At 62.8% G+C, this 133,561-nt stretch overlaps 8 protein-coding genes across 15 annotated transcripts; 4 read left to right on the forward strand and 4 right to left on the reverse strand.

Annotated features, from left to right (window-relative positions):
• The first annotated feature begins 8,627 nt into the window (after positions 1–8,627).
• Positions 8,628–63,177, forward strand: NFIC (nuclear factor I C). Of its 4 annotated transcripts, XM_059159441.1 has the most exons (11): positions 8,628–8,787; positions 17,701–18,232; positions 43,598–43,669; positions 47,150–47,224; positions 47,988–48,111; positions 48,753–48,877; positions 53,467–53,592; positions 54,998–55,182; positions 55,786–55,933; positions 57,789–57,874; positions 61,849–62,015. In XM_059159441.1, the coding sequence occupies exons 1-11, from the start codon at positions 8,758–8,760 to the stop codon at positions 61,864–61,866; spliced, it is 1,521 nt and encodes a 506-aa protein (XP_059015424.1). In that variant the 5' UTR covers positions 8,628–8,757; the 3' UTR covers positions 61,867–62,015. The 4 variants fall into 4 exon arrangements, with proteins under 4 accessions (XP_059015424.1, XP_059015423.1, XP_059015425.1 ...); XM_059159440.1 differs by lacking the exon at positions 57,789–57,874 and having other exon boundaries at positions 61,849–63,177; XM_059159442.1 differs by lacking the exon at positions 55,786–55,933 and having other exon boundaries at positions 61,849–61,986.
• A 7,208-nt stretch (positions 63,178–70,385) lies between these two features.
• Positions 70,386–72,211, reverse strand: LOC131823288 (small integral membrane protein 24-like). The gene is made up of 3 exons (XM_059159449.1): positions 72,083–72,211; positions 71,844–71,955; positions 70,386–71,136 (listed from the first exon to the last, which is right to left on the reverse strand). Exons 1-3 carry the CDS (start codon positions 72,162–72,164, stop codon positions 71,010–71,012), a joined length of 321 nt encoding a protein of 106 aa, XP_059015432.1. The 5' UTR covers positions 72,165–72,211; the 3' UTR covers positions 70,386–71,009.
• A 1,221-nt stretch (positions 72,212–73,432) lies between these two features.
• LOC131823287 (small integral membrane protein 24-like) lies at positions 73,433–76,677 on the reverse strand. The gene is made up of 4 exons (XM_059159448.1): positions 76,513–76,677; positions 76,024–76,135; positions 75,685–75,747; positions 73,433–74,004 (listed from the first exon to the last, which is right to left on the reverse strand). The coding sequence occupies exons 1-4, from the start codon at positions 76,583–76,585 to the stop codon at positions 73,860–73,862; spliced, it is 393 nt and encodes a 130-aa protein (XP_059015431.1). The 5' UTR covers positions 76,586–76,677; the 3' UTR covers positions 73,433–73,859.
• Positions 76,678–77,920: 1,243 nt separating this feature from the next.
• SMIM44 (small integral membrane protein 44) lies at positions 77,921–80,666 on the reverse strand. 2 transcript variants are annotated; one of them, XM_059159446.1, is made up of 2 exons: positions 78,568–79,602; positions 77,921–78,412 (listed from the first exon to the last, which is right to left on the reverse strand). In XM_059159446.1, the coding sequence occupies exons 1-2, from the start codon at positions 78,866–78,868 to the stop codon at positions 78,174–78,176; spliced, it is 540 nt and encodes a 179-aa protein (XP_059015429.1). In that variant the 5' UTR covers positions 78,869–79,602; the 3' UTR covers positions 77,921–78,173. The 2 variants fall into 2 exon arrangements, 1 of the variants encoding a protein (XP_059015429.1); XR_009350547.1 differs by lacking the exon at positions 78,568–79,602 and adding an exon at positions 79,620–80,666 and having other exon boundaries at positions 78,312–78,412.
• Positions 80,667–80,766: 100 nt separating this feature from the next.
• DOHH (deoxyhypusine hydroxylase) lies at positions 80,767–88,949 on the forward strand. 2 transcript variants are annotated; one of them, XM_059159445.1, is made up of 5 exons: positions 80,767–80,923; positions 84,637–84,988; positions 85,872–85,948; positions 86,986–87,226; positions 88,150–88,949. In XM_059159445.1, exons 2-5 carry the CDS (start codon positions 84,715–84,717, stop codon positions 88,467–88,469), a joined length of 912 nt encoding a protein of 303 aa, XP_059015428.1. In that variant the 5' UTR covers positions 80,767–80,923; positions 84,637–84,714; the 3' UTR covers positions 88,470–88,949. The 2 variants fall into 2 exon arrangements, with proteins under 2 accessions (XP_059015428.1, XP_059015427.1); XM_059159444.1 differs by having other exon boundaries at positions 80,772–80,949.
• Positions 88,950–96,948: 7,999 nt separating this feature from the next.
• On the forward strand, positions 96,949–116,301 carry FZR1 (fizzy and cell division cycle 20 related 1). Of its 2 annotated transcripts, none has more exons than XM_059159450.1 (15): positions 96,949–97,142; positions 108,403–108,540; positions 109,009–109,117; positions 110,194–110,319; positions 110,428–110,491; positions 110,583–110,710; positions 111,207–111,289; positions 111,694–111,877; positions 112,395–112,460; positions 112,930–113,032; positions 113,119–113,303; positions 113,435–113,668; positions 113,879–113,983; positions 114,574–114,675; positions 115,064–116,301. In XM_059159450.1, the coding sequence occupies exons 3-15, from the start codon at positions 109,049–109,051 to the stop codon at positions 115,103–115,105; spliced, it is 1,491 nt and encodes a 496-aa protein (XP_059015433.1). In that variant the 5' UTR covers positions 96,949–97,142; positions 108,403–108,540; positions 109,009–109,048; the 3' UTR covers positions 115,106–116,301. The 2 variants fall into 2 exon arrangements, with proteins under 2 accessions (XP_059015433.1, XP_059015434.1); XM_059159451.1 differs by having other exon boundaries at positions 114,574–114,666.
• A 2,270-nt stretch (positions 116,302–118,571) lies between these two features.
• On the forward strand, positions 118,572–121,318 carry TEKTIP1 (tektin bundle interacting protein 1). Of its 2 annotated transcripts, XM_059159454.1 has the most exons (4): positions 118,572–118,783; positions 120,571–120,809; positions 120,896–121,021; positions 121,116–121,318. In XM_059159454.1, the coding sequence occupies exons 1-4, from the start codon at positions 118,701–118,703 to the stop codon at positions 121,292–121,294; spliced, it is 627 nt and encodes a 208-aa protein (XP_059015437.1). In that variant the 5' UTR covers positions 118,572–118,700; the 3' UTR covers positions 121,295–121,318. The 2 variants fall into 2 exon arrangements, with proteins under 2 accessions (XP_059015437.1, XP_059015436.1); XM_059159453.1 differs by having other exon boundaries at positions 118,588–118,783; positions 120,571–121,318.
• Positions 120,092–130,272, reverse strand: MFSD12 (major facilitator superfamily domain containing 12). Its single transcript, XM_059159452.1, has 10 exons — positions 129,856–130,272; positions 125,974–126,184; positions 124,365–124,503; positions 124,087–124,269; positions 123,808–123,900; positions 123,626–123,718; positions 123,114–123,284; positions 122,943–123,037; positions 121,995–122,125; positions 120,092–121,891 (listed from the first exon to the last, which is right to left on the reverse strand). Exons 1-10 carry the CDS (start codon positions 130,151–130,153, stop codon positions 121,869–121,871), a joined length of 1,437 nt encoding a protein of 478 aa, XP_059015435.1. The 5' UTR covers positions 130,154–130,272; the 3' UTR covers positions 120,092–121,868.
• Between the last annotated feature and the right edge of the window lie 3,289 nt (positions 130,273–133,561).

A 133,561-nucleotide genomic window follows, 5' to 3' on the forward strand; every position in this document is an offset into this window, starting at 1 on the left:
ATCCTCACCAGCACTAGTTTTTATCAATGTAAAAATTTTCCCTGATTTGATGAGTGCCAGAGCATGGTATTTTCTTAAGGGTTGTTATCCTTTCTTCCGTCTCTGTAAGGTTAGATACTTTTTGTACATTTACTACTCAGTCTGTCTCCCAGGAATGTAATGGAGTCAAAGAACTCCGGGCCAACACATCTGGAGGAAAGGGGCTGGGAAGGGGGGGGGGGCGGGGTGCTTGTTCTGCAAGAGGCAGAAACTCAGGCAACAGGAGTTGATGACTGGAGAGATTCTCAGCCTATTCAGATCACAAAAGAAGCTAAAATTATGAGGAGGTTAGTCAGGAAAGTGTCCTCCAGACCAGCTGGGTGACCTTGGGCACTTGTTTATACCTCTCTGGGCCTCGGTTTCTCCGTTCATGAAATGCGGATGGAATGTTAGCAGCACCCATTTCATAGGGTTGCTGGGAAGGGTAACAGAACTGCTCCCTAAAGCACCGTTCCCGCAACCCAGGGGTGGCCTCTGGGAAAAATGATGGGTGGGGGCTGCTTCTGTCCTCCCCCGCCCCCGGCTGTCCTCTGGACCCCAGTTCCGGGGGTCTGGCAGCTATCAACCCATTCCTCCTCGCTCCCTCTCAGGTCTCTAAGAGGGAGGGGCGGAGGATTCAAGCTGGAGATTAACAGAGGCAGCTTAGAGATGGTGGGGGGCGGGAGGAAAGAGAGTAAAAGAGACAGAGGGTGGGGGAAGGGGTCTCTATCCACTCAATCCTTCCCTCACCACAGCCATCCTACTTCCTCTGGCTTCAGGTTTGTGAGAGGAAAGGCCACCTGCAGAGCCTTCCCCTCCCAGCCGCAGAGAGCCCTGGAGAAGGAGCTGGGGTTACGGTCCTCAGGCTTTCAACGTGCTGGTTGACCCGGGGAAGATAAGGCCCCCTCTCTGGGCCTCAGTTGTCCCTCCTGGAAAGCGGGGAGAGCGAGCGGATGTGATCAGCTCTGCCCAGACTTACTGAGCACCTACTGTGGCAGGCAGGCCTGCTGTCACATCTTATTTGTCCGAGATCTCCCAGCCTCTGGGACGCCCAGCAGCGCACAGAGAACTGCAGATCAACTTCCAGAAGCCCCCAGAGTACTCCATGGCTCCAGAAGGGCGGTCCAGGGCCTGATTCTCGGCCTGAGATGCCACCGGCCCCCACGCTAACCCCAGGCGTCCTCCCCGGGGGAGCTATTAACCGCTTCTCCAAAGGGGTCCCTGAGTCCTGGAGCCCCAGTGAGGGGAACCAGGGTCGCAGGCTGAGAGAAACACAGACAGTAGGACGATAACAGAATCTCCTCCACCCGCCGGGCTCGGGCAAGACCCCTCCCGTCGTCCCCCGGCTGCGCCAGACGCAGAGCTGGGAAGGGGGGGGAGGGGGCGGCGCCTGCTCTGCGGCTGCCGGAGGAGGGGGACTGCGGGAGAGCGCTCAGGGGTGGGGTGGGGGGGCGCTGCGGCACCGCGTCCCGTCTCACCGTGGCCGGCGCGGGAGGGGCGGCGGGGGGGGGGCTGACCCTCTTCGGCCCCGCCCCTCCCCCCGCTGCAGAGGCACCTCCATTAATCTTGACCCGGGGAGGGGGCGCCCGCTCACCCCCACCTGTGATACCACAGCGCACTCTCCCCGCCCCCCCGCCCCGCTGGAGCCCCTGAGGGACCCCCAGGGGACCCCCGCCCCCCAGGTCTGTCGCCCTCGGTGTCCGAGTCTCTGTCTGTGTCCCCATCTGTCCCGTCTCCCCGCTAGGCGTGCTTGTTGTGACTGCGTGACTGCGGGACACCTGCACTCACGGGCCCGGGTGGCTGGCGCGATCGCCTGGGGGAGGGGTCCTGGGGGTCCGTGTGCAGGTCGGTCCGAGGTCTGGAGTGTCTTTCTAGGATTGTCCATCTGCGTGAGTGTCCAGGTGACACCCTGCAGGCTGTAAGTCTGTGTATGTGACAGCGTAGAGGCTGTGGTTGTCTGGGTGACACCCCCCAGGCTGTGAGTCTGTGAGTCCCCGAGTGTCTGCCGGGGTGACACCCGCAGGCTGTGTGTCTGTGTTCGTGGCATCCCGCAGGAGGTGTGCGTCCCTTGGCTGTGAGCGTGGGCCCCGTGTGTCTGGATGAGCCCGCAGGCTGTGTGTGTCTGGAACACGCTGCAAGCGCGACTGTGTGGGTCTGCGCGCGTCGGTGTGCGTTGTGTGTCCGCGTCGGAGTCGAGGAGGCCCGGACCGCGAGTGTCCCTGAGCCCTCTGCGCGCGTGTGTGTGTGTGTGTGTGTGTGTGAGCGCGCGCGCGCCGCGGCGAAGGTGGATCCGCTTCCTCCGCAGCCAGCCCGACCTGGGCCCCACGACCCGCCGCGGCCGCCGCTTGCTCGGCCTCCCCTCGCGCGGGCCGGGCCGGGGATGGAGCCGCAGCGGGAGCCGCCGCAGCCGGGGCCGGGGCGCGGAGCGGCCTGAGGCGCGGGCGGCGCGCGGGGCCGGGGGGAGGGCGGGCCGAGGGGAGGGTCCTGCGGGCCGGGGGGGCGGGCGCGGCGCGCCCCCTCCCTCGCGCGCTCGCTCCCTCCCCCGCGCGCCCTCCCTCGCCGCCTCCTCCCGCCGCCTCCGGCCCCCCCTCGCCGGGGACCGAGCGCGCTCGCTCCGGCGCCGGCCTCGCCTCCTCGCAGCAGCGCCATGGTACGTCGCCGCCCCCACTTTCGTTTTCGCCCGGGGAGTTTTTGGGGTGGTGCGTGGGCTCCCGGCGAAAGTTGCAAGGTCTGGGGGGGGCGGGGGGCGAGGGCCGCCCAGGGGAGGGGCCCGAGGCGGGGAGCCCCCCCCCAACACAGCCCGCGGCTGCGGGACCCCCGCCCGCCGATCCCCCCCCACACCCCGCCCGCGGCTGGGGGCGGAGCTGGCGCGCGGGGCTCAGCGGGGGACCCCAAGTGGGGGGCGCCTGGCGGGCGCAGCGGAGTTGGCGGGGAGGGCGGGGCTCCCGGGAGAGGGTCCCCCCCAGACCCGGCTCCCGCCTCCTCCCTGGCTCCGGCCCGAGGCGGGAGGGCGCGGCCCGGAGCGCAAGACCCCCGAGAGCGCAGCCCGCGGGGGAGCGTGGGTCGAGGAGGGGGCGCCCGCCCGGGCCGTGCGGGGCGGGGGTCGCGGCGGCCCCCGCAGGGTGCCCCGGCCGGGGCGAGCGCGGCGCGCCAGCTAGCGGAAAATGGCCGCTGCGGAGAGGGGCGGAGAGCGCGCAGCGGCCGCCGCCGGGCGCCTTGAACTTGGAGCCGGGCGGGCGGCTGCGCTCGGCGCCGCGCGGGGGCAGCCACCCCGCCTGCCCTTGCGATGCCTGAGCCCCGCCCCCGGGCCGACCCCGGGCCCCGCCGCAGCGCGCGCGGGGTCCCAGCCGGGAGGGGTCACCAGGTCTCGGCCCGGCGCGCCCCAGGCCCGCTAGCGTCGGTGGTTGCACTTGAGGGTTCCGGTGTCCAGTCCGCGGGCGTCGGTGGCATCCGGCACTCGAGGGGTGCGTTTGGGGGCTTCTGTGCTCCCAAATGGGTCCGCACGGGATGCCGGGGATGCGCCCGCGTGTCTGTACGGCTGGGTGGTCCCGTCGCAGGCCGTGGGTCGGTGGGTCTCGGCGCGTCGAGTCCTCTCCTTTATGTGTCTGTGTGCGCATCCACGTGGCTGCGTGTGTTGTGTTGCGTATGTGTTAGAGCATTGTGCGGCTAAGGGACAGTGTGTGTGTCTGGGTAACCGTGCGTCTCTGTGGGAAGGTGTTGTGAAGCTGTACGGCAGGGTTGTGTGTCCCCGAGGGCCGTGATGTCCCTGGGTGACCCGTGGGGTGTCCCCATGTGAATGTGTGGCGGCCTGGGGGTTGCTGGTGAGTGGAGAACTGTGTCGTATGCCTGCGTCCCGGGGGACAGTTGGGTGTCGCTGTGTGCGTGTGATCAGCACCGAGTGACTATTCCTGGGGATGGGTCTACACTCTTCCTCGCCTCCCCCCCCCCCCCAGGTTCCTTTTTTCCTGTAACCGGGGCTGCCGAGCGGGGAACGGGTGTTTCCTCTACCATGCCAAAACTCTGTCCCCTCATCTCACCACCACCCCACACCGTCCCCTCCACTTCCCTCCGACTCGGGGTACCCCATCCGCGGGGCCGCAGGTGGTCCTGGCTTGAAGATCCGGCGCGAGGTGGCGCCGGGACACGGTCGCACGGTGGCGGCGCCTTCTCCCGCCAGGGGCTGCGCGTGCGCGGGGGACCTGCCCCAGAGGGAGGCGGGGCGGTGGGGGGGGGTGTCCCCCGACTCCGCGGCGGAGGAGGTCCCGAGGGATGGCTGGTTACAGAAGCGCACGGGGCAGCTCGGGCCCAGGAGGGTGGCCGCGGAAACCCCCTCACCCCCTATGCTGGGAGCCCCCCCCCCCCCAAGTCCTGCCTCCCTGCACTTGCCCCCTACGAGGCCAGACGGGGCGGGCACAAAGTGTTGTTTTCTCCCCTGCAGGGGAATCCCCGCCGCACCCCCACCCCCACACCAGGGCACTTTATATAATTTTCTAAATATAAAAGCACCAAGGCCAGGCCGGAGTCTCTGCTTTTCGCTTTGAACCTGCATCCCATTGTGGGGGGGGGCGGTTTGGGAAAGGGAAAAGGGCGACCTACATGGACACGGGGATGCTTTGGTCCCCATCCCTCAGGGTCTCATTGTCTGCTAAACTTCCTGCCCCCTGCCAGTCCTCATCCTCCCCTGCACCGGCCCCCCCCCCAGCCCTACCCCACTCCTGAGCAGTGGGACACCTGGGCTGCCCCCGGCTGCAGCAAGCCCCTCCCCTTGCCGCCCAGCGCGGTGGCACACACCGGGAGCAGGAACATTCACAAGCACACACCCACGACACAGGTGTATGTAACTCCAAGCACACACAGAGGTCCACACACACAACCACATGCAGCCCCCCCCCCCCCCCCCGCAGACATGGCTGTGGCCAGGCACCTGCATTTGGGAGTCTGGAGAGACAAGCCACCCCGCCCCCCAGCCAGACCTGGAGAGCTCTGAGCCAGCTGGGGGGGGGGGGGTTGTTGGGGGGGAAAGGGATGTGGTTATTTCACGGGTATGTGCCCCCTCTGCCCGTGCACCTGCATAGGGATACTGGGAGGGGTTCTGCTTGTGGGTGTGTGTGATTGTGAGTGTGTATGGTTGTGTTTGGGTGGAGTGTGTGATTGTGAAGGAGTGTCTGTGTGTTGTGGCCATGTTTGTGTGTACACTTGAGTGGGTCTGTGCATCTCCTGTGTGTGTCCATGTCTGTATGTATATGCGTGTGCTTTGTGTGAGTTTGTGAGTCCGTGAGCCCCCGGGTGCCCTCTGTTGTGATGTCCGAAGCCAGGTGTGCGGAAGGCCATGTTTGTGGGTGGGCCTGTGCTCAGGGGAATCCCTGTGTTTGTGTCGCTAGGTGTGTGACATGGGCATCTGTGTGGCACGGTGTGTATGCCTGAATGTCGCTTCGTGGCACGTTGTATGTGCTGTGTGCGTCTCTGCCAACCTTGGGTTCCATCCTCCCTTTACTCACCAAGACCAAAGACCTTCACATCCCCTTCTAGAACCTCAGTGTCTCCTCCATAGAATGGGAACACTCAGGGGCCGAGGAGTGGTGATGCCGTCCCAAGCGTGCGTTCCCAAGGCCTGCCATGGTGCTGAGCCCTCTGTGCCCTGGGGGGGGAGGTGGTCGCCCTGGAGTTCCTAGGTGGACACCTAGGAGGTGGCCTTCCCCTGCCTCAGCTGCTCCGTGAATGCCACACACTTTTTTAAAAGTTGGTTTTTAATGACACAAACCATTCGTGAACATCTGAAGAGTGTATACCAAACTACCCCCAGTGGAAGCCAACCCGCTTCCTCACCCCTACCTGTGTGGGACCCCAGGGAGACACTGCACCATGTCTGGGGACGTTGCTGGTGGTCAGGACTGGGGGTGCTTAGCACCCCTCCCCCACAGAGTCCAGGATCCCTGGGCAGAGAATGGTCCAGAGCACCCTTGTGGAAGAAGCCCTGGTCTCCGGCTTGTTTCCCCCTGTGACATCTGCAGATGGGAACCTCTTATTCTTTTATGGAGCTGCGTAATAGTCCGGCCTGTTCCCTCACTGGCGTTACTGACCTGGCCCCCTGCAGAGGGACGCCCTGGCTAGTTCCAAGGCTGTCACCAGTAGTGGTAGAGAGTGGCAGTCGACACGCTTGTGCGTCTGGGTCACAGACAGTTAGAGGAAAGGCAGAATGAATGATTAAGGAGAGTGCATTTTTAATTTTTTAACCAATGAGCTCAACTGTGCTCCCAAGTGCCACTGCTAAATCACGTGGCCCACTCCCCTTCTGGACCCTCGCACAAACAAGGTCCACATCTACCAGTCGCCTGGTGCAAAGCCCTCTTCTGACCTCAGCCCAGTCAGAACTCTCCGGGTCACCCATCATAACCCAAGGGGTGGGAACTCCCTTCACCCTTTTCCACCGAGGGGAAACTGAGGCACACAGGAATGTAGCTGCCGCTGGAGGAGACGTAGACCAGGCTGCAAGCCTGCGCTAGAGCTGGCTGGCAGCTGTGGACCTACTGTGTGCGCCGCAGGGCCCCTCCCACCCGAACTATAAAATATGCACATTTGTAACAGTCCAGCCGCGTTCGGGAATTTGCAGAAGGTTCTTCTCTCTGCGCTGTGTCCACAGCGTTCACACGAGTCACCTCAGGGTCCCCATCTCCAGCCTCCTCCAGGCGTCCCAGCACTGTTGCCATTTTACAGATTCGGCAACTGAGGCCCCGAGACAGACGGGCAGTCTGTGCTCTCCGGACCTCACCTTGGAAAGGAGCTCAGGTGGCAGGCTGGGCGGGAGTGAGGGGGCCGGGCTGGGGGAACCGTCTGCAGTCAAGTGGAACTTTTAAATGTCTGTGAATTTGGAATCTTTGCTCTCTGTGTTCCTGGCCACTTTCAAATAATAAAATCCTGTTGTATGTTATGTTGGCATCTGGATTCCTAGACACCTGCCTTCCCCATTCATCCCGGGGTTTCAAGTGCACCCCCCCACCCGCCTCACAGCAGCCAGGGGCTTTCAAACCTTTGCGAAGCGCTCCTGATATGCTAAGCACTGTTTGTTTGAATTCAAACAGTTTGTTTGAATAATAATAATGCAATGGGGAATCGGAGTGGCCCAGGATATAAGCGCCTTCCGCCTTCCGTAGGAACCCTGCTCCCTCCTAGTCTAGCCCTGGGACCCTGAGCCGGTTTCCTCCGGTAACACGGGACAATAACGGGATTCCTGGCCCCTCCCATTACCCTGGGCACAGGGTAGCTGCCCCATGTTGGCAAGAGGGTATCATTTGGCATCAGGACACAGGAGAGACCAATGAAAATCACCAGGCTTTCTAAGAATGTCTTGCTGCGCATTGGACAGAAGGTCAAGGCTCTGCTCTGTCATTACCCTTATGCCCATGGACCCCATGGGCGGGCACTGTTAGTGCACGTTACAGGGGACAATACCAAGGGGCAGTCTGTGGGGTGGGAATGGGAGCTTTGGCAGTGGAGGCTGAGAGGATTCAGGGGGTGAATGGGGAAGGCTTGAGGTCTTGGTCATCAGGAACCCTGGGGGCTTAGACTGGGGGAGGTCAGGTCTGCGCCCCCTTACTCTAGAGGGAGAACAATGGAGCTTTAGGAAGGTGGGTTCTGGGGCTCCAAGCCACTCCCAGCGTCTCAATTTGCAGATCCGTGAAAAGGGCATGCTCCTAGTCTCCATAGGAATTACTGGACGCCCAGAGAAGAGGCTGCGAGGGTTTATGAGGCCAGCCTGAGGTTCTGTACCTACCCTCCTGGGATGTTGGGGAGACTTATGGGGGATGCTAGAACACCCCCTACCACACACACCCAGTTCCCCTTTGGTGCTGACTGAAGAGGTGAGAGCAGATTCCTGGAGGCTCTGGGGTTAGTTGGGACTTTTGGGGCCTGTGGGGTGGGGGAGGAGTGCACTTGGAGCCAAGCTCCGTGCCCAGGGAACTGCAGGCGGTGTCTGGGGGGCAGAGGGAGAGGATGCTGTGGGGCCCCCCCTCTCCTGCCCTGCACCCCGGGTCGTACATCTTTAAGGGGAAAGACGCGCGCTGGCGCTGGGCCTCTGCACACGTCACTTCTTCATTCTTTCCCTCCCCCCCCCCCCAACTTGGCTCTTTTCTCCAACTTCCCGGCCAGCGCGGGGAGGTTTGGGGGGGGGGGTCTTAAAAATCCACCTCCGGCCCCAAAGTGTCCAGCACCAGCCCAGCACCCCCTCCCCACTGGACTCGGATGGGCGGTCCTAGGAGACCCGCGGCTACCGGGCTCTGCGCCGCCGGTGGGTCCCCGTCCGGTGCCCGGGACCGGGGCGGTTCGTAATTCGTAATAATAGCTATGATGGGGGTTCATGGGGCATGGGGGGGGGAGCGGCTTTCCTTCCCCGCTCGCGCTCTTTTTTCCCTCGTTTCTTTGAAAGTTGGATGTTGAGAAGTGGGAGGCTCGGCCGGGAGGGGAGGGAAACTGGGGGGAGGAAGGGGGGAGGCTGCCAGAGGGAGGAGAGACAGAGACACGGAGAGACAGAGACGGAGGAGGAGAGAGGGAGGGGGGACAGGAAAGGAAGAGAGAGGGAGAGCGAGCGAGCGCGGGAGGGAGGGAGGAGGGAGACCGAGGGAGGAGGCGGCGAGGAGCGCGCCGGCCGCGGCCGCGGGGGGGGGGGGGGGTTTGGAAAAATGACTCAGTAAGTTCAGCGCGCCCGCTCCGGCCGGCCCTGCGCCTCCCGCCGCGCCCGGGATGTATTCGTCCCCGCTCTGCCTGACCCAGGTACGCCCCTCGCCCGGCCCGCGCCCCCCGCGCCCCCCGCCGCCCGGCCCCGGAGTCGCGGAGCCGGAGGAGGCGGGACGGGAAAGGCGCGCGTCCCTCCTGCCGCCCCGCCAGGGGTGCCCCTGCCGCGGGCCAGGGGCCGGTGGGGGATGGGCTGGGCCGGGGACCCCCTGCCCCGACCCATCCTCGGGACTCCCGCCCCGTCCTGGGCGCCCCGGCCTCTTCCCCACGCGGACGCGGGACTCGGGGAGCGGGCTGGCGGGACGCTGGCCCCCACCCCACCCCGGAAGGTCTGGGGGCGCTCCCCCCCCACCCCAGGGCCGGAGCCGGGCCTCTGCGTGACCACCCCCCCCAACCCGGACCGGGCCTGCCCCTCGGAGGAATCGAGGGGTCCTGACCCGGCCCCTCGGCCCTGTGGAGAGGATCCCTCGGATGTGCACCCCAGATAGCGCCCCCCCGCCCCCCGCCAAGGTTGTGCCCCGCCACCCCAGCCCCGGGACGCCTTTCCCCCCGTTACTGGCCCACGTGTGCTGGGGGGGAGGGGGCGCGCGGAGTTGAAGGCGCCAGCAGCGGGGGTGGGGCCTCGCGCCCCCCCCCCCCACACCGATCTGATATTTTCGCCGCATCGATTCTGGATTGTTGCGCCGCCGCCGCCGCCGCCGGGAGGAGCCGGGAGGCCGGGCGTTCCGGGGTCTGGCCCCGGCACTGCGGCGCTGCGGACGCCCTCGCCAGCCCGGCACCCGGCACCTGCCCCTGCCCCCCTCCCGTAGCCTCTCACCCCTGGCGGGGCTCCCAGACTGCCCCGGGCTGAGCCCTTGTGCAACTGGGAAGGGGGTGTGTGGGGAGGGGGCGGCTGCCCCTGTCCCAGGCCGCACCCCCGGGGACTCCTTGCCTCCTCCAGCTCCCTCTGGGACACCCCCCCCACCCCGGGGTTGGTCTCCTTCCAGCTCCCCCATATCCTCATGTGTCTTCAGGCCGGTGGGGTTGCGGACTCAGTTTCTCCTGAGGAATAAGGCAGGTTCTGGACACGGGGCAGTGCGGCCTCCAGATTGCCAAGTGCAGGACTCTGGGAGGTGGGAGTCCAGCGGGAGCCTGCTTGTCCCGTCTTCCTCCGCTCTCCCTTATGGGGAGCACGTGGATGCCTAGCTTGGGCCCCAGGGACCGCCAGTTTGTGTGGGAAAGGGTCCGCTATTCAGGGCTTGGGAGCCCCCTCCTTTGGGGTACAGTCTTTCTTGCTGCACTGGGGAGTTCCCGGCTCCCGCCAGAGAAGGAGAGGGAGGGTGCGGAGTGGGGGGGGTCTTAGGGCTTGTCCTACCCATGATCCCCTGAGTGACCTTGGGCAAGTCCATGCCCCTGTCCAGGCCTCAGTTTCCCCTTCTGAACAACTTTGGGGGCCCCCCCGGAAGCTGTCCTTGCTGCCCCAACTCTGCCTCCGAGCTGTCCTGAGGCTCCCCGCAGGCAAGTAGGGTTCTAGGGAGGGTTGCCCTAGGGAGGGTTGCCGTGTGACCTTGGGCCTCCCAGTCTCGGCTTGCGGGGCAGCCTGGGTGGCTGTGGGTGCCCCCGCCCCCTCTGCCCTTCCTGGGCTTGCCAGCTCCCGAGAGCCACACAGGGGGGCTGAGCCAGGGAGGCTATTCCAGGGGAGGAGGTTGGCGTCTTTTGTCGCCGAGCCCTGGAATTCCCCCATCAGGACTCCTCGGGAGACAGGCCTCCATCCACGCTGCTGCTGCTGCTGCTGCTGCTGCGAGAGGCTGTGGCAGCGAGAACCTGTGTCCCCGTGTGAGCCTGTGTCCTCCCAGGGTCGGGCTCGGGGCTCCCCAGGAGGAGGCTGATCCCCAGGATCAGCTGGGCGGGCTCCTGGTGGACAGGACCGTGAACGCTATCTGAGGGTGTCCTGGGCCAGGGATGGGGACACAGGAGACAGAGATAGACAGAGGCAGCCCGAGAGCACCCCCACCCCGCTAGGGTGGGGATGGAGTGGCCCAAATGCGGGGGGCTGCCCTCTCCTGCTCCACTCCTGTGTCCCCCACCCAGGAGCAGAGCCCTGGGACCCCACTCCACCCCCCGCCACCCCCAGGCAGAGCTCCTTGCAGACCCAGCCTGGTCTGGGGTCTCCGGCTGGGGGTCCCCCCTGGGAGGACCCTGACTGCCCTCTCAGGACCTGCGCTCCTGGCTGTCCGGGCCACCACCCCACGTCTCTGACCATCTCCACCTCCCTGGCCCGTCCGTCCCTCTGTTTCTCCTCCGTCACTCTCCGTCTCTGTGCTCTGCGTCTCTCTGTCTCTGACTCCGTGTCTCTCTCCGTGCCTCCGTCTGTCTCTGCGTCTCTCTCCCCCATTCCATCTCTCCCGCGTGTCTCCCCATCTCTGGGCCTCCGTCTCCCCCCTTTGCCCAACTAATTTTACAACCTGAGCCCATCCAAAAATAGCTCCCTTTTAGCTGATCCGACCGGGATCCTCCTCCGAGGGAGCCGCCGGAGAGCGGCAGGGGGGAGCCGTGCCCCGGTGCCAGCGCCCCGTGCCCCCAGCCCTGCCCACCGAAAGGGGGGTGGCGGCGGTGGCGGCAGCCCTGGAGGATTCTGGGAGCCCCGTCCCTGTTTCAGTGGTGACTCAAGAGCTTTTTCACTTTTACTCTTAAGAGGAACTGTGTGGAGCAGCCGTTACTTCCATAAATCCTGGCGGCGGGAAGGCCGGCCTCCCTGCTCCGGGCCTCCCCCCCCCCCCCCCCCCGCCGCACCGCCACGTTAGTTATTCCGGGTTTGGGGCCAAATCCCTCTTGGCTGCAGTGCCCAGGATTCCCCGGGGCCGGCCGAGGCCGGCCACGCCAGCCTGCCAGGGCCCCTTCCTCATTCATTCATTCCTCCCTTCATTTCTGCCCCGGGATCCCTCTCAGCGTGGCTCCCCTTTCACGGCCCTTTCCCCAGCGGGGAGACTGAGGCAGGAAAGGCAGCCCTGACTTTTGATAGGTTTAGTAGGTTTTTTTTTTTTTTTTAAGTGCCTCTGTGGAGCCTAGGCCTGGCCTGAGCTTTGGGGGATGGGGGTCCCCCAGCATCTTGGGGCTAGGAGAGGAACCAAGACCAGAGACGGCCAGGGCCTGCCCAGGGTAGCACAGCACTGTGGCTGGCGAGGCTGGGTTTGGGACCACTTCCCACTTGGCTTTTGAGGCCAGCCTGGACAGGCGGGCGCTCCCGGTGGAACCCCCCCCCCCCCAATCTGGTGGCCTCCGCTTGGCTCCTACAGAAAGCACAGCCTCGCTCCAGGTCGCGCTCCCTCTCTCCGGCCCTGTGTCTGGGTCTCTCCCTCCTCCCTGCTCTGCGGAGGTGCCTCGGTGAGCCAGGGCCAGGCGCCTTGTAAATCACGAAGCGGGGATTCTGGCCGAGTCAGCGTTCTCTCTCTCTCTCTCTCTCTCTCTCTCTCTCTCTCTCTCTCTGTCTCCCTCCCGCTCCTCTCCTCCTCTCCCTCCCTCTGTCTCTGTCTCTCCCCCAACCCCTCCTTTCTCTCCTCCTCCTTCTCTGCCCCTACCCCACCCCCAGCCTGAACCGTTCGCCCACCCTGTTCTCACACCAAACGGATGGGCACACTCACGGCATCCTGGGTCCTTCTGCCCCGCACGGCCCTCACACGCAAAGGCACATGTTCCCGGAAACCCGCACACGTGTGCCCCCTGCTCCCCTCGCTGGACCTCTAGTGCCCCCGGGCAGGGGCTCCCCTGGGACTGAACCACACCCATGCACATGCACGGGCGTGCTCACTGACCCGTGGCCCTGCCCTGCCTCCCGATGGGTCCTGACGGGGGGGGGGGGGCACCAAGGCAGAGACTGAGGGCGCCTCGGATATGCCCATGGTCCTTGCTCAGGAGGCTCAGGAAGGGAGTTGTTGGCTTTCCGGCTGCAAGGTGCAGGGCAGCGCCCCCCCAACGTTCTCCCTGTGAAATGAAGCCAACAGTAATCTTTGGCTGCCTGCGCCGCCGGACAGTTTGGAGAGGCAGGACCCCTGTGAGGTGCTCAGCGCAGGGCCTGGCACGTAGTAGGTGCTTACTAGTCTGTGCGAGGAAGGAGTGAATGGACGGTTCTGCCAGCCGAGAGAAGGACCTCCTCGGAGCCTCAGTCTCTGCCCACGTGGCCTGGGGAGGACAATCACGCCTTCCTCCGAGGCTTCACCCTCAGCGTGATTATGGCGGTCGCTCAGCTAATGATTGGATGAAACGTCCCGGTGGCATTTCCAACATACCGTCCTCTTCATTCGGTCACTATCTGGGCTAGGTGACAGGAGCAGCCATGAGCCCTGAGGGTTTTGCTAGGGGCTCATGGCCCCTGCCCCTGCCCAGTCTTGTCCAGGGTCTTCCTGAGTGTAACCAAACCAGTGGGGGGGGGGTGCCAGCATCCTCTGTCGTGTGGGGTGCTTGGAGGTGTCACTTAGACAGGGATCCAGGGATCCAGACTGGGTGCTAGGGCACGGCAGTGAACCGGAAGGACCAAATCCCTGTCCTGGAGGGGCCGCAGTCCAGCGGCCCGGCCAGGCTGCCGCTTTGGCTAAGGAGGAGATAGCCTGTGACCTGGGACTGAGCAGGGGAAGGGAGTCACACGGGATTTGGAGATGCGTATTCTCTGGGGAGTCCCAGTGATGGGGCCAGACCACGTGCTTGAAGGGCTCAGGAGGGGGGCTGAGGAGTCCGGAGGTCCACAGTCCTGGGGACGTGGGTTCAAGCCCCAGCTTGGCTCCTTCCTGGCCGCGTGACTTTGGGTGGGTGGTTTCCGTGCTCAGGGCCTCAGTTTCTCCCTCCAGAAAGCAGATGCAAGGCTAGTCCCTATTTTGCAGAGTTGATAGCTCAGTAAATGCTCAGCCTCTGACAGGTATGACCCCACACCCTCTCTCTCTCTTCCTGGCCCTCTGGGTCAACCCCCGTCATCCTCCTGGGACATGAAGGCACCGAGAGGAAAGGCAGGAGATCCAGGGTTTAGACTCCCTGGTCAGCTTGGTGGGATGTTTTCACTCCCACCACTCCGTGTACGCAGATTCCTTTCTGGGGCCCACAAGGCCCTTCACATCCTGCCCCGGCACCTCCCGGCCCTCACCCCCTCCACTCTCCTTGCTCACGCTGTTTCAGCACACCACCGTCTTCGTCTTCACCATTCTTGCAAAACCTGGGGCCCAGTGCTGCCTCAGGGCCTTGACACATGCTGTTTTCACTATCTGGAAAGCTCCTACCCTGGCCTGTCAATTTTTAGGTCTTTGTTCAAGTGTCATCTCCTATGAAAGACCCTCATGGATCCCTGCCAACTAAAAAAACAACCCCAAGGCATTCCCTCGCCCTCCCCCAAACGCCTTTAGGTTTCTTCAAGGTGCTTTGTTCCAAATGTTTCACATCCTTCCCTGCCCCAGATCAGGATCCAGGTGAGGACTGAGCCTGGGTCACTGCTGGGTCCACAGCACCATGCATGAAGCCGGCACAGCAGGCACACTCAGTAAATGTTGAACAATCACACTCATCTCGCCCTTGTTAGGTGGGTGTCATGCCTAAGCTGTGATGCTCTGAGCTGGAGGGGAGGAATTGCCTGAGGTTAGGGACACCGGGCTCTGGTGCCAGATAGACCTGGGTTTGAATATGAGCTCTGCTATTTGCCATTTCATGTGGCCTGAACCTAGTGGAAAAGACGTTGGAACCAGGGCTCTGAAGGATGTGTAGGAGTTTGGGATACGAATTTAGGAGGGGCTAAGATAGTTCTCAGTATCATTTGGTGAGTCACTGAACAAATGAGGGAGACAGAATCCTTCCAGGAAAACTTGTGGCTTGTGAATAGGAGCTTCATGACCCAGCCCATCCAGCAAGTGCTCGGACCCAGGTGTCCACCATCTAGCTGCTGCTGCCCTTTTTGGCCAGGAAGTCCCAGGGAGCCAAGTAGTGTTTTTGGGAAAGGCCTGGCCTTGCTCCCCCTCCCTCTAACATTGCCTCTCTGGTTACCAGGAACCAGAAAAAACCCTCAACACCCTGCAGCTGCTGTATCTCATTCTGCCCATTGTACAGACTGAGAAACTGAGGCCCAAAGCAGAGCAGTGATTTGCTCCAGGGTCAGGCACGAGTGCTTTAGCCCTGGGCCTCAGGTTTGGAGGGTGGGAATGGGTGGCAGTAGAGCCTGACTCAGAACCCCAGCTTGTATGGTCCAGGCTAGGTCTGGTGGAATCCCTGAGGGGAGCAGGAAAGACTGCCTGAAGGAGAATGAACACTGGAGACCGGGCTTTGAGGGATGCGTAGGAGTTCGGGAGGATTCTTGGCAGCTGGCTCGCCTTGACTGTCTCCTTTGCCTGGTCAGCCAATGAGGGCATTGGGAGGTGCCTGAGGAAAATGCCTTGGCCTTGGCAGGTCTTGTGGGACAAAGAGAGTGAGAGACCTGCCTCTCACCTGGGCTGACCTCCCAGGGAGAATGAGGGAGGAGAGGGCAGCAGGTCCCTGACCCAGTTACAGACTGTTTGTCTTCCTTCCTCCCAGACCAGCTGGGGTCACTGGTGACGTGGGCTCCCGCCCCTGCCCGCCTCCCTGGCACCTTCGCTGAGAGTGGACCCAGAGGGGTAGGGCCCAGAGAAGGGGCGGGGTTCAGAGAGAAAATGGTTCGAGCAGAGGAGGCTGGGGACCTGGCTGACCGTCCAGCTGCCCCTTCCCAGCCACCTCTTATCGCTGTCCCAGTAAAGCACCAGACCTTGGGCGGCAGCCGTGGCCCAGCGTCAACACCACTGCTTGGCCTCTGGCCGCTCTGGCGTCCCCGCCATCAGGAGCAGCGACCTGGGCCTCTCTCGCTTCCCCACCCCCAGCCCCTCCAGCCAGGCAGCCCGGGCTCTGGTCCCAGCTCTGCTGCCCAGCTCTGTGACCCTGGGCGAGTGCCTCCCTGTCTCTGGGGCCGGCAGGCCAGGTGGCATTCAGGCAGTGGAAGGCCCTGTGGAGGTTGGACACGGACCAGCCTAAGCTAGGCCCCTCCATTCTCCCTTGGTCTCGGCAGACCGGCCAGGCTGGGGGAGTGGACACAGGAAGAGAGCCCTGAGGTCCAGTCCCCCGCCACAGCTGTTATGGTGACTCACACTTGGGGGACATTAGAGTGGGGAGCGGGGCTGGCTATCCTGAGCCCCATCCACCCTCCACCCTGCCGAGGGCGGGAGGCTATTTTCAGAGCCTCAGTAATAGGTGAAATCTGAGGTCATTCCCCTCCCCCCTCCCCCGGTACCCCATGGCCAGAGGGGCACAGAGCCCGGAGAGGGCACTGGGTTGGGGTTCCTGTGAGTGTTCAGCCTAGAGGTGGGACCAACCCCAGCCACATCCAACCAGAAGGCCGAGCGTCTCCCCGAGACCCCAGGCTGTTCTGGGAGAGCAGCTGAAGGTCTTCACGGCGCCCGGGGGCCTGGGCTCCAGCCCTCACACAGGCCCGGAGACCCAGTGGGACCCCCCAGGTTAGGTCTTCGCCCCTCTCTGGGCCTTGGATCCCATCACGCATTGGGGAGCAGAGCCCCAGCCCTTCCCTGCTCCTGGCAGATTGTAAGCGACCGAACAATTGTGACAATGTCAGTGATAGTACCAAGAGTCTAGTGCAGGCTTTCCAGAGCTGGGCGAGGACAGGGCTCGTCTCCCAGGAAGAGACCGCAGCGCTCCCGTTCTGGAAGCCCGCACGAGCCCCAGGTTCTCTTTGTCCTCCCTTTAACTGGAGGCTGAGAAACCAGGTCCCAGACGTTCTGCAGACTCAGTTCCTCTGGATGAAAAATGGAGAGTGAGACAGCCTTCCCACCCCCACAGGAGGGGACAGGGGTCTCCACGGCCCCATGTTGCTCTCAGAGGGAGCCTTTCCGCACAGCTAGTCTATAGCAATGACCCCTGGACCTCATTTTTGTTTTCTTTGTGCCTAGGGCCCGCAGAGGCAGCCCTCAGACCGCTCCCCCCCCCCCCAGTGTCAGCTTTCTTTGGTGTTGGGGACACTCTCTGAGCCTCGTTTCTCCTGCCATCCAGCACCTGCTGTGTGCTTGGCCCAGCTCTCGACACTGGAGCTCATACTTTATTTTTATTTTATTTATTTATTTGTCAGAGAGAGAGTGCATGCATGTGCACAAGCAGGGGGAGGGGCGGGGGCAGGAGCAGGCTCCCTGCTGAGCAGGGAGCCGGATGTGGGCTTGATCCCCTGGACCTGGGGGTCCAGGGGATCTTGACCTGAGCTGAAAGCCGGCGCTTAACGACTGAGCCCCCCCAGGCACCCCTGAGCTCATACTGGAGTGCAGGAGCTTGCAAACTGCAGGCCTGGGACCCAGTGTCTGCACCTGTTTTTGTAAATAAAGTATTATCGGAACGCAGCCTCACCCATCATCTGTGTGTCCTATCTAGGGCTAATGCCGCACTGCGCTGAGTAGTTGCAACAGAATGAAATACTCACTATTGTTCTTTAAGGTGCCCTCAGACTGTGGTTTGCTGCCCCTGCCCCCGTCCTAGTAGACAGCGAATAGTTCCATAACATCCCCCATTCTCCTGACCGTACTTTCCCCCGTCTGTACAATGGGCTAGCCCCCATCAAGCATCTGGGGACCCTCTGTATACCGGGGTTCAGGACAGCCTCTGCTTGACCTGTCTGTATACTGGGGTTCAGGACAGCCCTCCATGAACTTCTGCTTGGCCTGCACCTCCCACACAGTCCAAGCCCTGGTCTCCCCATTTGGGCAAGGGGTTTGCGCCTGTCCCCCATGCACTTCTGCTGGGTCCCGTCTGGCCTCCAGTTTCCCCCAGAGGTGACTGGGGTATGCAGTGGCCCCCTGCCCACAGGCGTCTGGCCCTCCCTGGGGTGGGGGGGACGTATCTTCCTGGAGCTTCCTCCAGGCCTCAGTCTCCCGGGCTGGGCAGTGGGCCCACGGTCCCCAGCGCCTCCTGACCTCTGGCTTCTCGCGCCCGCAGGATGAGTTCCACCCGTTCATCGAGGCGCTGCTGCCGCACGTCCGCGCCTTCGCCTACACCTGGTTCAACCTGCAGGCGCGGAAGCGCAAGTACTTCAAGAAGCACGAGAAGCGCATGTCCAAGGACGAGGAGCGCGCGGTGAAGGACGAGCTGCTGGGCGAGAAGGCCGAGGTGAAGCAGAAGTGGGCGTCCCGGCTGCTGGCCAAGCTGCGCAAGGACATCCGGCCCGAGTGCCGCGAGGACTTCGTGCTGGCCATCACCGGCAAGAAGGCGCCGGGCTGTGTGCTCTCCAACCCCGACCAGAAGGGCAAGATGCGCCGCATCGACTGCCTGCGCCAGGCCGACAAGGTGTGGCGGCTGGACCTGGTCATGGTCATCCTCTTCAAGGGCATCCCGCTGGAGAGCACCGACGGCGAGCGCCTGGTCAAGGCGGCGCAGTGCGGCCACCCGGTGCTCTGCGTGCAGCCGCACCACATCGGCGTGGCGGTCAAGGAGCTCGACCTCTACCTGGCCTACTTCGTGCGCGAGCGAGGTGAGGCGGGCGCGCGCGTGGGGAGATGTGTGCACACGCCCCGTGGCGCGTGGAGGCGGGGCGGGGGGGGGGGCATGGCGGCCCCCTCACGTGCCTCCGGCTGGGGAGGTGGTTCAGGCTGGGCTGGGAGGGGAGGCAGGTGTGGTGGGCGGGGCCGAGGGGGGCTGTTGGCCTGCGTTAGGGTAGGACCGGCACCTGGCACCTGTGCTGTGAAGGTCTGAGCGCAAGAGATACGGTTGGAGGAGAGTCTGCGTGGGGAGGCGGTCTTCAGCCCCGAGGGGGTTGAAGGTAAGAGGCGGGCTCTTGAGATCTCAGGAGGTGAGATCCTGGCCCTGGAGGCCCTAGGGGCAACTTAAGGCCTTGTTGGGAATAGAGGTGAGGACACACTGGTGACCACTGGGAGAGACTGTCTGAGAGAGGGCTGGCCTTGGGCACTGTGAATGCTAGTGGATCAACTCTCAGACCTTCAGCGGAGGTCCGGTGGGTCCCAGCTTCGTGCAGAGGGGGAAGATGGGTGCTGTGTGACTTTGGCTGGATTACCACCCTCTCTGGTCCCCTGTGTTCTCGGCTCTGTCCGTTCTAGCTGGTGTGTGCTGGATCCAGGCTCAGCGCCGCACCTGGAGGCCAGCAGCACCTGTGAGGGTGGGGAAACCCAGGGCAGCTTCCTGGAGGAAGTGCTGCGGCAGAGCTGAGGTCTGCGGGGTGGCTGGACAGTGCTGAGTGTGGGGTGTCCCAGAGGGTTGGCAGCCTGACCAAGACATAGAGGCCAGAGGGGTGGTCTGGCCTCTGGAAGTCAGCAGGGCTGGTGGCCCAGGGCCCAGGCCCACCAGCCACCCCCACCCCCACCGTGGCTGAGTCTGGGACCCATGTGGGTACACACCCGGGGGTGGCCTGAGCATGTCAGGTGGGTGTCCCCAGGTTGTAAGCCCAGCCCTGGCGGATCCCACGGAGGACACTCTCAGAGACAGACTGAAGGAAGGCAGGCTGGGGGCAGGGGGTGGGGGTGGGGTCTTGCAGGGACCTCCAGAGTCTTGCCCCCTGCGGGCTGGGTGACTTGGGACACATCACTGTTCTGTTTCCTCTGTGAGTGGGGGTAACAGCAGCGCCTCTGCCAGTGATGGCATAAGGATTCGATGAGGTTGTAGGACTCCGGTCTCCAGGGCGTGGGGCTGTTTCCCGACTCGACCTTGATGCCTTGACCTTGACCTCTTCTGCCCCCCTCCCCCGCCCCCATCCATCAGCCACAGACCCACTGGGGGCTTGGAGCGGAGCTGCCTGAGGGCCCGCGGAGGCAGAGGGGTGGACAAGGTGACCGGCTGCCCCGGGCGGGGGGCAGGGTGGCCTCGGCGGCAGACGCATCGCCATGCCGGTCCAGGCCTCTCCCACCACGTCCATCCTCTAAGCCTGTCCCCGCCCCCACCTCCTCCGCGCTGAGCTGATAAAATTTTGAAGCGAGTTTTCTGCCGGTGTCAGCACAATCTCCAGGCGCCTCCCCTCCCCCAGCCACCCCCCTCCCCCCCTCGGCTCAGCAGGCAGGCCGGGCCTCCAGGCTTCCCCAGACACCTCCGAGTCCAGCTGCCCCCCAGGCTGCCATGCCTTTGCCGGCCAGCGGCCAGCGTGATCGGCCTCCTGGCTCGTGGGCTGGGGAAGGTCAAAGCTGTACCCGCCCCTGCTTCCCGCGGGCTCCCTCATCCCCATGGGAACCCCTGCTCAAGCTGGCCCAGCCGACCGAGCCGCAGCTGGCTGGGAGTGAGGCGAGGGCTGATTCCAAGCCCGGCTCGGCGGCTGGCCAGCTGGGTGACCCGACACAAGTCGCCTAGCCTCTCTGTGCCTTCTTTTCTTGTCTTTAAAATGGGGCGCTCAGATGAGCTGCCTGGTTGGGTCCTCGTGGTAAGTGCTCAACAGGCAGCCCCTGGGGGGGCAGGGGGAAATGCCAGGCTTGGAGCTAGGGCTCCGCGGGCCCCTGTTCTTACCCCGTCCTCCCCCCGCCCCAGCCCCGCTGCCATCCTCATGACGGTTACCAATCGCTAATTCCACCCTGGGCCTCGGTGCTCCCCGTGCCAGGCAGGCCTCTCCCATATAGAAAACTCCTATGTATGCTTGAGAGCCCTGACTCCTGACTCCACTTTCTCCCCCCACCCCCCGGCATTTTTCCTGAGGGCTTCGGTGTTCTTTCCCATTCTCTCCGCGGCCTGGCAGGATTCACGGTTGTACTCAGGTCGCAGGTGGGGAAACAGGACCCTGCCTGCCCGAGGTCCCAGAACCTAGGGCGGACAGAGCGGGTATGCGAGTGCTGGCAGCTACTGTTGAGGACGGCCCCTAGCCCTCCACCCTGGACGGTGGTGGGAGAGGAGGGACGTAAATCCTGGGGTACAATGTTGGCAGCCTTGTGGGCACCCCGGGGCTGGGTCTGTGTTCTAGGCTCCCACGGGCCGGGGTGCCCTCCAGCACCTCCAGCCTCATCCTGGGTCCCAGCGAAGTCTCTGTTCGTGGTCGGGCAGGTGTCAGTCTGACAGCAGAGAGAGCCAGCGGCCGGCTGCCCTCCTCCTTCCGTCTGGAGGGTTCGTGGCCTGACCCCCTTCAAGGAGCCCCTCTGGGAAGCCAGGGATTCAAGTTCAAGGAGGAAGCTGAGGACGGAGCTCTGGGGGGGGTGGGGCGTGCCTCTCCGGGGCTCAGTTTTATTTGGGGGATGGAGGGCTGGGAATGAGCTTTGAGAAGGCCTTTTCGCTGCTGGGGCTGCCAGGCGGGTCAGAGCCTGGGGCACCTCCTCGGGCTAAATTGGGCAACCCCAGGTGTCCATCGGGCACCTTAGGGCCCTGATTCCAGGTGCTGGACTCCGTGTGCCCTGGGGGGCAGCCTAGGGGCCAGCTGGGGGGACCACGATGAAAGGGTGATGTGAGCTCTGCTTTGGGGCACAAGGGGGCTACCTGCTACATGGGCGCAGGGGGGTGTGCAACCGAGTGGGGGACCCGGAAACCGACGATTTGCAGTTCAGTGACCAAGAACAAGTGCAGGAAAACAAAGCAGGGGCAGAGTGTGGAGAGGGGCAGGGAGGGGGGAAGCCCCAGACTGAGGAGTGAGGAGAGAGGGAGACCCAAGGAGGTGACTCTTAGGATGAGGCCTGAAGGACTCAAGGGAGCCGCAGAGGAATTTGCGTGAGTGCAGCAGGCACGGGGCTGGGGGGGTGGCGCACAGCCAGTGCAAAGGCCCAGAGGCCAGCATGGCCTGGAGCCTGAGGCACAGAGCAGGAAGGCCTCCGGGGACTGTTGGGGGCAGCGAGGCCTGCCGCGTGGCTTCCCGGTGAGGGTGGTGGAGAGGCCAGCAGCGGGCAAGCCCGGCACTCCTCCACCTGCCTTGTGTTTGGGAGGGAGCCTGGAGGAACCAGGGCCCAGAGAGGGAAGCCGCCTGCCCAGCCCTGAAGCCCGGCCAGGCCTCCCCACCCCCCTCTGGCGGCCTGAGAAACCTGAGGCGCGGGCGGGCGTGGTGCCAGGCCCGGGCGGGGGAGGGGCTGCCAGGCCCGCCCGCTCCGGCAGCTGCCAGCCCGCCCCGAGCCGCCAGCCCAGATGGTGCCCATCTGGTGACGCGGCCGCGGGCTGGCCTCCCGTTCCCGCCTTGTGCAGTGCCAACCGCCCAGAATGGCGCTGTGGGCAGGGGCCGGCTGGGAAGCTTGTGGCTGCAGGAGGGGCTCCCGGGGTGCCCCAGGGAGGGTCCCGAAGCCCTCCTGGATGGAAGCGGGAAGCAGGCCGTCGCGACAAAAGTATCGGTAACAGCCAACGTGTGCCGCGTGTGCCAAGCACTGCGCACCCGGTTCTGAGCTTGTCGTATGTTATAGCTCGTTCCGTTCTCTCCACCGGCCTGCCAGCGTGGGACAGTCAGCTTCTGCCATGCGACGGATGGGGAGGCAGGCCCAGAGACCCTCCGCCGGGGGCTCAAGGTCACACAGCCCCTGCGAGGTTGAGCAGAATTCAAACGCACAGAATCCTGAGTCCTCAAACCCTGAAAGGAAGAAAAAAACTGGAAAATCCTCTGGAGGAAGTTGGGTGGCACCCACGCCCTCCCAGTCCTGCCGCCCACGGGAACAGGGGGCGCCAGACACACGGGGAATGAATGAGTAAGGAGCAGTGAGCCACCTCCCAGAGCCCACAAGGGGCCAAGCCTGGGGGCCAAGGTCACCATCAAGCGCAGCCCGGGCTCAGATGGCAGGAGAAGGAGCCGCAGTCTGCACCAAGGGGCCCTGGCTCAGCCACAGGTCTGCCCCTGGTGTGCTGTGTGACCTAGGGCAGAGCCCTGCCCTCTCTGGTCTGACGGCAGGAAGGTGGGGCCTTGTGGGGCACGGAGAGGAGCAAGCCGGCCCCCGACCGAGGGCCCCCCTGCCTCCTCCACCCTCCTTAATCTTCATCCGAGCACTGGGTCCTTGGGAGGTGGAGGGTGTGAGGACCCCATCTATGTGGGGGTCGGGCACAGTTTATGCCCGTGCTGGCTGCAGGCCCTGTGGGATGGGTTCTCGTCTCGAGCCTCGGTTTCCCGTCTGTAAACGGGGCGTGTGAGAACCGCGTCTACCACCCTGAGGACCCGAGTCAGTGCCCTCAAAAAGCATACAGGAAGCGCTTCATAAATGCTCAGTCCTTTCTTGGATCCTCTTCCCCAGCTCCAGGAGACAGTGGGGGAGGGGGGCACCTCCGTTCTGCTCCGGCACCCTGGGCACCTGTGACCCAGGACGGGCTCTCCACTGGCAGCAGGCCGCGTCACCCACTCCAGGTGTCTGGGCGGCGGAGGGGTGAGGGGCTCCCGGCAGCCTGGATTCCTCCTGGGCCGGGCAGCCAGGTGTACGGGCCGTCTGTCTGTGCAGGGAAGGTGCCTGCACGGGGGCCCAGGCCCAGACGCCAGCTGACAGTGTATTTATAGTGGTGGCCGGCCGCCGGGCTCATGGTCAGCAGCGAAGAGACAGCCAGCAGATGAGGGCTGTGCACACAGAGCAGGCCAGGAGCCCGAGGGGGGCGCTGGCAGTGTCGGAAGAGTGGGGATGACCTTGGTAAGTGACGTCACTGCCTGGGCCTTGGTTTGCTTCCCTCTGCGGTGCGCGTGATGAGAGCAGGGCCTGTGGGGTTAAATTAGGGAATGCATGCAGAATGCTAGGACACAGGGGTACCATGCAATAAGCACTCAAAAGTGATATGTTGCCTTAGGACGGAGGGGACCCTGACACCTGTCACCACATGGAGGGACCCTGAGGACACGGGGCTCTGCGAGAGGGGCCAGACCCAGAAGGGCACATCCCGTAGGACCCCTCTCCCAGAGGAGTCCCGTCCACACAGACAGAGAGGAGAGGGTGGGAGCCGGGACTAGGGCAGGGGGTGGGGAGTCTGTGCTTCGTGGGGACAGAGTCTCCATGCGGGGAGGTGGAAAGTTCTAGAAACGGAGGGTGGGGTGGCTGCACAACGGGGTGACCGTGCTTCCCGCCGCCGAGCTGTGTGCTCAGAGACAATCGGACGGTGGACATGGTGCTGTGTGTATTTTGCCCTCATGGAAGCAAGGATTTGTTGCTGTTCCTGAGGACTAATAGCGTATTCTGTGGGTGTCTGTCACGATAAATAACTCATAAAAACGTCCGCTGTCGTCGTATAGTAACGGCAATTGTTACCCTCGACGGGCTGGCGGCTCCGGTCCCGGCTCTGGCCAGCACCCGGGCACCCTGGGCCGAGTTGGCGCCCGCCTTTGCGCTCGGGTTTTTCTGCGCGACGAGTGCGGGGAGTGTGAGCCACGGAGACGGAGAAGGCATCCACCTCTGGCCGGTGCTGGCGCGCGGAAGGGGAGGGCAGCGTGCCCGTGAGCAGGTGCTCCCTCCCGGTGTGGTACCCCTGTGGCCCGGGCAGGGGTGAGGACGCTCCCGAGGCCACCCGCGGAGTGCTCCTGTGTGTGAGTGTGTGTGTGTGTGTGTGCGCGCGCATGCACGCGTGCTTGCACGTCCACACGGCCCACCAGGGCCGGGCTCCCCGAGGAGCCAGCAGGAGGGGGAGCCAGCCCACTGCACCTGTGGCGGCCATCTCTGGCACGGCGAGGCTGCAGTTGCCCCCTTGGCCCTCCGCCCAGGGAGCCCAGGGGAGGCCGAGGGCAGCTAGGGACATCTCGGGCACCCCCCCTTCCCCAGCCAGCTGCCAGGCCAGCCCCTCTTCCTCCAGCTGGGTGTGGGCAGGAAGTCACAGATGGTCAGAGTTGGTGACGGATGAGGGAGGGGGCACTCGGGGACACTGCATGTCTTATCCGGATGGGGAAACCGAGGCCCGGAGAGAGATGGGGGCGAGGCCCCGGGCTTCCCAGGAAGGGTTCTGCGTTCGGTCCATCCTGACCCGTCTTATGCTCCAGGCTGACTTGGAGGCTGTTGGGAGGTAGAAGTTGGAGGGACCCTCAGGCCTCAGGGAAAATGCCTTGCATGGGGGGGCGGGTGTTTCAAGACTGGGGGCAGGGGGACTCTAGAATGTCAGAGCTGAGATGGCTCCCAGATCCTCCAGGAGGCAAGTTCTGGAGTTCCCAAGGCTGGAGTTCTAGAAACTTCTAAGCTGGGCTCTTCACCATCCAGGCAGTTCTGCACTCCTCCTAGGTGGGGGGCGCCCAGGGGGCTCAGTCGATTCAGCGTCTGACTCTTGATCTCAGCTCAGGTCTTGCTCTCAGGGTTGTGAGTTCAAACCCTGCATTGGGCTCTGTGCTGGGCGTAGAGCCTCCTTGAGAAAAATAAAATAAAATTCTCCTAGGCGGGCTTCAGAACTGCTCCCTCCAGGAGAATACAGAGTGGGGGCCACATCGATAATTTCTTTTCTTTTTTTTTCTGGTATCTACACTTAAAAGTACAAATGTACAGGGGAAATGAGTTGTAACAACATATTCCGTTTGGCCCAGGGCATCCAAAATATTGTCGTTTTGACACATAATCACTATGGACAAATTATTGAGATGTTTGCCCTGATCTTATTTGCTCTCCGTTTTTGACTTTTAGCGGGTGTGTTACACTCATGCCCCGACTCTGACCAGCCGCGTGTCGGGGCTCGGAACTCTGCTTCAGAGTTTCTGAAGTCTAGACAATTTCAAGGCCGATCTCAAATCTGCCCCCAGTTGGATACATGAGAACATGTAAGGAGGGATTCTAGAATTCCCCAGCTGGTTTCCTGAAAATCCACGGAGAAGGTTCTAGAAGGTCTCACCTTGGGGCTTTTGACTATAGAAAGGCAGGGTCTCTCCTTGTCAGTGCTGTCATCGACAAACCCTGTGATGCCAAGAGTGCCCCACCCCCCCAGTTGTGACAACCAAAAATATCTCCAGATGTCCCTGGGGACAGAATCACCCCTGTTGAGAACTGCCGTGTTAAGAGAACCCTTACAATTCTTTGAGGTTGGGTTATTTAATGACCCAGGGAACCGTTCTAGAGCCTTGATCTAGAACCCTGATCAGCAAGCTGGTTCCTTGATGGAGAATTCCTCCAGTGTGTTCTTGACGGCCAGGGAGCAGGATCAGGAATTTCCTGAGGTGGGGTTTCTGGGTGTCTAGAAGCAGGATCCAGAATGTTTTATCTTGGGTTTTGCTAACTGAGGGACGAGCTCCAGAATTCTGCAGGTTGGGTTCTGGAACAACTCGGGCAAGTTCTTGCATTCTCTCAGGGGAGTTTTTTTCAGCATCTGGAAACAGATCTCACGAATCTCAAGCTGGGTTCTCAGGATTATGAGGATTCCCAAACTGTGAAACCTAGCAGCACTTCTCCAACCAAGTACTGATTTCATCAATACCCAAGAAACCTGTTAAGTATATTTTTGAGCGCTGAGGGCAGGCCCCAGAATTCCTGACATTGGGTGTTTGCACGCCCAAGGATGGGCTCTGGGATTTTCTTGAGCTGGGTTCTAGAGCTCCCATGGGTAGGTTCTAGAATTCTCTGTGTCAAAGATCTGGAACGCTCGGTTCGGTTGAGGAAGCCTGTCCTAAGACCAGGGTACCGAGCAGAATGTTCCAGAAAAGATGTGTATGGAGGGGAAGGAGGCGGGTTTTCATTTCTTTGAGGTTCCCTCCAGACTGGCGGAGGCAGGGGCTGCCTTCTTAGGGGCAGCTGCTTGGCTGGCGGCCCCAGTTGGGGGCAGGATGTTTGGGAGAATTTCTTCGTATGACCAAGAGCGTCTAAAACCAGGCAGTCCCAGGAATAGGAATCGAGATTTCATTTGATCCCCGGTAGGTGTCTGTCGCTTATTGGATGTGGGGACACGGAACCCTGGGCGTGTTTCCGGAGGCCATTGTGGAGCCAGTGCACACCAGGGCAGCTCCTGTCCGCAGCAGGAAGGGTGCTCAGTACGTCCTCAGTTGAAGGCAGCGTGACATCTGATGGGAGCAGAGTCACACGCGAGTGTGTTGGTCGGCGGAGTGCACGTACAGGGCCCTTGTGGGCGGCCCGAGGGCTCACCAAGTTACGATCTCAGCAGATGTTCGGTTCTGTTAGCTCCGTTTCATTTTATCATAATCCCAGTGAGGTAGAGATGGTCGTGAACAGCATTTAACAGTTGAGGAAATTGGGGCGCCTGGGTGGCTCAGTGGGTTAAGCCTCTGCCTTCGGCTCAGGTCATGATCTCAGGGTCCTGGGATCGAGCCCCGCATCGGGCTCTCTGCTCAGCGGGGAGGCTGCTTCCCTCTCTCTTCCTGTCTGCCTCTCTGCCTACTTGTGCTGTCTCTCTCTCTAATAAATAAATAAATAAAATCTTTAAAAAAAAAAAAAAAACAGATGGGGAAATTGAGGCCCGGAGAGGGAAAGCCAGTGGCCTGAGGTCACATAGCTAAGAGACTGAGTCGGGACTCACACCCAGCTCTGGTAGATCTGAAGGCCCACAATGGTCCCCTGGAAGGCGCTGTTTGAGTTGTGACAGGGACCTCCCCAGAATGTTCCAGGATCCTCCCCTTTGGGCTTACAGGACTTCAATGCTAGTGAGTGGGTGCCCGGTTCAGTGGGATCAAGGAGCACCTTTGGGGGCTGCTCCTGGTTGGGAGTTGGACCGGCCTCCAACTCTCAGTTCAGGGGAACCAGGGAGGCAGGAGGCACAGCCTAGAGGCCGGGTGTCTCTTTCTGGGTCCCTGTCTCTTCGTCTCTGTCTCGTTGTCTCTCTCCTGGTGCCTGTCTCTGTCTCTGCTCATACCGAGTCTGTCCCTGCCTTTGCCAATCTCCTCCCTGCCTCCCACCCAGGCCAGCCTGTGGGCTGCCCGGAGGTGGCAGCAGCAGCTGAATGGGCCCCTTGTTCCTGACCACACCCGCCCCTTGGGGTAACCCCGGGACAAGCCCTGGCAGCAGCTGCCTTAAAGGGCCAGTGCCCAGCAAGAAGGGGAAGGAGAGAGGCCGCCTCCACTCCCAAGCCACACCCCTCCCAAAGATGGCAGAACCGATATGTGAGGGTGGGAGCCTTGGGGGGGTTCCATACCCAGACACCCCCAGGCTCTCGTAGTCAGACAGGTGGGCCGGGGGCTGGCGGGGGGCCGCCCGGGGATGGAGACCGTGCGTGCATGGTGGGGCTTGGGTTGACCTCAGACGAATCCTGGCTCTCTGAGCCTCAGTCAGTTTCCCGATCTGTCCGGGGCTCCTTGCGTCTACTCCGGGGCTTGTTGGGCAGACAGAACAGCACCTGGGCCAGAATCTGGTATACAGTCGGCACTCTAACGCAAGCCTGTGGGGCCGTCCTGCGGTACCTGAGGCTCGGGCATTCGCCTCTCTCCTGGCCTGTGGCTTCGGGGTGGAAAGGCCAGTGGCCGTGTGTACTTTCAAGAGGCAAGCTGGTGACTAGAATTAAAAGGCTTTTAAAGTTTGTCCCGTGCTGAGCTGAAGGCTGCATTTATGGAGTACCAGCTGCATACCAGGCCCTGCAGAGAATCTTCCCATTTTCAGCCCCGTTTCACGGAGGAACTCAGAAGCAGAGGCTCTGGCTAGGGCCACACCGTCTGCCTCTCACCACAGGTCTGCCACCTCCGTGCTCTGCTCGGGCCTGGGAAGCGTGGGGCTGCCCACTTGCCCTCTCTGGGGCTCAGTCTCCCCTTCAGAGCAATGGGAGCGGCCCCCGTCTGCCTGCAGACTAGAAGCCTCTCGCTTGCCCGCACAGAGGACGCTGAGTCTGCGGGCCCGGGGCGTCCCCAGGGTCCCTTGAATGGGGCTGCACCCGGTGGCCACTCTGGGTGGCCTCAGCGCTCCTGTGCCCCAGGCCAGCCCCACAGACGGCCCGGGACAGGTTGCTGCCGGATGGACAAGCCTGTTCCCTGCTTCCTTATGTAAGCAGGTTATGCAAGGGCAGCTGGCCTGCTTACATAAGGGGAGGCCGGGCCAGCGCCCAGCTGGGGAGGGGGAAGCTCTTAAAGGGGCCGGTGTCCCCTGAGTCTCCCCTCCGGGGCTCCTGCACTAGCCCACACGGGGGAACCTCGTCAACGGGCTGATTCCGAGCTCGTCGCTGCCCCCTTGCCCTCGTTATTATTACTGCTGTTGATGTTGTTTACAGTCGACTCCAGTCCCTCGCAGCCGCCGCAGGTCAGCGGCTGGGACACAGAGCCCTGGCTTGGCCTGCTCTGCTTCTGACGTTGCTTAGCGCCGTCTGTCTCTGAGCCTCAGTTTCCCCACCTGTAAAATTCGCTTGCCTCGTGGGGTTGCCAAGAGAGCAATGAGTTAAGACCTGCGAGAGGTCTAGGCCAGCTCGGAGCACATACAGGCTCCGCGCTCAGCCAGTTGGTAGTCAGGAAATATGATTCAGTGCTCAGGATGGGCCAAGCACAGCTCTGGGGCCTGGGGCCCCGCAGGGAACCAGACAGATGAACCGCAGCCCTTGTGCGGCTCACAGTCACCAGGAGAAGCAGACAGAGGACAAGAACAAAATGTCAGTTGGTGATGAGGACTATCAAAAAAATAAAGGCAACAGAATAGAAAGGGGGCCGTCTGCAGGTGGGAGGAACCACCTGTGCAAGGGTCCTGGGGCAGCACTGGGCTGGAGGAGAGTGGGTGAAGGGGAGAGGAGGGCGAGGGGAGGGGAAGGAGGGGACGGGGCAGGAATGATGGGCGGGGCCTTGGGGGCCTCTGGGAGGACTTGGGCCTTTGCCCCAAAGAGGTGGGAGCTCTGGAGGGCTCACAGGCGCCCTCTGGCCACTGTGGGGAGCACACACACTGGTGGGAAAGAGGTGCTGAGAGTTGAGGGACCCAGGCCCCTGCACGGGTTCAGGAAAGGGGTAATGGAGGCAGAGGCAGGAGCCCTGTTGCTCGTTGGTTCCCTAGGCTGTCAGCCTGGGCTCAGCGCGGCCGTGCAAGTTGGGCACCTGCATCACGTGGCCCTTCTGAGACTGGTGCCTGCCCTCTGCCTGCGGCCAGCACCTGCCTGGGCATATGCAGGAGAGAGAGGTCTGAAGTGAGGGCCGGGCCCCCCTGACATGCTCAGGGGCTCTCCTGGAGCCGGGCGCTGCTGTCAGACAGGCTGGATATGATCCTAGGAGGCCCATGGGGGTTCTGGGGGGTCAGGAGAGCTGCTGCCAGGTGCCCAGCCCCTGCACGGTGGCATTTTGCCCATTTTCATCCCCATTCTCACTGTGGGGGACCTCAGCCCAGCTCCTGCCTGGCTCAGTGCCTCGTTTCTTTCTCCGTGAAATGGGAGTCGTGACCTGTAACTGTCAAGTGGGGTGGGTGAGCATGGAGCATACAGCAGGCACCTTTCCAGTGACCGGCAGCAATAAGTCAGGAGACCCAGAAGGGAGAGAGCCCACCGGCACGGGAGGTGTGCAAGTGGAGACCCACCATAGTCACCGAGATGGGATGGGCCAGCAGATGGGTAACTGACTTGCCCTCTCTGAGGCACTGTTTTGTTCCAATAAAATGGGACCATAGACCCAGAATCCCCACGGTGCCTGGCCACATTCCAGCAGAAAAAGGTGCCGAGGCTAATGATATGCTCCCCAGCCCCTATATGACAACTGGGGAAACTGAGACCCAGAGTGAAGAGGGGGCAAGGCTAGAGTCACATAGCTGAGCTGAGGCAAGACGGGGTGGGGGTCATCTCATCGTGTGGCTCTGATGCCCCAGGAACAAGAGCCCCTGGCTCCAATCCGCTCACCGCACCTCAGTTTGCAGATCCATGAAATGGGCACACTCCTGGGCTCCATGGGAATTACTGGCCACCCAGGGAAGAGGCTGTGAGGGTTTACGTGGCCAGCTGCCACATAAACACCCTCCTGGGGTGTTGGGGCGACTCACGGGGGTATGCCAGCACAGCCCCCCACCACACCCAGTTCCCCTTTGGTGCCAACTGAAGAGGTGAGAGCAGATTCCTGGAGGCTCCTGAGGTAGCTCAGGCTTTCTAGCTGATAGAGGGGGAGCTGGTGTGCTCCCTGTGCCCGGGAGCCTCAGCCCCTGCCTGGCCCTGGGGCAGAGGGCGGGGGGCTGACCTGGCCTCTTACACTCTGTAGAGACACTGGCGCAAGACCGTCTTGCCCACTGTGAGCCGGCAAGGGCCAGACACGTTGAGGGAGGCAGCGGGTGGTGAAGCGAAGCCTCCCTGCACAGGTCGGAGGGCGGACTGTATCCTTCCCGCCGAGCCTAGCTGCCTGACCTCCCCAGGCACCGTCAGCCCTTCTGTACGGAGCTCCTGGTGTATAAGCACTCAATCCGTGGAAGTCGTGATGATTCTCTTCGTACACTAGTCTCACTCCCCAGAGGCCCCTTCTGTGCCTGGCAAACTCCTACTCATGCATCAAAGCCCCAGCTGCAGTGCCCCCTCCCCCCAGGAAACCTTCCTGGGCCCCCCGGGACAGATTCCAATTACTTCCTTGGGCTTCTCCAGCTGCAGGTCCCCCCCTCTGATATTTAGGACCTGAGCAGTCAGGGGATCTACTCAAGAGAGGATTTTTGGGGTGCCTGGGTGGCTCAGTGGGTTAAGCTGCTGCCTTTGGCTCAGGTCATGATCTCAGGGTCCTGGGATCGAGTCCCACATCGGGCTCTCTGCTCAGCAGGGAGCCTGCTTCCTCCTCTCTCTCTGCCTGCCTCTCTGCCTACTTGTGATCTCTCTCTGTCAAATAAATAAATAAATAAATAAAAATTAAAAAAAAAAAAAAAAAAAAAAAAAAAAGAGAGGATTTTTGCTGCTCCTCAGAGGACCCAGGCCAGTGTTTGGGTGACATCCCATGCTCTGCCCTGGGCAGAAACCTCTTGTGTCATACCGATGGGAATCTGTATCGCCCTCAATCTGGCTTTTCCCTCTGAATATTGGCCCAGTCTTCCCAGCAGTCCTCCGATGCCTGTAACAAGCATTTAGTTTGTGCCTGCTGTATACCAAGCCCTATCAGGATAATTGCAGTCATTCATGCGGCAAGCGTGTATTGGGTACCTCCTGTGTGCTGGCCCCTGCTGGAATGGTCATCACTGGTCTGCAAGCATCAATCAAGTGCCAACTACATGCGAGCATTGATTGAGCACCAACTGTGTGCCAGGCTCCCCAAAAGGTGGTCTCAGGAAGGCCAGGGGAGTAAAAGAGTCTTCCCACTGCCTCTCCCTCTGGCCTCGGGCCCTCGAGTTTCTAACCTCTGCCTGCATTCGAGGCAGTGGGTTTAAAGCGTGGCCACCGGAACGAGGGTCCCTGGGCTCGGATCTGCTTGTCCACTTACTGGTGGTGAGATTTGGGCCAAGCCCCTGCCCGTCTCTGGCGCTCAGTTTGCCCCTCCGTGACACAGAGTGCCCAAGGTCTGAGGTGTTTGCACCTGACGTTCACTTTGTACAGGAAGGGACAGAGGATGGGGCCCATTCTACTGACCCCTCTCCAAGGCCAGGGTGCTTTCCTGGGAGGCCCAGAGAGGGGCAGCACTGGCCTGCGGCCACACAGCCCCCAAACAGGACTCTGCCCCCCTCTGAAGCCCTCCCTCGGTGCCCGCCTCCCTTGGCAAGGCTGCTGGCCTCCGGCCTCCTGAGTGCCCCGGGCCGGCTGAGTGTGTGGCGCGGCCCAAGAAACATGTGAAGCAGGGGTGAGCTGGGAGGGACCGTGGCCCCTCGGATGCCCCCCAGCCTGGCCAGGCGGCCCCCTCCCCGGCATCCATTTTTGGGAAGAGGGTGTTCCCTGGGGCTCCCTGGGTTTCCCGCCGGCGCCGTCCACTCTGCGGTCACAGATGTTGCCGGGGCTGGCCATCCCCTCCCGGGCCCGCACATGTGTGCTCAGCCCGGGCCCATGTGGCCCCCGAGCTCCCCCCCCAGCTCGCCCCCCGGTCCCCCCACAGCGGCCGCCGAGGCGGGCCTGCCAGGGAGGCGGGCGGAGGCCCTGGCTTGGCTGCTGGAGGAGCCAAGAATTTGCTCCAAATGTAAACAGCAAGTTATTTTAAGTCTGCCCCCTCCCCGGGTGGCGTTGACACATTTGACATTGGAGGGGACCGGGCTGGGGGGGGGGGGAGGCCAAGCGTGTGGGTATTTTTAACCTGTTTTTCCCGGCCCCGGTGCCACCCGGAGTGCGGAGCGCGAGTGGCAGCCAGGGCCGCCCGGCGGGCGCGCGCTGAACCCCTCGGAGCCCCGAGAGGCCCCCCCGGCCGCCCCACCCGCCCCAGCCCGGTGCCAGCCCGCGCCTCCTGCGCGGACAAAATGGCCGCCGAGGCCGGCAGAAGCATCTGGAACCCAGGGGAGGGAGAGTGGAGAAAATGGCCGCCAGAGAATGATGTCATAAGGTGGCGTGGCGGCCAGAAGCGTCCCGGGGTGGGACTAGTCCCGGCCTGCAGGCCTCCGGGGGGGCCCTCGGGCCTGCGGGGACCTCCCCACCAGGGGCTCAGGCTGGGCGCCCCGAAACGGCCGGGCCGGAGCTCCCGCGGGGCGTCCGGGGACGGGGCGGCACCCCCAAGGGCAGCCCAGGGCCTCGGGCTGGTGCTGGGGAGGCGGCGGGGGCCGGGGGTGGCGGTGGAGGGCCGTGACCCTGACCCACTGGCCCGCGGTGTCCACGGGCGCCCGGCGGGGCCGGAGCCAGACCACGGAGCAGGCCGGGCGGCAGGGGAGCCGGGCTGGGTGGGAAGAAAACAGAAACTTTTCTTTGAAAGTGACTCCGAAGCAGGTTGGCTCGGGCCCAGGCGGCCGCGGCAGGAGAGGAAGAGGGAAAGTGTGGTCCAGACTCGAGGAACACGCGGGTCAGGAAGCGCCAGGCCAGGAGGCCCCGGCGGAGACCGGTGTCCCCGAGGTCACCCGGCCGGGCCCTCTGTCGCCTCTCAGGTCCCCTGCTTCTTGTCGGCGTTTCCCAGACGATTCCCGGGGGGCCGAGGAGAGCATTGCCTTGGACGTCCGGCGTCTCGCTTTTTTTCCCTTCGATTTGTCCAAGTGGCCCCTGGAGAAGGGGTTTTGGATCCTCTGGAGGGAGATGCGAGGGCTCAGAGAGGGAACGCACGTCTGCGGAGGTCACACAGCCTGAGTTTGGGAGTCTGTGTTCTGAAACCCCCCGGGGCTCTGCTGGGGGAGCGGGGATTTGGGCTGGAGTTCCTTACAGCCCAGGGCGGTCTAGCCTCTGCTCCCGCTGCCACGCTCCCAGCGAAGTCCAAGTTTAGCCTGAAGCTCTCCTTCTGCCCCTCGGCCCCTGGCCCTCCTTAGGATGCTGGGCACAAAATCCTCGACCGTGAACCTTGTGGGGCAGGACTTTGGGTCTGTTTTGTTCGTTGCTGTGTCCGCAGAGCCTAGAACAGCGCCTGGTGCACAGTAAGTGCTCAGTGCGTGTGTTGAATAAAAGGGTCACAGTTTCGTCTTGTGCTGGGATTCACGCGAACACTAGTGTGGGATGGGGGTGGAGGCTCGGGGGCACGAAGCCGGTCGTCACATAACTGGACATGGGCGTCTGTTGTCACACTTCTTGGGAGGGACATGAGGAAGTGGATTCCTGAACTTCTCTAACGTCAAGCCCAGAGCCTGTGCCCGGGGGCTGTGGACACATAAACCACATTTGAGCAGAGACTTGAGTAAATTGAGGGGAATGAGCCAGGCAGGCATTTATGGGAAAGGCATTCCAGGCAGCTGGCACAACCTGTGCAAAGGCCCTGGGGCAGCACCTGGCTTGGCATGTTGGAGGACCTGTGGGGAGGGGTGTGTGTGTGTGTGTGTCTGGAGCAGAATGAGCAAGGGGAGAGAGGAAGAGGGGAGGGCAGGGAGGGGACGGGGCAGTGGGGGGAGGGCAGTTTGGGCAGGGCCTTGGGGGCCACAGGGAGGGAGGACTTTGGAGCTGACTCCGTCCAGTGTGCTGGGGACTAGGGCACAGGCTTGGACAAGGGGCCAAGGGAGAGGGTGTTCGGAGAAGGAGCTCTTAGAACGGGGCCAGGGAAGGTGGCTGCAGCCTGCCCGAGGGGGAGGGGGCAGGAAAGGCACAGGGCAGCCAGGACGAGGACAAAGGCCAGGGTCGTGTGTGCGGCATGGCCTTCCAGGACGGAGAAAGTTGAACCTGAGCTGGCTAATGTTTAAAAATGGCTGGTGAGACCCGGGAGCTGGGAATTCCAGGGCCTGGCTTTGGTTTCCTCTCTTGCTGGCTGGTGTCAGGAGGCAGACGTGGCAGCCGCCAGAGCCAGCTACGTTTGGAAGCCCGCGAAGGTTGGAACGTAAATCCGGCTCGCTCTCCGGGCAGCCCATCACGGCCGGGCGGACACGCCACGGGGCCCAGGCGGGAACTCTGGGCTCTCCCGCGTCCTGCCAGGTTTGAGAGAAGTGTCGCTCTGGTCTCCTCAGGTCCTGTCCTTCTATGTCCCAAGGACAAATTAACAATGACCCGTCTGTCCGTCCTCAGCCATCACCCTGGGCCGGGCTCTTACGTCCACCGGGACACCTGCCTGGGCTCCCAGCCCCCCAGATTCTAGAATTCGCCCAGCACCAGAGTCTTTTTTTTAAATGTGTGTGTTTTCTTGTGGCTAAAAAAAACATATAACGTAAAGTGTACCACCTTAACCGTCTCTAAGCGCACAGCTCCGCGGCGGGAAGTACTCTGACACCCCCACCCTCCAGCTCCAGTACCTTCCATCCCCCCACACGGAGACTCTGTCCCCACAAAGCACGGACTCCCCACCCCGCCCCAGCCCCGGCTCCCAACCTCTCCTCTCTGTCTGTGTGGACGGGACTCCTCTGGGGCCCTCCCGGGAGTGGGGTCCTGCGGGACGGATCCTTCTGGGTCTGGCTCCTCTCACTGAAGCCCGTGTCCTCAGGGTCCCTCTGCGTGATGGCAGGGGTCGGGGTCCCTTCCTTTCTGAGGCTGGGCCGTGTTCCCATGTGGGGACGGACCGAGCTGTGTGTGTCCACACACTGAGGACCCTGGCGTGACATCCATCTGTGGTGGCCATGAGTCCCTCTGCCGTGCACACGGGGCTGTGAATATCCCCGGGGAGCCCCTGCTTTTCCCTCTCTGGGGTAGACATGCGGCAGTGGAATTGCTGGGTCATGTGGGGACTCTGTGTTTAACTTTCCGAGGGAGCGGCTGCCCCATCTCACGTTCCCGCTGCCACACTCCAAGCTCCCGGCTTCTGCTCGGCCTCCTGGCTGGTGGTGCTGTTAAACCTACCAGAGCTGAAGTCACATCACTCCACGTGGCACGCGAGATTCGGGCCCGAGCCTCTCACAACAGCCACGTGGCCTGTGCAGCCCAGCTCTCTCTCCTGGGCTCACCATGTTGGAGCCACATGGCCTCAGACATCCTAGGTTTATTCCTGCCCCAGGGCCTTGGCACTTGCTGTGCCTCTGCCTGGCTCCTAGGACGCCGTGGCTGAGGCCCCCTCCTAGAGGCCCCGCCTGACATCTGTGTCCAAAGTCTCCCCCAGAGCCACTCTCTGTCCCCTCACGCAGCTTTCTGGCCTCACTGGAATGTAGAACCGGGCAAAATTATCTCCATCTTCCTCTGTGTGTTCACTTCCTGCCTGTCTCTCCCTCCCTTGGCGCGCTGCCATCCAACCCCCTGCCAACGCCTGGCGAGTAGTAAGGGATCGCTAAACGTCTGTGAGGTGACCGTCCGGCTGTGCCTTGATCTCCCAGTTATGAGTGGCGGAAGTCGGACCCACCAGGTTGAAGGGAGTTGTCTGGTGCCAAGGGGTGGGTGCTCCCGGGGCGGGAAGGGCGGGACCGGAGGCCCGGCGGCGCCTTTGTCCAGGGCTGGGACAGACCAAATTTGGGCTCACAGCCATGAACAGGAAAGAACAGTTTGTACACTCCGTCAGTGGGTTCCAGTGTACATTTCGACTGTCACCACGGTCATGTGCTTGTTTGAGCAAAAAGCTCCAGGAGGTGGTGACGTTCTGGCCACACGTGAACGCCTGCAGACGCAGGACGTTGGGAGAACGGGGCCCAGGCCGGCGCAGGGGCTCGCTTGCAATATGACTGCAGTCGGTGGCCAGAGTGTCCCTTCGACATGCACGAGTGTGGTTAAGTGTTTCCTATGGGAGCCGAAGTGCCCTCGTGTGTCGTGGAGAAGGAGGCCCTTGAGGAAGGTCCCAGAATGATGGGAGAGGGTTAGCCATGTAGATGCTGAAGGAACAGAGTTCCAGGCAGAGGATACAGCCCGTGCAAAGGTCCTGGGGACAGTAGCTGCCTGGCGTGTTGGAAGACCAGCCAGAGAGGCCCGTGTGGCTGGAGCAGAGTGGGCGACAGGGGAGGTCTTGCAGGGCCTGGGGGACGGGGCGGGGGTGCGCAGGAGAGGGGAGCCCTGGAGGGCGGTTGGCAAAGGAAGGACTCAGTTCACTTAAATTCTGAGTTTGGAAAAATACCGTCACCAAACCCCTTATCTGTGATGGGCCCTTCCTCTTCCAGAGTGCCTCAGGTTTCCACCACGTGCCCGTGCAGGAAGGCAACCCTTTGAGAATATTCCCTTCATTGATGGGGAAACCAAGGCTCAGAGTGGGGAGATGTGACTAGTGCCAAGTCACACACCGCAGCCAGGACTGACTGCATCTCTGGCCTCCATGAGGCGCCGGAGACCAGCCTGGCCTGGGAGCTGCCGGCCCTCCCTTGGGCCTCCAGTGTGTTTTAAAAGCTCTGGAAAGGGGCGCCTGGGTGGCTCAGTGGGTTAAAGCCTCTGCCTTCGGCTCAGGTCGTGATCCCAGGGTTCTGGGATCGAGCCCCGCATCAGGCTCTCTGTCTCTCTCTGCCTGGCCATGTTCTGCTTCAGTTTTCACACAGGAGACACGCCTTGTGTTTTCCTCGTGTGGAGAAGACCTTCTTAGCAACACTGAGTGCCAAGTGGGAAGGCCGGGTGGGAAGTGGACCACAGGAACCGTGTGCTCAGGGCGGTGGGAAGTTGACCAGGTCCTGAGGAAACTCACAACACAAGCGAACAGCATTTTAAAGCTAGTGGTGGATGTGGTCTGAAACCCAACAAGATGTTTGCATATATGTGTTTCTAAGAGAAGAGAGATAAAACCAGTCTTGCTGTGTGGCCTTGGGTAACTTGCTCACCCTCTCTGAGTAACTCCATCCACTGCCGCTCTGGGTATCAGCCATATCACCTGATGTCTGGCGTGTGGGGGGTCGTCTGGCACGTGGGGAGCTGACCCTGCGAGGCAGGTGGTACCACTGGCCTGTACAGTAGGGTCTGGGGGCTCTGCTGAGCCGAGCCGGGACCCCCAGCCAGGGGCTTTATCTGACGGGTCAGAGACCCGGGTCCGGACCCCCATGATCACTGCAAACTATCGACAAGAGAGGGGACTCCTGGAACAGGGCCTCCGCCAGGCCTCACCTTGTCAGCAGCACGGGAAATGACGAGGAACCTGCTTCCGAGCTATCTTGTGCCTCAGTTTCCCTCTCTGGCAAATGGGGACGAGAATTGAATGTCCCTCCCAGGGAAGTTGGGTTTTTTTGTTTGTTTGTTTGTTGTTTTTTCAGTCAGGGTAGACTTTTAAAATAAGTTTTTAATTTTAATTCTGATCTAGTTAATGTACCGTGTTGGGTGAGTTCACCCGTTTCAGGGATACAATATATGGTGAGTCAGCAGTCCACACGTGACCCCGTGCTCGTCCCGATAAGTGCAGTCCTTAATCCCCGTCACCTGTGTCCCCCACCCCCCACCCCGTCCCCTCTGGTGACCACCTGTTCGTCCTCTACAGTCCACAGTCCGTTTTCTGCTTTCTCTCTCTTCCCCACCCCCACCACTGGCTTGTTTATTTCTTCCATTCCACGTGGATGAGATCCTATGATACTTCCCTTGCTCTGACTTACCTCCCTCCCTGTTCTGCTGTCCAGCTCCATCCATGTTGTCCCCCTGGGGGAGTTTTGCTGATTAAATACGTCAGTGGAGGTGAAACATGGCGGCCCAGTATAGTCAAAGAAATGACTCACTAAGTATTAACTACCGGAATGGACCATTTCATGCAGAGTGGCCTTATCAGCCCTCCCAGGAGCTCTGGCCTAAGCCCCTCTCCCTCCCGGTGGTTTGGCCTCCCTTGCACTCTGCACAGCCCGAGGTTCTCCTCCCGGCGTATTTGCTCACTTAGTCATGGCCTGTCGCTCCCCCCTCAGGACATGAGTGCCACAAGGACAAGGCCTTTTGTCCATCTTGGTCACTGCTGTGTCCCCCAGGAGGTGCCCAGCCATCAGCTCCTTTCAAAAGGAAAGGAATACGTGTCATGTGGTTCACATCCAGGTTAGGCATGAGGGAAAGGATGCTCAGAGATGTCAAGAACTTGCCGGACGACACACAGCGGGAAGTCAGCCGACTTTCAGTAAAGGCCCAGAGGGTCAATATTTACGACCCGGCAGGTCTCACCCAGTTTCGGTCACATACTCTCCTTTCTCCTTTTACAGTCCTTTAAAAATTCCCTAGGGTAGAAAACGTACCCCCTCTTTTTATCATTGCTGCCCCAGCAGATCCTTTGTAGACATTCTTTCCTTTAATCTCTACACCCCGTGAAGGTTTCCTATCACAGGTACATATCTCTTCCGGTGCCGTATTTATACTCATGTTTTCATGCTTTATACACAAAAGAGCAAAATTGTCTAGCTCCTCCATCCCCCGCCCCCCTGCCAAAAGCGCTTTCACCCCCACAGAAAATGGGTGTGTCCAGACCAGGGTCTCCCCTCTTGGCACTGCTGGCTCTGGGCCGGTCGTTCTCCGCAGGGGCAGGGGCGTCCTGGGCACTGGGGGTGGAGGGGCACTGAGCAGCATCCCTGGCCCCACTCAACTCCGTGCCAGGAGCACCCCCGTTGTCATGGCGACCTAGGGATGTCCCCAGATACTGCCCTGAGCAGCAAAGGTACTCAGTGCTGGGCACACAGTTTCTTTAACTTGACATCAGCTTTGGGGTATAGACTTTCTGAGGTGGGCCTCAGTTTACCAAACTCACCGGCCAGGCGGGTTGAATCCAACGGTGCCGGAAATTTTTCACCCAGTGAAACTTGGCTCGTGAAAGCTCCTAGCCTGGGGCCTGGGGCGTCCTGGGGCGTCAGACACCAGCCGTCCTTTCGACATTGTCCTTTCTGGGCACATCTGTTCAGACCTGAGGGCACATCTGTTCAGACCTGCGTTTTAGGGCCGGTTGTGTGCGGAGATGGGACAGGAGGGCTTACCTGTGCCCCTTTGCTCTGGAATTTTCATGGAAACCTCCAGGGGCCCTCAGCCCGGTGGAACTTTCTGTGCAGATGGCGACATTTGGCGCCATCCAGTTCGGTCACCGGCAGGCTCGTGGGCCATTGAGCATGGAGAGGTGACCCGTGCCACTGAAGTCTGGAAGTTCTAACTCAGTTTCAGTTTGGTGGGTGTGAATTTCAAGTCACATGTGGCGATGGATGAGAAACATTCTGAAGGGGAGAGGTAATTAAAACTAAGATGGCATCATTAAAAGGAAGGACATTCTTTTTTTTTTTTTTTTTAAAGATTTTATTTATTTGACAGAGATCACAAGTAGGCAGAGAGGCAGGCAGAGAGAGAGAGGAGGAAGCAGGCTCCCCGCTGAGCAGAGAGCCCGATGCGGGACTCGATCCCAGGACCCTGAGATCATGACCTGAGCCGAAGGCAGCAGCGGCTTAACCCACTGAGCCACCCAGGCGCCCCAAGGAAGGACATTCTGATCCCTGCCACACGCGGAGGGACCCCGAGGACACGGGGCTCAGCGAGAGCGGCCAGACCCAGAAGGACCCGTCCCACAGGACCCCACTCCCAGGAGGTCCCCAGAGGAGTCCCGTCCGCACAGAGAGGAGAGGGTGGGAGCCGGGGGCTGGGCCGGGGGTTGGGGCGTCTGTGCTTTGTGGGGACGGATGGAAAGTTCTGGAGACGGAGGGTGGGCGTGGCCACAGCATGGGACAAACGTGCTTCATGCCACTGAGCTGTGCACTTAGAATTTTTTTTTTTAAGATTTTATCCATTTACTTGACAGGGAGAGAGAGACAGCGAGAGAGGGAGCACAAGCAGGGGGAGTGGGAGAGAGAGAAGCAGGCTTCCCACTGAGCAGGGATCCCAATGCGGGGCTCGATCCCAGGACCCTGGGATCATGACCTGAGCTGAAGGCAGACGCTCAATGACTGAGCCGCCCGGGTGGCCCTTAGAAATGGTTTAAATGGTAAAGTGTATGCTATGTATCTTGAAGCACAATCTAAAAACTAAATTAAAAAAATTTAACGAGACAGCATATAATTATAGCATCATTGTTTAGAAACTACACTTATTTCATTAAAAAAAAAAAGCTCCTGGCACTCTAGGAAGAGAAGAGAACCCCCGTGGCCCAGTGAAGGGGTCAGCAGAGAGCCATGCCTACCTTTGCACTCCGTGGTGAGAGACTGAGGGAGCGCCCACCCCCCCAGATCAGAAGCAAGAAGGCACCCTTGCTCTCAGCCCTTGGTACTGTGCTGCCAGAGCAATAAGGCAAGAAAAGGAAATCGGAGGCATACAGAGGAGGAGGAAGAGAGAAAGCATGTGCTTGTCAAGGACCTGATGGCCCTGAGCTACGAAAATTCCAAGGAAATCTCTACAAACATAGTATCTCCTAGAACTACCGAGTGTGTCCAGCGGGGCTGCGGGATACAAGATGGACACACAAACCCGGGCCCCGTTCTCCGCGCCAGCAACGAACCCTTGGAGACCAAAATTAAGAACACCATTGTTTTCGGCCGCTCCCCAAAGCACCATTTTTTGAATGTCAGTCCATGCCAACCCTTTTGCACGTCTTATTAGCTGACTGGGCACCCTGACAAAGCCGAGGCGTGGGTTTTACTGTCTTCCCCGTTTTACTGTGAGGAAGCGGAGGCTCAGAGAGGTCGCGGTCAAGGTCACAGAGTGAATGAGCACGGGATAAGGGCTCCCAGCTGGAGCCGGCCGTAGCCTAGGGCCATTGCTCTCGGTGGGTGCAAAGTACCAGCGCAGGGGACATAAACCGGGAAAATTGCACTGATGGTAATAAGACGCCCCCTTCCGATTGCTGAGGTGCTGACAGTGAGCCCCCCACCGAGTGAGCCAGCCTGTTGCCCCCATGACCACCCTCTGGTTCAGCGCAGGCCCTGAAAGAGGAGCTGGAGTTGCGCCCACTTGCTGGATGAGGAGAGTGAGGCTCAGGGAGCGGTGAGTCCCAGCCCCAGCTCTCTGATTCCCCGGCGTTGGCTTGCGGGCAGCCCTCGGGGAACAGCACCCGCGTGCCAGGCGGGCACTGCCGCCTGCTGAGTCCACATGGGCGTCCGTTCCACAAGAGGGTCCTGTGCCCGAGGCCCGCAGCCCAACGGCCGGCTGCCCAGGCTGGGCTCTTCCCAACGCAGGGGTCACCCGTGCCCAGCCGCATGGCCGTCCAAGCAGGAGTGGCCGGCGCCAAGGGGCCACTGGTTGCCCAGCCCGGGAGCAGCCACAGGGCGTGGGGCCGAGCCGGGCACACTCCCCTCAGCCGCTGCCCAGCCGTGCCCGGCCCAGTGGGTCACGACTGTGGCTGCCCTCAACCGTTCCCGTCGTGGATGGGAAAACCGAAGCACGGATCCTCGCTCTGGTGCCGTTTAGGGCCCCGCCAGTCTGGGCAGCCCGGAGGTGCTCAACGCACAGTGTGTGCAAAGCCACCGGGCAAAGGTGAGGGCTCATGGCTGCTTTGGGAGGCATCAGCACGGCCCCCCAGGGTTGCTGCGGGGCCCCATCCTCGCCGCTGAGGCTCCCGGAGCTGGGATGGGCACCCAGCGTCCGAGCCCAGAAACCAGATGCGTCAGGCATGGCCGCACGGGGATGTCTGGGCGCACGTGCAAACTAATGCAGATCAACCTCCTTAGGGAGAAGTGGGCGCTCCTTCATTGTTTCAACCTCAGTTTTCCTCGTCTGTAAGATGGGTCCAATGATGACGCCAGATGTGTGGCTCTCTTAGGGATTTAAGGGAACGTGCGTGTTCGGCATTGAAACGTGACACTAACAATAATAGCAACATGCGGACAGCCCCAGGGAGCCAGTTCTCGGACAGCCCCAGGGAGCCAGTTCTCAGCAGTCTCTCTTTCCCGCCTTTTGGTGCTTGCACCCGTTTGAAGAGAGAACTGAGGCTCAGAACAGTTCAGCAACTTGCCTGAGGTCACACAGCAACTGGGTCTGGCTTTGGAATGCAGCAGGTGGAAGGGGCTGATTCTCTTTCTTTGGCCTTTGATGGTGATTCCCACCACCTTGGTCTTTGACCTGAGAGACGACTAGGTAGGGCCAGGGGTTCCGTCTGGCTGGGCTTGACCATGGGCCCCCCCCCAACCCCTGCCTCGGTCCTGGGTGGACGTGGAGGGAGTGCAGAGGGGGGTTGGCGCTGCTTGCCATCTAGTCCGCCGGAGCTGATAATGCTGAGCTCAGCGTCTGTCTGCTTCGCCCGTCTGCCAAGGAGCCTGATTATTTTTAGATAAGATGGAGAGGCGGGCGCCAGGGTGGGAGGGAGCCCCCCAAGCCAGGGGGGTGGGCGGGGGGTCGAGTAGCTGCAGGGGAAGCCCCTCTGCCCCCTCCTGGGGGTCCCTGTGTGACAACCCAAGACCAAGGGCTGGACCCCCAGGACCTCAAAGGCAGAGGCCGAGCAGGGGTGAGGGGCTGGAGGGCTCAAGGACTCCTCTCTTTGGCCCTCAGTTTCCCCATCTGTAAAGTGGGCATAACCATAGCTCCTGCCTCCTGGGTGAAGGCCAGGTGAGTGAGTTACCCTCACGACTTAGGAAATGAGCTCCTTTCATTTCAGAGATGAGGAAACAGGCTCAGGGAGGGGAAGATCTCCAGCCTGCCACTGAGCCAGGCCCTGCACATGGGTTCTGCTGCCGAGGGGACCCTCTGGACGCAGCAGCCAAGGGAAGGGGCCAAGCGGAGATCCCAGGGCCCAGGCACATCGGGGACCACTTTTCCACAGCACTACCCAGCCTGGCCCCAGCACGGGTGTCACCTCTCCCCCTGGGGGGGAGGTTTCCTGCAGTGTCACCACCTCCTCCCCTTCTCTCTGCAGACGCGGAGCAGAGCGGCAGTCCCCGGGCAGGGATGGGCTCCGACCAGGAGGACAGCAAGCCCATCACACTGGGTGAGTCTGGGGACGGCGTAGGGTGGGCGGGAGGACCCCGTGTGCTCTGCGTGGCCCTGCATGGCCCTGCATGGCCCTGCATGGGCACCTCACAGAACTTCCTGGGCTCATTCGCCACAGCCGTACCCTGGACAGGTGCCACTGTTGATCCATTGTGTAGATGGGAAAGCTGAGGCTCAGAGAGGTTAAAGGGCCTTCCTGGGGCACCCAGGAAGATGGGGTGGGAACCCACGACCCTCAGCTCCCAGTGTCTGGTCCCTGAGGTGCTCACCCCACAAGAGAGGCCCCGGGGGGCCCTGCAGTCCCATGAGACATTTAACAGAGGTCTATGTTGGCGGGAAGTGGGAGGGCCTCGGGCAGGGCTGGGAGCAGAGCCCCAGGGAACAGAAAGGACTCAGAAGCTGCAGAGGCCCGGCTTCTGCTCTGGTCTGCTCCCATGGTTGCCCCCTGGACCAGAGCGGCCGCCTCCACCCTGGCCGCCTGGCTTCTGTCCTCCCTGAAGTAGCCAGAGAGCACCTGTGAGCACCTGGGTCAGGTCCTGCCTTCCTCTGCTCACAGCTGTGAGGGTTCTCACCTCCCTGGGGGTAAAAGTGCTTCCCTGACCCCTAAGGACCTGCGGGACCTGCCCCTCTCCCCTCCCTGCCCACCCCTCCACCCTGTCTCCCCCTCACTCTTTCTGCTCCAGCCACATGGGCCTCCTGGCTGTTCCTCCAACGATCCAGGTCCAGTCCCTGCCTCAGGGCCTTTGCATGTGCTTTGCTTGCTATTTGGACAGCGAACTGTGCTCTCTCTCTCTCTCTGTCTCTCTCTCTGGATCTCCCGAGTCTCACCTCACATGCTCCCCTCCCAGAGAGATCTGACCTCAAGCAGCCGTAGCCACTCTCAATGGCCACCTTCTGTTTTATTTCCTTCTGAGGAAGTTAGTGATTGCATATGTATTTGCTTAGTTGCTTAGTGACCGCACACACACGTGTGTCTCTTTCCTAATGCAGCGTCACCTCCTTGAGGGCAGAGGCTTTTGTCTGTCCTGATCACTATTGTGTCCTCAGAGCCTCAAATAGGACCTGGTACACAACAGGTGTTCAGTAAATATTTGCAGAAAGAAGAAGAGAAAGGGAGGGAAGAAGCGGAGAGAAAGAGAAACTAGAGAGGTGGCATGCGGGGGGGGGCGGGGAGGGGGGCGAGGAGGGAGGAGAGATGAAAAGGAAGGAAGGAAGAATGGAAGAAAGAGCCGGTGGGTGAGGACACCCCTGTAGGAAGGACCAGCCTGGGGAGGCCGGATGGTTCCAAGAGGTTCACAGCCCCCCAGGCTGCTCACCACTGGGCGTCTGTGACCCTGAGTCCTCCTTGGCCTCCTGTGATCTCCAGGCGCCTGCCTCCAAGCCAGATGTTCACGGTGGGCGGGGGCAGCGGCGCTTGGCCTGGTCCCACGGGGAGCTCCAGCGTCTGGCAGAGGAAGGCACTTCCTCCCACCCGCCAGGGAGTCCCCAGGAGACGGAGCTGGGCGAGTGCTGCACAAACAGGAAACCCCGGTGGGGGGGAGGCGGAGGGGTGTGCTGACACCAGCTGGCCAGCTGGGTGGCAGGAAATGGCCATGGCCACTTCCCCTGGACACTGGGGGGCCTTCACCCTGTCCTCCCAGGGATGTTGTGGCCCTGAGCCCCCCCAGCACGGGGCTGGGAATATAGTAATTGCACAAGAAATGGTGTTCGCAAAGCTCCTAACCAGGGAGGCTGCAGTTTCTGGATGGGCCAGGGTTTGGGTCTCCCACAGCGGGGCAGGGGGGAAGCCGGGCACCAAGGTCAGCTCCCTGTGGCCCGTGCTGCCCCCTGGGGGCCTGGAGAAGAACTGCTCTCACCACCCCAAAAAGCTTAGAGCTCCCCACCGGCTGGTCTGGTCCCCACTCTGACCACCCTTCCTGGCTCCTTTCACTCCAGCCCTGTTGGCCTCCAACCCCACGGCCTTTGCATGGGCTACGGGTGGGAATATCATGGCGCCCGGGGAGGCAGCAAAACAGCACGTTTAAGATCACTCCAATCATGGCAACCAACAATTGCTGTTCCGTGCCATTTCCTCGATTTTAATGCACCCGCTCCTCTTATCCACCCCTACCTGGAGGTCCTGGCAAAATGTCACCCACAGCAAGGCCTCCTGAGAGTCCTTTGTGTAAAGCAGCTCCCCTTTCCAGCAGGCCCCCCAGCCCTGCCCGCCCACCACCGCACAACACGTGGTGCCTTGGACTTCATGATCCTAAACTTATTTTTATTGTGGTTAAATTCACGTAACAGCAAATGTACACTTAGTGGCATTAAGTGCATTCGCGCTGTTGTGCAATCATCACCGTCTAGTTCCAGAACATTCCATCACCTGAAAAGCAACCCCATCCCCTCCCCCCAGCCCTCACAAACCCCCTTCCTGTCTGTGGAGGAGCCTGTTCTGGACGTGTCACATGCGTGGACTCACACCCCATGTGGTTCCCTCCCTGAGCGTCATGGGCTTGGGGTCCATCCCCATGCGGCATGTGGGGTGCCTCACTCCTGCTCGAGGCCAAGGGACGCTCCCCGTGTGGATGGGCCACGTTTTGTGGCTCCGTTAGTATGCTGATGGATTGTTTCCAGTCGGGGCTGTCGTAAACCATGGCTCTGTGCACATTTACATACAGGGTATTGTGCCTTACTGAAGTCACGTGGTGTCCACTGCCCACACTGGACAGTGAGTCCCAGGAGAGCGGGCCACTGTGAATGCCTCGTTCCCACAGTGTCCACAGCGCCTAGCTTGGAACTGGACACTGAAGGCACTTGGTCAGTGCTTGTCAAGTTGAGTCCTGCCCGAGTGGACCTCTGGGGGCACAACAGGCTTCCCAGCTGTCTGAGGTCAGCCAGGCCTCCCGCCCTCTCGGAGCCAACCTGTTTCCAAACCCATAAAATGAGTCCTGGCCAACCCACACCGGAGAGGCAGGTCCCTCTTCCTCTATCATTAGGCAGAAGTGGTTCTGGGGACACTGGGGATTTTTAACTGCTGCAGGGGGACCCTCCATCCAGCCTTTGGTTCTGAGCCGCTGCTGCTGGCCTGGCTCTGGTCTGGGCGCTAGGGACACTGTGGGACCCGGGCACACAGAACATCACAGAGCTCCCAGTCTGGAGGGGGAGGGGTAAGAAGATGGGGCATCGCGTGTTGTAAGGAGTGACGGGAAGAAAGCAGTCCAGCCCCTCCTGGGCAGCTGATTTCTACGTGTAAGCCTCCCTAGGTGGCGGGGTGTGCGGCCTCCACTTCCGAGATTAGGGAGCAGAGAGGCTCAGGGATGGGCAGTGACTTGCCCAAGATCAGATCTGGACAGCAGAGCCGAGATTCGAACCCGGATCCAGCTTCTACCTCCCTCTTGCCGCGGGGCTGCAGGGGGTAGACAGGGCGACCTCTCCAGCGCCTGGCGTGTCAAAGAAGGAAACATATCCAGTGAGCCCCGTTTTCTCCCTGTTCCAGACACCACGGATTTCCAGGAGAGCTTTGTCACCTCCGGTGTGTTCAGTGTCACGGAGCTCATCCAAGTGTCCCGGAGTGAGTGTCCCCGCCCACCCTGTGCTGGGATCCGGAGGGGGAGGGACCCCCACAGGGGAGGGGCACTGGAGAAGGAGAAGGGGCTTTGGGGGGGGCATGGCTCTGAGAGAGAAAGGGTCCTCAGGGAGAGGCGAGGAGCCCATCACCCTGCCCCACTCCCCTGTCACCAAGCCAAGGTTCCTAGGGAGGGTGGCATCCAGGCCCTCCTAGAGCCCAAGGTCAGGGCCACAATTGTGCTCCTTCCCAGTTAACAGACTCCACATGCTGGATGGAGGGTGCTGGAAAACCTTCTGCCCCTGTGTCCTTTCCGGGGGCCTCCCGCCCCCTCCAGGAGGAGATCCCAAAGGGCCCCATCCCCTTCCTCTCTCTGCCTCCTGTTCCCTTACCTTCCTAATGGACCTGCTGGGGACCTACTCCTGGGACACCCCGACTGAATTCCACCCCAGGGAGTCCTGGGCACTGTCCGGCCTTCACCCTGACCGTGGTCCTCCCTGCCCATCAGCAGAGCCTGGCCTCAGGGAGCACTCAGGCTTGGCCCCCAGCTCTGGCTTTGCCTTGCAGCGTGCCCCTGGCCTCTCTTGCAGGCATTGCTCTTCTGATCCATAGGATAAGAACAGTTTCAGCCAAATCAGGAACCACGCCGATCACGGAAGGGGTTCCCTTTGGGACTGGCTAGCCCCCAGATGGTTCTCGGCACCCTCCAGGGCACAGGGCAGCCCTGGACCTTGCCATCTCTCACTCTGCTCTTTCTTGCCCTCCGCAGCCCCCGTGGTGACTGGGACAGGACCCAACTTCTCCCTCGGGGAGCTCCAGGGGCACCTGGCGTATGACCTGAATCCAGCCAGCACAGGCATGAGAAGAACCCTACCCAGCACTTCCTCCAGCGGGTACGTGCCTGGTCCCCGCTTTGGGGGCATTCAACGAACCCTCCCCCACGCCCATCTGACCCCCCCCCCCCGATGGCTCATTCCTCTCCCAGCAGTGCCTGCTTTCAAGGGCCACGTGGTAAACTCCTACTGATCCTTCAAAACCCAGCCCCAAGCGCTGCTTTCCCCAGCCCCGACGCCCCAGGCAGCGTCCCCCCCAGCTTTGAGTCCCGTGAGCCCGGCCCTTGAGAGCCCACCAGAAGGCAGACACCGGGTCTCGCTCTGCAACCTGGAGCAGGTCACACCGTCTGCGCGGGCTTCCCCATCTGTAAAATGGGACCGTGGTCCGGCCGCGAGGTTCTAGGGTCCACGGCAGGCCCTGTGACGAGCCAGGCCTCCGGGGTTTCCGTCCGCAGCCCGCTAGCTTGCCGCCTGCCCGGCCCGAGCCCCTCTCCGCCCCCGGCCGCGCGCGTCCCGTCGGCGCAATGGGCAGGTGGAGGCAGGTGGAGGCAGGTGGAGGCCGGTGTTCACGCGGCTCCCGCGACGTCTCGCGAGAGCACCCCGCTCGCCCGCCCTCCAGGGCCCGGAAGTCAGCGCCGCCCGCCCGGCACCCTCGGGTGGCCGCGGTAACGGGCTTGCTCTCTCCTTCCCTCACCCTTTAGGAGCAAGCGGCACAAATCGGGCTCGATGGAGGAAGACGTGGACACGAGCCCCGGCGGCGATTACTACACCTCGCCCAGCTCTCCCACGAGTAGCAGCCGCAACTGGACTGAGGACATGGAAGGAGGTGGGGCTGGCGGCGGGGGCGGAGCCGGCCTCGGCGTCGGCCTTACGGCGGCGGGGACTACATATTCCGGCAGGCACTGCGCGGGCCCCCCGGGTGCGGGAAGGCTCGGGGGGTGTAGAGCCGCGGAGCCTCCTGGGAATTGTAGTCGCGCGGGCGGTTCGCCGCTGGGAGTCCGGGCTGTCGTTCCCGCGCTCTTTGGTTCCGCTGAGACGCGGAGAGCGGAGCGTGTGCGCTGCCCGGTAAGGCTCCATCCTCGTGGGGTCCGTGTCCGCGGCTTCCGCAGTGGACTCGGCAGCGCCTCCGAGGAGCAGGCGCTGCCCCCCGGGGTCGGCCACAGACCGTCGTCAGCGGGGTCCCCTCTGCCTGGGTCCGCGCGTTCCCGGGGAGCTCGCGTCCCCGCGACGGAGTGCCGCGCCCTCGGGGCCCCGTCGCTCTTCCCCCGTCGCCCTCGTGTCCGCCTGTCGTGCTGCTGCCTGCGTGGGCTCCCGCTCGGGGCGGCCCGTTCGGCTCCCCAGGGCCCCGGCGCGGCTTTCCCTGCCCGGGGGTCCCCGTCTGCGCCGCGGCTGCTCTGCAGCGCGCCGGCCTCGGGGATGGTCGCGACCTGGGGCGCAGGGCGGCCCCGCGCTTGCCTCTCCCCGGGCACGGCGTCCGTGGCGACGCGCGGAGCCTCCGCGGGCCCCGCGCCGCAGCTGTCGGAAGCCCCGCCGCGTCCCGACCCTGGCGCGTCATGGGGGCTAGCGCCACGGAGTAGCCCGGGGTCGCCGACCTGGGCGCTGGGCAGCCGCTGCGCTGAGCCTCGGTCTCCTGCTCTGCGAAATGGGGTTGTTGGTGCCTGCAGCCCCGCCCGCGGTTGTCGTGGGGGTGACGTGAGGCAGCGCATCCGGTGCCCCTAAAACGAGCCTGGCACAGCCTGCGCACCCACCAAACCCGAAGAGGGCCTTGCTTGTCTCCTGTCCCCCGAGGGCCTGCTTGTCTTTAAAACTCCGTCTATGCAGAGTGTCCGTCGCACCTGCAGGATTCCTGGAAGGCAGTTAACGTGATCGTTAGAGCAGAGAGACCGGGATTTGACATGCGGCTGGACCGCTGCCTCGCTGTGTGGGCTGTGTAACTTTGGGCAGGTGACTTGACTTCTCTGAGCCCCCCGGTTTCCTTGTGTCCCAAGTGGGATTGATGAGCTAACTGTTCTCTCCTGGAGGCGGAAGGAGGCACGTGATTAAAGCCACTTTCTTGAAGTACAGGGTAAGTGCGGGGGGCACAGTTCATTCTTTGTGTCTTTATAAAATTCTCATCTCTAGGAGTCGGTCTCTAGGACATCTGGTTGTAGCATTCGAGCCCCGAGAGTCCTTGCTCTTCGCTTGGGCGGGCTCTCAGAGCAGCTACCTAGCTTTGGGAGGATCTGCTCTTTATAGGCTCTGATTTATGGGTCAGAGAGTCTCTGTGACTCGCTCTCTCTGTGCATTCCCTGTTTCTGTCAGGTTTGCCTCTGTTAAAATCCTGCATTTAATAAGGCTTTAAGTTTGATTGTGAGAAATGAGAATTACTTTCTCTCGAAAGTGAATGTTTAGCCATCAGCAACGCTGGGACGTATATCGTTGTGCAGGACTTGGGCTCCTGCCTTATGCTCTAGTGAATGTGGTTTTCGTTCCCACCTCATGGTCCAAGACAGCTGCCGGAGCTCCAGCCATCATGTCTGTTTTCCAGCCAGCAGGAGAGTAGAAGGGTCAAGTTTGAGCATGTCCTTGCCTTTTAAGAATAATGCTCAGAAAATGCACTTAACCTCCCTTGTTTAGCTCTGTGCCCCTGAGTTGGTGGTATGGCCACACTGTGCTCCAAGGGACTAGGAGATGTCATTTTCAACAAGTATGTGCCCATCTCAAATTTAAGGGTTCTGCTACTAAGGAAGAAGGGTACTGAGGAGACCGTTAACTTCTGCCCCGCCATTTACTGCTTGGAAGCTGAGAGCACTCTTCGTTGGCTCTGATTAGCGAGACGGTCTACATATGAACATGCTGTTTAGAGGCAGAGGACAGCCTCTGTGATGTAGCCACCGCAGCCCCGAGAGGAAAAATTATAGCCTTGAGTCTGTGGATGAGAAAAAGTGAAGGGGTGGGAGTCAGAAAGCTAGCTTTCAATGGAGGAAGCACCAAAAAACCCAAAAACATTAAAAGGAAGGAAATGTTTGAGAGAGTCAGTGGAGCTTGGTCTGAACTTCCTGCATTGAGCATGAAGTGGCAGCCGTGGGGCAGGACGGGGCAGGACGGGGCGGAGCCCACACCCGCTTTGGCTGGGTACAGGGGGGGTGGGGGCGGTGGGGATGTCAGAGGGGATCTGTCCCCTCTAGCCTCCGTTGGTTGCCTCCGGTGATGGCAAACTGGCTCCCTCCTTCGAGGCCCTCAGTATAAACCCCCGCAGTGTGGGTGCCTCGGGCCCTGTGGGTGCTCCCAGCCTGGTGGGAAAGATAGACTCTCATCCTCCCCCTCCCCCTCCCCCTTCTGCCCTCCTCCCCCCTCCTCTGCCCCGCCTCGCTCTCCTCCCCTTCCCATCTCTTCCCCCCTCCCCCATTTTCTCCTCCTCCTGGCTTCCTCCAGCTTCCTGTCTAGACAGCCCCCAATTAGCTGCTCATTAAGAGGGCTAAGCTGATTAGAGCACCCTCTCCCTTCCTCTGCTCTGGCCACAAGGGCAGGGCTCAGCTAACAGCCCCCCCACCCCACCACAGCATCCCTTACCTGGGCGGCAGAGGCCTGGGAGTGGGGGAGGGATCCTGTCCCCCCTGCCCCCGGCAGCAGCCCCACAGCCCCACCTCTCAGGCCTTTGCCCTGTCTGTGCCCAGGTTAGGAGTGCCTTTCCTCCTCCTGGCCACCCCCTCCCGCGGCCTTCCCTGATGACGCACCTCTGAGGGCCAGAAAGGGGCACCCTCCAGACTGCTTGGTTCCTGCTGCTCCTGGGGCCGTCCTGCCAGGGGCATCCCCCCCCCCCATACAGTTATGGTACTGGGTGAGGCAGGCGACTCCCTGCTCTCTCTGTCACGTGGGGGGGCTTCCCTCCTCTCATGGAGCTGCGGCAGGGGCAGGAGGGGTGCAGGGCGTGGCTGGTGGAGGTCGGAGTCAGTTCCACCGCTTCTCCGCTTGGTGGCCTTGAGCCAGGGCCCCCATCTGTGGAGTGAGGGTGACTCCTGGGAGCCCTGCCCGGGGCTGCTGGGAGCGGTACCAGACGTGCCCTGCCCACTCTGCCCCCAGGGACCCCAGGCCGACATCAGGACAGGGCTGTCGCTGCTCCAGCTCTGGGAAGGGGCTCCTGGCTCCAAGGTGTTGGGGCTGGGGACACTGCTCAGCGCCCCCTTGGCCCCTCCCAGAGAGTGACGGTGATGGGGCCAGCTGATGGCTGTTTGGGGCAGAGCGGTTCCCTGGGAAATCGTGGCTGCCCAGCGTCCAGGCCCACCGACGCAGGTCCCGGGGCTCACGCGCTCCCCGCACCGCGTGCCGGTCTAGTGAGCGGGGTTGTAACAGCGGAACCTCCGGGCTGCCCCCGTGGCTGTGGAGGGGGGCGCTGGTTCCCAGAGCTGGTCACCACCAGCATGGCTGTGGGAGGGACCCCGAGAGGCAGGACCCCACAGCGTGGCCAAGGGAGCACAGCGCAGGAGGGGGCTGGGGGGCCTGTGTGACCGGATATCCTGGAAACTGAGTGGCTCCCGCCAGGGCGACTCGGCCCGGGGACCCAGGGTGTGCTTGCCACACTGTGGGGGCTGCTGGGGGGTGGCCAGGATGCTGTCTGGCCTGCAGCAGGCGGGAAGGCCCCCCCCCCGGATGGCCGGCCCCTACGTCCGCAGTGCTCGGTGGGAGGGAAGGCGCACCCCAACGGGCCTGAGTCTACTCTGGGTCTCTGTGGGTACATGTCACTCTGGGTAATATTCTTAAAAATCATTTGTGAGCAGAGCTGCCTGCAGACCCTGCCCCTCGAGATTCTGGCCGCAGGGGTGGAGCCGGGCCTGGGACTCTGCCCTTAGCACCTTCCACCGACACATCTGGGCGATGGCAGGGGTGGGGGCGCAGGGGGCTCGCCTGTTTCTGGAGGGCCCCCGGGGGCCCTGGGGAAGGCGGTGAGGCCCCTGGGCTGGGGCTGCAGGCCGGGCGGGTGCCAGGCCCTGGTCTGACAGCTGTCGTGCCCCGCCTCCCTTGCCCCTCACGACGGCCCCACAGGAAATTCTGTCCTCGCCGCAGCAAGGATGAGGTCCGCACGCGTCCTGCCGGCTCACCTCTGCCAGGCGGACCTTCCCGAGGGACCCTGTGGCCTTCTGTCCAGGGCCCTGGTGGCCCAGGGGGTCGGGGCAGCCCCGAGCGGACCTGCCTGTGTCCAGGAGAGAAGGCGGGGGCCAGGCCTGATGTCCGCAGCCCTCCATGGGCCCCAGGCGCCTCGCTCCACGGCCCACGTGACCCTGGGCGACCACCCCCTCTGTGCTCGGAGCCCCGGTTTCCCGCCCCCCGCCCCCGGACAGTGGGCTCCCGGGCCCTCGCCCCCCGGGGTGCTGGGAGAAGGAAGGGCCGGGCTCTGGCTGCCTGCGGCCCTGTGACCTTCGGACTCCCCCCACGCAGGCATCTCGTCGCCGGTAAAGAAGACGGAGATGGACAAGTCACCTTTCCACAGCCCATCTCCCCAGGACTCCCCTCGCCTCTCCAGCTTCACCCAGCACCACCGGCCTGTCATCGCCGTGCACAGCGGTGAGCACGCGGCAGTTCCTCCGACCAGGTCCCTCTCGGCCAGGGACGCCCCTCGGGCCCTCTGAACATGAGTCCTATGGCCGTCGCCTCCCGGCCAGACAAGAACACCTGGACGTGCCATGGTTCGGGGCGCCTGGCCCTGATCACCTCTCGGGCCTCAGTGTCCCCGTCTGTACCAGAAGGGGCTCTGGGCTGGGCTGGCCCCTCCGCCTGCTCGTCTTATGCTCAGCCCACAGAGGGTCGGGAGATCCCAGAAGGGGGTGGACACAGGCCAGGCCACGTGGAGGCCACCCAGGGGGTACAGAGGACTGTGTTTAGGACCAAATGAGCTAGATCGAGGGCTTGAATGTCGCCAGGGAGCCGGTTTTCACGATGATGATGCTCTGGTGCCCCATGAGGGCAGACGCGCATGTGGGTTCCGGGGCTGCCTGGCCGCGTCCACCCGTGGACACGCCGTCTGCGGCGGCTCCCAGGCGGTGGTGGGCAGAGCCCAGGAGCTGCAGGAGGACCTGGGGCCCGAGAAGCCAGACGTCCACCCTGTTCACTGGCAGCGGGAGAGAGGAGGGGAGCGAGTGGTCACGGAAGCAGGGCTGCGGTTGGGGGGATGTTCTAGAAAGAGAGCGAACATACGAGGAGTTACCGGGTGGTTTAGAAGAAGGAAAGGAAGCAAGTCCGACGCAGGCCCGTTGCTCACCGCGAGTAGGAGCAAGGCGCCCTCACGGGCGGACCCCGAGCCTACGACGCTTGGGGAGGGAACCAGACACTGAAGGCCATACCGCACGGGGTGTGAGTCCACGTGTGTGACACGCCCAGACCAGGCTCCTCCACGGACGGGAAGGGGGCCGGTGGGGACTCGTGGTTGTTGGGGAGGGGACGGGGGTGACCGCTGATGGGGACAGGGTTGCTTTTCAGGATGATAAGAGTGTCCTAAAAGGAACTGTCATACTGGTTGCCCAGAGAATGTGCTAGAAACCAGTACACTGTCTACAGAGAGCGGGCTGAGCCCTGGGGTGGGCTGTGGGGCAGCCCTGGGTCTGCCACCTGCCGGCTACTTGGTCTGGGACGGGGAACATAACCTCAGAGAGCCTCCATGTCCTGTCTTAAAACCAGACAGAACCGGGGCACCTGGGGGGCTCCATTGGTTCAGTGTCCGACTCTCGACCTCAGTTCAGGCCTTGATCTCAGGGTCGTGAGTTCAAGCCCCACGTGGGGCTCCATGCTGGGTGTGGAATCTGCTTTAAAAAATGGTGACACCAGAAACCCCTGGGCGTATGGTAGAGCTGCTCAAGCTTGAGCGCGTGAAGCCGGGACTTGCTTTGTTGGGGGCTCGTGCCTGCAGACCCAGTCGCAGAGAGACCGTGTCCGCAGCCCGAGCCTGCACTGACCGCCCTCCCGCTCTCCGCAGGGATCGCCCGGAGCCCTCACCCGTCTTCCGCCCTGCACTTCCCCACGACCTCCATCCTGCCCCAGACGGCCTCCACCTACTTCCCGCACACGGCCATCCGCTACCCGCCTCACCTCAACCCCCAGGACCCGCTCAAAGATCTCGTGTCGCTGGCCTGTGACCCAGCCAGCCAGCAGCCTGGACCGGTGAGTCTGGGGGGCTTGGGCCTCCCCTCTGCCCCACGGGGCCACCTGCCCACACGGGGCTCCAGGGGACCTCCCCGGGGGGCCCTCCGTCAGGCAGCCCCCGTCTTAAATGGTTTCGTGGACGGTGGGGCCGCGTTGCCCTGCCTGAAGTGCCGGGAGCCGGGCCAGGTCAGCACGAAGGCTGTTCCAGGTGCCGGAATGGACAGCACACAGTTTGCCCCCCAAGTCACACACGGTCTGGGGCCTCGGCGCAGGCCCATCTTCTCCAGACTAGCTTTCGGGGTTCAGAGCCCTCTGCATTTTGGAGCTGTGGGTGAGGTGGACGAGGGGAGTGTACAGCCCCACCCGTGGGGTCAGACCCCGGTCAGGTCTAGGTGGCGTCTCGTGGAAGGAACAGATGGGTGAAGAGTGGCTTCAGGAGGAGACACAGGGTCCCAGGATGCTTCTAGAAGCCTACGGGGCCAGGCGAGGGGGCGGCAGCGGTACCCACCAAACTCGCCCGGTCACGCCAAGCCCGGCCCTTCCCCGGCAGGGCCGTCGCTGGCCGCCCGAGGCAGAGGGGGCGCCCGCCGCCTTAACCACCTGTCTCTCTGTTCCTCCCAGTTAAATGGAAGTGGTCAGCTCAAAATGTCCAGTCACTGCCTTTCTGCTCAGATGCTGGTACCCCCGCCCCCTGGGCTCCCGCGGCTGGCGCTCCCCCCCGCCACCAAACCCACCTCCGAGGGAGGAAGCACGTCGCCGACCTCGCCCTGTAAGCACTCGGGAAGCGGTGCCCGTGGCAGGGCGGGCGTCCCTGAGGGGCCCCCTCCTCCCCCCTCCCCGACTGCTGGGGTCAGGGGTTCGGGCCCGGCCCGCGGGGTACCGGTGAGTTTGGTGGGTCCCCGGATAGAGGCCCCGGGGGCCATGTGGTCGGGCCCACTTGGGGCCAAGGCAGCCCTAGGGAATGGCAGGAGAGGACCAGAGGGGCGTCTGGGGTCCCTGTGTGCCCGCTCCCGGCCCCTCCGCCCTCCTCTGTGCAGCAGGCAGGTGGCAGTAGGTAACGATCTCGGACTGGTGGCCTTGGGGGCAGTGGTGGCCCCCAGATGCCCTTTGTTGGTGGAAAAGGAAAGTTTGTTGTTGTCTTAGAGTCAGGACAGTTCACGTGAATATTTCAGAGTTGCGGGTTCTCAACAGAAAAAACGCAGCCCCGACGGGCTCCGTTCCTGCTGGTGACCCAGGCTGGGCCACGCCTCTGGATGGGATAGTCCCCACCTGTCCACCTGACCTTAGAAGGCCTTGAGTTTGACTGCCTCGCCTTCTAGAACTTTCCGTCCTTTGGATGTGGTTCCAGATGACCATTTGCTGGTCCTCCTGCACCCCCCAGGCCGGGGCTGCTCCAGGCTGGGAAGTGGCTCCGAAAATCGCAGTCCTGGAGTCCACCCCCATCAGGAGTGGCTCTCCCTGAACCCCCGTGCAGGCTCAGGGGGGCCATGCACGCTCCTCCGCGCTGCCTACCCGGGCCGCCCCGCCACGCCGTCTCAGTTGTGTCCCAAGCAGGTGATCTCCGAAACCCCAGACCTCTCAGTCTGCCCGTCACACTCCGAGCATCTCTCTCACCACACCTAGCCGGGGTACGGGGGGCCCCGCAGGCGCGCCCCTGTCCCCACCATCCGGGGCCAGCCAGGACCCAGGGCAGCTGCAGGACTGGAAGGGCTTTCTCTGTGCCTGTGGCGTAGGCGCCGGGTCTGAATCCCGTCCCTGAAGCTCAGCCCCGTGCGTCTTCACGGGGACGTCCTTGCCCTCTGAGCCTCCTGTTTTCTCAGGACGTAAAATAGCGAGGTCGCAGGGTACCCAGTCGGCTGGCGGGGAGCGAGGGGAGGAGCGAGACCGGGGACAACATTCAGCGCCATGCCAGGCGGGGAGCAGAGGGTACTGGCCCGGGTACCCCCTGGCCTGACCACTCTCATCTGTAAAACGGGACCAGCCGTCACGCTCGCTGGGTAGAGGCCTCTGCAGGTCCACAGGACCGGGCCGTGAACTCCCTCTTCTCCTTCCGCACCCGGCTCTAGGGGCACAGGCAGCTTGGCCGATCCCACGCAGGGACGCTCCCGCCACCCTGGGCCCAGCCTGTCCCAGGCCCCCAACCTCCCCGGCAGCCTCGGGCTGAGAATTATTCCCTCAGCAGCGGCACGTAGCTGGGGGGGAAGAAGACACAACTCTAGACGTGAGCGTAACTAGAAACGCGTGTGCGCGTGTGCCGCAAACACCCAGCCTTGCCCGTGCGGCCTCCGAGAGGAGGAGGAGTCAGTGACACGCCCTCCGTGACGCACGCGCCCCGCTCGGGGTGCAGGCCGCGGGAGCAGACGGCCCTGAGTCACGCACGGTCGGTCTCTGGTTCTGGATCTCATCTCGCGCCTTCCATCAGCAGATGCCCCGCCTGTGGGACCCCAGGGCCCGGCACTGTGGGCTCTCCGGGGCGCCCGGAGCAGCCGGGGAGGGCGGCAGGTTTGGAGACGCCGGGTGTGGGGTGTGGAGGCCGGCTGTGTGACCCTGGGCAGCGGCCACTCTCTCTGGGTGCTCCCGCACAGCCCCCTTTGCTAACGGGCTCTCGGTCTCTCTCCCCGCAGCCTACTCTACGCCCGGCACGTCCCCTGCAAACCGTTCCTTTGTGGGATTAGGACCAAGGGATCCAGCGGGCATTTATCAGGCACAGGTAGGGGCCGAGAGGCCGGCTGGGGGGGTGCGGGGCGGGGCAGGGCAGAGGGCCCCGCCTGGGGGCGCAGGGAGAGGCCGGCCTGCTGGTCCCACGCCACTCCGGCTGTAACCCTGGCACAGTAGCCGTTGTGCGTGGTAGGGGGTCCAGCTGCCCGTACCCTCCCAGGGCCTCGAGCCCGCGCCCGGGGACGTGGTACAGCCTCCAGCCCCGCTTGCCGCTTCCCAACGGGGAGACCCTCATGGCCAAGCTGCCACGAGGCCGGGGCTGGTACCACCCCAGGCCCATTTGTACAGATGGGAAGACTGAGGCCCGCAGAGGCGAGGGGATCTGCCCAGGATCACACAGCACGTCCGCCCAAGCTTGCAGCCCCCAGCCTTCGTCCCCTTCCGTGCTGCTGGCCAGAGGGGGCATGAGAAAGGGGGACCGAGGGTAGCCGCGGACTCGAGGACTCCGGCGGCAGCCAGGGAAATGGAGGCAGACGGGGGATGGGGCCCCCCAGTAGAGCCCGCGCCCGGGGCCGCGGTCTCTGATGTGCAGAGGGGGGCTGAGGCTGAGTGTGCCCCATGGGGCCGAGTGTGCCGCAGGGTGGTGGGGGGGGAGCGGAAGACCAGACCAGGGGCCTCAGAGAGGAAGAGCGAGTTGCCTGAGGCCACGCAGGAGGGGAGAGCAGAGCCCTGATGGGTCCAGAGCTAAGATGCGTGGCTCTCAGCTTCCGGGGTATGGGGTCTGGGGTCTGAGTCCGTGCCGCTGCTGGCTGGCCATCTGTTGGCAGGTGGTGCCCGGGGGTGGGGTCTGGAGCCCGGAGTCCCTGCTTCCCAGTATGTGTCGGGGAGGGTGTGGGAGGTTGTCAGCCAGGCGCTGCAGGACCCCAATGCCCGGATCTGCAGAGCGAGCAGCCCGGGGCTCCCCAGCATCTCCAGATTGCCGGGGTCGCAGAGCCTGTGTGTTTGTGGGCCCCGAGGCCGCATGTGGTCCCTCCAGTCCTGGGGGAGGGTTTCCTGCCACAGGGCATGGGCAGGGGTTAGGAAGGAGGTGGAGAAGTGGCTTCGACCTGTCCTTAGCTAAGACAGAATCAGCTGGGGACCCTCCCGGGCCGACCAGGCGGCTGCTGGCAGCTGGCAGTGGCTAGAGTGTACGGGGGAGCTGTCGCCTGCCCTCCCTGCCGGGGCCTCAGCAGTGATGCTGGGGTCAGGAGGCCGGGGCTCACACCTGGCTCTGCTTTACCCACTCTGAACCTCTGTCTCATTCTCTGGCCTCAGACACCTCCCAGGGAGCGCTCCTTCAGGACCAGTTTTCTTTAGAAAGGGCACCCGGGGGCAAAGACGGCCCCACATACCCTTGCTCCCTCCGAATATTGAGTACTCTGCCTCAGCAGAGCTCTGGCTAGGATCCAGACAGGGACCCCTTGGTCAGGGGCCCTCAGCAAGCTGGGGCGACTCCAGGACTCCGCACATTGGGTTTTGGGGACCCCGTGGCCACCCTCTGTCAGTCCCAGCATGGACACCCCCACTCGCCAGGGCTCCGGAGCCCGTGGTTCCTCACCTGCCCCCAGTTAGAGGCTGGGAATGTCCCATCTGCTTCGGAAACCGAAGTGGCTGGGGGACGCCTTGCCTGCTTAACTCTTCTCCGGGCTCCCAACCCCCCACCTCCCCATGCTCAACCTCTGCCTTCCAGCAGATATTCTGGAAGAGGAGGGAAACCGAGGCAGGCCAGGGCATACTTTGGTTCTCTGCTTCTCGTGGCCGCCCCTTGGCCAGCGGGCCCCAGCTGGTGTGGAGGAAGCTCAGGAAGAGGCACCTCGCGCCCTGCCTGGGGAGGGAGGGATTGGAGCCGCTACAAAGGCTGGCCAACAGGAGAGCAGGACAGGGGTGCCCAGGCAGGGGCTTGGCACTGACAAAGGCTGGAAATGCTACAGAAACATCCTGAAGGTGGGCTTCGTCCTCAGGGCCGTGGGGAGCCGTGGAGGGATTTTAAGTGAGGGAGGGGCACAGCTGGGTCTGGAAATGAGAAAGAACTTTCTGGGGCTGGTGTTGCTGGAGCCCCCAGGACATGGAAGGGAGATGCCAGCTGGGTGAGAGGCTCCCGAGGGGTCTGGGCTGTGGGCAAGGTGAGGCCCCAACCTGGGTGAGCGGGGACTGCCACTCCCGGGGAGCCCCTGCTGCCAGCTGCACCCCTGGTCCCTGGACTAAGGGTGCCCCAGTTCCCTAGTGGGTCAGGCGCCTGCTCCCTGCCCCCTGCAGACCCTTAAGGGAAGGGAGCAGACCGTGAGACCTGCTGCCCGCTCCTGGAGCCCTGATGCAAAGGGCTCTTAGCTTCGAGGCCTCTCATTTCTGACCCAGTCAGCACTTCTGCCTCCGCCATCATTATTCCTGGGACGGTGGCTTTCCTGTCCCCCGCCAGCCCCCAGCTCCGCCCCCCCAGCCTCCAGCAGCTTCCCCCACACACCTGTCCATCTTCTGTCTTCCTCTCCCCCCACATCAGTGCCCTCCCCCAGCCAATGTCCTCTTCTCCATCAACAGCCCCTCCCTCAACAGTGCCCCTCCCCCCCCACCGTCCCCCTCCCCAGCATCGCCTCTACACCCCGTTAATTTCCCTTCCCAGACTAGTACCCCTCCCCCAATCAACATCCCCTTCTCCGCATCCGTGCCTCTCCCCCTTGGTCAGTTACCTGCCTTCTTCATCTCCCCCCACCAGCCCCCCCAAGTCCTGAGCCGTCCATCACTTTGGTCCCCAGACTGGGGCTCCATGGGCCCATACACCCCCACCCACTCTCCGCTGTGATGGGGACCCCCCCCCCCGGGGGGCCCTGCTGACATGTTGTACCAGGATCCTTTCTGCCCAGAAGCACACGACTCCCACCCAGCAGACGAGTAAGCCGGGACCAGAGGGGCTAAGCCACATGCTGGAGGCACACTGGTGACTCCAGCCAGGCCGGGGGGGGCCCAGAGCTGGGACCTCACCAACCACCCCCCCGCACCCCAGGCCAGGGGGAGGATGTTAAGTTACTGGGACCAGAGGCCTTGGGAGGGGGAAGGAGGAAGGGCTGAGGGGAGGCCACCATGGGGGAGGGTCACGCCCAGAGTCTGTCTGGTTGCCAACAGAAACCAGACATGAGGTAATGGCCAAGATGAACTTGAACTTGGCTGAAGGTGGGGGGCTGGGAGCCAGGGCGCCAGGTCACTGGGATGGCCCACAGGGACAGCCCGATGGAAAGCACAACTGATTGATAGCAGGGGTGAGGGACTGAGGGACGACGCTGCGGCAGCCTGAGTTGCGGGGGGTGGGGGCTCCCGGGCCGGCCTCCCGCAGGTGGATTGGATGCTTTTCCAGAAAGGGCTGTTCTGTGGCTTCCCTGTGGAGACCCAGGCTGGAACCGTCCCTGAGCCGGTGCCCCAGTCCCTCCCACCCCGACCCCTACTCCTCCGCCCCATGGAAAGTGGAGGTCATGATCTCTCCAGGGCCAGGTGGGGGCCAGGCAAGGGCCAGAGCCACGCAGGCTGAGTTGGAATTCCCCTCTGGTGCTCCCGCGCTGGTGGCCCTGGGCAAATTCCTTGACTTCTCTGAGTCCGTATTTTCTTCTTTGAAACAGGATGGCTGGAGGCATAGTCCCTCCTTCGTGGGGAATCTGGCGGGGGGAGCGTTTTAACATTTGTCAAAAACAAAGTGAACAGCTCCGGTCGCCAAGTTTCAAAAAATTGGTGCAGCATAAGTATAGACCAGAAGTTGCACCGTAAATGGGTTTTCTCTGGGGTTTCTCCAGAGATCGGTTGTCACTGGGCACCCTGCATTTCATCCAGCAGCCTTGTCTGGGGTCCCCTAGCAGGTTATGACACGTCTGGGACACGGGAGACAGGGGTCCCGGGGAGGCGGGTGCACCGGGCAGTGGCCAGTGCGGTCCATGGTGGGAGACTGACCCCCATCTCTCTCTCTCTCTCTCTCTCTCTCTCCGTGTGTCCCCATTGGGCACCCAGTCCTGGTATCTGGGATAAGAAAGATTTCTTCCCACGCCCTGCTCCTTCATCGCGGGAATCCCAGGGGGCCGCACTGCCGGCCCCGGCCCACGTTTTCAGTGGAAAGTTCGAGCGAGCGAGACGACCCTGCCGACTCCCAGCCTGGCCGGAAAGACAGAACAGACACACACACGCAGGAGGGAAACAAGCAAAAAGGAAAAAAGGCAAAACAAAAACAAAAACAAAAACCCCACCAACAACCACCACAACAAAGAAAAGACAAAAGGAAAAAAAAACCACCATGGAAATGAACCCACCCATCCAAGACGCCGAACAGTAGAGACGGCCGCCCCTCAGAACTCTCGGGACGCCACGGCCGGACCCGAGGGCCAGGCCCCGCCACCAGTCCGGTGCGCTCCGAGGCCGCTGGCCGCGCCGGCGCCGACCTCCGTCCTCACTCACTCATCTCCGCTGCTGCTCTCCGAGGGCGGGCGCCCGCCCCCTGCCTCCGCCCCAGAACAGGTGAGCGCGGCCCCGTGCCCCGGCCCGGGCCCCCCCGCCGGGCAGGACACCCAGCAAGGCCACCTCTCCCTGTGCCCCCGCCGCCGGGACACCCGCCGGGCCTCTGCCATGGTGTCTGCCGAGTGGGGAGATGGGTGCTTGGGGGGGGGGGGGGTCCTTGTGGTGGGGGGCGGGTGGCAGGCAGCAGAGGCCAATGTGGAGGCCCGGGTGGGCGGGGACACGACAGGGGCAGAAGAGGGTTGTGGGGAGACCCTGGGTGTCGCCAGGGCACTGGGACGCGTGGCGGGAGCATTGTCAGGGGCGTCCCTGGCTGAGGGACCTCCACCCGGCCCCCGCCAGCCCGACTCGGACTTGGGCTCACAGCCGCGCGCCTACCCTGTTTGGGAAGAAAAGTCTCTATGCAATTGCCCCCCAGCTCCACCCCCGGCAGAGGAGGCCCCCCACCCCGCATCCCGCCGCCGGCCCTGCTCCGCGCCCCCCACCCACCCCCGGGAAGGGACCCACGTTGCACACACTGTAAGAAATGCACTTTCCGAGGAAGGGGCGGGGGGGGGGGGGCGGAGTGGAGAGACTCAGAGCTCCCGGGGAGGGGACACCCTGTCCGGAGCCTCATCCGCCTGAGCCCCGGGACGGAAGGACCCCCCTGCCCCCTGCTTAGCCCACGGAGGTGGGAGGTGGGAGCGAGTGGTTTAAGTGCCTGATTCCCACCGCCCGCCCCCCTTGTCCAGCTGGAATGGGAAGTGGCCGTGGGCCCTTCCGTTCCCTCCCCCGACTCAGCCACCTCCAGTCGCTGACCCTCACTGCTGTGCTCCCCTCCGAGCTAGAGAGATGGGGACCCCCCCACAGGCGGCCCGAAGGGCAGAGCTAGACTCCTCAACCCTGCCGCGCTCGGGCACGGGGTGGGGTCTGGGGAAGCCAGCGGGCCCTCCCTCGCCGCCTCTGCCAGTGCCTTACATCCTGGAGCGACACCCCTCCCTGGCGCCTCCCAGCCCAAAGGGGGGCCACGGTTTGCACTTTCATCTTCCCCCCGCCGAAGTGGGGCACAGCCGGGGTGTTGCATCAGAGCCGGGCCTCCGGGCACCCACGGTGTGCACGAGCCCGGGTGGGGGGATCGGGGGCTTCTGTCTGGGGCAGCGGGGGGTCGGCACCTGGGGGGGTCCCCTGTGGCCATGTGGGGGACCTCCCATCTGTTAAACGTTTTCCGTTGAGCCGCTCCAAAAACACTAAGCTAGGGACCCTGGGTGCCCCCCCAACCCTGGCTCCCTGGCCCCATTCCTACCCCCACCCCAGGATGGCCATCTTGGGTGGGGGAGTCTGGGAGCGGGTGTTAGGTGTTCTTGGGTCATGAGGCCCGAACACAGGGACCCCTCCCACCCCATCCATCTGAGTCCCAACCGGCCTCCTCCACGCCTGGGCCTGGGGAAGACCTTCCCCACCACGACCCCCGACCCCCTGGCCTGGGCCAAAGCCATCGCCCTGGGCTGGGCCTCCACCTCATCTGCTCCCAGCCTGGCGCCCCTGGCCCTCTCCTGGTTCCCCAGGCCTGGCCAGCCTCTCCAGAAACTGGACTTTCCTCCCAAACCAGCCCAAGGGGCTTGGCAAACCCACTCAACCATCAAGAGAAAGACCCTTCCCCACCCAGCCCCCTCCCATTGTCCAGAGGCATTCGAGAACCCTTGGTCCGTCCGTCTGTCCCCAGGGCCCCCCTCCACGGGGTAGCTGTTGGGGACCAAAGCATGGGCCACTCTCCGGGAGGGCAGGAGGGGGTGGGTCGTGCAGCTGGGGTATCCGGAAGCTTCTCCGCCGGGAACCTTAGGGTGCGGGTAGGCAGGGTAGGGGAGGGCGTCTGACGGCCCCCAGCTACCTAACTTTGCATGGTGCTTCGTCGGGGATTCCTGTGACCTGGCTCCTGAGGCCAGCTCGCTGCGGCTGACCCTGCATGGCAAATCGTACCTGGCTCTATCCCCCTCCCCCCGCCCTTCCCCCCCCAACACTACCCCCCTCCTCTTTAAAAAAAAAAAAAAAAGATACAAAAAAAAAAACCTTAAAAAAAACTCCATGTTTCCTAATTTGCACGAAATTTTCTACCACATGATGTGCCTTGCCTTCCGAGAATAAGTATTACCTTTAAACAATATCAGCGCACAGATAGCCGCATGCTCTGCTCGTGTAGTTCCAAGACAAAAAGACGAAACAATGACATGAAATAAAAAATAAAAACAGAAGGGGGATGTATTTCTATTTGTAAAAAATAAAATAAAAATTTAAAAAAAAATAAGAATTGAAAACAGAAAAAAAGGAAAATCCCACGCTTAGAAAAGCTATCCACAGAACAGTGGCTCCGTGGCCGGCCCTGTCCCCGCCCCCCCCCCCGTCGCCACGCCTCCCGCTGTAGTGGGGGGCGCGCCCTGGTGCTCTGCCGCCCCCACCCCACCCCTGGGTTCCAGAGGAGGCCCTTCCGAGGCCCCTGCCCACAGCAGCGGGCGGACCTCAGGGGTGAGCCCTGGCCCCACAGGGTGGCCGTCCTGCAGGCTGGCGTCCCCCTGGCTCAGGGTCACATTGCCGCCTCCCCCAGGCTCCCTTCCTTCTCCTCCCAACCCCTCTTCCTTCTTGCCAAAGGACTCCCCAGCCACCCCCCCATCCCTGGAGACCGGCCGGGGGCGGCGCTCCTCTCCTGCCGCAGCACCCACTCTGTCTTCCAGCTGTCAGGGGCCGGGAGGGGGCGGTTATCTGGGATGAAACAAACAGAAAACAGAAGCCAAACCCAATATATGCAATATCTGTCTGTCTGTCCCTGTAGACCTAGCTTGGCCACCCCAGGCCCGGCCGGCGGCCCGCGGGCGCGGGGACGAGCCCTGGGCGCAGGCCGCTCGGTCTGGTGGCTGTCACACGATTGTCTTGTCCTCAACTCCACATCCTTTTCCTGCCTTTCTCCGTTGTTGTTGGTTTGTTTGGCTTTTGTTCTTTTTTTTTTCCTTCTCTCTCCCAATTTCCTTTGCTTTTTACTCGACCAAAGCTGAGACAGTAGCAGCCGGTTAGCGGGGTGTCCGAGGGCTGGGCCCTTTAAGCTCCGGCGCCCCTGGCACCCCCCATCTCCTGTGGGGACACAGTAGGCAGATGGCCGCCCCCGGAGCGGGGAGGAGCCCCGTGGGCCAGCCCAACTTCCATCCACCATCAGACGCTCATCCCATGCCTTTTAAAAAGATGCCTCCACAAGTCAGGGGCAGGGGGCAGGTCGCACTCTCAGTGGCTGTGGCCGTGGCCGTGATTTGTCCTTTCATCCGAGAGCTCAAGGCCCTGTGTGTCATGTTTCATGCGGTAGATTTCTGGGTTTTATCCCTTTCCCCTCTCCCCCAGAACTGGGGAGCAGACACCCAGGGGAGGGGAGGAAGTGTCCCACCCGGGACCCCTCCCCGAGGGTCTTCGCGGGGGCCACGTCATCCCTCCGCAGCCCGCCCCCAGTTGTGTGCCCCGCTGAGCCGGTAGTGCCGTCCTGGGCCCGTGTGTCCCCCACCCCATCCCCCAGGAAAGCAGAAGGCAGAATAAGGCGGGGACACAGGGACCCAGCCAGACCCCTTCCCCAGCCCTCAGTGGGGCTGGTGCTGCAGGCACGGGGAGGGGCCGCTGGGCCCTGCGTGGTTTTTCACGTGTGTGAAACGAACATGTTCTCCAACCCCGCCCCCTCCCACGCCTGCTGCCCCCACCACTCGTGGTCCTTCCCTGCCCGTGGGTGGCCCCCCAGCCTGACCCTGGGCTCCAGCCATGCTGAGGAGAACAGAGAGGCCTCCTGGATGTATGCACGTCGCCCTCACGCCTCTCTGGCATGAGGGCACGGGCTCGAGGGCACGGGCTCCCGACGAGGGTGAAAAGGAGGTGCGGACAGGCGGGAAGACCAGTCCTGTCCCGCTGCGGAGAGGGGGGTCTGGGGCCCCAAGGCTCCGGCCAAGTTCCAAGCCCAGACCACCCCCAACCCCTGACCCTGAGCTAGACAATCAGACCTAAGAGGAACCCCGAAGGAGACCTGGGGGGTGTCTGCACCCCCCAAGCAGCAGACAAGTCCAGCCTCAGCCCCACACATCCCCGTCTCTGCTCTGGAACCTTCTGTCCCCGGGGACGGCGACCAGTTAGGTGGGAGCCTGGGGCCGGGGAGCATCTCCTGCCCCTGCGAGGCACCGCTCGAGGACCCTCTCCCCGCTCTGGCTCCTCCCACGGTACTCTGACCCCCCCCCCCCAGTTTAGGGCTATTCTGTACACACACACGCATATATATAAATATATATAATTTTTGGAGTTTTTTCTCATAATACAGGTTCTACAATGGCTACTTTTTATTTTAACCTGGATTCCCTCTCTGAGACCCCGGTTTCTCCTCTTCTTTGGGGAGGCTGTTGGGAGGCGGGTTCCAGAGACCCGTCCTTACATCCAGCTTCCTCCGCGGGCCCCCATTTTTCCCCGCTTCTGCCCCTGCGGACCCCTGAGGCCCCCACCTCTACACTGACCCGCCCCTCCCCCATCCCTCCCTCCATCCATCCCCCTGCCCCCCAGGCGAGGCAGGGGGGCCAGACCCAAAGCTGTGCCAGCGGGACTTGTTGCCAGCGATACCAAAACAAGACTTTTCCCAAGCAGTGCCTCACATGTCTGCTGGTGTGGTTTTGGGGTTCTCCTCCCCTGTTCCCCAGGGCCCCCGCCCAGGCCTCAGAAAAGAGGCAGTAGGATCCAACAGGAGTCAGGGCTCGGGGCCGGAAGGAAGTCACGCACCCCCAAGCTTCTGCCCTCCCCGTAGCCCTCCATTCACACCTCCTGGCTAGAAGGGGACCCCCGGGAAGGGGACGGAAGCTGTCCCAGCCCCCTCTGGCTGGGAGCCCCTGAAGTCCACTCCCCACCCCATCCTCCCGCTTTGGGTCCCAGCCAGGCCCCCAAAACCAAAGTCCCTTCGAATCCGGGGGGCCCTGGCCTCTGCCCCCAGCTTCCTGCCCTCCCTCCCCCAGGACCCTACATGCGGGCAGACGAGAGGGTCTGAGGGACAAGAGCGCACGGGGCAGAGGAAGGACAGACCCCCCCGAGTTTCCTTGTTCTTCGCTCTTTTCCTTTCCTTTCTTTCCTTCCTAACTTTCTCGCTGACAAACTTGGTGGTGGTGTTGCTTTTCATTTTCATTTTCTTTTCCCTCCGAGATATTTTTTGAGGTCCCCCCCCCCATTTTGCATTTTACTGATATTACCAGGATAGTTTACTCTGTCTCTCGCTTCCTGCTTGCCACACACACCGGATCTCTCTCTCTCTCTCACACACACACACACGCACACACACACCCCATGCTCGTGAACCCCGGTCGGGAGAAGGTCCCGGCTGGGTCTGCCGCCCGCGGCTCCCTTCCCCTCGGGGACGGGGACCCAGGACGAGCTGGCAGACCGGCCAACTTCCCCCGCGCCCGCCCGCCGCCGCCGCCCGCAGCATATTCCGGTCATAACCTTGTATATTACGCAGTCATTCGGTTTTTGCAGATGCGCCTACCTACGTACCATTTACAGAAAGTGACTCTGGCTGTTATTATTTTGTTTGTTTGTTTCCCTATGCAAAAAAAAAAAAAAAAAAGAAAAAATGAAAAAAAAAAATGAAACAAGGGGGGGGTTCCATAAAAGATTGAATAAAAAGCAAAAAAAAAAAAAAAAAAGACAAAAGAAGGAAGAAAAAAATGTATAAAAATTAAACAAGCTATGCTTCAACTCTCGCTGACTGTCCTGGGTCCTCCTTTCTGTGCCTTATGGGTTGTTCTGTGTGAGCGCGAAGGGAAGGGGCTGGGGCTGCGGGACGATCGGGCAGCGACTGAGACCGTGGCCTCTGTCCAGCAGCCTCCAGGGACCGTCCACAGTGCCTAGGGACATTTGTTGATTGTGGGGAGGCTCCTGGCAGCGAGCGCTGGGGCCAGGCACCCAGGGCGCCCGCACAGAGCAATCTGGACCCACATCCGTGTCCGCAAGGCCCGTGGGAGGGACACACTTTCCATGCTGACGTCGGTGAGCTCAGGGCCCAGGTCCTTCCTGCAATGCTCCTGGTGGCCTGTGGTCTCCCTGTCTCTACACTGGTCTGTTTCACAGCCCTGAACCTTGGTTCCTGCTGTTCTTTTGCTCATCACTGCCTCCCCACTCTAGGCAAACCCTTCAGGTCCCACAAGGACATCCTCTTCCTCCAGGAGGCCCACACACCTTTCCCCAGTCTAGCTTCCTCCCTGACCAGCCTTGGATCTCCCCAGGGTCTTCAGTCAACAAACCCCACGGGCATCTGTGCAGCACCTGCTCTGTGCCGGGAAACCCCACCCCCCTCCCCGGCTCCAAGGACAAAACCTGGCACACAGTCAGCGCTCCGTCAATGCACAGAACACTTTCCCTCTTTTCCACCTGGCAAAGTCCCATTCATTCAGCAAAGATTTCCTGAGCATCTGTGAGTACCAAGTATTGGGGACACAGCAGGGAACAAAATGCCCAAAATAATCTGCCTTCATAGCTCGTACAGTTCCAAGATGGGAAAAAACATGGTAAACAATAAGAATAAGTCAGATATGTATCAGAGGGGGGGGCGCCTGGGGGACTCAACGGGTTAAGCCTCTGCCTTCAGCTCAGGTCATGGGCTCAGGGTCCTGGGATGGAGCCCCGCATCGCATTGGGCTCTCTGCTCTGCGGGGAACCTGCTTCCCCCTCTCTCTCTCTGCCTACTTGTGATCTCTGTCAAATAAATAAATAAATGAAATCTTTAATATATATATGTATATATTTCAGAGGAGGTAAGTGCCAAAGAAGTAAAGTAAGGGAAAGCAAAGTGGGTCTCGCGGAAGGAGTTAACATTTAAACAGAGATGAATAGGAGGGACACAGCCCCCTGGAAATCTGACAGATGAGTGTTTCAGGCAGAGGACACAGTCTGTGCAAAGGCCCTGGGGCAGGACGCTGCCTGGCTTGTTGGATGAACAGTCAGGAGGCCCGCGTGACTGGAGCACTGTGAGGGGCCCAGGGAAGAGGGAAGGACACGGAGGGAACGGGCCGGTCCTGCAGGGTCTTGGGGGTCTCAGGGAGGACTTGGGCTGTTTTCCCAAGGAACCGGGAGACAAGACAGAAGGACCAGCAGGCACAGTGCCCTCCACTACACGCCGATGCGCGGCCCCACGCCGCCGCCCAGGCAGGAACAGACGCCAGTTGTCGGGACGGGGACGGGGCGGTCCGAGGCCCCCCAGATCCCTCCCGTCCCCTTCCTGAGTCCCAACCCCGACAGGGCTGGGCGCTTCCGCCTCAGCAGCGAGGTTCTGGCGCCCCCTCGTGGACGGGCGAGGCTCTGGACCCGGAGCCGGGTCTCTAGGGGAGGGGCCCGCAGCCACCTGCGCCCCACTCCCCGCCCCCGGGCCAGCCGCTCCCCGCAGCCGGAAAGGGGGCGCCAGCAGGAGCTTCTTTGGCGGCGTGAAGGCTCCGCCTGTTGTGGGGGCTCGGGGTCGGGGGCTCGGCCGGGGCGGGGGTAGGGGTCAGCCGGCGCCCTCAGGCCGGCGGGCGGGGCTCGGCCGGCGCGGGGCGGGGGGCAGCCGGGCCTCCACCGCGCGGGCAGCTCCGTGTTCCGCAGTCGCCGGCGCCTCGGGGGCGGTCCCGCACCGCAGGCCGCTCGCCGCCCTGGGCCTCCGACTCCAGGCCATTAAAGGGGTGCAGGCTTGTGACAGCCACGCGACCCCCACAACTTCCAGACGCCCCTAGGGGAGAAGTCGGGCCCCGCCCCCGCGGAGAGGGCGGAGCCGCACAGCCCCGCCTACTCCCCTCCCCCGCGGCCGCGGCGCCGCCTCCCGCCCGGACACTCCGCACCCCTCCTCGGAACCGAACCCGCGTCCCCCGCAGGGACGACAGGCGGAGGGGCGCGGGGGCGCGGTCTGGACACGCCCCCGGTGCCCTTCCAGATCCCCCACCCGGAGCGGGAGCCTCCCACGCGCCGGCCGCATCCCCACCACTTCAGCCTCCCGAAAAGCTGACATTTATTAGACACCTTCGGGGTTCTGGGCTCCGTGCTCAGGATTTTCATGGACACTGTTTCGTTTAATCCTCGTGACAATTTATAAAGGATCAAGTTACCCCCCGCACCCTTTTACTGGACAAGAAGCTTAGGCGCAGAGAGGTTAGGTTACACGCTGAGGCTGCACAGCAAGGACGCTGGGAGTTCAAGCCTTACGGGGAGCTGCCCGGGGGTCGGGGGAGGGTGCTGCGTTCCCTCCCAAGCTCAGCACCCGCACCCAGGAACGGCTTGCAGACAGTGACCAGCAAATCAGTGCCTAGAGGGGGGACCCTTCTCTCCCAGGATGCCGCCATGTGCTGGGCCCATCGGCGGGACAGCCGGGCCGGATCTGGGCCCCGCAAACACTGCAGGGCCTTTGCAGTTCCTCCCACTGTCCCTCTTACCCCTGAGAAGGGGCCTGGGGAAGGGGGTGTATTAAGGCCCTGGCAAATGCAAAGCGGGGGTGGGGGTGGGGGGGGGGACTGGGGCGGGACCTGAGCCCTCCTCATTCAGGGACACTTCATCTGAACCCCACATGGGATCATTTCACGGGCCCCAGGACCAGCTCTTTGCTTGTAGGGTGCAGAACAGGCATTGGGCATCTCTGGGAGGCCTGCCTGGAGGAGGCAGGTGGGAAGCCTTCATTCCGAGGAGCTCTCCACTCTCTCGCGGTTTGGAGGCCCCCCTTTCTCCTCCAGCTCCAGCCCCAGGTTGCCCTCGGCTTCTTTCCCCTCTTCTCTCGCAGTCCCCTCTTCCTTCTCTTTCTTGCTGCGGAAACAAAACAAGGTTCCAGAAAACCCCACGTCATAAGAATCTCGTGTCCAGGCCTCGCGATCCCCCCTGAACCTCTGAGCCTGCACGCCGGTGGCTCCCACCGTGCAGAAGCTGAGCTGAGCTCAGACAGGTTAGGGCACCGGTGCTGTTTGAACAAGAAGCACGCTCGGGAGCCCACGCGGGAGCTCCGGGAGCCCGAACCTGGCTCTTCACATCCCGCCGCCCCGGCCTCCTGGGTCTCAGGACCGTGGGTGAGGGAACTGGCAGAGCCAGGGAGACAGGCCGATCCGTGGGCGGCTAGGCGAATGAGCGGATGGGTGGACGGATGGACAGATGGACGTGCGGATGCAGGGTGGGTGGGAAGGTGGACGGAGGTGCAGACAGCGGGATGGACACACACACAGGACCAGACGGAGGGACGGATAAATGCGTGGGGTTTGAAGGGAGGTGATGAGGACCTTAGGGATCCCATCTGACACACACATGAGCCCTGGGGACTCAGGGAAGCCCCCTTGCTTTTCAGGCAGAGAGTCCGGAGGGAAGACAGTGAGGTTCGATGAGGCCCCCTGGGTTCTGAATCAAAGAATTCCCCCCCGGGGCCCTGCCCTGCCTCCTGGGACGCTCTGGAGGGAAGGGGCTCTGAGCCCTGGGGTTCCACAGGGGAAGGACTCAGGCAGGAGCAGGGCAGGAGCAGGGCCCACCTGTCACGGGACTGGCTGCACCAGATGGCGTAGACCACTGTGAGGATGAAGAGGAGGAAGAGGGCGGCCAGCATGGCCCCCAGCCCCACCAGCCACGGCTTCCTCTGGGCAACTGCGGGCAGGATGGGGCAGGGTCAGCAGCTGGGCCATGCGGGGCGGGGTGGGGGGCGGGTAATGGGGGGTGGGGTGGGGGGGTGGGGGAGCTCGCTTCCCACCTCCTCTCCCTCCCGAGGCCTTACAGCAGGGTTGGGCCTGAACCGGCTGCAGGACCAGAGCCGCCAGAAGGGAGACTGGGCCAGCGGTCACCCGGAATCTGTCCATCCTTGTCTGTCTGTCCTCGCCTGTAGCCAGCGGGTTCTGGGGATGCCACCCCATTAGAAGAGGAAGTGGCCTGCCCAGGACACCCCAGGGCAGGGTGTGGCCAGTGCTGCAGGAAGTGGGGGGATGGGGCCCCCTTCCCGGGGTTCTGGGTCTGCTGGGGAGGGATCCGGCGTCCAAGGCATCCCAGCACCTTGTCTCCCTAAGGTCCCCCTTGGCCCCCTCCCCCCACAGGCAGAGCTACGGGAGAGGCTCAGGAAAGGTGGGGACGCATCCCGAGAGCCTACTGTGCGCCAGGCCTTGCCATGGCTCTTGAGCCCTGGAAGCTGCTTCAAGCCTCCTAACTCTTGTCCTCAGGGTGCAGACGAGGGGCTACCTTGCCGGGGCCACACAGCATTCCAGAGGGACACCGTGCTCCCAGCTAGGATCCACAGCCAGGAACGGCCCCCCCAGCGCTTCAACCCTCTCCCATCCTAGGGCATTAACCTCCAAACCCGACCTCAGACTATGAAGAGCCTATAAACTCCATCATCACGCGGACCGCCTGGCCTTCGTCCCAGCTCTGCCAACTGCAGCCCGCGAGACCTGGCCGGTGGCGTTCCTCTCTCTACGCCTCCCCATTTTCAGCTGGGAAAGGGACTAATTGTGCACTGATGGAGGCGGAGGAAGGAAATGCCCAGGGCTCCCTGGGAGCATCTCTAAGGGCCTGTATTATCTTGACTTTATTTATTTTTTGCACTCCCTGGTGGACGATTCTGGAAGTGTTCTAGCAGCCTTGGTTTACATCTACCAGCAACCCCAGCGACCAGCCCCAGAACCAAGCCCGGATGCGTCTTCGTCAAGGTCCTTATTAAGAAATAGTTAACATCCAGGGCAAGGTCCAGGGCCCGGAGAAAGTGAGGTGAAAGGGGAGGCTGGAAATTGGGAGGAGAAAGTACTTGCCCCTTCCCAGGGGAACGCAGAGCGCTGGGGTACACAGCCTCCCCTACCCAGTTCCCGGGAATGGGGTCACATGACCCCCAGACGAGGGGTGGGGTAGTGAGGAATTCCTAGGATATGGTGCTCTCAGGGCTCAAAGTCCAGGGCTCAGGGAGCAAAATCAAGATTGCCAGGAGAGGGCCGGGGTGGGGGGGCGGTGGGGACAGGGGCGGCATCTGGGCACCGTGTAGCCTGCTCTCCCATACCTGCACGAGCATTGACCCCAACCCCAAAATCTGCCTCCCCCAGGAGGAATCTGAGTCCAAGAGACAACAGGAACCCTTCTGAACGGCTCTTATCAATTCTTTAATGCAGGTCTCATGCGGAAAAGCAACCCCTACCCGGTGTTGGTCCCTGAGGCTGAGTGGGGCAGGGGAGGTTCTGGCCAACAGATAGCAGGGAGAGGGAAAAGAAATCAGGCAGCGGGGAGAAGTAGGGGGAGCCATGAGATGGTAAGCTTGGGGCTTTCTCCACAACCAAGAACGAGCTCCAAGTGCAAGAAGAATCACTAGCGGGACAAGTCAGGAAGGAGGGCCGAAAGAGCCCACACATGCGCACACGGAGCCCTCCTGGCGGGGCGGGGCACATCCCACGCTCTTCCCTGGGTGCTCTCGGTTCTACATGGGAGTTGTTATGGTGGCTTCACGTCCGGGCCGTTGCTTACACGGTATGGAAGGGGCATCTCTGGGCAGCTGCCTGGAGGAAGCGAGTGTCAACTCTTCACATGGCTGTGTTCGCGACCTTCCCATGGCCTCCGGACTCCTCCTCCTCCAGCTCCAGCCCTGAGTTCGTTTCTCCTTCCTTCCCCGCCGTCTTGTCCTTCTGGTCCTTTGTCACCCCTTTCCTCTCCCTCTTGCCTTCGTCACTGTAAGGATACAAAGGGCCCAGCCCACAATGAGAAACAGTCACTCCCACTTAATTGGCACCTACCTGGGCCAGGTGTTCTGCGCCTTCGCTGAATTCTCAAAACAGTCCTCAAAACAGAGGAAGCCTCGCTAGTTCCATTTCACAAAGGCAGAAGCTAAGACTCAACCACCCCAGGGATGGACAGGTGGATGGAGGTGGGTGGGAAGATGGATGAGTAGGTAGATAGGTAGAGAAGTGACCAGAAGGTTGCAGGGGAGGGTTGAATAGATACACAGCGTGGGAGGTTAATTGGAGAAAGAATGAGGGGTGGACGGCTGGTTGGACAGGAGTGTGGAAGGGTGCATGGATGGATGGGTCATTGGGCTTTTGGGTGCGGGAAGTGGATCGGTGGATGGACGGGTGGGTGAGGAGGTGATGGCTGTAAGGGAATGAATGGACAGATGGGCGGGTGGGCGGGTGTATGGGCGATGGGCAGGTAAGTGGTTAGGTGAATGGACAGCTGCGTGGAGAGACGAATAAGTGAATGGGAAGATGAGTGAATGAGCAGGAAGAAGAGAAGGACAGATCAATGGATGGGAGTGTAAGTGGGTGGGCGGATGGCAGTGTACAAAAGATGAATGGGTCGATGGGTTACTGGGTAGGAAGACTGATGGATGAATGATGGATGGTTGGAAAGTGAGGCATGGGTAGGTGGGTGGGTGGATGGATGGATGGGTGGGTGGGTGGGTAGATGGTTGGGTGGATGGTTGGGTGGATGGTTGGGTGGATGGTTGGGTGGATGGGTAGGTGGGTGGGTGTGTGGGTGGGTGCATGGATGGATGGAGGAATGAACGGGCAGGGAGAAAACTACCAACACGGGAGCTCAGGTGGGTTCAAGAACCTCCAGCACATCCTGGGAATGAGAATCACATTCCATAGGCCCTGCACTGGGTCTCAGACAAAGCAAACAATTGGGATTGCATCTCTCCCTCAAAATACATCTTGGGCTTGGCTGAGAATCTTCTGGTCAGGTTGGCTTCCTCCCCTCTCCTGCACTCCTATTTCCCAACCCCCAACTTTGCCCAAGCTGGGATATTACACTTAAAGGGCCCCCAGCCCTGCCTCCTCCCTGAGCCTTCCACCAGAATCATGTCTGGAACCAGTCGGGACCATAGAAAACATGGAGTCCAGGAGAGTCACCCATCCCAGATCGCATGCTCGTGCACAGACACCTACCCAATCTGACACCACGGTCTTGTTTAACAGACCTACTGTGTGCCAAGTCCCATGCTGAGCCCTGGGAACACAGCTAGGACCAAAGCTATGCTCTATCCATCTCTTGGAAACTACCAGCTAGCGTCAAGAAAGGGTGTAATGACTAAGATAATTTCAGCTGGTGGTAAGTGCAAAGAATGCACAGCTGTGGGGCACAGTGTCAGGCAGGCTGGTGGCCAGGGTGGGCTTCTTCGAGGAGGAAATATCTGAACAGGGACTGCAGGAGGAGCCAGCCAGAAGATACAGGAAAGGCTGTTCCAATCAGTGAGAATAGTGTGTACAAAGGTCCTGGGGCAGGAATGTGTTTGAGGAGTTCAAGAACAGAAAGAGGTCATCTATGCACACCCATCTCTCCCCCCTCCAAGGGGGCTCCCACAAACCCCCTAGCCCTGCACACACCCACACACACTCACACAGGCAGTACCTCAGGGCTGTGTCCTGATAGGGGTTGGACTCCATACCGAATGCAAACTCCTCATCCTCAGCTCTGCAAGAGACGGGGGGTGAAGGTGAGTGAAGGGCAGGAGGTCGCCTTCAGAGTCTCCCCTGGCTGGGACACATGAACCCCACAAAGCAGGGTGCCTGGGCTGCACGGCTGTCCCAGACCGTGAGGCTGTGAGGCCTGTGTGAGCAGGAGCAGGGAAATGGGGGGACAGGAGGGAGAGGACCAGAGAGAGTCAGGAAGCAGGGGGGGTGCCCAGCGCCTTGCGGAGAAGAGAGGACAGTGACAGCGGCTGTGGGGAGCGGGGAGAGGGGCTCCCACCTCTTTTTGGAGCACCAGATGCGGTTAACCAGCATGAGGACGAAGACGATGAACAGGAACCCCACGACGGCAGCCAGGCCCACCAGCCAGGGCTTCGGGCGGTACTGCGAGGCTGTCCAGACGTAGAGCAGGTGCGACTCAGAGCTGGGGCCAGGCCAGGGGTCTGACCCCCCCCCGGAAGGGGACAGGGGAAGGGTGCTGGGGAATGCGGATGGGGTGCTGGGTGTCAGAGACCCGTTCTAGAGAACGGGAGGGGCCCGGGAGCATCTCACGAATGCGGAGAGAGGCCCCGAGAGAGTGTGGGGATTGGGGGGGGGCTCCAAGAGGGGTCTGACCCCTTCCTCCTCTGCCTGCCTCTCCTGTCAGAGGTCTTGGTTCCTCATCATGAAAAATGGGGAGACTGTGAGCCTGTGGGTGAGTTCCTCCCAGGACTCTCCCCACCCCTGTCCCCCCCACCGACCACCCCACCAGGTCCAGATCGGGTCCTACCCTGCTGAGCTTCTGCAGGTGACAGGAGCAGGGCGCTGAGTAGGAGAGGGATCTCCAGGGTCTCCATGGTCATAGAAGAGCCGCGGCGGTGCACGGTCAAGGCTGGCTGGGTGAGGCCCTGCCCGGCCCCTGATAAAGCAGCAGGCAGGCCTAGGGGCGGGGCCGGTCCAGACCTGCAGGTCAGACTCTGGACCTGGTATAACAATTAACGCAGGAGTCCGGCCCCTCCACCCTGTGCCTGCCCCAGGACCCAGCCTCCAGGTCCCCCAGGCTCCGTGCTGCAGTGGCCAGGCTGAGATGGGCCTGGGCTCAGGGCCACCAGATGCCGTTATGTCTCCTTCTCTGAACACCCCACAAGATGTCTCCGTCCCCGTTTTGCAGAGAAGGCCAAGGAAGCCAGGAGAACGGACATCACGCAGAAACAGCTGGCGCTGGGGTCTCCCCACCACCACCAGCTTATATGGCCACGTCCTGGCTGCCGGACCCCTGGGGACCCACAGCCAATACTGGGATGAGCACAGGGACAAGAAGTGACGGCCACGTGCCCACTATCCATCTCCAAGCCCAGCCACGCCTTGATGGTGGGAGAATGGGGCACCCAGGTAGCTGATGACTCAGGCTCCAGGCTCTCCTGTCCATCAACCTTGGTCCCTGGCTGATTAGATAGGGAACCCTGCCCAGGAGAAGGAGTGCCCCACCTCAGCTGCCACTGGACAGCCATGGCCCAGGCACGTGGCAGGAAACCCCTACACCGGGGGGGGGGGGGGGCTCCCCCTCCAGCTCTGCAGGGCCCTCGGGGGCTGGGAGGGGTGCCAGCATCACTGCACACAGCTTTAAGGAGCACCTATGCATACCTGGGGACTCCCCCACTCTGAGGTCTGGCTATCATCATTGCTCAGTGGGCCATCAGGAGCGGCGGAGCTCAGGCAGCTGCCCGAAGCGAGCCTATCTCAACCCCCCAAGTGGCACCTGTGAAGCTCTGACCCTGTGCCCAGTCCTGTGCCCCCTCAGAAGGGAGGGAGGAAGCCTCAGGCACTGTCCTCCAGGAGCTCTCATGTTAGCTGGGAAGCTGGGGACCCCCCCCCCCCAGAGACCAACAGGTCCAGTGGGTAGAGCAGCAGAGCGGGGGAGTCTAAGAGAGGAGGTGGGGGTTGGGACTGGGGCAGATTCGGTGGAGCAGGGCCAGAACCCCATCCTGGGGCTTCTGCTTTCCTTCGAAGGCAGGTCGTGGAACTGGCCTCTTTCTGCAAAAAGTTCGCTCTGCTCCAAGCAAGTCATCTCCGGGCTTTGTGCCTCCATGTTCCCACCTGGTAAGTGGGAGTGAAAAGTCCTGGCCAGTGGGGATTAAACAGCGTAATGCGTGGAAAAGGCTCACTGAGCACAAGAGCAGGGACAGATGAAGGCCTCAGTTACCACTGTTACTCTTTGAAAATCAAGCACAGGTTGGGCGGAATCAGGCTCTGGGGCTACTGGGTCGGGGTGCGCAGGAGTGCAGAGAGTCCCAGGGATCAACCATGGGAACCCGCCAGCCAAGAAAGACAACGTTCTCTGCCAAGTCCGGCTGCTCAGGGGAGCAAGCGATCCCGCGTGCACAAGTCCTGTCCACACAACTCCCAAAGGGGTTCAAACCCAGGTCCTGGGGCCAGAGGGCAGGGCCCGGCTCAGCCCAGCCTCCAGAAGGAGCTCCGAGCAGGCGGGTCCTTGAAGGCAATGGAAGAGCGGCGGGGAGCCGGGGCGGGGGCTTCTGCAGGGGCCGTATCGCCACCCCCGGCAGGGTCCTCATCACCCCGCCAGGCCAGGGCCAGCTGGAGGTCGAGCTCCTCCAGATCCTCGCCCTCCAGGCTCGAGCGCAGCTCCCGGGGGGCGTCTTCCTGGTCTGGCTTCGGGCCAAAGGCCCAGTCTGCAATAGGACACTGGTGAGGAACCTCCCAGGGGCTCATCCACCTTCTGTCCCCTCCCCTGCTGCGAGGGGCCCTGGAGTGCTCCCCCACACACACCCGAGAGTGGCCCAACACTGTCCCAAGCCAGGCTCATGGCAGACAGCAGCTCACCCACCGGCCAGGTCATGGGCGAGGTCCTTGATGAGATGCCCCACAATGGCATAGGCCACGGCCACCACCAGGAACGCCGCCAGCAGCAGGTACAGCGCATACCTGGGCAGGCGGATGGTATCCAGAGGTGGTGGGCGGTACTCCTCATACAGCGGTGGGGCCGGGCTCCAGCCCTCCATCCCCTCCTCAACTGCCGGCCCTGACATGATGGCCACCCAGAGCAGGAGAGGCCCGGAGGTGACCCGCGTTGCGGAAGTATTTAGGGGCTTTGGGTAAGAGGATTGGGGCTCCTCCAAGGCCACCATCTGCCTGGATTAATCACAGCGCAAATCGCTTCCGCCCAGTGCCCCCCCCCCCATTCGGCTACTTTGCATATCCATCCCCACCCCAGGGCCTTTGCTTGAGCTGTTTGGTCTCCTGGGAAAATCCCTACCTTCATGGAGATGACATTCAAGATGATCTTAGAGTAAGTGATGTATTGGCTTAGAAAGTGAAGAGTGTTACTGGGGTGGCTCAGTCAGTTGGGCTTCTGACTCACGATTTCAGCTCAGGTCATGATCGTGGGTCGTGGGATCGAGGAAGAAGTCGGGTTCCGCGCTCAGCAGGGAGTCTACTTCTCTCCATTCCCCACCACCCTGCTTACACACGTGTGTGCGTATGTGTGTGCACAGTCTCTTTCTAATATAAATAAATAAAATCTAAAAAAAATAGTGGTATTGGAGTGGTGGTACCAGGGTCTAAGGGTTGGGACTACTAAGAGGGGAGTTCAAGCTTAAAATAGGGTGTCCAAGGCCATATAGAAATACGTGTGAGCAGAGACCCAGAGGGGAAGGGAAGCAGGTATGGGAGTACCAGAGGGAAGAAAAGTCCAGGCAGAGGGCACAGCACGTGCAAAGGCCCTGGGGAAGGACTGAGCCTGGTGTGTTGGAGAAGAGCAAGGAGGCCTGCGTGCCTGGAGCAGAGTGAGCAACAAAGCGAGAGGGAGGAGAGGTCAGGGAGCCCCCCCCCCCCCACCTCCTGCAGCATCCAACCACGTTAGGAATGATGCGGATTTACCCTGTGTATGAAGAGCTTCGTACCATGGCTGGTGTGCAGCGGGTGCTCAGTTCACTCAAATACAGATTGGGCACTTCCTGCTCGAACTCACAACCTGGCAAGTCACGCAGGGCCTTGGGGGGCAGGGGAGAATGTGACCTTTTATCCTGACCGAGAGGGTAGCCCTGGAGGGCTGTGGGCAGAGGAGGGCTCACTTGCCCACAGGTGGCCTCTGGTGGCCGCTGCGGAGACGACAGACGCTGAGGGGTGAGGACCGCAGCCAGGAAGCCAGGCTGGAAGGGACTGCGCCGGTCCAGCTGAATGAGCGGGGCTGGACACCCCCCACCCCGAGGCATAAGAGGGGCTGCCCTTTACTGTTTTTTCCGATTTTTCCCTTGCCATTACAAACACTGTTGCGACCGGCGCTTCTTTTCCACTTTCCGAAGTTACATCACTTCTCGCGCGGGCTTCCCTGATGTACTCCGCGTCGGAGGACAAGCCGAGTCCTTCTTAAGCCTGGCGTCTCTCCCCCAGCCATGCCCAGGGCGCTTCCCCGCACCTGCCAGGTGTCTACTCGCACGTCACCACCTGAGCCCCTGGCCACGCCTCCTAAGACTTCACATCGCCCTTGAACCCTGCGGCTTACCAGGTGTCACCACCTGTCGTGCATTTTCCGTATTTATTGCTTGTCTGACTCCCTCAGACAACCAGGTTGTGAGGTTTTCGAGGGTAAGGATGGCAGGCTGTCTCGTCCTCAGCACCAATTAACTATTTGTTAAGTGAACGATGAACGAACGACTCCATCGGGTCGGAAAAAAAGGACCCGCGTCCCCCCTTCCCCCGGCTGGAGTCCAGGCACCTGACGCCATCGGCCACGCCCCCCGGACTCGGCCACGCCCCCCGAACTCGATCACGCCCCAGGACCGCGGCGCCAGCTCCGCGCCGGGCTCCGGACTGAATTGGCACAAACCATTTTCACGTACCTGGGGGGGAGAGAGTGGGAGGGAATGCCTTCCGAGGAAAGAGTGGACGTTGCCCTTCCCTTCCCTGAGGGACGCCCTTAGACGCCGTCTTCTGTGTGAGTGTGAGCTGTGGCACCGATGCCGACTCGTGCTTCCAGACCTCCCTCCTGCCGCGTGGACACCCCCCCCCAGCGCTGCGTTGGTGCCGGCCAGCCCGGTCACGTGGGCGAGAAAATGGCGGCCCCCAGAGGGCGCCGCGAGCGTCGCGGTTGGTGAATTGAAGGTAGCGGCGGTGAGAGCGGGTGGACTCGGCGGTCTCGTCCTCCCGGAGCGCGTTTGGGCGTTTCGGCGGCAGGGAGCACGGTGCGTGGCCTGGGCCAGGCGGGCAGGTACGGTGGGGTGGGGGACGCCTCGTGGGGAGGTCCCGTCTCTAGGATTGATTGGTTGGGGGGATCGGGGGGCATCTTCCTGAGGGGTGTCGAGTCCCGGCGAGCTCTTTCCCCAGGTTCTGGGGACCCTGTTTCGACGGGGATTGGATTCGCAGGTTGGGGGGGACCCCGGGAGCCAGCGCGTGTCGGAAGGGGTGATCTCTTTCTCGAGTTTTGGGAGAACCAACGGTACGAGGGATCCAGCACTTGGGGGCCCGCGTAGACCGATCTTGAGGCATCCGGTAACTCGGGGTCTCTTCCAAGGGGAGGGATCCTGCGAGCATCCCTGGGGGAATCCTGTGTTGGGACGACCTCTTTCTGGGGGAGAGTTGGTTCCCAGAGATGTTTTTGTTGGGAATTCTTGCTTAGTTTAGACAGGTCTCGGGTGGGGGCGGGAGGTCAAGGAGCCCGGTCTCCCCTTTCTCCGTCCCTTACTGGCTCATCAAGAGGCTTTTATAGGAGTGAGCGGATTCCAGATTCTGCTTTGGTTAGGGGCTGATCCCCTCAACCCCACGCCCACACCCTTGCCCTGCTTCCCACTGAAGAACGTGCTAAAGGTATGAGCCGTGGGCTTCCAGGAGGCTAGGGGAGCCCTCCTTGGTACAGAGAGGTAGGTTTGGGGCTCTCTGCAGGAACATTTAATACTAGCTCTGGTTTGTCAAGTGCATACTAGGTGCTCCGTGAACACGCTTTTTTCTTTCTTTCTTTCTTTTTTTAAGATTTTAACTTTCTTTCTTTCTTTCTTTCTTTCTTTAAGATTTTAGTTTTTAAGTCATCTCTACACGCAATGTGGGGCTCGAACTCACAACCTTAAGTTCGAGAGTCAAATGCTCCATGGACTGAGCCAGCCAGGCATCCCTCCATGAGCACACCATCACTCGCAGTAACTGTGAGGTCCAGGTGCCCCTCCTACCCACCTTGCGAATGCAGTGGGTGTTCAGTTCACTCAAAGACAGTTTGGGCACTTCCTGCCATGGGGACAGATCCCAGGCTAGGCCGTGAGGACACAGCAGTGCACAAAGTAGCATAGATACCTCTGGGTATGTGTGTGTGTGTGTGTGTGTATACGTATGTACATGTGATTTCTTTATTTTTTAAAAAAAATTTTGTTTATTTATGTGACAGAGAGAGCACACATGCACTAGTGGGGAGATAGAGAGAAGCAGGCTCTCCACTGAACAGGGAGCCCCATACAGGGCTCAATCCCAGGGCTCTGGGATCAAGACCTGAGCCGAAGCCAGATGCTTCACCGACTGAGCCACCCAAGTGCCCCCAGATTTCTCTTTAATTATATATATAAGGTCCTGTCCTCCAAGCACTGATTTTCTAGAGTAAGAAAGTGATCAGTGAAATACCCCGAACACCGGGTGCTGTTAAATGCGCAGGGAAGCCGAAGGGGAGTGTGGCACAGAGAGGGCTTACGTGGCTACAGCGGGGTGCTCAGAGAGTTCCTGCCTCCACAATGAATATCTGAGCAGAGACTAGAAGGAAACCCAACTTGTGAGCTATTTATAGTTTTCTTCCAAATGCAGAAACCAAGCCCAGAGACCTTTGCCCCAGTTCGGGTCTAGCCCTGGAGATCTGCAGCAGATCCCATAGCTGGAGCTGCCCTGTCGGCCAGATTTCCCCTCGTTCCCAGGAATCTGAGGACTCTGGGGCTGGGTGGGCGATGAAGGGCCTTTTCCGCGTGTCTTGAAGGTGATCCTGCAGAGCCCAGGAGTCAGGAGTCCTGGGCCCTGTTTGCCCTTGGCGTGCCGTGTCACCCCACGCAAGTCGCTGCTCATCCGTATAGCAGGGTCCAAGCTCGGGGCCCCTGATGCCTGGCCAGCTCACTCACTCCTGGCTTCTGTGGTTTCTGGTGCTCTCCCTGGATTGCTCAGGCAGCTTCCCCTCCCTCCCGAAGCCCGGTGCTGGCGCTGCAGGGAGCCAGGGGCTACGGCGTGCCACGGCATGCTTTATGAAGCGTCCCCTAGGTCTTCGCTGGTCCAGAGGACAGAGATGGTGCCCCTCCTCCCAGCCCAGGCTGTGTCATTTTGTCTCTGTCCATCCACTCAACCTAGCATTTGTGGCCTAGAGCTTGACTGTGGAGCCCAGCTCCCTGGATTTATGACTCCTCGCTCAGCTTGTAAGGGAGTTACTAACCTGCGTGTCTGCATTCTCGCCTGTAAAAAGGTGACAAGCCTGGTGCCCATCTCAGGTTTATGGGGAGAGGTAAATGATTTTTGGAGTGTGAGTGGCTTAGCAGAGGGGCCAGCACATAGTAGGTCCTCTGTGAATGTCAGCTGCTGTTACCGGTAGGACTGGTTTTTATTGAATGCCTACTAAGTGCTGGGAATATAGTGGCAACGAAGATAGTCTCGGTCCCTGCCTTCAGAGTTCTGATGAAGGGTAAGACCCACTATAGGCAGCTGAGCTGGTAAATGTCGTATATGGTATCTCATAGGGGTAAGGGCTCTGAAGAAAAGTAGAACAAGGGAAAAGAATAATAGGGATGACTGTAATCAGGGAAGGCTTCCCTGAGAAGGTGACATTTGAGACCCAAAAAGTGAGAGGGTGAGCATGGGGGGGGTAGGCATTTGGAGAGGAGTGTTCCTGAGGACGAGAACAGCCCATGCAAAGGTCCTGGGGTAGGCCTGGTATGTTGGAGGAACAGCCAGGAGGCCTATGTGGCTGGAGCTGAGTGAGCAAGGGGCAAGGGGTAGAGGGGGAGGAGAGGAGAGGGCTGGCAGGGGTCAGGGCAGGGCCTTCGGGACCGTGAGGGAGTTTGGAATAACGAGGTGCTGTAGGAGGATGTGCAAGGGTCCAGTTTACGTGCGGAAAGCATTCGTGCCTCAGTTACCTGTCATGTAGCGAATTGCCCCACAGTTAGCAGCTCTGAGCAACAGCAGACACGCTCTCCCACAGTCTGTGCGGGGGATCTGCGCCTGGTCACCAGGAGCTTCTGGGTCCGGTCTCGTGAGGTCGCAGTCAGGACACTGCTGGGGCTGCCTCGGCTGGAGGCTGGACAGGGGCTGGAGGAGCTGCCCTCAGCTGCCCGCTCTCGTGGCCGGGGGCCAGAGGCCTCGGTCCCTCACCTCGTGGGGCCCTACATAGGGCAAGGAGGACGCCGCGGCGTCTCTCGTCACCCGCTCTCGGAAGCCGGCCCGTCACTGCTTCCACACCCGGTGGCTCGCACCGGTCAAGCCTCTTCGGCACGGGGGGGGCCATGGGGGCCCCACAGCCCATCCTGCGTGACCGTGTGGAGGGCAGGACAGCAGAAGTCATTGCTGACGCACAGGCGAGAGGGCCAGGGAGGGGACGTAGCAAGTCGGAGGCCACGCAGCAGGTGGCCGGGCCAAGCTGGGCCTTCAGCCCAGACGCCCGCCCCACCTGGGTCCGAGCTCTTAAATGAACGAATCCACCAGTGGATGAAGAACACCCCACTCGGGGGCGCCTGGGGGGCTCAGTGGGTGAAACCTCTGCCTTCAGCTCAGATCATGATCCCAGGATCCTGGGATTGAGCCCCGCATCGGGCTCTCTGCTCAGCGGGGAGCCTGCTTCCTCCTCTCTCTGCCTGCCTCTCTGCTTACTTGCGATCTCTCTGTCAAATAAATAAATCTTTAAAAAAAAAAGAACACCTCACCCAGGCTCCTGGCTTTCTGCCCGTAGGTTCTGGCACCCGGGAGCCCCCGCTTTCAGCTCAGGTGGGGCTGCGGAAGGCCCGTGGGCAGGAAGGCGCAGCGCGCCATGGTGACAGAGCAGGAAGTGGAGGCCATCGGCCAGACGCTGGCGGACCCCCAGCAGCCCCTGCAGGCCCGCTTCCGGGCGCTCTTCACCCTCCGCGGGCTCGGGGGTCCCGGAGCCATCGCCTGGATCAGCCGGGCCTTTGGCGACAACTCCGCCCTGCTCAAGCATGAGCTGGCGTACTGCCTGGGCCAGATGCAGGACCCCCGGGCCATCCCTGTGCTGTTGGACGTGCTGCGGGACACCCGGCAGGAGCCCATGGTGCGCCACGAGGCCGGTGAGTGGCCAGGGGTGGGGGTGCGCCGGACCTTCTGCCTCGTGTGCCCCCTCTCCCTCCCACGCGATCTAGAGCAGGGCTTGGCGGCCTTTGCCTGGAAAGGGCAGGTGGCAAGGTGTCCGTGGGCCGGACAGTCTCTGTTGCCAAGACTCACCTCTGCCCTCGTGATTAAGTCGCCGTAAACTGCCGTCCACAGAGAGGCATGGCCACGTGCTGGTGGGATTCTGTGGGCTCTATGGACTCTACAGGTTTGAATTCCATGGAAGTTTCACACGGCAGGAAATATCCCTTTCATTAAAAAAAAAAAAAAAATATATATATATATATATATATATATATATATATATATATATATATTGTTTTTTTCAAGATTTTATTTGCAGTCTTTCCTTTACCTGACATGGGGCTCGAACTCAGGACCCCAAGAGTCGCGTGCTCTCCTGACTGAGCCAGTTGGGCGCCTGTAAAGACATTTAACAACGTGAAAACAGGGCACCTGGGTGGCTCAGTGGGTGAAATGTCTGCCTTCGGCTCAGGTCATGATCCCAGGGTCCTGGGATCGAGCCCCGCATTGGGCTCTCTGCTCAGCGGGGAGCCTGCTTCTCCCTCTCCTTTATTTTGAAAGATTTTATTTATTTGGCAGAGAGTGAGTGCACACAAGCAGGGGGAGCGGCAGCAGGAGAGGGAGCCCGGTTCCGTGCTCCGGCTCCGTGCTCCGGCTCCAGTGCGTGGGTCACAGATAGAAGCACAGCTGGAGGACGGGTGGGCACAAAGGAGCTGGTGTTGCTGGTCCCCCCCCTCCAGCCCCCCCATCCGCACCCCACCCCAACCTGTCTGCAGCATTTTCCAACCAACCGTGAGCTGTCTGTGTGGTTCTTCTCAGGCGAGGCCCTGGGGGCCATCGGGAACCCCGACGTTCTGGAGGTCCTGAAGCAGTACTCCTCCGACCCTGTCATCGAGGTACCGTCGCCTGACCCCTGGCCCCAAGCCCCCCCTCCCCCGCGGGGACCAGCCTCCCCCTGTGTCTGGTTGCCAGGGCGATCGCCCTGCCAGGGTCCTGGTCAACAGGGCGACAGCCAGGTGGTCGCGGGCCACTGCCCTGCTCGGCAAAACCAAACCGACGCCCCGCCCGGCTGAGCCACCTCGCCTCGCCCAGTCTCCCCCCTGTCTGCCTCCCTTCCTTCTCCGCGGACAGCCTTACTGAGACAGAACGCACATAACGTGAATTTCGCCCTCTGAAGGGGTACGCTTTGGTGGTGTCTAGAGCGTCCAAGAGGTGTGCCACCCTCTCCTAATTCCAGAACATTCCATTGCCGCAAAAGAATCCCCATCCCCATCAGCGGTCACTCCCCGTCCCCTCCCCATCCACGGTCCCCACGAGCCCCCGTTCCCGTCCGTGGAGGAGCCTGGTCTGGACGTGTCACACACGCGGACTCACACCCCGTGTGGCCTCCTGTGTCTGGTTCCCTCCCTGCACGTCGTGGGCTCGGGGTCTGCCCCGGGGCTGCATGGGAGGGCCTTGCCCTGTTTCGGCTGATACTCCCGGGCCCACATCTTGTCCCGCTGACGGACATTTGGGTTGTTCCCCCTTCCCGGCCCCCTGAACCATGCTGCTGCGAGCTGCGTACAGGTTTCCGCGTGGACGTGTGTGTCCGCCTGCTGCTTCTCGCCGCCAGGCCTCAGCCCCAGACTCCTCTCGGCCCCAAGAGCGGAGGTCTCCTAACCTCAGACCTAAAGCACTCATGTTTCCTAATGGCCTCAAGGACGGAGCCTCAGGTTCTCGCTGCCTCTCGTGGGGCTGAGCAGTCCCGCCTGGCCTCGCCCTCCACACGGTCCGAGGGAGGGACTCCGCACCGCCGTCTGCACCTGCAGCGGTCCCCGCTCCTGTGCTCCCTCGTCACACACGTCCCTGTGGGTTTCTCTCCGGCCAGAATGACTAGAGCCCCCGAGGGTTGGGAGGGGGTCCCCATGTCCACCGGGCACCCCTGTCCCCGCAGGTGGCGGAGACGTGCCAGCTGGCCGTCCGGCGGCTGGAGTGGCTGCAGCAGCACGGCGGGCAGCCGGCGGCCGCAGGGCCCTACCTGTCCGTGGACCCCGCTCCTCCCGCCGAGGAACGCGACGTGGGGCGGCTGCGGGAGGTGCTGCTGGACGAGGCCCGGCCCCTCTTCGACCGCTACCGAGCCATGTTCGCCCTGCGGGATGCCGGCGGCGAGGAGGCCGCCTTGGCGCTGGCCGAGGGTGAGTTGGGGGCGGGCGTCACGGGCAGGGCGCCGGGGGGTGCTCAGGAGCTGCATCTGTGAAACGGGGCAGCAGAGTGACCAGGGAATGTGCGTCCGGGCCCTGCAGGCGGGCAGCCTTCCCTCCAGCTCTCCGTGGGAAGCCGAGGCCAGAAAGGCGGGGGAGTTGCCTGGGCAGACGGCGGCTGGGAGCCGCGGACGTGGGAGGCGACCCCTGGCAGCGCGGCTCCGGCTTCCTGGGCCTGTTTCTGCTACTGTGACTTGAGTCGCCCTCATCCCGGCTCTGCAGGGAGCTCTCTGCAGGCCTCTCCCCGGACAGTCGTGGTCCCCTGTGCCCCCTGCCTGGGGTGTGCCCGCAGAGGGCTTGGAGTCCTCTCTGCACTCCCAGAACTTCCTGTTTGGAAGGGAGATGCCAGCTGGTCAGCTGGCCCCTGGGCCGCGGGGTGGGGGTCCCAGGGGTTGCCGGGCAGCAGGAACACAGCGGGGCTGGGTGGTGTTTGGGAGTGGGGGCCACAGGCAGGCAGGTGGCCTTGAGCCCTGGCCCAGCCTCAGGGTTCTCTGGTCCTGGGCAGTCATGGCACCCCTCCTGGTGGTGGTTTCCCCATCAGCGTAAAGCATGACCTGTCTTGTGCCCCTGACAGTTTCCTCATTAAACACTCAAGAGCGTAACATAGGCTCAAGGAGAGGCGGGAGCCGCTGTCAGGGGACCTTGGGCCCGGGAAGGCCACACCTGCCCATCTGGCCTTGCTGTGTTCCCAGGGCCTGTTGGCGGGAGCTTATTACCCGGCTCTGCTCTCTCCGGCTTCTCCTGCCGCTCTGGCTGCCGGTCCCTCCCCCCGAGCCGCACTGACCACCGGGGCTGGGGCGGGGTTTCCTGGGCACAGGGTGCCCCCGTCCACCTCTCCTGGTCCTTCGTGCCCACAGGCCTGCAGTGCGGCAGTGCCCTCTTCCGCCACGAGATCGGCTACGTCCTGGGCCAGCTGCAGCACGAGGCGGCCGTGCCCCAGCTGACGGCGACCCTGGCCCAGCGGGCTGAGAACCCCATGGTGCGGCATGAGTGCGCCGAGGCCCTGGGAGCCATCGCCCGGCCTGCCTGTCTGGCCGCCCTGCGGGCCCACGCGGCCGACCCGGAGCGCGTGGTGCGGGAGAGCTGCGAGGTGGCCCTGGACATGTACGAGTATGAGACCGGGTCAGCCTTCCAGTATGCCGACGGGCTGGAGCAGCTGCGGGCAACCCCCTCCTAGAGCCGCCCGCCTGCCCTGTGGGGCTCGGCACGAGAGCTTGTGCGACTAGGTCCAGCTTCCCCGTCCCCCAAGCTGTCTGCTTGGCCCGATCTGGCTGCTTTTGCATCCTGACTCCCCCGAGGCCAGCCGGAGGTGTCCCGTGTCCCCCACGGAGGGGGGCCTGGCACAGGGCTGCACACCCAGGTTTCTGCTTATGGGATTGGGGTATTGGCATGGGAGCGGGAGTCTGAGGGGTTGTTGGGATTGGGGTTGCCCTGACCCAGCCTCTTGAGGAACCAGGGGTGCCCTGAAAGGCGCTGTGGGCAAACCCAACCCCACTGGGCCTGGGCAGAGGCTGGGGCTTCCAAGGGTTGCCCCTGGGGCCTCTGACTCCCCAGCCCGGGACTAGGCAGGGTGGGGAGGTTGTTAGAGGCTCGGGGGCTGGGGAGGGACAAGCAGACCCCAGGGTCCAAATGAACTATTAAATTATTTTGACCAAGACGTGACTCTCAGAAAATGTGGGGCGCTCTGTAGCAGGCTCATGTCAAGGACCGCCTCGGGGAGGGGGTCGGGGTGTTCACAGAGCTCCAGGCCCATGCTCTGGTTTCCTCTCCAGCCAGCCCACTCCCTGGGGGCTGGGGGAAACAGCCCCCGGCCTGGCCTACCCCCCCTCCCTCATTCTCACCCAGCCCTGTGGGGGTTTAGTGGTATGGCTAAGAGCCCAGGCGTGGGTCCCCGTCCCGGCTACCTGCCTCGTCCAGTGCGGCGTGGAACACCCTGTTTGACGGTCATAAAATGGGTGTGGCCATAGAGCCTAAGCTCACGTGGGGACACATTCATCTGCTGCTGTCTGCCGGCCGGCGACATCCCTGACCGGTCACACGAGGGCGTAGATGCCCAGAGTGGGGGTCCTTGGGCACCGTGATCGTGAGCTGGGTCTGCCACACGGATGCCCTGTGCCCCCAGGCCTTCTGACACCAAGCGCACGGGGTCTCCGCCCAGGCAACTCACGTCTCCGTGGGTGTCCTGCAGGTCGACGCAGTTCTGCCACTCACCGCCCGAATTCACACAGGCCCCCGGGCCCCTCCCCACCGGTGATTTGCTGGCGCAGCTCCCAGAGCGCAGGAAAGCCCTTGACTTGCCCACTCCATAGAAAGAATGTCACAAGCAGCCAGACGAAGTGTCCTGGGTCCGGGGGCTTCCTCCCGCAGAGTCTGGGGCACAGCCCCTCTGTTACTGGGTGCGCTCACCCACCCCGCAGCTTTCTGAGCCCCTCGGGTTTTGTGGAGGCTCCGTGGGCCACAAGATTGATTCAGTCAGTGGCCGTTGGTGATTCCCTCTCCTCCAGGGTCAAGGATGTGGCCGGAAGTGCCTGCACTGCTAGCCCCATCCTGAAGCCACCTGGGAGCCCGCGGCCCAGCCTGGTTGGCGAGTGCAGGTGCTGTGGGCAGGCCTTCCTCTGGCCCTTGCCTCTCTGAAGTTACGGGCTTTTTTAAAACTTCATTTTTATTTATTTTAGAGAGAGTGGCGGGGAGGGGCAGAGAGAGAGCCCCAAGCCGACTTCGTAATGGGCACTTAGTCGATCCCGGACCCCAAGATCACGACCTGAGCTGAAGCCAGGAGTCAGTCACCCAACCGACTACCAGGCTCCCCAGGGAAGTTACAGACTTTTACAGTTACAGACTTTTAAAGGGCCCTGGAGCCCAGGGCCTGGGACACACATGCCCCACTACGTCAGTGTCCCGGGCACCTTGCCCACGGGCCCACCAGCCACCCTCCCTGCTCTCGTCAGATGGACTGTGCCCAGCAGCAGAGACCAGTGGGAATTTCTTAAAAACAAGGGAGAATCAACCGACAGCCTTCCTGACCTCACGGCATCGCCGGGTTCTGTCTCCTGCCCACTTTCTGCTTCTCTCCAGCAAGAGGCCCAGAAGAGCCAAACCCTGACTGCCGCCCATGGCTCGCCTCCCCCACTGCTGCAGGAGGCTCTGCTCTCCAGTCCCCAGACCTGTCCCAGTCTCTGTCCTCCTCCTCCTCACCGTGGGGGCTCCTCTGGCCGGCCCCCAGCCTCCTGCAGCTCCTCAGGGAGCAGGCTCCTCTGCCACCCGTCCCCCATGCCCAGGCTGGGCCCTCGAGCCTCTTCCCTCCCTCCCCACTCCCCCGTGGTCAGCTCATCCACTGCCCCCCCCAGCCCCCTACCCCCACCGCCCCATGTCTACGGCAGGGATGTGGGGTCTAGCTGCCCCCCTATGTCTCCACTTGGATATTGGCGAGGTACCCCAAACATAGCGTGCCCTCAGGATTCCCCACATTACCGCCCAAAGCTGTTCCCACAGGAAGTGAGAACGCTCATTCAGGGCCTCAGCCTAAAGACATCCGGGTTGGATCCGTTTAAAATTGGCCCCAGATCTGTCCACCTCTCCTCCCTCCTGTGCCCCCAGTCACCATCGCCACCTGCCTGGACCCGCACGATCCCCTCTGCACCTCCCCCCCCCACCCCCATTTCCCTTCCCTGAGTCCGCCCTCTCCGCAGCGGCCGCCAGAGGGAGCTGGGGAGCACTCAGGGCTGCCCTCCCCGCGTGGGCGGAGGCTGGGGAGCCCAAGTCCTCCCCAGGGCCCTCAACCGGCCCTGCCCGGTCCCTCCCCGTGGCACCCTCTGCTCCAGCCAATCAGGCCTCCTCAGTGTCCTTGCAAGGGCCAGGCCCAGTCCTGCCCCAGGACTTCTGCGTGCGCTGTTGACCGGGAACCTTTTTCCCTCCAGGTACCTCCCCTCTCCGCGAGGCTCTCCTGACCACCTGGGTTGAAATCATGACCTCACTCCCAGTGTCCCTGTGTGCCGTTCCCTGTTTTCTTTGCCTCCATAGCATCCATAGTTCCCCATACCCTTTTCTTGATTAGTTCATGGCCTGTTTTCTCCACGGGAATAAGAGCAGCGGCTTTGTCTGCGCTGTCGCCGGGATGGGCCGGCAGCGTGGCGGTGCAGCGGCACCACGGAAGACACCGATGAAGCCCTCATCTATAGCGTCCACCGTTCCCCGAGCGTAAATCTCCCCGCCGAGCACCAAGCATGCCGCTGCTGGCCGTGACTTCTGTAGTCCGCACCCACGGGCTCCCGCACAGCCTAAGTGGGTCCCCAGCCTGGAGACACCCCAGGTGAATATTTAAGGAGTACCTGTCCGCAGGGGTGAAGCTTAAACAGTGGTGCACGTATCCGTTAGCAATCCGACGCTCGGATGGGTAGACCCACCTGTGGTACCGGAGGGCAGTCCAAGGCTGACCTCCAAAGTGGAACCGGAGAAGCAGAATCACGTGATGTCGTTTGTGCAAATGGAGCAATGTTTGTAAATTACACACGGGCAACGAGTTTGAGAAACACCCAAGCACTTACCCAAAGTACTTTCAATCCTGGACCTTCCTGGGCTACTTGGGATGTTTTACCATGGTATTTACCTCGACACTTGTTTGGGTGGGGGACGATGGCCCCTTCAGAGGGAGCAAACAGCCTACGCGAGGGGACAGGTTTCGCCTGGCCACCCTGGTCCTGCTCTTGGCTTCCTCTTGCTTCCTGGGCCAGGTGGAGAGCACAGGGGAGGAAGCAGGTGCGCCCCTGTGGCAGGATGTTCCCATTTTTAAAGGCAGACAGCAATGGATTCGGCGTAACATCTCTTATTTAAGAAATATGCACGGGGAGGGGGGTGCGCCTGGGTGGCTCTGGGTGAAAGCCTCCGCCTTCAGCTCAGGGTTGTGATCTCAGGGTCCTGGGATCGAGCCCCATATCGGGCTCTCTGCTTAGCGGGGAGCCTGCTTCCCCCCTCTCTCTCTCCGCCTGCCTCTCTGCCACTTGTGACCTCTGTCTGTAAATAAATAAAATCTTAAAAAAAAAAAAAAGAAATGTGCGCGGGCGTCCCTGGGTGGCTCAGTCAAAGAAGCGTCTGCCTTCTCCTCAGGTTGTGGTGATCCCAGGGTCCTGGGATGGGGCCCCACGGCGGGCTTCCTGCTCAGCAGGGAGTCTGCTTCTCCTTCTGCCTCTGCCACCCCCCTCCCCTGCTTGTGCTCTCTCCCTCAAATAAATACATAAAATCTTTTTTTAAAAATTTTTTAAAGTATTCTTCACACCCAGTGTGGGGCTTGAACTCACAACCCCAAGCTCAAGAATCACATGGTCTACCAACTGAGCCAGCCAGGTGTCCCCAGTATTATTTTCTTCTTGTCTTCGTGTTCGAGAGTTGACTCCAACAGACTTTGCGGTGACCTTGGCTGGCCAGCAAGGACACCATCTCCACCATGTTTTGTGACTCATGCTAAGATTCGCGCATGGCCTCACCAGGGGCCGGTTGTGGTGCTGACTCTGGAAGGCTCCCAGGCAGAGTGCCAGGTGTGACTGGCCCCCAGGATGTGCTGGGGGAAGGAGATAGACCCAGGGGTGCAGGAAGCAGATATGGGAAGCCACGCCCAAAAGCGAGACGCCTGTAGGTCAGGGAACTTGGAATCTCGAACCTCCAGACCTGTTGACAGGCTGATAGCAGGACAGGCATCTGTGCTAAACACAGACCCCCCACACCTTCCATGCTGCGATTCCTTTACACCTGAGCAAGTCCAAGCTCAAAGTGTCAGCAGCACCCTGCGACTGAGGCGCTGGGGAAGGGTCCCCTGTCTCCTCCAGCTTCCTTGGCTTGTGCACACACCTCCCCGGGGTCCGCCTCGTCCCCACGTGGCCCTCTCCTCTTCCGCTACATCTGTGTCCAGATGTCCCTCTTGCAAGCACGCCGCTGCACTGGGGCATATAACCTTGTCCTAACTTGCTGACTGCAGAGACCCCACTTTCCAAGTAAGGGTCCATTCCCAGGGACGGGGGGGGCGGGGAGGTTGGACTTCAACACGCCATTTTTGGGGGGACACAGTGAAACCCATAAGCCTTTGTCATACTTCTGATGTCAGGTCGGGGGTCGGCCCCACACTGCCCCCAACGCAGGCTGAGTGAGAGAATTCATCTGGGCTCCTGCACGGCCGGTTTTCAGTGCCCAGGACCGGGCTCTGCACTGACTCATGGAATGTTTCCCAGGCTCTCACCCCTCTGGATTTCTGGTTTGTCAAAAATAGGAACATCTGCTTTAAAAAAAAAAAAAAAAAAATTAGGAGCACCTTGGTAGCTCAGTCAGCAAAGCATCTGCCTTCGGCTCAAGTTGTGATCCCGGGGTCCTGGGATCGAGTCCCACATCCTGGGAATCCCTGCTCGGCGGGGAGCCTGCTTCTCCCTCTCCCTTCGCCCCTCCCCCCACTTGGGCGCATGCCCTCTTTCTAAATAAAAACAAAATACTTGTTTAAATAAATACTCGAATTAAGTAGGAATTCCATGATGCCCTCCACAAGTGGAACCAGAGAAAGGGTTTGTTCAGTCGTGGGGCAGGTGAGCCCCAAATCAAAGGGGGGCCCCAAACCTCAGCATGTAAATCAGCAATATTTTAAGGCTTTCTTTTTGTAAGATTTTATTTGACAGAAAGATCACAAGTAGGCAGAGAGGCCTATTTTTTTTCGATTTTTTTTTTTTTTTTTTTTTTTTTTTTTTTTTTTTTTTTAGATCGACGTGTAGAGGCGCCTGGGTGGCTCAGTGGGTTAAACCTCTTGCCTTCAGCTCAGGTCATGATCTCAGGGTCCCGGAATCAAGCCCCACATCGGGCTCTCTGTTCAGCGGGGAGCCTGTTTCTCCCTCTCTCTGCCTGCCTCTCTGCCTACTTGTGATCTCTGTCAAATAAATAAATAAAATCTTTAAAAAAGAAAACAAAAGGGGCGCCTGGGTGGCTCAGTGGGTTAAAGCCTCTGCCTTCGGCTCGGGTCATGATCCCAGGGTCCTGGGATCGAGCCCCACATTGGGCTCTCTGCTCAGCAGGGAGCCTGCTTCCTCCTCTCTCTGCCTGCCTCTCTGCCTACTTGTGATCTTTGTCTGTCAAATAAATAAAATCTAAAAAGAAAATACAGCATCTGAATTGTTCCCTTTAGCTCCACTCTTCCATTGGAGCTGGAATGCTGACTGTGTGGAGTGAGAAGCAGCAACGCGCAAACACGGTTATTTTTTTTTTCTTTAAAGATTTTATTCATTTGACAGAGATCACAAGCAGGCAGAGAAGTGCAGGCTGGAAGAGAGAGAGAGGAGGAAGAAGGCTCCCCGCTGAGCAGAGAGCCGGATGCGGGGCTCGATCCCAGGACCCTGAGATCATGACCTTAGCTGAAGGCAGAGGCTTAACCCACTAAACCACCCAGACGCCCCCAGACTCAGTTATTGAATCTGGTGGTGGGTCTGAGGAAGGATGATTGGACCTTGTCTGGAAGGGTAGATATTCAAGAAGTTTCTTCATTTGACATTTGTTTGATTTTAAAGATTTTTTTTAACTTTTTTAAAAAAGATTTTATATATGTATTTTTAAGTAATCTCCACACCTCACATGGGGCTCAAACTCACAACCCCAAGATCAGGAGTCTCATGCTGTACCGACTGAGCCAGCCAGGCGCCCCGCTCATCTGATGTTTATTGATCCGTCCTGTGCCAGGCACTGCTCTGCACCTTCTTTGTTCAGTAGAATTTTCTACGACAAACATATTCTATATCTGCACCGTTCAGTAGGATAGCTACTAGCCAGAGGGGCTGGGGGCTATGGAGCATTTCAAAGGTGGCCAGTGTAGCTACAGAAGTGATCTTAATTTTCAAAATTTAATTTAGGGGCACCTGGGGGGCTCAGTCGGTGAAGCATCTGCCTTTGGCTCAGGTCATGACCTCAGGGTCCCAGGATTAAGTCCCGCATCAGGCTCGCTGTTCAGCGGGGAGTCTGCTTCTCCCTCTCCCTCTGCTGCTCCCCCAGCTTGTGTGCACTCTCTCTCAAATAAGTAAAATATTAAAAAAAAAATAAAAAATAAAAAATAAAATTTAATTTAAATAGAGGTGGAAAAATCTGATACTTGATCCAGTTGTTGGAAACGTGTGAAGCACGCTTGTACGTGAATTTACTTGTCCCACTGTCAATTTTATACATTGTAGAGATCAAGGTTTAACAATGACAATTAGCACCAAACGGATGGGCTGTGAGCGCACACATCCGGGGTTTTAAGACATTGTGAGCAAAGGAACAAACGGTATCTCACGGGTAACTGTTGATTCTGATAAAACGTTGAAATAGAACTACTTTGGACATATTAATTAAATATATTAGAATTAATGACACTGGTTTCTTTGTATTCTTAAAATGCCGCTAACAGGAAAACTTAAAATCTACTTCTGTGGCTCGGGCTCTGTGTTCATTGGATGAGGCCAGGTCCCGCGCTGTGGGCGGGGCTCACTGAAGTCCGGTACAGGTGCGTCGCCTAAGTGTCTGATTTCCTACAAACATACAGAAACCGGGCACCACGGCCTCTTTCCTCCCTTCAAGCCTTGGCCCACGTGTCCCCGACGGGCCGCGTTAGGGACCCATCCTCCCTGGTTTTATTACTCCGCCGAGGCCGTCCACGGGCCGCCCCGCGCCTCCTCCCCGCCAGCCGGGGCGCCGCGACGCGGACAGACGGCGCTCGGCCCGCGCGACCCCCGCGGGCGGACCCCCGCGCCGTCGGCCCTGCTCGGTTACTGTGGCCCGTGCTCTGGGCCTCCGTGTGCGGACGCTTCGGCGGACGCGGCTCCGGCTCTCCCGGGCAGACGGGCGCGCAGGAGGGGCCTCGCCCGCGCCGCCGGGAAGCCCGCGGGGGACCGAGCCTCTGCGGGGCGGCGGCACCGTCCGCACCGTCCGCACCGCGGCTGCCCACGTCCCACCCGACCCGCGCCGCGGCCCCCGCACTCGCCCTGCCTCCCGCCCTTTCCTCAGGGCGCCGGGGCGGCCGGGAAGGGGCCGCTCGCTGGCTTCGACTCGCTCTTCCCGGCGCGTCCCGGGGGCGAGCCCCGTGCGCTGCTGCTCGGCCCGCCCTCCCCTTGCCCTTTGGCAGATGCCGGATCCTCCGCCCACGGGGGGCGGCGGCGTGGGGCCGAACGGCCAGGGCCCGGGCGAGCACGGGGCGGGAGCGCGGTAACCTGCGCCGGCCGGACGGAGGTCCCGCCGCGGGCGGTGCGGGCGGGTCGGGCTCCGGCCGCTGCGCGCACCCGCGCCTGACCACGCAGCGTCACCGCCCTCCCGGGGTGCGGGCCCGCCCGTGAGGACCCGGGCCTGGCACCGTCCCCTGCGGAGACCCACGTCCTAAACGGAGCGGAGCCATTCCCGCAGATCCCACGCAACGGGCTCCGCCCGCCCCCGAGGACCCCGCGGGCCTCGGTCGCCCGTGGCAACGCGTGTCGCCGCGCTTCCTGTATTGATTCGAATCACGGGCGACGTCACGTCCTCCCGAGATGCCCGACGCGCGCAGGCGCAGTCGTGCAGGGTGGGCGGGGCGGGGCGCGGCCCCCGCGGGAGGCCCGGGCGCGCGGGGGCGCGGCGGGGCGGGGCGGCCGCACGCAGCGCGCCGGCGCGGGGGCGTGGCTGGCCGCGGGAGCGCGCGCGGCGGAGGAGGGCTCCCGGAGGCCGCGGAACAGCGACCGCCGCCATATTAAGGATCGCGGAGGCCGGGGTCCCGTCCGCGGCGGCCGCGGCCGGACCAGTGGAGCTGCGGGCGGCTGAGAGCGGTGCGGCGCGGCGCCGGGAGAGGCGGGGTCGGCGCAGCCAGCGGGCGACCGGAGCGAGCCAGGTGAGGCGGCGGGGTCGGGGGACCCGCCCCCCGGGCCCGAGCCGCGACCCCCCGAGCCGGGCCGGGGCCTGACGGCGGCGCGGGCCTTCCCACCGCCCGACCCCGGGCTGGCGGCCCCCACGCTCGGGCCCCTCCGGGAGCCGGCCAGCCCCCCTGAGCCCGCCCGCCGGCCGAGCTAGGCCCGGGGTGACCTCCGCACCTCCCTCCCGTCTTCACCCCCAAACCCGGCCCTGCGTGAGCGCCGCAGCCCGAGCCAGCGGCCGCCCGAGACCTGCGCCGCGGCTCGCATCCGCGGTCCGCTCGACACGGGCCGAGCCGACCCCCTCCCAGCTCGGCGCCTCATCTCCGGCCTCTCGAGCCCGCCCTCCCCATTGGGGCCATCCCGGCGCAGGCCCTGCGCGGTCGAGCCGGCCCCCCGTGGCTGTCACGACGCGGCGGGGCTCGAACCGGGCCCCCGCGGCGAGTAGACGCCGGTATGGGGACCCTGTGGGTGTGGGCGCCCCTCGGGGTTCCTGGCACCCAGCAGCACTTGGGCATTGCCGTTGGGGCGCTTGACCCGCCTCGCTCCCAGCCCCACGGCCTCCCGGCTTGACCCTCTGCAGCTGCCGGCCCGCCGTGTCCCGCTGTCCGTGTGGGCCCTGACCCCACCGAACTCGGACAGGGCCGGGCTCTGCGCAGCCACCCGCCTGCCCCGCAACATCCCGCCTCTTCCCGGAAGCCCCCCGGGGCCAGCGGGAGCCCCCAGGGGTGGGCTGCTTCTCCCCATCTCAGCCGTGCTCCCCGGCTGGGTCTGCTCTGTCTAGACTCGCCCCCAGCGCAAAGCCGGAGACCCTCCGCTCTGCAGCTGTCGAGCCTAGACCTGTTTTGTTCTTCTCTGTTTCCCCCGCGAAATCCGCCCCTCTTTTCAGGCGCCTGTCATGCTGGGCACGAGCCCCCCCTCCCCTCCAGTCCACAGCGTGATGACCTCATGCCTCCCGCTGGTGAGGCTGCACCACGCCCTCACCCCCCCCCCCAGTTTCTTACTATGCTTGAAATGGGGAGCATTTACCAAAAACAGCTGCTCCCCCTACCCCAGATTGGGGGCAGGTGAGGGGGTCTTCAAAACGCAGGAGGTTGGGTGGTCTCTCCTGGCAGACGATGGCGGTGGGGGGGTTTGCACACTAGAGGCTGATGAGATCTTCTGAGGACAGTCCCCAGAGTGGTGCATTGTCCCCTAGAACGCGTTCTAGGCTGTTGTTTGTGCCGGATTTCTCGTGGGCCGTCTCAGCCTGGGAGGTCACGCGCCCCTTCTGTTCCCGCAGAAACCACTGGACTGCCGTGACTTCCAGGCCCCAGAGCAGGCAGGTGTGCTGGCTGTCGGGGCACTTGCGGAGGGAACAAGGTTCCACTGTTCCGGGAGGGTTTTGTTGAGCATTCTGGGCTCGCCCCCTCTGAAAACTGGGCTTTTGGCCCTTGGACAGCTCTTGGTTCAAAGGACGGGTCCTTTGCTGGGTGGTGGGCAGTGTCCAGGGAGCGAGCCATGCTGGCCGTTTTGGAGCACCTCCCACGCCCCGTGACTGTTTTCCGGGGGAAATCTCAGACCCCCGTGGCCCAGCCAGTGGCAGTGGCTGTTTGGGGCTAGGGGGGACGTGCCCGGAAGCAGATGGGGAGGCGACGAGTTTCCCGAAGCCGGTCTGCCTCCACTCTCGCACGAGGCTCTGCTTCAGCAAAGTCTCCCAGTACTGCTTGTTGGGGCCTCTGGCCTGGCAGGTTTGGGGACCAGAGTGGGGCTGGTTGTGGGGACCTTTGGCTTGGTGGCACTGAGCAGGATGAGAGGGTCCCAGATGGTTCTGTTCGAAGGGTGGATCCTGGACCTTCAGGTCGGGCGTCAGGACCAAGGGACTTGGTCTTTTAGGAACCAGTGAAATGGCGCTACCGTCGCCACCCTCTCCTAGAGGTTCTCAGCTGGAGACGTGGGTGCTGTCTGCACACATCTGTGGTGATCACGACTGCGGGCCCTCCTGGCATCGAGTGGGTGGGGTCAGGGATGCGGCTGCCCTGCCCTGCCGTGCTCAGGATGTCCCCAAGTAGTAGCGGTGTAGAGGGACTGGAGTTGAGCCCGAGAGCCCTGTGAGGGCAGGGACTCTGTCCCCAGAGCCTGCTCAGTGCCCCGTAAGGCTGGAGCTCAAGAACACTGGCTGGAGTGGGAGCTAACGGGTGGGGACAGCCAGAGGGTAGGGTCCACCTGGGCCATCCTGGGAGTTGGCACAGGGAGCAGGTGGCTTTCAGAGCTGGGGAAGGAGTATTGAGCTGCCCCTCTTCTGCCCCGAAGCTTCCTGCCGTCCGGTTTCTGATCCATCGCTTGCCCCAGTAGCCTCCCCCTTGTCAGGGCCACTGGTCACTGCCCTGGCCACCCCTCACTCCGCCTGCCCGAGCTTTAGTGCTGGCAAAGTGGCCGCAGGTGGCGGGCGGTTTGGAGTTGGGCGCGTCCCGCAGCTGCTTCCTTCTGTCGAGCACCGGGACTCGCACACAGAGCTCCTTGTTGTGTGGCACTAGCGCTCCGGACACTTGTGCCCCCAGCCGCCACGCATCCTTGGGTCCTTGGCACCACTGCTTTCTCCTGCGTGGCTTCCTCGCTTGAGACCGGAACAGGCGCACAGGGCGTATCTCAGCAGGCGCAACTGGTTTGGTCCTCGACCGTCGTGCCGAACGGATGACCCCCGGCCCCCGAAAAGTGGACTGTGGATTCCACTCTCCCCGGGCTTCCTCCACCTCCCCGCCAGCGAGCAGCCTTTTTTACTGGCCCTGCTTTTCCTGATTTGCTGAATCTTTGTTGGTAACAGATCGATTTGGATAGAATTGCCATGTCATGTGATTTACCGATTTAAAGTATACAGTGCAGAGCTTTTCAGCTTTTGCGTCTATCACCTCAATTCCAGAACATTCTCATCACTCCAGACAAACCTTCTTCCCTTTACCCATCAGTCCTGCACCCTCCCCAGCCCCAGTAACCACTGCCCCATTTTTTCTGTCAGGCTGAGTCTGGTCTGGGCCTGTCACATGCGTGGACTCACATCCCATGTGGCCGTCTGTGTCCGGGTCCCTCCCTGAGCGCTGTGAGCTCGGGGTCTCTTCCTAGGGCAGCATGTGGGGGCCTCGCTCCTGCTGGCGGCTGCCGGATGCTCCCGCACGTGGGGGACATGTGTGTGTCTCCTCCCCAGCTGGCAGATGCTTGGGCTGTCACCACCTTTCTCCCGCGGGGACCAGAGCCGCTGCGAACAGTTGAGCACAGGTTCTCGCGTGATGACCCTCGTGTTTGATCTGAACTCAGGTGCGGCTTTGCTCTCCGCACACCTTCTTGGCGGGCACTGGCTCTGGAGCTCCAGGCCCACGCGGCCAGTTGTCTGGGTGTCCTGCAGGCGTCGGGCTGCGTGAGCCCAGGAGAGGTCACTCTTCCCTTGAGCCTTTCCCGCCCTGGCCTCCCGTGGGCCCTCGTCTCCATCCCCCATGCTCTCAGGACCGCCCGCTTCCTCCCCTGGCCTGGGCAGGCCCAGTCTGGTCCCCTTGGTCCTCCCGCTCCCCGGTGCTCTGCTCAGTCTCTGCGGGACACCACCTTCGGTGCCTAGAGGCACAGCTCCTGCCACTCCCGGTCCCCCTGTCCTGCCGTCCACCCCAGGACGCGGCCCAGGACAGTCAGCCTTCCCTGTCCCTCTTCCTGCCCCCAGCACGTTCTCACACCCAGCCTCCCTGAGCCTCTGGGTGGTTCTCTGGGACAGCAGCTGCTCCTACCAGATCCCGTGCCTTTTCGCTCGTGCTCTGCCCAGAGGAAGGAACGCTGGGTTTGTGCGGGAAGGGTCCGGCTGTATTTGCAGGGGCTCCTACCAGAAGGGGAAAGACGCAGAGGCGGGCTGGGGCGGAGGGGGCAAGGGGAGGGGCCGATGGCTGCTGGGAGCTGTCTGTCTGTCTGTCTGCACTTACGGGAGACTGAACGGTAAGAGACGGGTCAGCACTGGTGTCTTGGGCCTGAGGGAAACCGCTCCTCCCCCTGAGGAGTCCCGAGGGCTCGGAGTTCGCTGCGGGCCGCGTCTGGGGATATTTGTGCTTGTCGGTGCGTGTTCTGGCGTTGGGGGTGGGGGCCAGGGATGCTGCTCAGCCCCCGGCCGTGCCCACGATGGCCCCCTACGGACAGTGATGTGGCCCCAGTGCCAGCAGGTGGGGTTGGGGGTCCTTGCCCTAAACTTACTAGGTTTTAGGGTTTTCTTCTGCCCCCACCTGGGACCCAGAGGTGGGAATCCATGGAGAGACATAATTGAGGAAGCACTTTGTGATGCTCAAGGCTACCTGTGAGGAGTGAATTCCCCATCCCTGCAGGTGTGCGAGCAGATGCTATTGTGAGGGGGCTCGCCCTGAACCCCTTTAAGGCCTGTCCAGCCTGTGGTCAGGTGCTCTGACATAAGCCATAGCTGCAAACACATACCCGAACATAAATCGCTTGGGGCTGTTGCCAAGTCATCCTTCCTTTGCAGAGGAGGGCGGGTTGCGTCCTCTGTGCTTGTGTGGACCCTAATGCCCTCAGGGGCTGGATGTCTCACCCCATCTTACTGGAGAATGGGCGCCTAGCAGCGAGACTTGTCTCCGTAGCTGGGAGACGAGTGGCCTCACCTTGGGCACATTTCTGGGGCTTCGCGCAGCTGTGCTCTCCTGGGGAGCTGGCCATGTCTCCCGGGGCCATTGTCACAGGCTAGGAAGGGGAGCCTTTGGTCCAGAAAGCCTGCCAGGCCTGGGGCACAGGACTGCTGACGAACCCTGGGGCCTGTCTGCACAGAGGGAGGTCAGGCGTGCTGGAACACGCTCCTCAAGGGCCCTGGCCCGGGCCTCCCCAGAAATAACTTGACCCTCGTGCTGATTCATACCGGCCCCCGGGGGAGGTCTGTCATCTCCCCGTCCTGTGTCAGGCGCGGTCCCTTTTGATTCTAGCTCTCCCAGGCCTGCCTTCTGCGGCCGCGCAAGGAGAGGGACCACTAGCTCATCGCGCTCCCTCCACTGTTGAGGGGCGGGAGTTCATGGTCTGAAGTCCCCGTTCTGTGCCCCAGCTCTTGGCAGCCCGGGAGCGTGCGATCTAGTCCATGTCTGGGGACCACGGCCAGGCCTTCCGCCCCGGAGCCCCGTCTTTACTGACCAAAGTTTTCCCTCCTCTGGGGCAGGGACAGGCCCTGGGGGGGTGGGGCGAGGGGCAGAGAGCAGGCCCGGCTGGAGTCTGGTGCACCTGTCCCTGAGCCCACGGGGCCCGCCGCCACTTCAGCCTCTCCGCTGGGTCAGACCCAGTTTGGTCGCTGCGAAGGTGGCGTCTCCAGCTGCTCGGCCAGGGCCGCCGGGCCAGTGGGAGCGGAAGCGGAGGCTCCAGGCCAGGGGTGTCCTCCTCTGAACCCCCCTTTCTCCGGTAGATCTTTCCAGGACCGTGCGGTGTGGGGTGGGGTTGGGGGCCTGAGCCAAAGCAGAGGCAGCAAAGCCAGAGGTTCCCACGGGAGCAGAAAATTGGACAACTCCCCCTCTTCTGGTTGGGTCTTCCTCATGTGGTACTTCCCCAGCGTCTTGGAGGATGGCTGAGGAGAACGTGCCCAGGGCCTGCAGGACGCCCTCCTCTTCCTCAGACTCTCCCGGGTCTCCTGCCGCCCCCGCCTGAGGGCCTCTGGACGGGCACGCGTGCTGGAGATTTCAGGGGCCCCGCGGAGGCCCGTGCCTGGGTGACGGTGCCCAGGGAGCCCCCAGCTGCGTAGGAGCCTAGTTCTCACGGGCGGGTGGTCCCCCCGGAACTGACCATGCGACTTGACGCCCCACTCCAGAGCAGGCTTTCAGTCTTTGGTGGCTGGTCCTCGGGTGCTGGGGCTGGGGACCCTCCCCCCTGAGGGAGCGTCGTGATCTGAGCGGCCACGGGCAGGAGGGGCAGCGTGGGCGCCGGAGCCGGATTTCCCGGGAGGACCCCCGCAGCTTCCTCCTGCGGGAGCGCGCTGGCACTGCCCCTGGGGCAGACGCAAGTCCGGGACCCGGAACGACGGTGCCTGCTGCCATCCTTGTCACACGGGGCCAGGGTCACCGGGGGGGCTGGGCGCACGTGGGAGGAGCAGCTGGTGTCCGCGGGCTCCTCTCTACCGTGTGGTAGCAGGTGCCCCCGACCGCCACCCGCTGGCACGTGCGGCTTCCCCCGCAGAAGCTGGACCTACCCTCACCCAGCACGGTTCTGCCGGGGGACGCCGGGTGGTTCCAGGACCTCTGCGGTCCTCACAACAGGGAGGGCCTCGGTGTGAACCGTTTCCCAGGCGGCCACATGCAGACCGTCCTCACCCTCGAGACACCGAGTCACGAGAGCCCTGTTGTGGGCCTGTTTCCTTCCTTCAGCTTTTGCTGGGAAGCCCTACAACGTCAGAGCCAGGAGGGACTGGTTTTTCGAGATGGGCAGGACCGTGAAGGACTTGAAATTTGGTGAGCGCTCCTGGAAGCAGCGTGCTCCGGCCCAGGGGCCCGGGGCCCGGCGCGAACTTGGGAGGAGCTGCGGCGCGTGCTGCGCTGCCCCCGGGCCTGGAGGGGAGACCGTCGTGTGTCCGTGCCACCGCCCTTGCCGTGCCCCCCGCAGCCGCACCCCCACTCCAGGGGGCTGGGCGACGGTGTGGGAGACGGTGTGCGCTATGTCACTGGTCCTTGCTCGCACCAGGCGCAGCCTGTATTCCGTCATCTCCCTCATCTGCTGGCCTCCAGCGGGTCTGCCCCAGGGCACTGGGAACATTCTGGCCAGACCTGCTCTCGGTGGGGGCATGTTCCCAGCACTGTGGGGGGCTGAGCCGCGGCCCCAGACCCCACCCCTCAGTGCCAGGAGCACCCCAGTCACGACAGCCACATGTGTCCCCAGACGCCGCCCAGTGTCCCCGGAGGGGCAGGATGGCCCCGGAGAGAACCGCTGGGTGGTACCTGCAGTGAGAGCATCTTTGCTGAGCGCTCGGTGGGCGGAAGCTGCGTGAGCAGCACACGGCGGGGCTGGGAGAGCTCGGGGCTAGCGGGGGGCTGCAGAGGAGCTGGGCTCTGCTCCGTGACTGCCGGGGGGAATCGGGGCCCTGGGTGGCGAGGAGCGGAACGCGGCCAGTGTGCGGGAGGGCAGCCCTGGGTGTTTGGCGACCTCTGACCCGTGCAGACCAGCTTCCACTGCGTGGGGACCTCATCATGGTCCTCTGAGGTGACTGGGGTGCTGCCCGTCTCCCAGAAGAGGGGGCTCGGGGGTTGGAAGCTTGTGTGAGGCAGTGGCCTGGGGTGGGTCTCCTGGCTCCTCAACCTGGGGGCCACGTTGGCAGAAGAGGTGACCCCCTTCGTAAGGGTCGGCTTGTTGGGAGGGCAAGTCTGCCAGTGCGGCACCCTGTGGCGGGGACAGTGGCAGCGAGTGGCCGAGGACTCCGGCCCCCCTCACGTGACCTGGACGCCAGCCTGCCCATCAGCAGGGCGAGCTTGGGCCAGGGGGGCGCTCGCTGCTGCCTTCCGGCTCTGTCTTGGGCTCGGCCTGGGGGCGCGGGGGGCACTTTCCGCTGCAGCCTGTGGACAGTCCAGGCTCCGGACTGCTCGCGGACGCAAGTCGCCGCAGGCTCTCAGGGTTTCCTTAGGAAGTTCTCAGGTGTGCAGTGAAGGCGGCCAACATGTGGTGCCCGCCCTGGGGCCGCCGGGGCCGCAGCGGGGATCCAAGCAGCGCAGGCTCGCCCCGGGAAGCGGGCGCCTTCCTCTCCCTTCCCGCAACCCCTTTTCCTCCCCACACGCTGCCCCTTGCCGCTGGCTTCTCCCTCCGAAGGTGGCTTGTTGGCTCGGAGCTGCACTCCGTGCGTGGGGCCCGCTGGCCCTCCCGCTGCCCTGGCCGCTGCCCTGTGCCCCGGTGGGGACCGGAGCCTCACGTCACTGCGTTGGCCCTCGCCTTCTGCTGCACACGCGGCCTGCACGAGCGTCCTTGTACACGTGGCTTTGCTCACACGGGGCTGTTACGGGCGGATTCTTAGAAGCAGAGACGCCGCACGGGAGAGGACGTGTGTTTTAAATTTGGAAGGCGACTGCCAAATTGCCTTCGTCGGAAGTCAGGTTTCAGCTCCTGCCAAGAGCCCGTGTGCCTGCTGCTCCGTTCTCGGGGGCGTCAGCCGGCGGGGGAGCGCAGGGCTCGGCGCTGGGGCCTTGCTGCCCTCCAGCCGCGCCGGGGTGGCCGTGGGCGCGCCCGCCACCTCCCATGGCTGGCCGGTTTCATAGCCCCCCAACCCCCACTTGTCTCGTCTTTTTAAATAAAAGCATCTGTGGTCTGTCTCGTCTTGCGGACACTTTTGGTTTCTCTTGGGCCCCGCTGTCCATGTAGCACATCAGCCTTGCCAGCTTCCCGAGGAGTCACCTGGGGACACAGGCGTGGTGGCCTTGCTCTGTGAATAGGGGGCTCTGGTTTCCACGTTCACCTGGGCTGAGAGGTTTAGAGCCCGCAGCCCACAGGGTGACCGCTGCTAAAGCCCTCGTGCCCCCCAGAGCCCCACCATCCCTGAGCAGCCCTGCGTGGGGAGAGCAGGGGGGGACATCTCTTGAGCATTGGGACTGAACATGGCCTTCACTCGGCCCCCCAGGGCTCACTGCCTGGGCGGCGGCAAACGGCTTCCATCAGGGCGGGCCAGGGTTGACTCCGCACATGGGCCAGGGACGTCAGCCGCCTCCCCCTGTGTCATCTGTGCGGTGGAGAGGACCGCTGACTGGCCCAACTCTGGCAGAGTACCCAGGAGGGTAGAACTTAGCAGAACGGAGCCATTAGCGCTGCTCTTGGTGTCCCTGACCTCTGCCTTCCCGGACACAAGCCCCCGGGGCAGTCATCGTTCTCCCAGCACTCGCTGGCCGCCTACAGCTCAGCCCTGGTTTGCGCAGCCCAGGCTCACCGTGGGGGAACCCCAGGCCTCCGGGTGGGCATCTCCAGCCTGGACACAAACTCGTGTGGCCACACGGCCCAGGAGTCGTCCCTGTGGTGACGGCACACAGGGTTCATGCTGGGGCGGGCCAGTAGGTGGACTGGGAGCTGGATGGGAAGGGGCCTCGCCCCCAGAGGGGTGGGGGAGGCTAGAGGGGCAGAGCCCACTTCCGGACTCTGTGACAAATGGGCTGAACCAGTCCGGGTACCTCTTGCCGGGACATACAGTGTCCATGCAGGGTGGGGGGCGATTGCCAAGAAGGGGGTGGCTGCTCCCCTAGGTAAACCCCAGAGGGAGGGCCTCAACCCTGCTTCACTCAAAGCAGGAGGCCCTGTGGGGATGATGGGGCTGGGGGAGCTCGGGAATCCCAGGCGCCCCGGGGGCTGGTGGGCACCCACGTCAGGCCTCTGGGCAGGAGCCCCTGTCCGTACCCCTACATGACCCAGGGCCTTGCTGCCCCGACTCCGCCGTCGTGGGTTCACGTGTGTGTGAGCGTGGTGCACGCTGTGGAGCGCACGGTGGCGACTAGTGGCCGCACGCCTGTTCCTCCAGGTCTAATCCAGCTGGTTTGTTTTTGGCTGAGTGTCCGGCTTTGGGCCTGGACTGCACCAGGCCAGCGCTCTGTGTCCCCTCGTGGCAGGTGAGGGTCCAGGACTCTGGGGTCTTGCTGGTCCTTCAGCCACGCGCTGTACCCGGTCTCTCCACCACAGGCCCGGGAACCCACAGAGAGGCCATTTGGGGATGTCGAAGGTGGGGCTCAGGCAGGTTGGCCTGGGTATCTTGTGTGGCCCCAGCTGGAGTGAGTGCTGAGTGGTGGACCCCCAGGTCTGTCCCTTCCCAGGTGACACGAAGCTAGTACTCTCCTCAGGTGTCTGTCTTTGAAGATTTTCTTTATTTATTTGAGAGCGAGGGAGAGAATAAGCAGACGGAGGGGGCAGAAGAAGAGGGGGAAGCAGGCTCCACGCTGAGCAGGGCGCCCGATCCAGGACTCGATCCCCGGACCCCGGGATCATGACCTGAGCCGAAGGCAGACGCTTAACTGAGCCATCCGGCCACCCTCAGGTGTCTTTGCAAGGGCAGGTGTTCTCTCTGGTCTGCCCTCTGTCTCTGTGGACAGGACCGTCTGGGGAGCCCCCGTGAGTGGGATCCCGCAGGATGGGTCCCGGGTTGGCTTCTCTCCCTGAGCGGGGGGTCTTCCAGGTGTGCTCGTGGTGTCGCAGGGCTCAGACTGCCCTTTCTTTTCAACGCCGAGAGACGTTTCAGCGTGTGGGAGGACTGCGCTGAGTTTGTCCTTCTCTGGGGGCGGACACTGGGGAGCCTGTCTCCTCGGCTGTCCGGAGTCATGCCAGTGCGGACGCGGGAGGGCTTGGCTGGGTGTGGGTCCGCCTTTCCTCCTGGAATTCCTGGGTCCCCGGGCTGTGTGCGTGTGTGTGTGTGTGTGTGAGAGAGAGAGAGAGAGAGACACACGCACACACACACAGAAGCTCGTGGGCTCGGGGTGGGGCCTGTGCTTCGTGGGGACAGAGTCTCAGTTTGGGAGGGTGAGAAGATTCTGGAGCTCGCTCCGGAGCTCAGGGTGTTCGCGGCACAGCGTGAGTGCTCGACTCCGAAGAGCTGTGTGCTTAAAGCCGTGCTAACGCTACGTGGTTTTTTGTTTTGTTTTTAAGATTTTATTTATTTATTTGACAAACAGAGATCACAGGTAGAGAGAGGGGGAAGCCGACTTCCCGCTGAGCAGAGAGCCCGATGCAGGGCTCGATCCCTGGACCCTGAGACCATGACTTGAGCCGAAGGCAGAGGCTCAGCCCACTGAGCCCCCTCCCCAGGTGCCCCCGACGCTCCGTCTTATGTTGCGTGTCTCTTATTGTGGTCTTTTTCCTTAAACGCAGCTGTTGACCTCCGCAGGGCGCTACACTTCAGAACTTATAAACTTAGAGCTTTGGGCCGGCTTCTGCTTTTCAGTTGGTCCTTCCCTGTCATGGCCGCAGGGCTCCAGCCGGAGTAGTGGGGACGGTGACTTAGGGAGTCTGGGGTGGAAAGTGAGCACGCCGCAGGAAGCTCCGGTCCTCTGAGCAGCCCCTGTGCTGGGCTCTGTCCCCCACGTCCTTGCTCCGGCCTGGCCTCGAGGCTCTGCACAGCCCCCAGGGGAGGCACGGCTGGCGGCTGGCAAACGTTCCGCATTGGTTTCTGGAAGCAGCCCCTGCAGGGGGCCTGGCGTGCCCGGTGGTGAGGAGCACCCTCCTCCCAGAGGTGGCCGCCGGCTCCCCCTTCTGCTGGACAGCGCTCAGCCCTTTCTTCCCTCCATGTGCTCCTCCTTCTAGAACATTCTCCGGCTGCCTCCTCTCTTCTCACTCGTCTACCGAGAAGTCTTCTGCGGAGTTGAGCACAGTGGGAAGTGGGTGTGAGCTCTGCCACGTGGTGCTGTTGAGCCCCGCCCGCTGTGCACACAGGCCAGCAGGGTGAGGACTGTGCCCCTCCCACCCCAGTCTTGCTCTAGGACACAGAACCTTCCCCGTTCAGGGAGGAACCCGTGCTGGGACCACTTGAGCCCTTGTCCAGCCCCCCATCTCAGGGCTGGGTATGGTCGGGGAGCAGCTTGTGACCTCAGAGGGTCTGAAGCAGGAAGCAACGTGGTGGGCTGCGTGGCTTGGAGGGGTGGCCCTGGGGCGAGCTCCATGACCCAGAGACAGAGGAGAGACTTGCACTAACCAGGACAAAGGCCGGGGGAGAGCCCCGGTCCTCCCCGTCCCAACCCCCTGTGGCCTCCATAGCCTGTGGGTGCACCAGGCCCCCACCTCAATGTCTCGGAGGGAGGCCCTCCATGTGGTGGGGGTCCCGGCCATCACCGCGCAGTTCCCCGCGGCCACCAGACAGTGGCGGGGGCTGCTGCCGGTGGTGTGATCCTGGTCTTGCCCTTCCTGCCCCAGGCTGACCTCGGCCGGCGGGCTGGGCCTGCCCTGTGTCACCATGGACCAGGACTATGAGCGGCGTCTCCTCCGGCAGATCGTCGTTCAGAATGAGAACACCATGCCTGGCGTGAGTTCCCGGCGCCCCACCGCAGCCGGCACTGGCCTGGCACTGGCTTGGCACTGGCCTGGCTCCATGCGGGGCTTGGGGCGGGCTTGGGGCGGAGACTGCGGTGAGCCCCTGGCTCCAGCTCCTAGAGGACGGAGGGGGATGGGGGAGGGGCACAGCCACACCAGGGAGTCCCACTCCTCCGGCTTCCTGCTACTGGGACCCGTGTGGACCATCAAGCTTCCAGACCCCTGTTCCCGTGGGGCCACGCTCAGGGCTGAGGAGGGGGACGGGGGAGGTGCTCTCCGTTTCCAGAGAGGGAGGCAGGGGGCCCAGTGTCTCAGACCTGTGGGCTGGCCTGACCGCGCACGGCTGTGATGGTGGCATGAGGGAGCCCGGTCCTTATCTGCTGGAAGCCAGCAGCGTTTGGGGGTGCCTCTTCCCTGTACCCCACCCGGTCCGCCGTGCTGCCTGTGTCCCGGGCTCCTGACGCATCGCAGGCCGTGCTCGCTGCTCGTCTCTGCGCTCCCTGAGCTCCGCAGGCTGTCGAGGCCTCAGCCCCTGGTGTCTCGGGGCCACCTCCTTCTGGGGGCCCTGTGGGGGAGTCCTTCCTAGGACTTCTGGTGTGGCCAGCAGTCCCTGGTTTCAGGGACAGCCCCCCCCCCCCCGTCTCTGCCTTGTCTTCGTGTCCCCTTCGCTGTGTGTCAGCATCTCTGGCTCTTAGGAGGACACGGGGCATGGATTTGGGGCCTGTCCCACTCCAGCGTGGCCGTCTTAACCGGCTTACACCTGCGAAGACGCTGCGTCTGAGTAAGGTCACATCCCGGTGCCGGGTTAGAGCTTCAGCGTGTCTTTTTGGGGGACAGGAACAGGGAGGCCAGCCCAAGCCCGCGGCTCGCTCACCGGCTCATTGCTGCCGCCCGGATTTCTGGAACCGATGCCCTGGCTCAGTGACCAGAGGCCAAGTGCAGGGAGGCCGGCCTCGGCCCTGCGCGGCGGGCTCTGAGGCACCTGCGCCGCGGCGGGCTCTGACGGGCTCTGAGGCACCGGCACCGCGGCGGGCTCTGAGGCACCCGTGCCGCCTACCATCGTTGCAGGTCGCGGAGATGCGGCGAACCCTGACGCCGGCCAACTCGCCCGTGTCCTCTCCCAGCAAACACGGGGACCGCTTCATCCCCTCCAGGGCCGGTGCCAACTGGAGCGTGAATTTCCACAGGATCAATGTGAGGGGCTGCCCAGAGGGCGGCGGCCGGGGCTGGGGCCGGGGGGGAGCAGGGGCCCCGGAGGCTCGCTCCAGCTGGCCCTGCCTCCTCCCCCTCCCTGTCCCGCAGGAGAACGAGAAGTCCCCCAGCCAAAACCGGAAAGCCAAGGATGCCACCTCCGACAACGGCAAAGGTCAGGAGTCCAGCCGCCCGCGCCCCTGCCCCCACGTCCATGCCCCCCACCGCCCTGCCCCTCCGTGGCTCACGGAGCCCGCTGTCCGCAGACGGCCTGGCCTACTCTGCCTTGCTGAAGAACGAGCTGCTGGGAGCCGGCATCGAGAAGGTCCAGGACCCGCAGACGGAGGACCGCAGGCTGCAGCCTTCCACGCCTGAGAAGAAGGGCCTGTTCACGGTGAGCCTGCGGCCCCTCCCCACCCGCGGCCCGCGCCGGGCCACCTGGCTCGGTCCCCGCTCGGCCCCCGCTCGGCCCTCCTGCACCCAGCCGGGCAGACACGTGGCCCCACGCCACGAGCCGAGGCTTTGCTCTCTTGCTGCCGTGAAGGCAGAGCTGGGGCAGGGGCCAAGTGCACGGTCCCGAACTTCAGGGTGGCCCCGGCAAGAACTAGAAGGAGCCTGGCTTGGGTCTCCCGAGAGATGGCCAGGGGGCTGGTGGCCGTGGGGACAGTGGGGAGGCTAACACAGGCAAGTCGCTGTCCAGACAATGCCTCAGGCCTGAGACCTGGCTTACTTTTCGGAATCCCTCTCCCCAGAGCTCCTCCGGGTTCTGTGCACACCCTGCACGCCTGCCCGGCCTCCAGCAGCGCGGGGGGCACCGGGGCTTCAGGCGGGAGCTCCCTGAGCTCGGGCGGAGGCTGTGCTCACCCGGTCCCCCCCAACCCCGCCTCCAGTATTCCCTCAGCACCAAGCGCGCCAGCCCTGACGATGGCAATGACGTGTCTCCCTACTCCTTGTCCCCGGTCAGCAACAAGAGGTGAGTCCGGGCCTGTGCGCAGGGAGGGGGCTGGGACGGGGCCGGGCTGGCAACCACGTGCCGCCTGGGAGGCAGGGTTGGTCCAAGACCTGTGCTCGGGGTGCAGGAGAGGCTCAGGGGGCCTCCCGCGCTGGGGACACTCTGCAGGCTCAGCGGCTTTAGGCCCAGCAGGGGAGTCAGGGCAGGCGCCTGAGGAGGTGCTGGGCGGAGGGCCTGGCGTGGCTGTCAGAGCCCAGGGAGACGGGTGGCCGCTGGGCTGCCCGTAGCCTTGGGATCACCTGGGCGGCAGGAGGCAGGGCCAGATGAGCAGACGACCCTGTCGGGCCAGGAGGGGGCGTGTAGGGCTGCAGGGGAGAGGAGACTGCGGCTGCTTTAGGGCCGGGGACGGGCTCTCCCTCCTGCAGTCAAAAGCTGTTGCGGTCACCACGGAAACCCACCCGCAAGATCTCCAAGATCCCCTTCAAGGTCCTGGACGCCCCGGAGCTGCAGGACGACTTCTACCTGAACCTGGTGGACTGGTCGTCCCTCAACGTGCTCAGCGTGGGGCTGGGCACCTGCGTGTACCTGTGGAGCGCCTGCACCAGCCAGGTGGCCTGGCTGCACGCGTGGGGGCGGGCGTGGGGGCGGGCATGGGGGTGGGTGGGACCGAGCTGGCCCGGCCCTGCTGAGGGGGCCGCCCGAGGAGTGCTGGGGTTCAGGGCCTGCTGGGCAGGACGCTGGTGAACTTGGGGCGGGCCGTCTTCGGGAATAAAACAGACGGGTTCCAAACGAGGCACGTGAAGCCGGCTCAGAAAGGGCTGCCCCTGTGCTCCTGGCAGCCTGTGGCCTGTGCCTGCCTCACGGCGCCCTGGTCACCCGAGCACCCCCAGCCCCACCCCCTGGTCCAGGCTCTGTGCACACTGTTGTCCCCATGCTGGTGTGTGTCCCCCCCTCCCAGCGTGCAGCCTCCTGAGCCCTGGCTCTCAGCCCCCACACCCAAGGGCATGGACGTGAGGTGTCCCGGAGCGAATGAACGGGGACAGACAGGGATGAACGGATGGGGCAGGCCTCGGAGGCCAGGCGGGCAGCGCGTCCGCTCACACCGGCCGCTTCCCCTCTCCCCCAGGTGACCCGGCTCTGTGACCTCTCCGTGGAAGGGGACTCGGTGACATCTGTGGGCTGGTCTGAACGGGTCAGTACATGATCTCGGACCCCAGCTAGGTAGGGCTGGCACGGGGGTGATGTGACCCGGTCTCGCGGGTGGGAGCCCTGCACAGTGCTGCGGGGGCTTCAGAGACCCACAAGGACCGGGCCCCAGCTTGGCGGTCACTTGTCTAAGCTCGGGGAACGGCCTCGGCACTCCTGCCTGTCCCCAGCCTGGTCGAGATGGTTACTCCTCCCCAGAGATTCGAGGCCAGACATGGTCCCCTGCGGACTGCCCTCCTCACTGCCGCAGCTGGCGCGGAAGCACACGGATGCTTGGTGCGTCGGCTAGAGTGCTTGTGTGGCCTTTTTCCCAGCGGGCTCTGAGGATGGCCGTCCTCCTGGCCCAGAGGGACTCGCAGAGAAGTGGCACCTCCCCCGGAGGGAGAGGAGAGTCAGGGCCGCTCGTCAGGGAGAGGGCCTGACGCCCGCTCCCTTCCCTGTGTGATCGGTCCTAGGGGAACCTGGTGGCCGTCGGCACGCACAAGGGCTTCGTGCAGATCTGGGACGCGGCTGCGGGAAAGAAGCTGTCCATGCTGGAGGGCCACACGGCCCGCGTCGGTGAGGAGCCACCCGGTCCCTGGGGGACAAGTGTGATTCCTGGGGGGACAGGCCTCAGCCTCCCTTGCCCTCTGCCCGGCCCACAGGGGCGCTGGCCTGGAACGCCGACCAGCTGTCGTCCGGGAGCCGCGACCGCATGATCCTGCAGAGGGACATCCGGACGCCGCCCCTGCAGGCCGAGCGGCGGCTACAGGGCCACCGGCAGGAGGTGTGTGGACTTAAGTGGTCCACGGACCACCAGCTCCTCGCCTCAGGAGGCAACGACAACAAGGTAGGTGCCCTGGGCCCTGCCCTCACGGCTCAGGCTGTGCCTTCCACCGCAGGGCACGGCGATGCGGGTGCTGTCCCGGCGGGGCGGGGGTGCTGAGGAGCTCGGGGGCCTCACAGCCGCTGCCCCCACAGCTGCTGGTCTGGAACCACTCGAGCCTGAGCCCCGTGCAGCAGTACACGGAGCACCTGGCGGCCGTGAAGGCCATCGCCTGGTCCCCGCACCAGCACGGGCTTCTGGCGTCCGGCGGCGGCACGGCCGACCGCTGCATCCGCTTCTGGAACACGCTCACCGGGCAGCCGCTGCAGTGCATCGACACGGGCTCGCAGGTGTGCAACCTGGCCTGGTCCAAGCACGCCAACGAGCTGGTGAGTACGGGGCCACGCGCACACCTCCTGCCTCGGCGCCGGAAGGCCTTCAGAGCCCAGGGCTCTGGGAGCTCAGTCGCGGAGGCCTCTGTGCCTTGCCTGGCAAGCCCGAGATGCCTCCTGGGGTGGGTGCGCTGCACCGCTCGCGTCTGAGCCCCCGGCTTGCAGAAGGGGGGGTCTGAGTCCCGGCAACACCCTCTCTGCCCCCAGGTGAGCACGCACGGCTACTCACAGAACCAGATCCTGGTCTGGAAGTACCCGTCCCTGACGCAGGTGGCGAAGCTGACCGGGCACTCCTACAGGGTCCTGTACCTGGTGAGTGTGCCCCGCCCGGGGTCTGGAAGAACGCCACTGCCCCATGCCCCCGAGAGGCGGTGTGCAGCCCGTGTCTCCGTGTCCCCCTGCCTGGGCGGCCTCCTGCCTGCACAGTCAGGTTGTCCCACCACCCGGCACCCGCCTTCCTGCAGCCCTGGCCTTCCTCCGCTCAGCCGTGTGTCCGCGCGCGCACAGAGGGCCTCCGCCGGTAACTGGGTCCCGGTGCTCGCTGGTCCCTGAACGTTTCACCGGACTGCCATGCGTGCTGGCTCGGAGAAAGGATCCCTCTTTCCAAATGTGCTCGGTTTTTTTTCTTGGCGGAAGAAAACGTTTTGTGCTTAAACCCACACATCATTTATCTGATTGTCCGGAGCAGTGTGTCTGTCCTTGAGGCAGGTGGGGGGCGGCCGTGTGTCCTCACCAGGACGCTCTAACTGAGGCTCTGCCAGCCCACCTCAGGTCTTCCCCATACGGACCAGTGGCCTCCATGGGGCCTGCCCCCCGGCCCCTGGCCGCATCCAAGCAGCTCTGTCCGAGTAGGGCTGCCTACGGGGCATAAGGCCAAGGGGGGGGTCTGTCTGCTTCCACAGGCCATGTCCCCTGACGGAGAGGCCATAGTCACTGGTGCTGGGGACGAAACCCTGCGGTTCTGGAACGTCTTTAGCAAAACCCGTTCGACAAAGGTAAAGTGGGTCGGTATCAGTGCCAGATGTTCCCCCACGCGCGTCCCTCAGCCTGTCCCGGGCCCCCACGAGTCACCCGGCCAGCGCCGTTTACCCCATCAGCTCTGGTCTCCTCTGGGACCCCCCATGTCCCCTTTCTGCTCCCGTATTGCCACACAGCCCAGGCCATATGGCCGACGGTGCTCAGAGTCTCGCTCCCCTACACGCCTCAGGGTGCTGGGCACGATGCCCACAGGCTCCCCTGGCCCGAAGCCTCGCATGCCCTCCAGGCAGAAGTCCCTTATCGTGCTGGTGCTGCGGGGGGCCCGGCCCCAGTGGTCTGGCCCAGCGGCCCCCAATCACCGGGGAGGCCGCCCCAGGGGCTGCGGCTCAGTGCTCTCTCCCGTGTGCCCCGCAGGAGTCTGTGTCAGTCCTCAACCTCTTCACCAGGATTCGGTAAAGTCTCGGGCCTCACCGTCCGTGTCGGCAGAGTCCCACCTCTCGTCAGCGTGCATGGACCCTCCCCTCCCCAGCACACAGTCCCCAGAGGACGCAGCCGGGGCGGGCGGGGAGTCGGGCCTGGAGGACCCCGAAGATTCTCATTAAAGCCTGATTGCGAACCCTGGCAGCCGGTGTTTGGGGCGGGGACGTGGCCGGGCCCCAGCAGGAGAGGGGGCCCCGGCGGGGACCCATCTGTTGGGCTGTTCTGCTGGGAGCACGACGGACGCCTCCTGGGACCCAGCCTGCTTCCGTCTCCGTCCGCCGCGGCATCGCCGGGGCTCGTGCTCCTCCGAGAAGTACGTGCTCACCGCCGCCATCGCCACTCACGCCTGCAGGACAGACGGCGGGACGCCAGGCCGGTCAGCTGGGGCCGGGCGGACGGCTGGGGTTGGCCCACGGAGCAGAGGGACAGACATCTGACGGGTTTCTCTGCGGCCAGCACGGCTGCCCTTGCCCCGGCGTCCGTGCCGCTGACTTCTCTCGGGGACATGGCGCCACATCTGGAGTGGGCCCCGGGCAGTGTCCGGGCCGAAGGCGGTCATCAGGAGCCGGACTTGTTGTCTGAGGAGAACGAGTCGGGTCCGCTTGCTGCGTACCTTGTGCGTACCCTGATCCCGCGCTGTCCTTGTTGCTGACGGGGTCACGGCCTGTTTCATCCCCAAGCCAGACTCGGGCGCTTGTGGCCTGCTGGGCGGCCGGTCAGGGTGACCCAAGGGCAGACTCGACCCCAGAGGCTGTGTCCTCTGGGCATCTGGCTCCTGCTCCGCAGCCCATTCCCCTTCTCCCAGGCCACCCCATCGAGTCCTGTCCGTCTGTGCCATTGGCTGTGGGGCAGCCAGGGAGGATGTACCCATAGGTCCTTCCAGAAACTTCCTGAGCCTCCCCCAGCCCACCCTATGGTTCTCGGGTCTGTGCCCAGCTGCACATGGGCCCGTCCCCTCCTGCCTCATCTCCAGACCAGGAGCCGGGGGAGGAGGGAGGGACGGCCTGCGTGTGGTCAGGGCGTCAGCAGCCCCCCCCCCGCCCCCTCGGCCCCCCCCCGGGCACTGCAGAGTGGATGGGGTGGGGCAGAGCCCCTCCAGGTCCTCATGGCCTCGTGCCCCCGCTCTGTTGGTTGTGTGTGTGCACGTGTATATACGTACTTGTGGCTCTTCAGATTTGCTTCTGTGTCTTTGTAGCTTGGTCCCAGGAAAGTTTAAGGCTGGAGGGGGCAGCAGTGGCTCACCCACTACCCACCGTGGGGGGCGGCGCTCACCGCTCCCAATCAGCGGAGCCCGCCTGAACCGGTGGGGAGTGGTGGGCGCCCGCCTCCCGGACCCTGGGCCACATCTGCCTGCCGCGGGGCAGATGAGGGACCGTGTACATAGATGTGTGTATTTTGATGGGTCGAGTTCTTATTTTTGTGGGAGTGTTTAAGAAACCAGGCCTGACTCAGCCACGCACTCACCTTGGGCAGTTGCAGGAGCCCGGGAGCTGCGGTGCCCGCGGGGCCGCCCCCCGCTCGGACCCGCACCAGGGATTTGGGATGGCAGGGTGCGGGTCTGCATGGGGCTGACGGCAGGGCAGGGGACGGAGGGGTGCCTAGTGCAGGGCGAGCCCTGTTTTTTGTGACAGCATCGTCGTCATTACACCAGTTGTGGGTTCCTGCACTGGCCGGCTGGTCCACAGCTGAGGTGTCCAGATGTCGCACGCAAGGGGCAGGCGGCTCGCCCTGGGGGAGCTGGTCATGGGGAGACTCACAGGCTGTCCGCAGGAGGTGCCGGTAACCCCAAATTCAGAGTCCCCTGGGGCTGAGGACGGGTATGGCCAGCCCTTGTGGCCCAGCGAGGGTGTGGCCCTGCCGTGGGGAAGGAACTGCCTGGGTGCCCTGTGGAGGGGGAGACAGGGCAGGCGTGCGGTCTGTGCGCGCAGGAGGCGGGCTGCGGTGGGGCAGGGCTGGGCTGGGAGCAGAGGAGGAAGGGGGTGCTGGATTCAGGGGCCCCGCGGCAGCTCTCGGGCGGGGTAGGCTTTGCTGCCTCCTCCCCTGACCGCCAGGGAGACAGGCCGGTGGGTGCCCTCGCTGGCCCAGCATCTCACACGGGAGGCAAGATTTGTTTCTGTGGATCCTTGAATGTAGCTTTCGTAAGGGAAGGGGAAGGGGATGAGTGGTGGTGGGGGGTGAGGCCCAGGCACGGGGGGCAGCAGGCATGGGGCCGACGCCGCCGTAACGGCTGTAGAAGAGAGGGCCTTGAGGCGGTTGAGGGGAGCAGACAGTCGGGGCTGGAGGGAAAGCCAGGCCAGAGGAGTGGGGACTCCAGCCGGACGTGGCAGGGCAGGGGCTCTCGCCAGTGAGTAGCTCGCCAGTCCCGAGGTCCCTCCCTGCAGATGAGGAGCCCTGTCCGGGGCAGCGGGGACCAGAGCCCGGACTGCGGCACAGCTGGTTGCGACGGGCAGCAAGGAGCACGTGTGGCTGGGACAGGGGACAGGTGGCGGGAGGCCCTGGGGAAGGGCACCCCGGAACCCAGAGCCCCAGACGGGCCTGGAGAGCAGGGAGCCCCTGGTGCGGGGGGCGCTGGTGGCGCTGGTGGCAGAGGCTCTGGAGCGGCGTGGGGGAGGCACGGGCAGGGGCTGCCGGCTGGGGGCTGCGGGGGTGACTCAGGCTTCCACCCCCGAGGCGGTGGGCCCTGGGTGTGCGTGGCTGAGGGAAGGAAGCACAGGGCCTGGAGGAGACGAGGCCCAGGCCACCAGGAGCAGGTGCGAGCGAGGGGTGGGCAGGTCTGGGCGATCTTGTTCCCCGTTACTGCGATGACATACGCGGAACACAGTTGACCATCTTAATGCGTGCAACTCAGTGATTTTTAGTACGTTCGTGAGGTTGTGCTGCCACCGTCTGTGAACGTTCCCTGACCCCAAAAGCAACCCCGTCCGCCGTCACTCCCCGCTCACCCTCCCAGCCCTCGGCCCCCCGCGAGACCCTTCCCGTCCATGGAGGGGCCTGGTCTGGGCGTGTCACATAAATGGACTCACACCCTGTGTGGCCTCCTGTGTCTGGTTCCCTCCCTGCGCGTCGTGGGCTCGGGGGTCCGTCCCTAGGGCTGTGTGTGGGGGCGCCTTGGTCCTGCTCGTGGCCACAGGACGCTCCCGCACCTGAGGGACCGTGGTCCGTGTGTCCCTCGTGCAGCTGAGGGCTGCGAACCGAGCTGCGGCGTGTGCCCGCAGGTCTAGCTCCGAACATATCCCAAAAGCAGAGAAGGGGCGGCTGGGAATGTGGGGTCCCAGCCAGAGCTCCTGGAAGGGAGCGGCCCGGAGCACCCCCGGTGGGCTGTTCTGAGGCGGCCCGAAGGGGAAGAGGTGGGAGCCCCGTGCCCGGCCCCTGCAGCAGGGCTCACACGGCTCCCTCACTCGTGCCTCCCACCACCTGCCCGCCGGCCTCTGCTGGGGGAGGGGGGAGCGGTCTGGACGGGGACCAGCGCTGGCCAGTACTGTTGCCGGGACACCGAGGGACGCCTTTGTCGCCGTCAACAATGGCCCCACAGGCCTTCTAGGCATGAGCCCCTGGGGACCCAGAGGCAGACATGCAGACCCTGCGTTGGGAGGCTGCCCGGCCCTATGTCCCCCGGGGGACCCTCGAAACAGATTTCCCAGCACCTCTGTTCAGGTGAGTCCCCCCCCACGGCCCCGTGCGCCGCCTCTGCGCCCCAGGCCTCGTGGCATTCAGTCCAGCTTCTCGTGTTGACTCTTCAGTCCAGGCACCTCCGTGTTCAACCCTCGCCCTGCCTCGCCCCGCCTCACCCCGTCCTGACCGCCTGCCCCCGTCTGCCCCGGTACTGCCCTCCCCGCCTGCGGCCAGAGCAGGGTGTGCATGAGCACCACCGGCCGGGGGTCTGCTCTCACAGAACCAGGCCGGGCTTCTGTGACCCAAAACCACCGAGATCGGCTCTCTCCCAGGTCTAGAAGCCGGAGGCCAGAGATCAAGGGGGTCTGCAGGGCTGGTTCCTTCCGGGGCCTGAGGGAGCTGCTCTGGGGGCCTCCCTGTTCTAGCGCCTTTCTGGTTGTCCTCGGCACCCCCTGAGGACAGGTCACCTCAATCTCTGCCCCGGTGTCACATGGCCTTCTCTGTGTCCAGGCTCCCCTTCCAAGGACACCAGGCCGCGCATGAGGGCCAGCTCAGCCCGAGGCCCACAGCTTAGAAACGCTCTGTGCTGAGCTCCCCAGGGGGGTGCTTGAGACCAGGAGGGCATGGATTTGGGGAGCCCTCTCACCCCGGCGGACTGGCTAAGGCACCAAACGGGGAGCTGTGCAGCTGTAGGAAGACCGGGGTGTGCCCCTGGGCCGCCCCGCCACACGTCCATCCTGTGCAGTGCCCGCTCCGGGGTGCGGTGCGGGGGCCGGGGGCACACGTGCGCTCTCTTAAAGGGCAGGAGGCTCTGGATCCTGGACCGAGCAGGCATCGATTGGGGTTTCTTCCAGGTCTGACCTGCTGCTCCCAAAGGCCCACCTCCCACTATCACGGTAGACTGGCAGCCTTGCGTTTCACAAATGCTGAGCATGTCGGGGCTCAGAAGTATACCGGTACTTTGCTAGGACGGGACCCAGGATTGTGGGCGCTTGGCAAAACCAGTGTGTGTCAGGTTCCCAAGACCGATGTTCCAGAACGTTCCACGCTCACCTCACCCTCAGGGAGACACGTGGGTTTCCAGTTTTCCATGATCTCTGGGCCACACAGGGCACAGGTCCAAAGAGCCTGTGGTCAGCAGTGCCCCCAACCGCCAGGGCGAAGGGCCCGCTGGACCCTCTGCAGGGCAGTGGTGCTCCCGGCAGGCCTTCCGGGAGAGGAACGGCCAGTGAGGTTTCTGCCCGACGAAGTCCCTGCGGCTTGAGCAGCTCTGTGGGTGTCTCACTTCTCAGCTTTCCTTCCCGCTTCTGGGGTTTTCCCTGTCATTTTTAACAGTACCACACAGCGACCTGATTTTCAGATTTTATTTCCGAGTTCTCTCCACACCCAGCATGGGGCTCAAACTCACGCCCCCGAGGTTGAGTCGCCCGCTCCCCCGACTGCACCACCAGGCACTCCCATCTCTGCACTGCGGTCCCGTTCCCTACACCGGTCCTGGCTGCCCCAGGGCCTCTGGACACCCACTGGCCCTGGACAGCTGCTGCCTCCCTGGGGAGTCCGTCTTAGTGCACTGCCTAGGACGAGTCTGGCAGCAGAGGCCTCATGCTGTAGGCGCACCCTCCCCCGCCACCCCGGGTCCCTGGGGGGATGGATCAGAAGTGCTGAACAAGGAGAAGGTTTAATGCGGGGGCGGGGGGTGGGGGGGGTTGGAGGGAAGCAGGCCACAGGGCTCCGCGCCCGCACTCCTCTGCCAGCCAGGGCTGTGCACGCCAGCAGTGCGGGGCAGGGGAGGTGCCCAGGCTCAGCCTCTGCTGTCCTCACCCCCACAGCGATGACTATCTGTCCCTGGAGGGTCCCCGCTGGACACCGGCCATCAGGCAGGCAGTGCGCTGGAAGTATGCCCCCATGGGACGCGACGCTGCGGGCCAGCCGTGGTACACCGGCCTGACCAACTCTGAGTCTCGGGAAGCCTGGTACACGCTCCCGCGGGCCCTGGACAGCCCATACCGGGAGGCCTATACCCGCTGGCACGGCTGCCACAGCCACCGGGAGCGAAGCATGCCCTCCGGTGAGTGCTTGGCCCGGCCTGCCCCTCCCAGCCCCAAGGGCAGGGCCAGGGCCACAGATGACCTACCCAGCCCCTTCCCCCTACAGCCTACACCCAGCGCCTCCGGGAGACCTCCTGGTGCGACCCCGTCCTCCTGGCCCAGTACAGGGTCCCCAGCATGCGGTGGGGGAGCGCGCTGTGGACAGACAGACCCTTCCGGGGCAAGGAATACGGTGAGGAGTGGAGGCGGTTGGGGGGACCAAGGCCACCTCGGCTGGGGTTCAGAGTGGCCGGGGACAGGAGGTGACCTGGGTCCTGGCCCCACAGTGGTCACCAGGCACCAGTACCAGACGGAGCCGCCATGGCAGGGGTCTGACTACGTGCCGCTCCTGTCCGCGCCCCAGCGCCCGCGCTACACCACGCAGAACCACAGGCAGTGGGACCTGGAACCCTACTGCCCCTCCACCAACCAGCGGCCCCCACCCATGTACACACCCATCCGCTGATAAAGTTCATGCTGCCCGACGCCACCCTCTGCAGCCTCCCTCCGTGCACCCCTCCACCTTCGGGGACCCTGGGGACCCTGGGCGGTCCAGCCACCAGCCAACACCCCGGTGACCCAAACTTGGGCCAGAGGCAGGCGGACTTCAGGGCGTCTCAGCTGCCCTCTCCCCACTCTGGACTGCGGGGATACAGCTGAGGCCACAGCCCTCACCCACGGGTGGCTCTTTATTCGTGGCCAGCAGTAGCCTGGGCGCAGGGCATGGGACTCGCTCCTCCCCACCCCTGCCTGAGGTTCCCGTCCGGCCCAGGGACCGCACCATGGCCGAGGGGACCTGGCGGCACGTAGGAAACCACAGCCGAGCCCGGGGTGAGGGGTGAGCCAGGCGCGCGCCTGGATCCCAGAGGGCTCACCTCCATGTCTGGGAACCGGACCGTCCCACCCCCCCCCGACCCCCCGCAGCCAGCAAGGGTGGGGGCAGGGACGGGAGGAAGGGCCAGCCCAGAGGGAGCGCCTCCGCGGGGCCTGGGACCGAGTCCCTGTTCACAGGACGGCGACAGCGACAGGCGCGTGTGGCATCAGGGCTGGGCTCCAGGGTCCCCTGCAGAACAAGGGGGCGGGGGTGCAGTCAGTGCGGGGGCGCTGCTGTGGGCCCACCCCGCCAGCCCCTGGTCCCTGGGGGTGGGGCGCAGCTCGGGACTCACAGCTCCGCAGGCGGATGGGCCAGAGGAAGAGGCTGCACAGACAGAGGGTGGCGGCCACGCCTACGCCGCCGGTGGCGGCCACCATCACCCAGCGGTAGAAGCCCATGCAGGCCCTGCAGCAGATCTCCAAGCTGTGGGGCAGGGGAGGGCAGAGGCGGGGGCGTCGCCCTCTGTCAGGACCCTCCAGCATGGACCTGCCGCCCAGCTACTGGGCCACCAGAACCGGGGGAGTCACCCCCGCCCCCGCCCCTACCCACATCTGCCCCTCCTCGCCGGGATCCGGGCCCCATCACCACCACCTGCCGGGACCACCACCGCCCCCGGTGCCCCCGAGGCGCTGCACACCTGCCCCATCCCCTCCGTGCTCCAGCCGCGCGGGCCTTCCCCACACGCTTTCCTCCGACCCCGAGCCCAGTCCTGCCCCAGGACCTTCGTAGGGTGCTTCCTCTGCATTTGCTTGGAACTCCCTGACAGGCCTCAGGTCCAATGTCACCTCCTCAAGGAAGCTTTCCCTGACCTCTTGCCCCAGACAGGCCTCGCCACTGGTTTGGGTCACACGGTTCTGTGCTTACGAAAGTAGCTGGTGTTGCCCCCAGGCCCCTGAGGACAGGGGAACAGATGGGCTATTGTTCCCAGACCCCAGGCTTCTACGAGTCTCCACTCAGTGGTCTAGAACCATCTGGGTCTAGAACTAGGTTCTGAGGGTCTGAGCAGATCCCAGCTTCTGCCCGGCCCTGCCCACTCCCACTGCCCCGGTACAACCGGACGCCGTGTCCCCGGCGTCCAGCAGCTGGCGGGGTGCTCCAGGTCAGGAACAAGTGGGACCCCAGTGTGCAAGCCCCACCCGCGTGCTGTCCTCTGTCCGGGCCAAACCCCCAGACCCGGGGCAGGGCCTGACAGGTGCGCAGCCCCCACACACTATCCCGTGAACAAACGAGCGGCACTCACGAGCAGGGGTACAGGCTCTGGATGGCCATCACGGCCAGCCCGTTGGCCACTTTATCCGAGAAGCTCATGGCCCCGTACACGAAGGCTCCGCTGTGCTGGGGTGCAAGAGCAGGGGCTCAGCATCCGCGGCCCGGACCCCAACCCCTGCCCCACCCCGCCGCTCCGCCTCACCGTGTGGGGGCCGATGAGGTCGGCCGTCATGGCCAGCGAGGTGACGAGGATGGTGGCACAGCCCATGCCCAGCAGCACGGCCGCCGCGTACACGGCCACGCCCAGCCTGTCTGCCAGCGCCACCCAGGCGGCGAAGGCCAGGATCGCCAGGAGCCCCGCAAAGTAGGTCAGCTGTGGGGGCAGCGGGGCCGGCGTCAGAGCCGCCAGTCCGCGTGCTCCTCAGCCGGCCGCCGAGGGGAGGGCGTCCGGCTGGACTGTCCCGCGGTGCCCTCGCTCAGGCCCCGGGGGACCCGGAGGCCCAGGCGCTAACGCCAGGTGCCGCTGAGCCGTTAAAATCAAACACGGTGACGGGCGGCGTTTCTTGGCCACACCGGCCAGCGCTCCACTGCCCCGGGCAGCACCGAGTCCAAGAGCACCACAGCCCCGAGCCATGCGGGAGCCGGACACGGGACAGCCCCGGTCCGGAGCCTGTGCTTCTGGGGCCCCTGCCCCCGCCCGACCTGGCCACTCACGTTCCTCCCGATGCTCCTGTTGACCGGCTTCATGAGGAAGGAGGAGCAGAAGCCGCTGACGTACATCAGCAGCGGGATGGTGGCGATGAACTTCTGCGGGGGCAGAGCAGCGTGAGCTCGGCGGGCTGGGGGACTCGGCGGGGCACGGGGCGCGCTAGACCCAGGCCCGCCCCCCAGCTCACCTTGGGCAGGTTGAGGGAGTAGGTGAGGTACATGGCTATGTAGGTCTGGGACAGGTTCACGATGAGCCTCGTGCTCATGTACAGCAGACCCACCTGCGGCAGGGAAGCCGAGGGCGCGGGTCAGCGGGGATCGGGGGGCCCAGGGAGCCCTGCGGCGGTGCCTGAGCCCCTCGCGGTGACTGCCTGGCCAGCAGGCAGGGCAGACCGTGGCCACCGGAGGACCGTAAAGGGACTGTCTGCCCCCGTGTCCGCCGGCCCCATCCCCGGCCAGCCGCACACCTGATAGAAGGCCGGCTCCCGGAGCCAGTGTTTCCAGAGCAGCAGGGGCCGCGCAGTCGTGGGGGCCAGCAGCGGGCTGTGCTCGTCCGGCGCCTCCGCCAGGGCCCGGCGCCCCTCCCGGGTGCCCAGGTGGAACAGAAGCGAGAACACGGCTCCGACTCCTATCACCAACAGGGAGAGGTTCTGGAGGCCGGGCGGGAGACGGGTCAGTGGCAGCGCTCTCGGCCTGAGCCCCCGGGGTCAGGGCCACGGGGGTGTCCGGCCTGGGCCCCGCTCACCTGGAACACCTGCACGTCTTGGACCCCCAGCTGGTCGGTGACGTCGTGGGCCGCCTCCGTGCTCGGGGAGCCCTGCAGGTGCAGCAGGAGCCAGGCGGCCCCGTACACGGCGATGTTGGCCACCACGGTGAAGGCGTACCTGGCGGGGGCAGGGGAGGCTTCGGCACGGGACCCGGGGCATCTCCGGCTGGCGGAGCATTCATCTCCCAAACACAGGGTGGCCCCAGGAGAGCCCTGGTGGCACGTTATCTGATGACTGACACCAGCCCCACAACTCCACCAGGACAGCCCAGCCGCCCAGGCCAGGGCCACAGAGACTCCAGGAAGACCGGAGACACTCAGAAGCCAGGATTTGGGATTACTGGTTCCCGGACCCTGGGCCTCGACAGGGCTGGGGCTCTGTGGTCTAGAAGTATCTGAGTGTCCCTCCAGGGGCTGGAGGGGTGGGGGCAGAGCCTCTGGATCACATGCCAGGACTCAGTTTCCCTTTCTGAAAGTGAGCACAAGACCCCAGAGATCAAAGTGAAGAGGCTTCAAGGCTGGCGGGAAAGCGTGCCCTGGAGCCCGGTCTCGGCACCACCGCCCCGCCAGCTGGGGCCCGAGGGCTGTCACTGGCCCCGCCGGGCTGTGCCTGTGCCGTAATGCAGAACCCAGGGGCAGGGCTGAGAGGAAGCCAGGCCGGGCAGCACGGGCCCAGCGGGCCGCCATGGGGGCGGCAAGGCCCCTCGTGAAGATGCCACCACGACCAGAGCCGCAGAGCACACGTAGCAGGCACCCCTCCCCCAGGGCCTCTCCTGGAGCTCCAGCCGTCCGTGCGAGACCTTCCGGAACTGGACCCACTCTTCCCCGTCCCTACCGCACACCGTCCCGCAGGGGACACTCTGCTCAAGCCTGCAAGGGGGTCTGTGACGATTGCCAGGAGGATTAAAGACGGTACTCCACGTGAAGGACCCAGAAATGCGCCTGTACACAGCCAGCACTCCATAAATGCTCCTAGGTTCTCTCCAGGAGAACTTCCTGTCTGTGCCTCAAGCAAGGCAACGGACTGACCCTCTCCATGCCAGGCAAGCAGAATTCTAAGATGACCCTGGTCCCTCCCAGTCCAACCCCTCCCCACAGGAGGGGACCTGTGAATACAGGTAGAGGTAAAGGGATTCTACAGCTCACGTTAAAGGAGGTGGTCCTGGGTGAGCCAGACCTCATCAGGAGATCCTTAGGACCGCTGAGACCCCAGCCCTAACGGGTGCCCTGATGGGAGCCCCCAGACAGACCAGGCAGCATCAGACTTGGGTTTCTGCTCTGGTCATGCCTCAGGGTCACAAGATCGAGCCCCGTGTCGGGCTCTGCGTCTCTGCCCCTCCCCCCACCCTCTAATAAATCTTGGAAAAAAGAAAATACAGCTGATCTGAGCCAGATTCATAACCCACAGAAACCACGAGCTGCACGGGCACGCTGTCTAAGGCCGCCAGCTTGGGGCCATGCATTACTGTGGCAACAGCTGATCAACACACCACCCGGCAGGCCCGGGAGCTGGGGCGGAGCTGGGGTGCACCATCCTGGGGCCCCCGCGGCTGAGCCCAAGCACGGAAGGGCTGGGCGGAGGCCGTACCTGAGGGCCGTGAGCTCCACCTTCTCGTGGTCACTGGTGGCGAGCTCCGGGATGAGGCTGAGGTGGGCGATCTGCGTGGCCGCCCAGCCGAACTGGAAGACCACCACGAAGGGCCCATAGTAGAGGAGGGCGGCCCACTCCGGCGTGGTGGCCGCGCAGCCCAGGCACGGGCTGAAGATGAAGGGGAAGGAAAGCAGGACACAGATGGTGCCTGTGGGTGGGCGGAGGGAGGGGGACGTCACACTCCAGGACCTCACCGGTGAGGACCCTCCCACGGTCACAGGGGGGGCGGGGTGAGAGGCCACGGTTCCCGTGACAAATGAGGAAACTGAGGCAGAGAGTCCTGGGGCGGCCCCAAGGTCACGCAGCCCAAGAGGACAGGGGGGCCCCCAGTGTCTGACGTGGAAACTGAGGCACACCGCGGGCCGTCCTGTTCCCGAGGTCACGTGCTCCCAAGTACAAGGCAGGGCCAGGATCTATGAAAAGACAAGAACGGGGCATCCCCCTGCCAGCATCAGCGTCCCCAGGGTGCTGCCTTGGTGACAGGTGGGGACACGGAAGCACAGAGCACCTGTGGGGTCCCCTGGCGCGCTGCCCGCCACAAATACCAGGGACGCCACAAACACGCCGTCTATGCGTGCACCTTCTCTTCCGTCCTCCCGCCGGGACCTCCGCCCGCCCCCAGCTCCTGCCAAGCGTCCCACCGCGCTCCAGGCAGTCAGGAGGCCAGGTGACGCTGGGTCAGGCTACGGTGGACCCTGCCCTTCCCGAGCCCCAGTGTCTACCAGCTCATGGGGGCGGGGGTTCTCTTCCTGGAAAAACCCGGTATCTCAGAAGAAGCCCGCCCGCCCGAGTCTGTGGGGGCGGCCAACAGGCCCTGCACGACCCGCCCCTCCACCCCCACCCCTGCTCCAGCCACACAGGTTCAGTCCTGCCCCAGGGCCTTTGCACCAGCTATGCGTCCTCTGTTCCCTCGCATCCTTGCAGGCTTCAGGACCCAACCCAAATGCAACCCCCTCAGAAAAGCCCTCCCTGACCACCGCAGTCCCCAGCAGTCCCCTCCCTGTGCTGACACAGTCTGGACATGGCTTTCTTCTCACATGCCTTAGCATACACAGGCACTCTTTTGTCTCCACTTGCTTCCTGCCTGCCTCCCCCACCAGATGGGCGCCGGGAGGGTGGGCAGTTGGTCTCCCGAGGTCACTTCTGGGGCCCAGGCCACCAGCACAGAGCCTGGTGCCTACCTTTTGGACAAGTGAATGATTATACTAGTGTCGTCCACTTACAGGCCCAAGAGGTGGGTGTTACTATTCTCCCCACTTTCCAGATGGGGACACAGGTTCAGTGTGTGAGGCCCTGGGCCCTGAGCCATGCTCCTCCCTCTGCCGGGCCAGGCCCAGCTCGGCACGCCCCCCCATTCCCTCCGGGGCTGGCAGCTGACCTTCCCTCCTCCCTCCAGGCTCTGGACCTCATGCCCCAGACCTTACAGCCGCCTCCATCGTCCTGGGATGGAGAAATGAAAGCAAAAGCACCCTTCCTCACGATTTCCCTGGAACTGGAGCCTGGGAGGAGCGTCCTGAGTTCATGTCTGGACGCCCCAGGGGCCGCCTCGGGGCCAGGCACAAACTATGTAGACTCTGATCAGAAGAATGTGCTGCTCTGGCCAGAATCCACCCCAAAGCTGGCCAGGCCAGGTTAACCATTGCCTGGCCAGGGGACCTCGGGCAAGCGACTGTGCCTCCCTGGGCTGCAGTTCCCAGAAAGTATGGACGTTGAAATACCCGCCTCCCAAAGCCAGCATGAGAACCAAGGGTTACCGTAGAAAAGCGGGAACTCCTATGGCTCTCGGCCACTTCCTGCCTCAGCAGCTTCCTTCTAAGCTGGGCTAGGTCACACTTACACAGCTGTTTCAACAGGCTGGCATGCCCCCCCCCACACGCTCCTACACTCCTACTCATCCTTCAAAACCCCAAAGCTAATGTCCTCTTCCTCAGACCTCCACTTCTCCTTTGTGAAACCCACTCCAGCCACACGCTCCAGCCCAGATCCCACAGGAAAATCCATGTGTGGCTCTAAGGGTCCTCTCTGGGCTAGAGCAGGGGAGCCCAGAGAGTCTGCTAAGGGGGAAAGTGAACCCATAGACTTGGGAGCAAAAGAAAGATGTGGGCCCTGTTTCCAAGATGATTTTCACTCAAGCCACCTCATCAGGCCAAGAGGGGCTGCCCCAGCTTCCTCTCTCCACAGATCCTCCTGCAGCTCCCCACATGCTCCCCCCGAGGTGGAGACAGGGTGCAGTGGAGGTCTTGGAGGCCAGTAGGGGCCCCTTTCCCCCAGGCCTGTTTTACAAAAACACGGAAGCCTTCAGTTCTTTATTTACAAGGGTGCCTATCTCCTCCCTCTGCTGGGGACTCGGATTCTCCCTGAGGGGTCAGGCGGACCCTCCCAAGGATGAGAGAGGCACACCATCAGGCCTGGGGGCACGGGCAGTGTCCGCAGCCCCACTCCCTTCCCACAGCTGGCTGCATCCCCTCAGGGGCGGTCGGTCAGTCTCCCCCGCCCAGCCCAGGGAAAAGACTGCCTGGTTCTCTCACCTATCAGGCCGTGGAGCTATCCTGTCTGTGTGTCCATGAGTTTATCTATTATGAGCAAAAGTGCCCTGAGGACTGGGCCCAGCTCTGTAAGTCATCCCCACATCAGCCCAAAGGGGGGCAGCTTTCACATCTGTTTTTCCAGAGGAGGTGATCGCCAGGCTCTCTCTCCCGGCTTCCCTCCCTGGCGGCTACAGTCTCAAGGGACCCGGTGCCCAAGAAACCTGACATCCGGCCACTTGGAAGTCCACCGCACCTTTGCTAAAACGCCCTCTGCCCCCCCGCCCCCCACCGCGAGCCCAGAGCGGATCACTGCCTCTCCAGTCTCTGCCCCCATCAGTCACCCCTCCGACCTTCTAGAAAGCTGCTACCCAAAATTCACAGGACTGGGCAGGATTCCGAGACCTGCTTCCCAAAATGCCCAGCTGGCCCTGGACGCCAGGATGCGGCAGGCACTCCTGCCAGCGAGAGAATGGCAGAGAAAGTGGCTGGGGCTCATCTCCCGGCCCAGGATCCGTGGCGGCAGAGAAGGGGCGCTGGGAGGCAGGCCTTATCAAGGGTGCACACTGGGCAGGACACCCTGGCTCCCGGGGCACCTGCCTCCTCCCCGCAGCAGCGGAGGTGTTCTGGCGGCTCCCCCAGAACACGGGTTGACCCTGTTAGCTTCGCAGATCCCACCCCTCAGCCAGACACACGGAGACCCCTGCCTCTTGGGTCTTACCTGGCCCCCAAGCCTGGGCTCTCTAGCGCAGCACCCCTGAACCGCCCAAGCACCGGGTTGCCTGTGATGGAGCCCAGGGCGGGCAGGAGGGCACTGGAGACACGGGCAGGCTGACGGCGGGGGGGCTCCAAGCCGCCTTCCCCTCACTCAGAGCAGTCCTGGGTGGTCACCCACACAGACATACGGAAAAGCCCAGCCGGACCAGGCCAACTGACAGCGGGGGCACCAGCAGTCATACCCAATCCAGAGAGGGCTCGGGATGCCCAGGGGAGTCAGACAGAAAAACAAAGGGAAGTGCCACTGGAAGGTCACATGAGTGGTCAGGTGGCAGACAGAAGGAGTCCAGCGCCGGTAAGCAGACAGATGGAGGAGGTCAAGCATGGGGCAATAGAAAGGCACAGAGCAGCGGAACAGGGAGGTTCAGGCAGTAGGGCCGGCAGGCAGGCAGAGGCGGGGGCAAGGGCAGGCAGGCAAAAGGGGAACGCGAAGGCCCCGGGGGGGCAGGCAGTCGGAGAGGGGAGGCTCAAGCCTGGGGTCAGGCGGTCGCAGGGAGGAGGCTCGGCCGCGACTTACCGACCAGATGCCAGGCCTTTCGGGGGCCGCAGCGGACGCAGCGGCCGGCGGCGCGGTCGGCCTCGTAGCCCACGAGCGGCGTGCACAGCCCGTCGGCCACCTGGCCGAGCAGCAGCAGCAGGCCGGCGCCGCGCGAGCTGTAGGCGCGCACCGAGTGCAGGTAGAGCAGCAGGTACGTGAACCACATGGACGCGCACAGGTCGTTGAGGAAGTGGCCCACAGCGTAGCTCAGCCGCGCGGCCAGCGACAGGGACTGCGGCGGCGCCCCCGCTCCGGCCGCCAGGGGCCCCGGGCCCATGGCCGCGCTCCGCACCCGGGCCGGGCGGCCTGGCGCGCGACAGACGGACCCCGGCGCGCGAGCCGACCGCGCCCGCCTGTCCCCGCGCCACCGCCCAAGCCCGCCCGGCCGAGCGCGCCTGCGGCCGCCGGGCCGCGAACCTAAAATAAGGCCCGGGCGGGGCGGGGCGGGGAAAGCTGGCGGCCGCCTCCACCAATCGGGGCCGCGCACCGGGGCCCGAGAGCCAATAATAGGGCTGTGGGCGTGGCCTCGGCGTCCCGCGCTGGCGGGATGAGACGGTCCTAGCGCCCGACGGCTCCCCTTGGCGTTAGCGGGACCCTCACGAGCTGGCGGGCGACGCAAGGGCGCCCACACCCAGACTCCTGCCTTCGGGCGCGCGTCACCCCGGCCGGCCTGCAGCTTTATGGGGCCTACTCTGTGGACGGGGGAGGACGAGGTGGGCTGGGGGCTTGCGGGGTGGGCTGGGGGCGGAGGGGATGGGGGGGATTTCCGAGCCCGAGCTGCCACTCCTCGGGGTCCGGTACCTTCCCGGCCCGGAGAGACCCAGTCGGACGCGGAGAGGACGCATTAGTTCTAATTAATTAGTTATTAAGGATAATAATGGGGGTAATCATCATAACAACACCAGCTGGGATTTAATGATCGCGGACTGTGCCAAACGCCCCACGTGGGTGTGCTCACCCAAGCCGGGAGGGACGCGGAGCGACTGTCTCCCATTTCACAGGCGACCAACAGGCCCGGAGAGCGGGCAGGGCGCGCTCGGGGGCGCAGTGAGTCAGGTGCAGGCGACACCACCCGAGGCCTGCGCTCAGAACCCCTCCCCACTCTCCTCCAACGGTCCTCCCACCACTGGGGCACCACACCAGCGGTTTCAAGTTCCTCCTAGCCCTGCGGGCAGTCGTCCCCCACCCCTGGGCGCCTCCTCTACCAGCGGTTAAACACCTGCACTCCCGAGCCAGAAGCTTGGGGTCCAGATCCAGCCCCACTCCCTCCTAGCTGGTCCAGCTCAGACAAGTCCTTTAACTGTGTGGGGTCTCAGTCTTCCCAGATCTAGAATGGGTATAATGTGCACTACTACAAGTCATACGGGGCGCCTGGGAGCTGGGCCCATAGAGGGTGCGATCTTGATCTCAGGGTCCTGAGTTCCAGCCCAACATTGGGTGAGAGAGTCCTTTAAAAAATAAAATATCGGGGCGCCTGGGTGGCTCAGTGGGTTAAGCCCCTGCCTTCGGCTCAGGTCATGATCTCAGGGTCCTGGGATCAAGTCCCGCATCGGGCTCTCTGCTCAGCAGAGAGCCTGCTTCCCTCTCTCTCTCTCTCTGCCTGCCTCTCCATCTACTTGTGATTTCTCTCTGTCAAATAAATAAATAAAATCTTAAAAAAAAAATAAATAAAAAATAAAAAATAAAATATTATTTTTTTTAAAAAGTGATACAGGGGCACTTGGGTGGCTCAGTGGGTTAAGCCTCCGCCTTCGCCTTCGGCTCAGGTCATGGTCTCAGGGTCCTGGGATCAAGCCCCGCATCCTGCTCTCTGCTGGGCAGGGAACCTGCTTCCCCCTTTCTCTCTGCCTGCCTCTTTGCCTACTTGTGATCTCTCTCTCTGTGTCCAATAAATAATTTTTTAAAATTTTTTTAATTTTTGTTTTTTTAATTTAAAAAAAATAAAGTAAAAACCTGATAAAATTGCTAGCTTTTTTTTTTTTTTTTTTTTTTTTTTTTTTGTAATTGTTAGCTCTTAACAGTCTCAGCCAGAAAGTTTTCTCATTACCCCCTCCTCCTGTGTAAGTCACACAGTACTCTGGGCAGCCCCCCCATCACAATCTTGATATCTGCTCTCCCCCGCCAACCCCAGCTGTGACCCTGTCTCCCCCGGAACTATGATCCCCATGAAGGCAGGGGCTGATCAGTTACACACACAGGAGCTCAAGAAATACCTGTACAAGGATTGTGTGGCGGGCACGGAGAGAGGTTGAAAAGAGCAAGCAGGAACTGGGCAACAGGAACCCACTAAAAGAAGCAGAGGCTCAAACAGCCCAACGGGGTCCCAGCCCAGACGCCCACATGGATGCAGACCACCCACCCCAAAGCCTACTTTTTTAATGAAAAGGAGCCTGAAAAATGGGTGTGGGCGGGGTCATGATAACCCGGCTGGGGAGCGGGGAGATAAAGGATCACTGTGTCGGAGGAGATAAGGAGAGACAAGAATCTCAATTCTTTCCTCCCTGCTGGACGCTCCCGCTCCCTTTCTCTGGGGCAGCGAAAGTGAAAGTGACGTAAAGAAATTCTTGCCTCAGCTCTACCCGCCGTTTAAAAATGCTTGCCTATATTTCTTTAACATTCTTTTAAAGTTCTTATTTATTGATTTCAGTCCTCTCTACCCCCGAGGTGGGGCTCGAACTTGTGACCCGGAGATCAAGAGTCACACAGTCCCACGCTGCGCATCGGAGCCAGCCGGGCACCCCTCACCTAAGCTTTGTGGTCACATTTCTCTTCTCCTTTCAGGCCCCATCCCTGGGGGACCTTGCACCGCTACTTGCCCATTTTGCAGAGAAAACAGGCTCTTACAGAAGTCCCTTGCCGGAGGGCACGCGGCGAACAAGAGGCAGATTCAGGATCCAAACTGGGCTCCCCTCGTGATCGGCAGCATCTCTGAGTTCTTTATTCTCGAGCAGGGGAGGGCCCACCTGAGGAGGAAAGGTGCCCTGTGTTTACTCTTCCCGGCACCCCCGCAGGGGTCTGGAACCCACAGGGGGCATCCCTCGGGCAGACCCAGCACAGGGGGGCGTTTGGCAGAAACACCAGCGTCTCTCAGGGGTCTCCCCGCCCGGGGGGGAGCAGGCTGCCTCTGACCTGCGTCCTTCCTTCCTTCCTTCCCCCCTGGACTCCCTCACCCCGCAAATCTGGCCCTCACGCTGAGCAGCGCAGGAGCCCCAGAGATTCTGAAGCCCCAGTCAGCCGGAAGTGGGGACAGAGCCGGCCGTGGCCCCTCCTCGGTGGGTGCTGGCGCCCGAGGGGTCAGACACCAGACACGGGAGGGCTGGCTGCACGGCCGGCAGAGTCTGGACGTTACCTCCAGGTCACTGGGGAGCCGTGGAAGGCTTGGGAGAGAGGGCTGGGAAAGTCTGATAAGAAGTCAGGCGGGGGTGGGCATGGGGGCTGTCCATTCCGAAGCAGGCCTGGGCCCCGGTGGCGGTTGGGACAGCAGTGCAGAGCACCCACGCCCCCTGCAGACCAGGCTGGGAGGAGGGGGGCGCTGGGTGGAGGGAAGGGGAGGGAGAGTTCTTAGAAACCTGGGAATCCCGGGAAACCTGGGAAAAACAGCCAGGAACTTGGCTTAGATCCCAGGGTGGCTGTGAGTGAAACCCAGGTGGTCCCCAGCAAGCCCGAAAGCATCAGTTTCCTTTCC

The sequence above is a fragment of the Mustela lutreola genome, chromosome 2, assembly GCF_030435805.1.
Source record: "Mustela lutreola isolate mMusLut2 chromosome 2, mMusLut2.pri, whole genome shotgun sequence".
Lineage (NCBI taxonomy): Eukaryota > Metazoa > Chordata > Mammalia > Carnivora > Mustelidae > Mustela > Mustela lutreola.

Excerpts from the sequence above, each read along its gene's own strand:
- NFIC (XM_059159440.1), top strand. The coding sequence starts at position 8,758 with ATGTATTCGTCCCCGCTCTGCCTGACCCAG. Across the intron at positions 48,878-53,466 it reads GACTGAGGACATGGAAGGAG|GCATCTCGTCGCCGGTAAAG; the intron begins GTGGGGCTGGCG and ends CCCCCCACGCAG. Across the intron at positions 55,934-61,848 it reads CACGTCGCCGACCTCGCCCT|TCCTGGTATCTGGGATAAGA; the intron begins GTAAGCACTCGG and ends TTGGGCACCCAG.
- LOC131823288 (XM_059159449.1), bottom strand. The coding sequence starts at position 72,164 with ATGGACAGATTCCGGGTGACCGCTGGCCCAGTCTCCCTTCTGGCGGCT. Across the intron at positions 71,956-72,082 it reads GGTTCAGGCCCAACCCTGCT|TTGCCCAGAGGAAGCCGTGG; the intron begins GTAAGGCCTCGG and ends TCCTGCCCGCAG. Across the intron at positions 71,137-71,843 it reads TGCAGCCAGTCCCGTGACAG|CAAGAAAGAGAAGGAAGAGG; the intron begins GTGGGCCCTGCT and ends TTGTTTCCGCAG.
- LOC131823287 (XM_059159448.1), bottom strand. The coding sequence starts at position 76,585 with ATGACCATGGAGACCCTGGAGATCCCTCTCCTACTCAGCGCCCTGCTC. Across the intron at positions 75,748-76,023 it reads ATCTGGTGCTCCAAAAAGAG|AGCTGAGGATGAGGAGTTTG; the intron begins GTGGGAGCCCCT and ends CGTCTCTTGCAG. Across the intron at positions 74,005-75,684 it reads TATCAGGACACAGCCCTGAG|TGACGAAGGCAAGAGGGAGA; the intron begins GTACTGCCTGTG and ends GTATCCTTACAG.
- SMIM44 (XM_059159446.1), bottom strand. The coding sequence starts at position 78,868 with ATGGTGGCCTTGGAGGAGCCCCAATCCTCTTACCCAAAGCCCCTAAAT. Across the intron at positions 78,413-78,567 it reads CCTCGCCCATGACCTGGCCG|ACTGGGCCTTTGGCCCGAAG; the intron begins GTGGGTGAGCTG and ends GTCCTATTGCAG.
- DOHH (XM_059159445.1), top strand. The coding sequence starts at position 84,715 with ATGGTGACAGAGCAGGAAGTGGAGGCCATCGGCCAGACGCTGGCGGAC. Across the intron at positions 84,989-85,871 it reads CATGGTGCGCCACGAGGCCG|GCGAGGCCCTGGGGGCCATC; the intron begins GTGAGTGGCCAG and ends GGTTCTTCTCAG. Across the intron at positions 87,227-88,149 it reads CGCCTTGGCGCTGGCCGAGG|GCCTGCAGTGCGGCAGTGCC; the intron begins GTGAGTTGGGGG and ends TCGTGCCCACAG.
- FZR1 (XM_059159450.1), top strand. The coding sequence starts at position 109,049 with ATGGACCAGGACTATGAGCGGCGTCTCCTCCGGCAGATCGTCGTTCAG. Across the intron at positions 111,878-112,394 it reads GGAGCGCCTGCACCAGCCAG|GTGACCCGGCTCTGTGACCT; the intron begins GTGGCCTGGCTG and ends CCTCTCCCCCAG. Across the intron at positions 113,984-114,573 it reads CCTACAGGGTCCTGTACCTG|GCCATGTCCCCTGACGGAGA; the intron begins GTGAGTGTGCCC and ends CTGCTTCCACAG.
- TEKTIP1 (XM_059159453.1), top strand. The coding sequence starts at position 118,701 with ATGCAGACCCTGCGTTGGGAGGCTGCCCGGCCCTATGTCCCCCGGGGG. Across the intron at positions 118,784-120,570 it reads TTCCCAGCACCTCTGTTCAG|CGATGACTATCTGTCCCTGG; the intron begins GTGAGTCCCCCC and ends TCACCCCCACAG.
- MFSD12 (XM_059159452.1), bottom strand. The coding sequence starts at position 130,153 with ATGGGCCCGGGGCCCCTGGCGGCCGGAGCGGGGGCGCCGCCGCAGTCC. Across the intron at positions 124,504-125,973 it reads GTGGAGCTCACGGCCCTCAG|GTACGCCTTCACCGTGGTGG; the intron begins GTACGGCCTCCG and ends TGCCCCCGCCAG. Across the intron at positions 123,901-124,086 it reads GGGAGCCGGCCTTCTATCAG|GTGGGTCTGCTGTACATGAG; the intron begins GTGTGCGGCTGG and ends TCCCTGCCGCAG.